This window comes from Fistularia commersonii, chromosome 32, assembly GCF_037954325.1.
Source record: "Fistularia commersonii isolate RoL2024-O1a breed Wild chromosome 32, RoL_Fcom_v1.0, whole genome shotgun sequence".
Lineage (NCBI taxonomy): Eukaryota > Metazoa > Chordata > Actinopteri > Syngnathiformes > Fistulariidae > Fistularia > Fistularia commersonii.
Genome location: NC_141315.1, coordinates 9,825,292 through 9,963,453, shown reverse-complemented (window position 1 = coordinate 9,963,453; position 138,162 = coordinate 9,825,292). Strand labels below are relative to the sequence as shown.

Genomic DNA, 138,162 nt, shown 5'->3' with positions numbered 1-138,162 from the left:
TTCACTGAAAGTGCTCGGTTCTTCCATCAATAAATAAACTTATCTGACGTCTCCGGATCAGAAAGTCCATCTCTAAATGTCCTGAAATGCTCCGGAGCAAATTTAAACGAGGTCTACATTTGGAATGAGAAGTTCATTGTTCCAGACCGGGCAGATTCTCAGGACCAGGACAAATCCAGTGCGTTCACCCTTTTCTTCATCTGTCCTAAAAGTGTCCGACCAGCTGTTTGTCTAAAGTATCCCCAGATCTTGGATCTCCTCTGAGGCTCTGTCCCGCTCCGCACAGCAACCCTCGGCTGCATCAGCGGCAGAAGAACTGCTCTCCAGGACGCTGAAGTCCCCGTTTTCACTCAGATCGCCGGCACAGTTCGGGTCCGGGGAGCCGCTCCGGTCCCGGAGGAGGTCTTTGTCCGCGGGGCCGCCGTTGACCTGCAGGTCCAGGATGCACCTGCTGGTGGCCTCCAGCGGGGACCAGCTAACCACCTCCTCCGGAGACGCGCTCATGAAACCGTTGAGCGGCTCCTCGCAGACGCTCTCCTCATCACTGACCTTGACGATGCTGTCGTTGGAGGACGGCAGCGATCGCCGGTCCTCTTCATCTCCCATCACACGCTCCTCCTCCTCCTCCACCTGCAGATGAAGAGCATCACAATTCTCCTCCATGGGGAGACATTGCTTCCTCATCTCGAGTTCTGCCTCTTCTTCTTCGCTTGCTTCTTCATGGCTTATGTTGCGGTGCGACTCAGAGTTCTCCGGGTCCTCCGGACCGCAGGTATCTGTCCTGGAACCGTCCACCTGATGTTCTAACATCTCCTGGTCCATGTCCCCATCCCCTGAGTGGTTACTGGTAAACACTAGAATGCCTTCAGAGTTTGAGTGTTCCTCCTCAGGCTCCTTCATCTCCACAGCTTCTGGCTCCACCACGTGAGATGTGGCGAGCTCCTCCTCCTCCTCCAGGAAGCCAGCTCCACGGGGAGAGTGCACCTCCACCGGCGTCCTGATCTGCCGGCCGCCCTGGAGCCCACCTTCCGTCGGCTCGTCGCCCAGGAAGAAGGTGACCTGCGGCGGGCGGCGTTCCTCCACCACGGCTTCCAGTTGGTCATTCTTCTGGAGAACGGTAACCATGGGTTCGTCCCCGACGCGGAGCTGGTCCGAGTCTGGTGCCCGAGGTTCTAGTAAACCTTCTAGAGGGTCGCGCTGGACGGCCGGGAGGAGCTCGGGGTTTTCAGGCTGCAAGCAGGGCTGATGGGGAGCAGGACTGCAGACAAAAAAAAAAAAAAATCCTTTCAGAAAAGCAAAATGTGATTTAATACAAGGAGGGCATTCATGAATCCTAAAGCAGGGGGAGATGGTCTCGGCTCCAAATGTTCAAACGAGGACTTTATTGCCTCAAAATTCATAAAGCTGAAGTTGTATTGGAGCAGAATGCAGGATCTGACTGGAGCCAAACAGACTGGGTTAGCGCAGCGCTCACACTTTATCTGATGGGACCTCTGTGAACCAGGGAGCAGATTCACTGCGAGCTTTCCTGCCAGAAAGTCTGCAATAACATTTAACACTGCGGAAGGAACAAATAAATTCTAATTAAACTCCAGGCAGGATGTTTTACAAGCCAGAGAGGTGACTGAGGAGTGAAAATAAATGGATGAATTCAGTTCCCCCGGTGGCGTTTCTCCAGAGGATCTGGACTCGCGGTTCTCAAACAGGAAGTCATACTTGGGTTCCTTTGGCCCCGTTTCTGATCGGAGACATGCTAACAGGCGGCTGTCGCCATGGTAACAGCTTATTAACCATCTGTGCCCATCACATCCTGGGGGACGTCCTCGGAGCAGTAATATTAGGGGAAATATACAAATCATATTGCCTCAAGAAGACACCCGTGTTCCAGGGAACAGGATGTGAACAAACAGCACGGATCAGAAGGGTCTCCAGCTCATTTCATCCAGCTCACCCGACATCTAGATTCGCACGTCCGTACGAAGTTGTACGAAAGATGCTGACGTTACCAAGAGGACTGGTGTTACGCCGAAATACCCGTTTTTCGTCTCGCCACTAGGTGGCGCCAAAACTCTAGAGATGAGCCCTTCAAACCGGATCTGAGCGTCTGACGCCGAAGCCTCCTCGGTCATATTCCACAAACCGGACAGAATTCATCGGTTTAACCTGGAATCTAAACCGTCCGGACGAAGCGGCAGCGTCCCCTCCTTCCTACCTCTCCATAGACTCGTAGGATATGGTCAGACTGGGCTCCTTGATGGGGTCTTCCTCCAGAGCCTGGGCCAGGCCGCGGTTCGAGGAGGCGTAGGTGAGGATGGCCTCCGTCACGGTGTAAGGTGTGTGTCCCTGGACGCAGTCCTGGATGTGACCCACGGGCAGCTGCGTCTGCAGGAAGAGGTGGAGCTGGCTGTCCGACAGGCACACCGTCATGTGGACCACTCTGAAACACGCACGTCGAAAGTGATGACAAAAAAAAACAGGCCGCTGATACACCACGTTCTCCATTTCAGGATTAAATTCATCCACTTGGTGGAATCATCACAGATGATCAGGAGATTCGATCACCGCACCCGCTGCCCCTCCTGATCATCGAGAATCGTGACGTTCTACGGCGCTCTTTGTCAGATGAAGAGAAACCCTACCGATCCAAAAAGCCCTGGAGTCCCTGTCTCCTCCTCTCCAGGAAGTCCTCGCTGTTGAAGGAGAAGAAGGCCTTGCCCGGCAGGTCTGGAACCGGCCTGGAAGCGAGAGAGCGGGCGTGAAAGGCTGACCCACGACAGAGGACAGGAGTGGACGAGTGATTTCGGACAGCGCTGGTTGAAAATCTAAGTTCTGACTGTTCTTCTGCACCACCAAACCCCGACAACCAATCAAAGCAAAGGAACCGGAGATGAGCAGGTCCTGGACGTACATCGGAATAAGTCTGAACTAAACGCTCTTTATCACAGTCCTGCGACTTGGGCCAGGCAACCGGTGAATGTTTCGCCCTCTTCTCTGCATTTTATTCCATCTCGTCGCCCTTCCGTGAAGATGCTCTGCTCTTCTGACTTACGCCTGGAAGCCAAAATGAAGGGCAAACCGTTTCCAAACACAAACAGGAAAGTTCGACCGGCAAACGTAAACAAAGAAGTCTTCCTCCAATGGCGCCGCTCGCCAACGGCTTCTCGGAAGAGATTTCATTTAACGTGACGAAGATGGAACAAGACGTAGGTAATAGATAAATGGTAGACGGGCGACGGAACCACCGACGCCGTAAACCAACAACTCGCTGTACAAGTGCTTTAGAACTTCAAGTTCTGAACCGAATGAAAGCGGAAAAATCCTTGCTTGGCTCCGTAGACCAATTCCTTTTTCACACCGGTGGAATCTGGTTTTCAAGACATCTGGATCAGAGGGTGGCGCGGAGTCATCACTTTCAAAAGGCGATGTGCTGATCCTGCTGTTTTTTTTTTTTTTTTTTCAAGATCCTTAGGCCCGAGCCGTTCTCGAAAACAAGATCACATCATCGTCCGCTTTGCATTTCCACTCCGCGGAGGAGAACTTACACCAGGCCGGCATTCTTCTGCAGCTTCTTCTTCAGCCATTCAAACTCACTGTAGCGCCGACGCACACACGACGTCTTGGCGGTGAAGGCTTTGCTGTTGGTCTGGAAACACAAGAAGAAAAATAAAATCACATTTCCTGACACCAAACTGATCAGAGGACTATGACTCCACATTCCTCTCGCGCACACACACACACACACACACACACACACACACACACACACACACACACACACACACACACACACACACACACACACACACACACACACACACACACACACACACACACACACACACACACACACACACACACACACACACACACACACACAATGAGACCAGATCACTCTTGGTTCCCTCTCCAACAAAGACGCCATTCAGTCTGCTTCCTTTCATCTGGCTTGAAAGATAAATTCCTACGACTCATTTTCAGGAAATAACCTTTATTTCATTGAAAAAAAAAAAAAAAAAAAAAAACTCCCCTGAGCTAATTGGGATTTTTTAACACTTTTACTATGCAATGAAACACGCCGTTTCGGAGGAAGAAGCTAGATTGAGAGATATATATATATGAATCGACAATCTGGACAGATTATAATAAGCGATGGGGTTTTCCCTCCATGCTGTTTGTCACTGTGGTGCTTTTTCACTAAATATCACAATGATCTCCATTCTCCAGCCCCCTCCATGCATGTCATTCTGTTGTTTTTTTTTTTTCTTGCTAACCTTATTGACCCCTGAACCCCCCGGCGACCCCGTCAGCTCTGTTTTGCTTCCACGTTCCTCACAACTCATTTGAGGATCAGTTAAAGGTTAGACCTTCTTTTGTGCAGTTGGGAAAGGATCTCAATTATCTAATTCAAGACGTTTAAACCCTGTTTGTTGTCGGGCCTTTGCGATTCTACTCCGAGGATCAGAAACCCGATTTGGGGTTCATCTCTCGGTGGTTCAACGTCGGTATTTGCCGTCGCACCGACGGCTCCACCACCTCGGGCTGTGCTTGCTTTGTTTTCATTGGGACTTTAAATCAATCCGGATTTACGGATTCTACGGGCGCCTGGGCCTTTTCAGCCCCTTAGCATCTTTTTGATGGTGACGGCTAATCCCTCTAGCTGGTGTGGATATTTTCACTGGGATTTAGTGGGATTAGTTAATGAGATGAATGTGGATTAGGCCTGATGGCCATTTCCCCTCTGTCTTGACATTCAGCGTCAACTTCTCCATGTTTCCTCTGAGCAGAATGAACCAATCACAAGCTGATCTTTTTCAGAGAAATTATTTTACCCCTTTTTTTCCGCTCATATCATGAGTTAACCTTTTTAAATTGTAATTCCTTTTAAATGTATTTGCAAGTGTATTTGCAGTCCCTATGTACTCTATTGTAAGTCGCTTTGGATAAAAGCGTCTGCCAAATGCAATGTAATGTAATGTAAATCTTTGAAGTGCTCCATCCTCTGAATCGTGCTTATAATTTAAAAATAACAAAGAAAAGCCCAAACTAGCTTCCAGGCGAGCTTGTCTGGCCTCATGAGTTGGGTCACCCCCATAAACCATGACCTGTAGATGATTAACAAGCCGGGTCACAAGATGGCCATCACTTCCCTCAGTCAATAGGGCTCAGTCTAGAGATGACTCGGCATTACTTCAACACACACACACACACACACACACACAGTTGCCAAACATAAGGAATCTATCAGGTCGATGGTGCCGCTCCGAATGTTGTCTTGTTAAGGGTGTGTCGCATGACTTTGTCCTCTGATATTGGTTATCACATCTGTCAGTATCGGTCATGGAAAAAACTTCAGAAATCAATAATCCATATAAACTCAGTCAACGCTCTGATCGATTTGTTGTTCAGATGGCGGTATTTGGTGTGATGTGAAACGTTGGCGTTGTGGACTTTCAGAAGCGAGCACCAAAACCAAGAGATCCTCCTCCTTCTCACACTGCTTTGGATTTTGAATCCTAATTTTAAAATTCCACCTTCTGTACCGATTCTGCACATTGAATCAACATCTTTCTCATACCAAAGGAATCTCTTCCTGCATTCCCAAATGCAGATAGCGCCAGCTATGGAGAACCACAATTCAGGAGCGAGAAGTCTTTGACACTCACGTGGAGGAAGATCTTGTAATCCACGTATGAATTCCATGAGCCTTCGTTCTGAATGCGAGGATCTTGGACTCGCACTGCAACAAACTCCTGCAGGGGCCCAAACACGTGCGGTTGATCAGTGTTTGTATTCATATCTAACAGAATGTAGGTTATTGTGCGAACGCTCCTCAATAGTGTTGCAAAGCTTCTTGTATTTTTTTTTAAATACAAATATGTCAGCGCTGGTCTATTTCTGGGTCTTCGGAAAAGGGGAAGCGGATCCCAGGAGAATGTTCCCTTTGGTTCTCAGCGAAGGACGCATGACAAATTGATTTGTGTTGTTGCATGCATGCACATGGGGAAACACACACACTCTCTCTCTCTCTCTCTCTCTCACACACACACACACTCAGAAGAAAGCCGCACTTACATCTTCGTGATTGTTGCTCATCCTACCGACCGCCGCACTGCATGGAGAAGAACCAGGGGAAGGAAAAGACAGATAGATGATTAGTCAGGGCTCCCGATGTTTGGTCTCCTGTTGTGCGGTTGCCATGTCCTGATGTTACATCCGCTAAAACAACATCGGTCCACTCGTGCACGGCGAAGTACCACATATTCCCACATCCCTGCTCTCCTTTTGCAGACTCCAAGGATCGTATAGCTCATGAATTGACATTAACTGACCCGCTGCCTCCTCCTTACCACTAAAAGGCGGGGAGGTGGTCATTGTCTGGCATGAAATACTGCGGTGCCTGAAAATCAGGTGTGACTTCACCATTCATGAATCCTTTAATAGCTCTTTATTTTTTGTCTGGTGATCAGTCATATGACTAAATCAATTATCAAGCCAACAAGAAGTGGGGACATTAAGTCACAAACCCTGAAATTTATAATGGATTTTGTACCTTCTTTTTATAAGACTATTGGCTGGATTTAAGGAAAATCGAGTTCGAACTCGGACAACTGTTTGATTCACTGTTAAAGTTTGTCTGGAAGTCTCCCCTCCTCAATTGACTGGTTTTATCTGAATGTGTTTCAACCTAACAACAGGTAAACGTTCAAACAGGTTCCCCTTCCCTTCCTTTACATCTAGATTTAATCCCTCCAAGATTAAAGAGGAAACAAATATAATTAAAAACAATACAATCTCTTGTTTTTAAGTACTGTTTGTCAGCATGCAGAGCTCGGCACACTTTTTTTTTAGAAGAAAAGGAATGTAAAATAAAGTAGAAAGCCATGTGGTGTAAAGTAATATCCGATCATTCACTCCTGGCAGATACTGACACTTTAAATTAAAATTAAAAACAATAGTAATGTTGAGTGAACACAGATGTACTTCTTAGTGCACTGACTGTTTAAGCTCTAGTTTTCTCGACACACACCGTGGAAAGTACATCGTGTGCCGATTCGAGAGTAAAACTACTAAAACTATATAAAAAGGTCTCACCGGGTCGCGGGTATTTTGGAAAAAAAAAAACTTTATTAATTCTTACCTTTTTTAAAAATAAACTTATCACCCGTGCAGGTTCGCCTCGGAGTGACTCCCCGTTAGCAGCGTTAGCAAACAAGAGCTAATCCAGTGTCGACAACTTCACCTACCACTTACTTTCACGGCGTATCCGTGTCGCTTCCAGGGGGAAGGCGTCCACGTCCACGTCCGGTCGCTGCTGACTTGAATTGTTCCCAGTTGTCGGCGTTTGTGGTTTATAAAAGCCCAAAATGCTCAGGTCCGGGGGTTCGCTGCTCGGAGCGGCTCCTATCTCCATTTCGCAAGTCACACGCAGCGCTCTTACGTCACACGGTGACGTCGTCCGTCCCGGTGTGCGCAGGCGCAGTGAGGGCGGGGCGTCCTTTCACTTTTACCACGTTCAAGTCATATTTTTTTAATTATTATTATAATTCTTAACGGTTTCATAATCTTCTTGTTATTCTAAATATGTTTATTCTAATGATGAAGAAAATATAATAAAAGAGGCTAGATAGTTGGATGAACTTATATATGAGGATGGGACACATATTTGGGTCGTTTCATGTTTATTTTGCTCAACAAAGTTGCAATTTTATGGTTAGATTTTAACCCATGACTAATATTTCAGGCACTGAAACTCTCCAAAGCATCCTCCCTAAAAAATGGTGGCTCACTAAACCCCCTAGGACCTGTGTGGAATCGGTTCCTCACAAGCTCAGAATCAGAAAAACTTTATTTGTCCCCAAGGGGCAATTGGGGGAAAATTACCCCCTGGGGGAAAATTTGTTGAGACATGTGGCTGTATCAGTTAGTATATTATAATGGCAATTGTAAAAGAAAAAAAGGTGAATATGTATTTTGCAAAACTTTTAAAATTACCTGGAAATTAGCAGGAAATACCTCAGATATTTCAAATCACCTTCCCCGGATATATTTGTGGTATTTTATATCTAGGAATTGGTGGAATTGGGACAGTTATTCAGATTTTTATTTTAAGTTCTTATTGACAAGTGGATGGAGGGTTTACATCAGTCCTGCCCCTGTTGTTTTTTTGTTTTGTTTTTATCATTGTTGTTTTTTATTATCAATCGCTCAGACAGAAAAAGAAATTATTCTTTATTTTCCTATACTCAATAAGCATAAATAAGTTTTAATCAGTACGGTATTAATACATGTTATCGCTATTTAATGACATCATAAGCTGACAAAAAAAAGCAATTATAAGAAAATACAATTATATATATGTACCACTATCTTGGCGCCAAAGAAATGAGAAATGTGTGCATAAATATTAGGGATATGGAAGGGTGTAAGTTTGGGGGCTGATTAAATTAACTAAGATTCAAGATTCAAAGTGTTTATTGTCATTTACAGTCTGGAAACGCGTTTCTTTGTACAATGAATTTCTTACATTGCTGTTCAAAGTGCATCCAGATAAGAATGATAAACAAATAATCGTAAACATACTGTAGTAACCTGATGTAATTGTGCAGGGAAATGCAAATAGTGCAGTGCACTGTAAACACTCAGAAATGTAAACGGTATTAGAAACGTAGAAGCGTTGCCATCAGACTCCTAAACAGCGGATACTTATTCCTCTTTCTGCACTTTACAGGAAGCACATCCAGTGCTGAGCTCATCTGCACATGTAATTAGTGCCCATTTAAACTGCACTCATCCTGGCACCTGCACTTTGTGAGTTGCACACCAAGCAGCACTTAAATGTCTTACTTTACTGTTCATATTCATAATGATGTTTACTATCATTATTTCCTCTCAAGACATATCTAAATACACTGCGGACAGCAAAGTAGGAATTTCACCATACAGTGAAACATGTTTCTGCACTCTGCATGTGACAATAAGCTTGAATCTTGACTCTTGAAATGTAAACAGCATTGGGAGATGTTTAAGTTAAAGTTGCGTGTTGAGCTCACAAAGTGCAGGTGCAGCTTGTATGCAGATAGTTTAAATAGACAATTAAGTGGACCCTCTCCATAACCCAAAAATTATACTTTTTTTCTTTCTACATATTTATCTATCTATTCTTCTCGTTGTTATTTATATTTTTATAGAGTGGGTCTTTTTTTGTCTTATATCTCTAACCAAGAGATGCTGCTATCATCGTATTGTTGTGCTGTGTCCTGCTTTTCAAGGTTGTTTTATGTCTGTTTCCATTGTACCTGAGAGCTACTATCTCAAAATTTCATTGCACTCTGTGTAATGACAATAAAAGTCCTGAATCCTTGAAAGAAAAAGTGAGTCATCAATAAAATGACACACAAAAAACAGATTCTTCCCAATAAAACAGCACTGTCAGTGCATTTATGTGTGCAGGGAGGGGGGCGTCACAGTGGCAGCCTCCTTAGTTTGCATCGCAAGATCTACACACCGACCTCAGTAAGGAAAAGGACTTTGTTTCTTTTGTACAACTTGTTTTGCTTTTGGGAAAATTTCACATTCATAAAAGGAAATAGATTAACAACAAACCGAACTTCACGGTCTCTCTTCAGGAAATGGATCGATACAGCGCGGCTATACCTACATGGACTTCAGAACCCGAAGGCAGAAAGAATCAACTTTATTTTGGAAAAGTTTGTTTAATATTTGTGTGTCTGTGTGTACGTGCATAGAGAGGAAGTATTTTAGTTATACGCTTTATATGGCTTTTTGATTATTGTATATATGTGTATTTTTGTGTTTCCCCTGACTAAACAGATTTGTTGTGTATAAATTTGTTCATAAAACACGGTAATGCAGTATTTTAGCTGTACTCTATATGGCGTTTTGATCATTATAGATGTATATTTTTATGTTATACCAGACTAAACAGACTTGTGTACATATCTGTCAATAAAAGAAAAAGGTAACGCAGAATGCCTTAGTTTAGTTTTATTCTTTTATGGCTTTTTGATTATTATAGATGTATATTTTTGTGTTACTCCTTGCTAAACAGATCTGTTGTATATATATATATATTTGTCAATAAAAAAAGGTAAACGCAGAACGCAGTATTTTAATTGTACTCTTTATATGGCTTTTTGATTATTATAGACGTATATTTTTGTGTTACTCCTGGCTACAAATTTGTTGCGTATATATTTGTTAATGAAAGAAAAAGGTAACGCAGTATTTTAGTTATCCTCTCTATAGATGTATCTTTTTGTGTTACTCCTTGCTCAACAAATTTGTTTTGAATGTATTTTTTTATTAAAAAAGGTAATGTAGTATTTCAGTTATACTCTTTATATGACTTTTTGATTATTATAGAACAAATTTGTTGTGTCTATATATTTTTGTTTAAAAAAGAGAAGATAACACAGTATTTTAGTTATATTGTTTAGTTATACTCTTTTAGGCGCGTTTCGATTATTATAGATGCGCATTTTTCTGTTACTCCTGGCTAAACAGATTTATGGAGAAATATTTGTTCATTAAAAACAAGTACGCAGAATGCTGTAGTCTAATTTTACTCTTATGAGTTTTTGATTATCATAGATGTATATTTTTGTGTTACTCCTTGCTAGACAGATTTGTTGTGTTTATATATTTTTGTTAATAAAAAAAGAAAAGGTAACAGAGTATTTCAGTTATACTCTTTATATAGCTTTTTAATGATCATAGATGTATATTTTTCTGTCACTCCTAGCTCAACAAATTTGTTGTGTATGTATATCTGTTAAAAAAAAGGTAACAAAACAAAAACAAACCAAAAAAAAGGTACACACCGGCCGCGCGCGACACCTCTGTGCGCCTGCGCAACGCAGACCGTAGCCCCGCCCCCTCCCCCTCCCCTCCCTCCCACCCTCTCTCCCCCTTCATTCCAGACGAAGGGGCGGAAACGACACATTTGGCTGTAGCTAACGGCTCAACAAGGAGGGAAAAAATAAAAAATATATAGAAATAACAAAAAAAAACGCCACGGCAGTGGGGAAAGCGAACGAAACCGCCTTATTCACCCCCCTGAAAGCAGCGCGTCGTTTTTTTAACCCCCCCCGTCCTCCTCTCCCCTCCCTCCTTCTCCTTCTCCTCCTCCTCCTCCTCCTCCTCCTTCCCCTCCGACTCGGCCCCCCCGGGCGGAACTCGTGAAATTCCGATTCATTTGTGAGTCACCGGTGAGTTGACCGTCTTTCCCTCCTCCCTCCGCGGCATGTTGTTTGGAAACGGGTTGTGCACTAGCGCTTGCTAGCTACCTGCCTAGCTAGCTACCTACCTACCTGCCTAGCTAGCTGGCTAGCTAGCTAGCGGGCTGCCCCCATCAAAAAAAAAATCAACAAAACATAACATTTTTTAAATTGTCCGTCTTCGTTCTTTTCGGATTTCCGGTTTTTCTTTCCGATTTTTGTGGTTTCGGAGTAGAAAAGGCGGGAGAGTCATACCGGAGGCAGGCGGCGAACGGGTTTCCACCGGCGGACAATCACGGGTAGCGTTTTTTCGCTACGGGGTTGCTAACGCGATACCAATATGGAGGAGATAGCGTTACCGAGCTAGCCGAGGGGAGGGGAAGGGGAAAGGGGTGCGCTTTGTCGTGTACTGTTTTATTCTCCACATTGGCGTGATTAAAAATCACCCTCTGCAAATAGTGTTTTAACCAAAAAGCGTAAATCGACTCTGCAACGCTTCGTGCATCCCCCCTCCCCTCCGTTCCGTCTCACTGTTGTGATTCCGCGCCGCCAGGTGTTGCAAAGCCCCCGTTCAGCTGCAGGCTCGACCGGGCTGGACTTCACCTCCTCCCCTCCGCCGCTGTTCATGGGCGATTGTTTTTTTTTGTATATACCATAATAATAATAATGATGATAATGATGGAGCTCAGGGGTTTTCAAAGTCTGCACCCCCCCCCCCCAAAAAAAAGGATGCAACCTCAAAATACGCATCCCAGTCACGAATCAAGAATGCATGCATGTGGAGATTAAAATGGCAAAACACCTTGCAACGAGCTGGTGCCTTGCATGCAATTAAAGGGGAAAATGTGCAAGAAATCCGTGTTAAATTCATGCAATCAAAGAAATGGTGAATTAGATGTGATTTGTGAGGGGACAAGACATGAGCTGTATGACATTTATCTTTGTGCTTGCGAAAAATAGCTTACTGCAGAATGCAGCGAGATTTCATGAAAATTAATTTCTGGCAAGGGATGAGATGTAAAGTTGCAAGAAATAAGTTCAAACTCACTGATGAATTACCCGAGAATGTCTTGAATATCATGAATAAGTTAAGAAGGGATCTTACACTTGGGCAAAAATTGCCTTTATGCCAATTTTTTTTTAAACCAAATGCAGAGAGTTTTTCAGTTGTAAGTTTACAAATGTGATCAAAACAAATATTTGCAGTCACACAGGTACTGTGTGCCGTCACTGTTGGCCTCAAACCTCCCCCTCCTCACACTTTGAAAACCCCTGAATTAAATGTGCAGTTGTTGTGTTAAATGCTAAAATATGTTCTAGTTTGGTTTGAAGACACTTGTTTTGTTTTTGCCTTCATGCTAAAGTACACACGTAGCCCCCTTGGAGATCGATGAGTGTGTCAGAAGGTTATGATACTTGGGTAAATGAAGGCAATGGAGATTAGCAAGCCTTTTAAATGGAATACTGTGTTACGTAGTTGTGTTAATCTACATTGCCTGGCATTTTTACCCGCGTATCCTCTCAATAAATCCCATCTCCAATGCTGTTCTCTCCTCTCTATCACATTGACTCCCGCTTGCTTCCATCACGCCACAATCTTGACGTTGACCAGGAAGCTGCTGGTCCCCCGATGAGTATGAGCCTGACTACAGAACCCTCTAACGATGGCCCCAGTGTTACAGAAGGTTTTACACATCATTATTTTTTCTAATATAAATTTCTCTGTATCACATGTCCTTTGTGCGGTAAGATGTGTGTCCACAGTAATATTTATTGACCAAGTGGCACTTTACTCTGTTTGTAATCCATTCATAGCCCCTTCCCACCCAGTTGAACCTGACAAAGTAATCTCTGCCGCAGAGAAAAGTACAAAATGTTGCTAATGCCACTGAGTTTTTGTACCTGCAGGCTTAAGGTGTTTTCAGATAGACGGTTTCAAAGACTGGGCCCGTTTTCGACACTAACTGTTGGCTAATTACTCGTGGGTCTGATCTGTCAGAGAGCAAAATGGCCACGGTGGAGAAGAAGGACAAGAAGGCGGACGATGTAGCGGAGGAAGAGGAGGAGGAAGAAGAATACGTGGTCGAGAAGGTCCTGAATCGGCGGGTGGTGAAGGGGAGAGTGGAGTACCTCCTCAAGTGGAAAGGCTTCTCTGAGTGAGTTGTCGTCGAGCCGTCACAGGAGGACAGCAGGTTCTGAAACTTTCTGCTGCGGCTTTTTGTCCTTGAACGGAGACGTCTGTCGCCGCTGGTAGAAAATCAAATGCTGCCGGTCAGTGTAGAAACAGTGTGGGGTCTCACTGCAGGACGCAAAAAGCAGAATGTTAAAAGCTTTATTTTTTGACTCCTATTTAAAAAAAAAAAAATGACAAAAACATCAATACAATTTTATGATTACTTATTTCCTGAACATTTTTTCATTGGGATTTTAACTTCTTTTATTATTATTATTATTATTATTACTATTATTATTATTATTGAATAATAAATTCTCAATGAATATCCAGTTTAAATAAGATATGTTTTTCCTCGTTATGGTCAGTTTAAGGCAGAGGTGGGCAAATTATTTTGGCTGGCGGGCAACATTTCTTATTTAATTTTTATGCGCGGACCAACTAGGCTAACAACGTGAGAATTGCAATTTAAATAGCTCAATTTTTTGGCATTTTATTTCAATTTTAACATTACCAATGATCATATAAATGTATCGACAGACATTATTTTGTGTGTAATCATCCATACAGAATTAAACAAAAGGAAAAAATAAGTTTCTAAATTCAATATTGATTGAAAGTACACGTGAAAATATAAAAAAAAAAAATGGTTTGGCGAACCGGATAAAAAAGCAAAACATGCCGTAAAATGCCCGGGTCTGGTTTAAGGCGTTACCGAATAATTTTGTTCTGCATTATTGTGCACTTCCAGCCGGGGCCACCAGGCGGGGCAGTGAATGCAGCTTGCTACTCCGCTCCCATGTGTTTACAATAACATGCAGATTGTCCGATGACGTCCACACGACCGCAGCGTTCCGGTCTCGGACACCAGATCGCAGTTAACGCCTACGGCGTGACGGTACTTTGATTAAAATCCCTCGAAACTGCATCCCCTTGTGTACTTTCTCCTGCAGCGAAGACAACACATGGGAGCCGGAGGACAACCTGGACTGTCCGGATCTGATCGCAGAGTTTCTGCAGTCCCAAAAGTCGGCGCACGAGGGGAAGAGGAAGGCGGCCGGGGAAGCAGAGGGGGAAGAAAGTAAAGCGAAGAAGAAAAAAGATGACGTAAGTCCCAGATCTTTGCCTGTTTTGTTTTTTTTTAAATTTTGTTTTAAGGTTGCGATAGGCTGTGGGGTCCGATGGTGACATAAATACCAGATTTATTAAATGTGTGACCTCGAGGTCACCAGCGTTCACAATTATTCACTTCACACTGAAGGACGGCTGTAACAGAGCACCACTTCTGAACGGGGATTCTGGACCAGGTGGTTAAAAATCCATTTCAAGAAGCCCATTTCCCCTCTCGGTCCATCGCACGCTTGAAAAATGGGATTTTTGTGAGGTTGTTTCTTCAAACATCTCACAGGAAATAACCATCACGAAGCTGACTAATATATATTTTCGAAGCAGGACCACCAAAACACTAGTTGGTCTGACTGACCTTCTGCTGACCTCGTTTGGCCAAAAATAATCCCAAGTCTTTATTTGCCGGATCATGAACGCGTCCAGGGCGGGACAACATAGTCCCAGACACAAAGACCCGTTTGTGGGCTCGTATTCACCGGTTAAAACTACTTTTTATCCAGATCTAATTAGAGCGGAGGTTCTTTGAAATGCATGGATGAATTAAATGTCCCGGGTTTCATGTTGCTGTTATCACGGGCCAAGTTATGATGGTAGATTGATATTAACAATAATCAGATTTTCTCAAAATTCACATAGAAATTCAGACACCCAGATCTCAGATTTGATCCGCGGCTCCAAACTGAGCCGGACATTGTTTCCTGTCACACACAGAATTATCAGCATAAATTGAAAAGTCTGCTGACTCACGATATCTCAGAACATCTTCAAGCTCATAACCGTTGAGCAGCAAAGGTTGTTTTCCTAAAAACAACGTTGCCTTCACTGTCTGCTAATAGCGTCGGGTGATTTCTTGTTTCGATGGAGCGGTCACAGAGGCCGCAAGGGGAAAAAAAAAAGGTTTTCAGCATAATTGGGCACTGATTACATCATCATTGGATCCATGTTGGGGTTACTAATGAGCATTTCTCAGAAGGATGAAGTGCACTTTGGACAATAAAAGTCCATCATATAAAAGGCCGCTTATTGATATTCTGTAGGTTTCCCACGGTCCTGGAAATCCTGGAGCAAATATATCCTCCAACATCATGAGGACATTGTCAGCCCCATCAAATCCTGTGGAGTTACCCAGATTATTATTATCATTTTTTACATTTATTTTGATGTTGGTTGTAAAATTTCCCAGTAGATCTGTGTGTTTCAAAGAAAATCGAATCATTTTTAATCAGGGGTCTTCAGGCCAAGCACCCCCAAACTTAAATGCATTGTTACTGTGTGTTATTCAAAAAACACAGGGCTTCATGTCTTCATCTTAAACACATGGATCATCCGCAGATGATCTTCTTCTCCTTTTGGCTTTTCTCATCAGGGGTCGCCACAGCGAATCAACCTTCTCCATCTAACCCCATTCTCCGGATCCTCCTCTCTCACACCAGCTACCTTCATATCCTCTCTCACTACGTCGATAAACCTTCTCTTTGGTCTTTCTCTAGACCTCCTTTCTCTGTATACACTCCTGCACTTTCTTATTCCACCACCAAGTCTCCTTATCTGCTTTCCTTCCAGATGACACACCAAGTACTCTCCTACCTGTCTCCCTGATAACACCAGCTGTTGTCCAATCATCTGGAAGCTCACCCCGACCACCCAGAAACCATGCAACACTCCTCCCTTTTCAGCTTCCACCACTTTGTCCTCTGCTCTGCCTTTGTCCTCTTCATCTTCCTTGTCACCAGAGTCATCCTACAAACCACCATCCCATGCTGTCTGGCTACACTCTCACCTACAACTACTTTGCAGTCACTGATCTCTTTCAGGTTACCTCGTCTATGCAAGATGTTGTCTACCTGCGTGCTCCTACCTCCGCTCTTAGAAGTTACCCTATGTTCCTGTCTTTTCTGGGAAAAAAGTCTTCACTACAGCCATTTCCATTCTTTTTGCAAAATCTACCACCATCCGTCCCTTTACATTCCTATCCCCTGTATACGATACCAGTGCTAATGTCAACATTTTTTATTTCAACATTAATGTGCAAACAAATAAGCGATGTCCTGTTTGCGCCCCTGCCGTACACAAACACATCCGCTGCCTTGAATACAACAACGGACAGATTCATGCGTTTTGTTTTTTTTTTTGTTTGTTTTTTTTTTAAGGCGTCTCCGGCGCTGTTGCTGAGTGTGTGTGTGTGTTTCCACTTCCATGTATCCATTTGCACAATATCTTAGAATAACATGAGTAAGTGTTTAAAGACATTGTAGTCTGTGTGGGGAAAATATATATTTTTTTAAAAAGAAATGGTCTAATCAATTAAAATGTTCACACACACCCTGCAATACCTCTGCAGACCCCCTAGGAGGCGCTGCCTCCATGTTAAATAATTCTCCCCTCAATCACAAAGAGTCACTGACTCTCAGTTGGAAAGCATTCAGTGGAAACTGGAAGTGGTCCACATCTGCACCGAAGCGGGCCGACCCTGCTGGAACGATGCTCGGCTCCTGACCGGACCTTGTGTTTTTCTGGGCCCCTCAGACAGAGAAGCTGAGGGGCTTCGCGAGAGGCCTGGATCCAGAAAGAATCATCGGTGCCACAGATTCCACAGGAGAACTCATGTTCCTCATGAAGTGGTTCGTATGCATTTATCACACCCAATCACACCGATTGACTGCATTTTCCAAATAACAACACGATAGACCCGCTTCCTGCTACTTAGCTTAGCACAACAAATAGTAGCCATCAATGAACTCGCTGCAAAATTCCAGAAACTGGTAGTGTTTGTGAGATTATAAATACAGCTGGTACTGCTTTTCTGAAAACCCAGCGATTTGGAAAAAGGTCCACCGTGAAAACATCAGCTCACAATTGTGATAATGAGCTTGAAACAACGCCGAAGAAACAAAATCTTACAACCGCGAACCCGTTATTTGTCGCTTCTGAACGAAAGGCTAAGACGGTGTTCAGAATGGGAGGTGACATTGGGATGCTAAGCTAACGGGCGGTGGGCTAATCCTAGCAGACTACATAGGACAGAAGGCGAATCACAGCATCTCCATGGCGACGTCTTTGTTTACAGGAAGAACTCGGACGAGGCTGACCTGGTGCCGGCGAAGGAGGCCAACGTCAAGTGTCCGCAGGTGGTCATCTCCTTCTACGAAGAGCGGCTCACTTGGCACTCGTACCCAACCGAGGACGAGAAAAAGGACGAAAAGAACTAACGCAGGGCGGTGGGGCGAGGAGGAGGAGGAGGAGGAGGAGGAGGAAAAAAAACTGTAGTTTTGAACTCATTGTACTTTGGACAGGGGGGTTTGGAGGGCGGGGAGGGGGCGGGGCCGAGACAAGCAAGACGCCATCGGACTCATTGGTCTCGTGGTGCGTATCACTCGTTTGATTCTGCTTTTATCTGGATATAATCTAAATGTATATTCAACAGGTTTGCTTGACAAGAAAAAAAAAACAAAAAAAAAAACCCAACCTGAAATGTTAAATGCAGTGTTAAAATTTTTTTTTTTTCTTTGTTTTCCAGAACCATCGATTTCAAAATTGCTTGAAGGTTATCGTGACTTTTTTTTTTTCCAGTTCTTTGGTCCAGTGGTCAGTCATCATGCTCTTACGGTCGTACCTTTTTCTTTGTTGGATTTTTTTTTAATCTTTAGTCTCTTCTGGAACATTCGTGTGCCATTTTTTTTTTACTTGGGATATTTGGTGCTTTCAAGGGTGAAACTCTTATCCTTTCTAGCTCTTTCTCTAGGTCTTGTTAGTTTAGCTGTATGTTATGGAGCCTTTTCAGTGCTACTTCTGTCATTGGTAATCATTGTAGTGTTTTTCATGTCTTGCTTGTCAGTTTTGGAGAATAAACCACTTTTTGTTACTGTGCTGTTTTACGTCGGCGTCACTTTTACTCGAGCAGACGTTACAATGAAGCCTGGTCCTCCAGGAACCCGGAGCTCGGACCGAGGCCGGGAGAGATCGAGTCACGTGATCGGCAACATTCTCAAACCTGTTCCTCCGGGCGGTTTGCACACAGTATCTAGCAGGTAAAAATACATTTCTGACTTCAGTTAGCAGAATCCCTGATTTTAGTCCAGAATTAGCATTTTTAGATTACAAACACCTCGTTGGGAAGCGCTGACGATTCTAGACCGTCTTCTCTTCACAACTTCCTCCATGAATATCGATTTTTAGACGATGCCTCGCTGTTGCTTTGCCGATATCGAGCTCCAGTTTTCAAGTCGTTAGCGGGTTTTAATGTCATATTTAGATAATCTGGATAACTGTTTCAACTACTAAAAAAAAAAAATTATATTTGCAGCGCAATGATCCCTGTCTGGATGTGAATGGTAAAAATGCGTGGTTCCAGAGCAGCTCACACTGTGCGACCGCCCGGCCCAGTCATGACGACTAGAACACAAGAGTCACAGGTGAAAATAAAAACACTTTATTAATCAATAAAAACAATTCTTGATTGCCAGCAAGTATCTCAAAACAGAAGGAACTACATCCAAACTGAAAGCAGAGGGTGAGACGGTTATGGAGACATTTTTCTTTCTTTTTTTTTTTTTTTTTCCTTTTTCTTTTTTAGGACAAACATGAAAATATTTACATAACAAGACAGACAAAATAAAAAGTGCACTAAGTATTAGCAGTACTAAATAGATTTGTTTTACTGGGTTACACTCAGGTAAAATGTTAACCAGTTTCATGCCTGAATATCACATTTAATGAGGACACTTCCCCGTTCAAAAAGACAAGATTTGGACATCATCGTCACCGTGGCAAACGCTCCTCGGCCTCTTCTACTGTTTTCTAGCCTAACTTCTATCTCGGCGGCGACGATTGACCTATTTGTGTTTTCTTCCCGAGGACGATGTGGAACACGTAGTGACAGAACGTCATTCAGAGAGACAAGTTAATAGCACTTCCACCTTGAGAACGTCTCCCCTCCCCCCCGAACCCACCCACCCGTTCTCAGAGAAAAAAAAACAAAACAAACTTTAAAGTGAGTCGAAACCAGCGTGAAATCAAGGCATTGTAGAAAGTTGAAGAGTGGCCACGAAACGCCGCCGCCGCCGTTTCACACATTCGGTTATTTGGATTGAACAACCCCCAAACACACACACACACACACACTCACACACAAACATACAACCCTCTGAACAGAGGACTCTCATGTGGATGCCAACCCGCACGGCTTTTACAGCAGTTACTCCAAAAAAAAAAAAAAAAAAAAAAAAAAATGCCTCCTGTGTGTCTTTCGGTCAGGGTGACGTTGGCAAATAAATTAATTAAAAAATAAATTAATTTAAAAAAAAAAAAGGGGGTCAGGAGGGGAGGAGGGCTCCCCTCCTCATGGTAGGGTTCCCAACCAAGGCGCCTGAGAGGAGAAATAACGCAAAAAAAAATAAAATAGTTGAACGGCAGCCGGGACCCGTCTGGAGCAGAGGGTCATTTTCCAGCGGGGAGAAGAAGTACCTTCTTGGTGTCTCGTTCTTTTTCATGATTTTTCTTTTTACTGATTTTCAGCCATTTCTATCCAATCCACAGAGCGAATCTGGCGAGTTAAAAGTCGCCGGCCCTCTGCTCCAGAGCTCCTCCGCCACGTCTTGGAAGGGAGACGGAAGTCAAAACGAGGGAAGTGGACGAAAAAAAAACAAGAAAAATATGACATGGGATAGAAGTTTGACCTTGCTTATACTACGGATTATGAGCGGTTAATAAAAGCCTTCCTAAACGCAGCGTCCGTATTTAAACCTGCAGCGAAGGAACAGCAACAGACACAGCAAAATGCATATAGCCAAGCCTTTTAAAGACAAATTACAGTGCTATGTATAATTTATAAGGAAGTTGATACATTTTGCAATGCAGTGTGCCTCCTCCCTAAAAACCGTCCGTCTGCTCCTCTTGCAGCGCCTTCACCTCCAGGCCTCCTCCGGCGGTCGGCGCCCCCGCCGCCCCGCCCCGTCTCCACGACCCGCGCGCCAAATCGCCCTCACAACCCCGAACGCTCGAGACGCCGCGGGGAATTTTAAAACCAAAAAAAAAAATGATAGGATAAAAAAAAAAAAAAAATGAAATAAAATAAACGCCCCCCCCCCCACTCCGTAGCTGGAAGTCCGTTCTGCTGTGGGCGACGGGTTTCGGAGTGCAGTGTCGGGGTGCGATCGCTCCGGGTGACGTGCACCACACAACCTTTGGTTAGTAAAGGTGTTAATGGCGTCCTAAGACCACGACTTCCTTCCTTTTTTTTTTTTTTTTTTTTTTGTTCATTTTCTGTCTTTTTTTTTTTTTTTTTTTTTTTTTTCAGCCTTTGGTATCGAAAAGTCCCCCCCTCCCTTTCGCCGCCGCCGGTGCTCGGACCTGCAACCTAATCGCCGCGGGCGGGCAGGTGAGTTCTGCTTCCTTGGAAAGTCTCCGTTGCGCTGCAGGCTTTCCCCGCCGCTTCTTCTCGAGAGGATTTTTTTTTTTGTTTTTTTTTCTCATTTTATACTGTTTTTTTTTTTTTTTTTTTAATCTACTTCTCCCGACACCAGTCCCGCCTTTTACCCCGACTCAATCATCTCCGTCATCTCCGTTTTTTTTCGGTGTAAGAGGATCAAGAGCGGCTAAAAGTTTCTCTAAAAGCTCGTCCAACGTCCGTTTTTTTTTTTTTTTTTTTTTTTAAATTGATTTATTTATCTTTAATTCTACCCTCCTCTGAACATTTCCAAGCCCTCACGCCTTCCAGACAGACCGGCACTCAGAGCGAGGAGCTACTTTTCCGCATCGGTGTTGTTTTTGTTTTGTTTTGTTTTTCCCAGGGAGAAAGAAATAAAGGCGGGAACAGAATGAAAACGTGTTGGGCGGGGGGAACGAACGCAGGAAGAGTAGTCAACAATGCCATTTTCTACTCACCAGAATCTTCTGAAAGGAAAAAAAGGACATCTCTCTTGCATCTGCAGAAATCTCTCATTGATTTTTAGCAAAGTGAAAGAACTGGTCAGCGGTCCGGCCCACCCCCCGTCACTTCTTTTTGTCCTTCTGTTTTTTCTCCGGCTTGCGGTTCTGCTCGGCGGCGGCGGCGCCGCGCGGCATGATGAGCACGCTGCCGTCGGCGCTGTACTGGAGCGAGAACTCGCTCGGGGGGTAGGGCCGGCCCTCCTCGTCCCGCAGCTGAGTGAACACCTCCTGGTACAGGCTCTGCATCTTCTGCTTCATCTGCCGGATGGAGCGGATGAACTCCATCTTCTCCTTCAGCAGGCGGGCCTTGTCGCGCCTCAGGTCCTGCACGCCCTGCTCCAGGTTGATGATGGTGTCCAGCTTGCGCTTGCGGCAGTTCTGCGCCGCCATCTTGTTCTTGCCGCGGCGGCGGATGTCGCGGATGAGGGCCAGCTGGGCCTCGCTCAGGTGGTGCTTGGCCAGGAGCTCGTTGAACTCCTCCACGGGCAGGTTGATGATCTTGTCGTTGGAGAAGGGGATCTTCATGGCTCGGGCCCGGCGCTCGTCGCGGCTGGAGTGCTTGTCCAGCAAGTCCTGAGGAGGCTGCAGCTTGGAGGTCTGCTTGTCGCGGACGGTCTTCTTGCTCGGGGAGACGGGCAGCTCCGGGCGCTCGGAGAAGGCGGAGGAGAGCGGCAGGTTGTAGGTGTGGTTGTGGCCGATGCTGTCGAGCTGCGGGAGGCTGTGGAACTGGGAGGGGTCCTGGTAGCTCATGCGGCAGAGCTTGCTGTAGCCGGGCTGGTAACCTCCCACCGCCCCTTCCTCCGTCTCGGCGGCGGCGACCTCCGAGTCGGTGCTGTAGCCCACCGCGCCCTCTTCGGAGAAGGTGGCGGACGTGGAGGAGGAGGAGGCGGCGGAGGAGCAGGATGTTTCGGAGCTGCTCGGCGAAGCCGGGCTGCGGCTGGAGTCCAGGGAGAGGCCCGAGTCCGAGTCGAGCTCGTCCTCCAGCTGCGAGGCCTGGGCCTGGCTGAAGCCCTCCTCCATGGCCAGGTCCAGGAGGCTGATCTCGTCCAGCATGGATTCCTCCAGCAGGGTGCTGAAGGGATCGGGCAGGACGGGCGCGGCGGCGCTCACGTTGTTACTGGAGCTGTTGACGTGCGACGGGAGGAAGATGCCCGTCAGGTTGGTGGCGCCGAAGGTGGAGTTGACGTTGGTGGAGTTGCTCGAAGACACTCGGAGCATGGCGGCGCGCGGGGCGAGGCTGGCGGCGTCCAGCTGCGTGTGGAACACCTGGGGGAAGTCCTGGCTGCAGCTCGGCAGGGACGCCTGGTGGAGGCTGACGTCCTGGTTGATGGGCGCCGGGTGAGGGGACAGACCGAAGGTTCCCGCCGCTGCCGCCGCCGGCTCGGCCGTCCCGCCCGCGTCGCTGCTGGCGTTGGACTGGGGGGACGTGTCGTTGACTTCCATCGCCTTGGGGGGGGAAAGAGTTTATTAGCTCCTACGTCACATTTCAAAAAATGCGCAGAAACACGGGTTCGGCGTCTGCGGCCGACCGTCGCGGCGCAGGATCGCAGCGATGTGATGAAAACCGCGGAGAAGCTCACGTTTCAAAACAAATGTTTCGACATGAAGAAGCGACTTCTCCCCGACCCCGCCCCTGGCGGTTGCCACGGTAACGGTCAGGATACCGCGCAACCGTGGCCTCGTTTGTTACGCAGCTCCTTCCCCTCTGAACGTCCCCCTCCCCCCGAACCGTATCATGCGCCGGTTCGGTGTCTTCGGCCCGCGTCTCGACGGCGTTTAATGTTCCCGCCGCCTCCTGGTCCGTACCTGGAGCTCCATGATGGCCATGATGTCCTGCCACTGCTGCTCCAGGTCCAGCTGCGGCTCGGCGGGGGGGAGCTGCGGCGCCAGGGGGAGGGCCTGAGATGTAGAAGGAACCTCCTCTCCGGAGACCGCTATCACGGGCGTGGCGACGGGGGCCGGGAACTAGAGCCAAACATCAGAGCGGTTAACTCAAACCTGTCTTCGCCTGGCGCCGGGACCCGACGGCCTGAGCCCGGAGACGCCTTTACCTCAGACTCCTCTCCGAAGGGGAAGGTGGCTTCCAGCAGCCTCAGGCATTCCTGAAGAGACAGTGACGTCTGTGAGCCGAGACCTGGGAGCTGGGAGACCATATGGAATGAAAACACTGGTTGTTTTCTGATATTCACTCGCGCATTCATTCGTTCATTATCTGCTCCCCTGCACTCGGGGGTGCCGGAGCCGGTCCCGCCATGTGGAGACGCACATTCACTCATTCACCACTGGATCTTCCGAAACCTTCCTGCCGGAGGAACCCGGTTGCCGCGAGGCGGTAGCGCCAACCGCGCCTCTTTTCTTTTCTCAACGGGAGGACGGTCACGATAGCGGACGCCACATTGGGACCGACGTGTTTTTGTCGCACAAACTCTTCCTCCGAAGGGCTGGGCTCCTCCGGCCCAGTCATAAAAACAGAATAATGTGATATGTAAAAAAAAAAAAACAGCTGTGCATCATGAGCTTTAATCGGTCAAGACGTTTTTTTTTTTCTTTTTTTTTTTCTTTTTAAACCATGCTGCTGGTACCAGGACTGGGTGAACAATCGTATTACATTTACAGGAGAACGCTGCAGGCGCACGCATAAAAAAAAAAAAAAAAAAAAAAAAAAGTCTTTGTGACTCCAGGCAGAGCAGCGAACATCTGATAAATGTCTTCTAACGATGTAACCTGAGTCACCGCGTCGGGCCCAAGACCACGGCGTCGGCCGGAGGATGTTTTGCTGCGCGCAGTGGAGATGAAGAGGCCCGCTCCTTTTACCTGCTGAGGTTAGCAGATCGCGGCAACGTCGGACGCCGCTTGTGTTTCAGTGAGCGGCGTCGAGTTGCGGTCCCGCGGCGTGGGTGCGGTGGGGGAGGGAACTGTTGTTCCTCACAAATCCTCACTTTTATGAAGAGTAGAAAACAGAACTTAGCTTGATGCCCCTCCTCCGGCGGGCGTGTCAATCCTAAACACGGTTTGGTTTGACAGTGTAGCGAGTCACAGACATTGGTGTTTACGTTGATGCTTGTTTTCTTTGAGATTTTGGGGCTGCAGGGAACGACGTGGGTGTGGTTTGGGGTGCAATGAATTCTGATTGTTTTTTTTCTACTTGTGCGGCACGGCTGTGACCAACGACAGCTATTGCTCATGAAACAGATGCTTTACCGTCACCCGGGTCTTTCCCTGACTAAAAACACAACAATATAAATTATCGGAAATCAAAACAAATAGCGATATTTCCCGACCGATCCCTCAAGTGAGCAGACAGTGGTGTTAGCCTGGGCTAGCGTGGGTTAGCCAGGTTAGCCCGACGACTTCTGTTACCTTGCTAGGAAAACTCGCGCACCCGACAGCGACCAGAACATCGATTTACGCATTTTCACACCCAGGTTTCCATATTTTGTTGGGCTTAATGAAAAAACACGGAGGCGGCCTTTGCTCTTCCTGCGCTTCGTTAGAGGCCTGTTGACACCGATGGGCTCTCTAATCCATCATCCGCAGTTACATTAAAAAAAAAAAAAAAAAAAAAAGCGTCTCCAGTTCTTTTGTTTTGCTTCAACCACATTTATTTCCAGATTTTGGCCGCGGCCTTTGGATAACGTTGTAGATTTCTATTTCTCTGGGCCGTGGAGGATGACGGCCAGACGAAAAACAAAAATGGGCGTCGGTTCAGTCGAGCCGGAATCTCAGAATCGGATCGCGGATGCGACGAACCCGTGGCGCGACAAAGGCCCCCGGCTCCTGAATAACGTTGTGTTTTAATCCTTTCGTTATGCCGCTGGACTCCAATACGGCCCATTAGTCTCTGTCAAATCATTAATTCTTTAAATGTCACTGAATCACTTTGCCGACGTGGGTGTTGATGAAATATTCTGAAGCTCAAAGTCCCACGAATGTCACACGGAAAGAAATGTTCGGAGGAGCGAGCAGGACACAAACCGTTTGGTACAAAGACTGCAGGTTTTGACAGATGTCGGACTAGTTAGATTAGACAGAAAGAAGAACGTTGACAAGTTAACGTTTGTCATAAAGTCTGATGCTTCCGAGGTGCTACGTTTCATTTCCCGCTTCTCAGCAGCTTCTTACGCCGACTCCACCGGAGGGAGAAAAAAATAAAAAATCACTAAAATACGCAAAGCATGATGGATGCGCGTTGGATGGATGTGTTTTCATTTCGAAATCCCCCTTGTTAAACCCCTGTCATTTTAAGCTAATATTACAGTAAATTATTTTATATTTTTTTAATATTCATTCATTTTTCAATAAGAGATTGTGCTGGGATTTGATGCTAAAAAAGGAAATGAATCCCTTCCTATCTTCTGAACTACATAGGATGGATACGGGACGACGACACACATGGTGATATTGGTAAATATCACACGACGTTCCAGATAGTGGTTGGATGAGGGATCTGTGGCCGACACCTAGGTGAGAAAACGCGCCAATTCTTCTTATTGATTTTAAAGCCAATCTGTCGAAACCAAAAAGATGTTTAACTTCGCCGTCGGGTGGGCGTCCCTTTCCGTTTCGGCCGGGTCCGAAAGGTCGGGTAATGTCAGATTTCTAGGTCGACGTGCCTTGAGACTTCCTGAAGGTCGGCTCGCCGACATCGCAACCTTTCCCCGAAATGCGGCGGCGGCGGACACGCGAGTGCTGCTCGGCTCTCCGCGGGCGGGACCAACCTGCTCGGGGATGCTCTCCCCCGTCTCCCCGTCCACGGGCTGGGCACCTTGCAAGTTCACGCCATTTCTCCAGCTCTCCTGCTCGTCGCTGGCGTCTTTGCTCTCGGGCGGGCTGGGCTTGTCCTCCTCATTCTCCTTCTGACGGTTGCTGTAGTTGAACACTTCTCTGCCGGCTCCAAGGTCGATGTCCTGTCGCCATAGGATGTCAATCAAGTCAATGTCCTGGGAAAACACAGCGCAGCCATTGAGGAATGGTTCCCCCCCGTACGCAATATCCAGGTATTAGAAATATTCAATCACAACGTCGCCAGACAAAAATAGATCCCGTCACGCCGACTATTTATTCGAGAATATAGCCGGCCTCTTTTACACGTGCGGGTTTGCTTCTCGTGGCGTCGAAGGCCGCCGTTATAGCCAGAGGAGGCCGGCGAATCGCGTAACGGAAACGTGGTCAGATGATACAACCGTGACATAAACACTTCGGCACGGCGGTCAACATGTGACCAGGGACGCGTCTCGGCTAATTGCCGACCCACAATGACTTTGTGTGACAACACTTCATCGATACGACCCCGGCGTGTCCGTTTCCTTACGCAATGTCATCTGGACCAAATAACAAACGGCGGTGCGCGGAGATGTGCGCCGTCAAAAGAGCGCAAACTTGGGAGCCCTGTCTGCTGTGCATGTCAAACTCCAGTTAAGCAGCTGCAATGAATGCAACTCAACTTGTTGGGACTAAAAATAACATATATAGAAGGGAGGGGGGGGTATGGGTGTGGAGCACGGATGAAACCATTGCATAAGTACTTTTTGTTGTTACTTGTAATGTTCATTTCAAGGCAGTTGTGTGAATTTGGGAGTTGGATTTCTTAGTATTGCTCATAGTGGTAAAACACGCGTTATTCAGATTGTGTTTGATATCGCTCAAAATCAATACAACGTGACTTTTCAAAGCTTAAAACCAACACGGAGATGTAGGAAAGGGGTTCTGGAGACAATGTCAAAAAAAAAAGAAGGTTTGCCTCGTGTCTAGCTTCCTCAAATTGAACGTTTAATCTCTCTTCTGAGGAAATACGATAAAAATCTAGCCTGTCCGGTAAATGTAAAACAGAGCGGCCGGCAGCGCGAGGGAGGTACATGGAAACCGCCGGGTGCTCATCGGCAGGGAAAAGCTGCAGCCGGGGCGTACCTCTTTGGTGAGGTCGTCATTGCCGTCCCTGCGGTCCTGCTCCTGGTTGCCCTCTGGGGCCACGGCTCCCAGGCTGCTGTCTGCTGCGTTCAGGTTGTACGTGGATTCAGATGCTCCGCTTCCTCCCCTCATGGCCGGGGTAGCGTCAAGGTTGTTAACGTCCTCTAGGCCGGCCCCATTGTCCAGGGTGATGCTGGGGCTGGACTGGCTGCCAGCGGACACCACAGTCTCAGAGTCGCGATGCACCAGCCAGGTATTGAGCTCGGTACTGGGCACGGAGAGTCGATCCAGCTGGCGCACCTGGTTCAGCAGCCGTCGCGTGGTAAAGAAATGGTCAAGGTCCACACTTTTTGGATGGATTCCATAGCCGTCCAGCGTGTTGCGCAGGTTGTGAAACTGTGTTTGGGTGTAGGCTGAGCTCGGGCCCAGGATAATCTCTCTCAGTGGGGGCAGCTGATTGCTCAGATAAGTGTCAACGTCCACCCGCACCCCAATGAGACTCAGAAGGATGGTGAACTGAATCAGGCCCTCTGTGAAGTACTTTTTCAGGTAAAGCATTTCTTTACAAAAGGAACAGGAGGTGAAAGTAAAAAATAAAAACAAAAACGGGGCCAATGAGCTCGGGTCGATAATTCTGCGCTCGGACGAGGAGGCTGGGCGAAACACATAAAAAATATCTGAAGGTGCCGGGGGGAGAGGGACTTCGGCGGATTCTTAGGAGTTTCGGAGATGTTTACAATCCCAGACGGGGTTTCCGCTGCTGAGACAGTCCGCTGTGTGTTCAAAGCTCTGCTCTTCATACGCTTCTCATCTTCCCAGTCCTGACACAAGTGAGAAATGACAAGTTAATCGCCCCGTTTCAAACTGCATTGCTTTACCACACACACACACACACACACACACACACACACACACACACACACACACACACACACACACACACACACACACACACCCCTTGTTGCAGCCCTCGGCCACCATTGTCTTACCTACCTACATTTGCATGAAGCACATGTTTAAGGGAGGCTAAAAAAAAAATGTGAAAAAAAAAAAAAAAAAAATAGGAATCAGGACTTGCTAGCCCCACTGCAACCACTCCATCCTCCCAAGACGGGAGAGGGGATGTAGACTCGAACCGCGCAGTGGGTTTCTTTTGTCGGGGACGAAGGAGGGAAGCCGTTAGAGCATCACCCCACCCTTGACAGGACAACCAGGACTACGGGGTGCTGCTGAAGGTGAACGGGGGAGTCGAGGAGGCTCGCCGGGCTTGCTGGCTGGCTGGCTGGCTGGCTAGCAGACGGACGAACGACAGCGTCGGGTGGCAGGCAGGGTCCCTCCCTCCTTTCGGAACAGCTGCGCCTTTCTTCGTCCTTAGCTGTTAGCTAGCTACGACTTCCCCGACGCGGCTCTCGTATTCGGCTCGTCGCCTCGTCGTCGATCGAGGATTCCGCATGTCACCGCGCCGACTAGTTAACTTGTGTCTCCGCTACCGCACAAAAGTGACAGGTACCCGTTACTGGATTATCAACTTCCGCCGTGGCTAGCATCAAACAATCTCCCTAGCAACAAGTGGTGAACGGGTGACTGACGGATCCGGCGGCCAATCGCGAGGCACGGCCGCGTCGACGACATATGACTCCAGCTGTTGGTAGCCAATGGAAATGCGGGGTGGGCGGGCTTAAACGAACGATCAACTTCTATTGGAACCGGGGATGGTCTTAACCACGCTAGCCTCGCAGGCTAGATTGCGGCTAGCTACAGGAAACGTTCAACTAACTAAACTTTGACAAAGTGACTCATGCAACACACACGACAAATCACAACAAGCCGCGATTCACCCACACACACGACCGCTTCTTACACGAACACGACAGAGTTAGCTTAGCATCTGTAATCAGTGCAATCCGCGTATCGGCGTGCGTATTAGTGAATCGAAAACCCCTCTTGATTCAATACTTACGCACGAAGATAAAAGCACCTATGTCTCCATGACCCCCGGAAAAGTCCACTAAACACGGCAGATAGTCCTACTTTACAGAAAACTTCCACGGAATTGCCCGATGTGGCATCCTCCAGCCTTTCCTCATTGAATGGCCCACCATGACTTGCAGAATCGCTAGCTGGCCCGGCTAGCTTAGCAGCGCCGCTTGACACCAAAACACGCTTTCGCACAGAGCATGCGTAGAACATTCTAGTAGCAAGCTTTCATCAGCCGACCAAAAATCCCCCAACGGTATTATTGTATCGCCGTTATTATTATAACACCGGTATTATTACATCCCCGGTTGTATAAACTTGTCTTTTGAAACATTTATCATTGAGTAAAGGGCGTTTGGCTCTCGTGGAAAGTCAAAAATCCACTTTAAAAAAAAAAAAGGTTCAGGTGACATGGTTGAAGTCTGTGCCACCTTTCTAATTCTAGTACCAGTTATTTTCTGTGTGTTTTTTTTGTTTTGTTTTATTTTGTTTATTCATCTTACCTGCTCTTGGAAATGTGTTTATTTACTGTTACGTCTTAAGACCGCGTGCACTCCAGTTGCTCTGGGTGAATATGTTTATCGGTCACCTTGATTTCAAAAATAACAACTCCCAGGGCAGAAACCTGAGCTTAAAGATATCGTAAAAACACAGCTCAAACGCTGTTACACGCCGGTATCGACGCACGATTCACTCGATAAAAGACCATTTATTTAAATAGTGGAGAATGTTATTTTTCCAGTTTGTTGTTTGGCGTCCATAGGTTCCCCAGACTGACCCCTCCCATGATTTAAATAAGGCTCCTGTGGTTGAAACTATATTTAGTTTTAGCTTACATAACATCGAAACGACTGACAGGTGCCACGACTTACATTGTTGAACTAGTTGGCGCTTGTCGGAGAGGGGGATTTTTTATTTTGGAAAGCCGTGCCGCAATTTATCCTAAGCAAATGGCTCGAATGTCATAGATAAACCATGTTTTCTGGTTATTTTTGATGAGATCCAATGTAATATTTCAGGGAGAAACGTCGTTATCGGTCAGATTTGTTGTCATGGTGTTAAGATTTGAGCAGAAATGATATCAGAGGAGGAGTTTGGAGTTTTGACATAATGCTCCCTTGCTTTGTGATGCTAGATTCTGTTGCTAACAGATATTTGTGCATGTCCATGTCCATCAATTGAAAGATTACAACATGAAAAGAGTTAAAATGAATTGGAAGCAATACAAAATTCATTCGGTCTTGAAGGGAATTCAAATATAACGTAGTAGCGCCTGGTAAAACTATTTTAGATCTTGTTATCCAACATTCTTACATGAAAGGGGTTAAAGTTGAACGTCTGCTGAATTCTAATACAAACAAAGTTCTGCACATCAGAGTTTGTGTCTGCAAGAGGGAGGGGAGAGAGAAGGAAAGAAAAAGAAAAAGAGAGAGAGAGGGAGATTGCACCATCTTTTAAAGAGCCACTGAATTTCATTCCCAGCCTTTCCTGTGATTTCAGAGTTGAACCAAAGCAAAACTTGTTCATAAAATGCAAATGAAAAGTCTCCGAGGACCTCCGTTTGTCCCAAATCTGCTTCATTCCACCTCTTGTAATCAATCCAATTCTACTTTTTGCAGCAATATGGCCCCGTCTTAGTCAAATTCATCATTTGTGGACCTTGGTGTTGTTTGTTTGTTGCCGCCGTGTTTGTAAAAACATGTTTTCCGCCATCGAATGGTGGGCTGGAACTGCCGGCCTACTGCTCCCCCTAGGGACAAATCAAACTGACAACAAAAGACAGCAGTGAAATTGAGAAAAACGCGCTGGCAAAGGTCTCCAAAACAGGGAGCAGAAGTGATATAGATGAGGAAAATTGCACAGAAACAGCACGGTGCAGGACTTGATGAGTGGAATATATTGATTCTTGAGGGGAAATAACAGATAAAAGGAAATTAAAACTCATTACCAAGTTAGAATTAGTGACATAGTTTCCGCCTATCGGTCGGGTAAACATAACCTCATAACTTACTTTAAGCTCTACATTTATTGATCCTACAGCAAATCTAACCCGGATCTGAGCTGAAGCAGAGCGATTGCATCCATTTCCAACGGTCAAAGTTCTTTCCAGAAGGAGGTATATTGTCATTTAAGATGTGAATAGCTTATCAGAGTCCCTGCTGAGTGTAAGATGGATCCCCGGGGGAAAATTATTTGCTTCGATTGGTGAAACAACACAGGAGCCGCTCTGTTATAAGGAGGCCGAGTGGTCACGGTAGATTTGCAAACGTACAATATTGGGATGTCATGATGAAATTTAAGACGTAAACATGGAATATTCCTCTACTGAAAAAAAAAAAATTGGTGAAAAATGAAACAAAGTAAAAAAAACAAAACAAACAAACAAAAAAAAAAAACACTAAATAATTAAACAAACCCAGAGGTTGTTTTGTTTTTTTTCTGGGGGAAAAAGTCTGCTAACCTGATAAAAAACATTCTGTGTATTTCAATTGCGGATAAATTTTGATGTTTTTTTTATTTTTTTAATAACACGAGTTTATGCTTTTTGTGCGACGTGCACTTTTTATTATCTCAGCATTTCTTTGTGAATGTAGCAGAAGCTGGAACATCGTGCTTGCCAGTTTGGCTCGCAGCTAACCTTTGGCACAAACCAGTCATCTGAGAGATGTTTCTGGTGTAGATGAAAACACAGCCTTCCATTTAAATGCACCGCCCCATGGTTCAGTTCACCTCTCTTATGTCCTTAACAGGATGTAAATCTGAGTCCTCCTGCTGGTCAGTGCAAAACACTTTACATCGCAAGAAATCCCTGGATTACAGGAATTCTTTGAGGACTGATCAGAAAATACGAATGGACTCTGAAAATATTATATGCTGCTTATGAATGCAAAAAAACAATAGTACTATGATGGTACAAAAAAATGAAATAAAATGTCTAAAAGAAGCATATTAACGAGTTTGTTGATGTCTTTTTATGGTGAATCGCCATTATTCATCGCCATTTTCGATCATAAATACGAAGTTAAACTATAAGAAATGATAGTAAAAGAATTGCAGTTATTTCTATGATGCTTTCAAGTTCTAGTGGAAAATTGGATTTTCCTAATGCAGCTCCGCACAAAACGCCCGTGGCGCTTTCAAAAGTTGTATTTAGAGACGTGACTCACAGTTACATATCACTTATTTGCTACTTATTTCGACTTATTTGCCCTAGTTTGTACGAAAACCAACAACGAAACTCCCCATTGCGCCACAGGACGTACATGACGCGATCGTCCTTCGGGACGTGTTTTGTGCATCGGTCGAGTTGGGTTTTTCCGAGGGTACGTGAACGCACCACGACCTGCCACGCGCTCCCGCCAAGCAGAAATTCAAAAGGCCCGCCCACTCCAGAAAGTATAAATAACCCCGACGCTCATTTGTCAGCGCTTTACATCCTGCAACCGGTTCATAAGCATCGGCGAGAGGAAGCTAAAGAACTACAAAAAAATGGTCAGTATTAAGGGGACACTTCTCAAAAAGGATTAGTTTAATTTTGTTATCTGTTAACGTATTATTTCTGTGGCTTTTAGTGTTTTTTTCTCCCAGAAAGTTGGCAGTGACGTTAATGTTTTCTCGTCGAGCAATTAGCATTTAGCGTTCACTTTTTTTCCAAGCTAGCATTCAACTTTCCGCCGTTGAAGTTAAAATCCATGTATCGATAAATAATAGAAGTCGAATTTACACCGTGTTTCTTTTTGCATAAAGGAACTTTTTAACCTCTGGCGCACTTTTTTTTTTTTTTAAAGTGTCAGTAAAAAAAGCTAAACGTTTTTCCCCATCCGACCTTTATAACTGTAATTGTCATAATAAACGCACATATTGAGGAAAATTGTTGCGCCTTTCTGAGAGCAGCTGCAAACTCAGGCCGAACAGGAAGCGGGAGTTGTTTGTCCTCCAGTTTGACATCCCTGCTGAGGCCTGCACGGATTTCCTTTGTGTGAATTCCCTCCTCCTCCTCTCCTTTTAAATTTCGCTAATATTCGCTGCCGTTCAGCACTTTGTCGTGCAAAAAGCCTGCTTTTTGCAAATCATTACTTTTCATTGCAACCGGTACTCCATTTTGATTTCTAGACTGCTTTAATGGGTGCAGTTTTTTATTTATTTTTTGATCTGGTGAATAAAGTGTAAAAAGTATTGAATATTTGCCTACGTGTACCCCGTTCAATAAACCTCGTGACTCTTTTACACTTTGGTTCATGAACTTGTGAGATGAACATCCAAAGGTCAAAGGTTGTGGGTGGAGGAACCAGAAGCTGCAGCAGCAGCTGAAGGCTTTGACAGGCCAGTCATTGTGCTTGAAGGACCGGGCTTAATTTAGCTTCTAATAATAAAAGTAAAAGCAGGTCAACGCGTGACATGGTTTTTTTTTTTTTTTTTTTTTTTTTGGTCTCACCGGAATATTAAGGAATTAGGTCAGGGAGGGCAATTTGCTGTCACGGTTAATTTTAAAAGTCTGATCGATGACCCGGTGTCTTGTCTTTGCAGCGCGAGTGTATTTCCGTGCACGTCGGCCAGGCCGGGGCCCAGATCGGCAATGCCTGCTGGGAGTTGTACTGCTTGGAGCACGGCATCCAGCCGGACGGCCAGATGCCCAGCGACAAGACCATCGGCGGAGGGGATGACTCCTTTAACACCTTCTTCAACGAGACGGGAGCCGGCAAACACGTTCCCAGGGCTGTGTTTGTGGACCTGGAGCCGACCGTCATTGGTGGGTTTTTTTTTTTTAAACCAAAGTTTAAGTGGCGTAGAAGAGAAATCTAGTGTTCAGATGTCCAGTCAGTGTAGATTTTTTTTCCTTGCTGCTTTCCAGATGAAATCCGCACAGGAACTTACCGGCAGCTCTTCCACCCCGAGCAGCTGATCACCGGGAAGGAGGACGCGGCGAACAACTACGCCCGCGGTCATTACACCGTCGGGAAGGAGATCATCGACTTGGTTCTGGACAGGATGCGTAAACTGGTAAGACCCGCTTTTGTTTTGGGAAACGAGGGCGAAACGGGACTTAGCAGGATGTAATTTCCCCCCGCAGGCCGACCAGTGCACCGGGCTTCAGGGGTTCCTCATCTTCCACTCGTTCGGAGGAGGAACCGGCTCCGGCTTCACGTCTCTGCTGATGGAGCGTCTCTCCGTCGACTACGGCAAGAAGTCCAAGCTTGAGTTTGCGGTCTATCCGGCACCTCAGGTGTCCACGGCTGTGGTGGAGCCGTACAACTCCATCCTGACCACCCACACCACGCTGGAGCACTCGGACTGCGCCTTCATGGTGGACAACGAGGCCATCTACGACATCTGCCGCAAGAACCTGGACATCGAGCGTCCCACCTACACCAACCTGAACCGCCTGATCAGTCAGATCGTCTCCTCCATCACCGCGTCCCTGCGCTTCGACGGAGCCCTGAACGTGGACCTGACAGAGTTCCAGACCAACCTGGTGCCCTATCCGCGTATCCACTTCCCCCTGGCCACCTACGCCCCCGTCATCTCCGCCGAGAAGGCCTACCACGAGCAGCTGTCCGTGTCGGAGATCACCAACGCCTGCTTCGAGCCGGCCAACCAGATGGTGAAATGCGACCCTCGCCACGGTAAATACATGGCCTGCTGCCTGCTGTACCGCGGGGACGTGGTGCCCAAAGACGTCAACTCCGCCATCGCCGCCATCAAGACCAAGCGCAGCATCCAATTCGTGGACTGGTGTCCCACCGGCTTCAAGGTGGGGATCAACTACCAGCCGCCCACGGTGGTCCCCGGAGGAGACCTGGCCAAGGTGCAGAGGGCCGTCTGCATGCTCAGCAACACCACCGCCATCGCAGAGGCCTGGGCGCGACTCGACCACAAGTTTGACCTCATGTACGCCAAGAGGGCCTTCGTGCACTGGTATGTGGGCGAGGGCATGGAGGAAGGGGAGTTCTCCGAGGCCAGGGAAGACATGGCCACCCTGGAGAAGGATTACGAAGAAGTGGGAACCGACAGCGTCGAGGAGGAGGACGAAGACGGAGAGGAGTACTAGTCTCTCTGAAGTCACCACCAGCACTACCAAAGGCAACAAAGTTCTATTTTTTTCTTTTGTTTTTTGCGACCATGTTCCAGTTCTGTAATCGGTTCAAACCGATTGCAGTTCATGTTTTCTTTTCAAACACGGCCCGTGAGTTTCTGCAAAACGCCGGCTTTCGGCCACTGCGCGGTTGCATTTAATCTTCCTCAATAAAGGAGAGAAAAAAAAAAAAAAACAACCCTTTGAGATTTCTGTGCTGCAAATTGATCTCTGCTTGCTGAGCAGCCGGCCTTTCTCCCTTCCCCTGCACCGCGCTCGCGTTACAACACACACATCAGCGAAAAACTCATTTAGAGGAGCAAACAAAACACTTCCTGCAAGAATGCAACGATTCTCTGCTCGGCGGAGGGGAAAGAATTCTAATTAACGGGGATTTCTCTCCGCCGCGGTGTCTCACACAAAGCCCGACTTGAGATCCTGACATCACGAACCCTTGAACCCACGAGCAGCGCGCCCACTCACCGAGTTCACTGGTTTACTGCGGGTCAAAGTGCAGAAACCAAACAGGATAAAGTCAAACTAAGTCAATGGGAGGAAAATCCAGACCGACATGAAAGAACCTCCAAATCCACCAAAAGAATTGAGAGAAACTGGCTTTTAGGGTTTGATGCCTGACCGGGATTTATTTGACCGAACTTTTCTGTATCATCATGGTTCCAAGAAAGCAACCGCTCAGTCTGTAGTCTAAACCATGAAATAGATTTCCAGATCACACATGACCTTTTGGTTTAATATTCCTTTATTTCCTGTGGGTTAAATACCACGGTCACACCTGAACCCCCATGAGGTTGACGGGCCTCTGGTTGTATCTCTTGGAAATGTCCTCTTCGATCTGGAACACAAGACCGTGCGGGAGAAACGGTTAGCGAGGTCCTGACGGCGGCGCTGCACTGGCCCCCTCGTGGCCGCAGCCGGGAGTGCACGTTGGTGTTTGGATTCATTTTTACAGCCAATATTTGAATTAAGTTGTGTTTTCCTACCAGTTTCTGGAGTTCCCGCGTTCGTCCCGCCAGCAGCTCGACCCGCGGCTCCAGCCTGGACTGCTCCTCCAGAGCTTCCTGCCTTTTCTCCACCATGGTGGCGGCCTTCAGCACCAGGATGTCCGCCTGCTTCATCTTCTGCCGCAGCACCTCCGTGACGCGCTCCACGTACCTTCAAGAGCGCCATACAAAAACAGTTCCTTCACCGGGTCCGAGCGGGGCGGGCGACGTGTTAAGGCGAGGGGGTTCACCGGGGCGAGGCCTGGATCATGAAGAGGTGCTGCATCCGGAGCGAGGTGAGTCGGCCCAGGAGATCCCGCACCTCCCACAGCATCTTCTGGATGTGCTCCCTCGTCTGGGCCTGGACCACGGAGGGGGCCAGCTGGAACTGGCTTATGGCCACCACGTCGGCCTCCTCCCCCATCTCGCTGAGGCGCTGGGTCAGGAAGGCCTCCAGCTACTTCCACGAAGGGGAGCGAGGTCACTCCCTTCGAAGGCGACGCCATTTTCACCAAAAAAGCGGGAGGTTCTCACCTCCATCAGCTCGTCGATGAACTGGCCGCGGGACTCCTGGTTCTCCAGGACGCTCAGAGCGTCCTCGCCCCTCGCCACGCCCTCCGGACCTACAACGCCAAAACGCCTAGCGTCAGCGGTGGACACGCCATCCGAGCGGGAACCGACGCCAGAGGATTCACTCACAGTCCGTCCCGGTTTCCATGAGTTCGATCTCCACGGCCGCCGCCTCGCCGTCCCCCCAGTCGATCCCGCCGCCGTCTTCCTGCACGGGAAACCCATACTTAGAATGGAAGCTTGTATTTCTCCGCTGCACTTTTCAGACGGGATAAAAAGCTCTCGCCTCGGGGTTCGGCTCCAGGCTGATCCCCCAGTCGATCCCGTCCTCCAGCGCGACGGCGGAGGACACGCCTGCCGCGTCCGTCACTTTGCCAAAATCGCCCCAGTCGATCTAGAGACGGGCGGGAAGACGAGACCGTGACCGAATGAAAAGACGAGAAACTAGGTGACGTGCGTTGCAAATGTATACGCAAGCGTGTGACGCACCGCGTCTTCCGCGAGATCATCGGGCGGCGCCGCCTCCGCCGCCGCCTTCTCGACGACCGCCGGCGTCTCTCCCGTCCGCCACTCGTAGAACGTCACGTTCCCACGTTTCCCGGCGAACGCCAGCATGGGCAGCACCGGCTCCGACCTGCCAGAGGGTCAACTCAATAACTCTGCAGATTTTTGCGTATCATCATTCGATCGATCGGATCCATTTCTCCCCGAGATGGACGTCGCTCACCATCCGCACACGAAGTCGGTGAAGGCGGCGTACAGCTGGATGTGCTCCTCCAGCTTGGCGGCGTCTTTCCCCGCCTCCTCCAGGACGGCCGGCAGCTCTCTGACCAGAGCCTGCAGCTCGCGGGGAACGTTGTCCCCCTGACGACACAGGCCGGAGTCAGCGTCGGCACAGACCGTGAAGGCAACACGTGCAGATTCAATCAATGCTCGGGTCTGTGTTAGAATACTGACATGAAAATCAAGATCACAACCCATTTTGTTTTTGGAATTTATAGGTATAAACACTTGGGATTACGTCTGAAAATCACCAGATTGGAGTTGTCATTTCATGAAAACGAACAAGTCGTAGACCGATACCACCAAGGAGCTCCACTGAACGCCACAGGAGGTCTTTCCTACCTGAGGCCATCAGACTTTTTAATTCCTCTTCCCTCAGCCGCAGGGAATCTTCAAATCTTTGTACTTAAGACCTTAAAACACTTGATAGCCTTAACTTTGACAATTTATATTCCATTGAATATCTTATTCTCCCTCCTTCCTACTATTATCTATTATTGTTTTTGCTTGAAACTCTGGCACAACAATTTCCTTCGGGATAAATAAAGTTGTTCTCGTCTCATCTCAAGTAACAATTCAACAAGAATTTCACCAGAGTTTTGTGAATCCGGGAAAAACGTCCGACCATTACGAAACCGTCGGATGTTGTAATTTTAGAAGCTAGCACGTAAACATTGATTTTATTCAATCTGTTGCTACCTCGTGTTGCCCGGAGGGTGGCGTCTAAATCTTGATGTTCTCAAAACACCTTTGCGCGTGATCCCTTTTGCGAAAATCCCGTGCGTGTTTTTACGTACTTTGATGCCGTACTGTTTGCAGGCGGCGTAGTAGCGCGCCCTGAGGTCGGCGGCAGCGCTCTGACACTCCACCTCCCTCCGGCTCAGCTCCTGCTGCAGCTGCTGGGCTTTGGCCAGCTGCCTCCTCAGAGCCGGGCCCTCGTAGCTCACGTTGCGCGTCAGCAGGCTGGCCACCTCGGCTGGAGGCCGACGTTCACATCGTCACGTTAACGGCGCGGCGGGGTGGTCTCTTACTGCTTTCCAGAATTTAAGAAAGTAAAATTAGCTTCTACTGACCCAGGTAGACGTTATCCGCCTCGTACAGGGACACGATCTCCTGCCAGTCCTGGGAAAAGACGGAGCGCCATCAGACCGGATCGGCGGCTCCGGGAAAACAACCGGGAGCCGATCGGCGGCCGACCCTCACCTTCATCCTCTGAGAGGAGTATCGGCCGAAGATGTTCTTGGAGGAGGCTTCGGTTCCCTTCAGTATCTCCACTATTCTCAGGCAGTGGAAGTAGTGAATGTCTGACCACGAGGACAGAAGCACAACACACATGTGAGACTTTGAAAGAAAACAAACTAAAAGAGTGTGTTCATACAGAGGACTCGGCTTCACGTTGTTTATCGCCTTAGCTTGTAGCTTCTGGCCCTTTTTAGCTTACATATTAGCTTTTAGCCTCTTTTAGCCTTAAGCTTAGTTTGAAGTTCTTTCTCTCAACCTCCATTTCATCTTCAGGTTCTTTATTCTAGCTTAACTATGAGCTCAGTTTGAGTTCTTCCCGTTAATAACTTGAGTTTTTCTTCCAGTGTGCAATGAAGCCTCTCGTTGCTTCTTCGGCTTTTACTTTTTGTTTCTTTTTACAGATTTTCAGGCAGGACCTACAGGAGCCAGACAGGAGCCGCTTGATCTCCTCGTTCTCGGGCATGTCCTGAATGGCGGCGTTGATCTTCTCCCGGACCGTTTGGATGACAGTCTGCCATTTTATATTACAGTGACGTCGATCGAGGAGCCAGTCTGCGGACACACAAACGCCTCTTTCAACAAGTCGCACCGACATGCGCATTCATCTGTGGATCTAGAAACCTAAACCGCCATCAAGGATTCGGGTAGAAACAGTAACAACGATGTGGTTCATAAAGGGCCTTTTGAAAATTGTGCATGCTACAGGCATCAGGTACGTGAAATGAATTATGACTCATGAAAAAATGTGACGGACAGAGATTATGGCTTTATTTGAAAACCCTCCTCCCCAAAAAAGGCAGAATTTTTAATCCAAAATTGAAATTTGTCTGAAAGAACTCAACACTTACCGGTAAAACGTATTTAGAAATATGGCTGAACGTCATGGGAGATCAACTTAAACAATCCAAAACCCTCTCTTCTAATGTTCCTGTATATAGAGTGACAGATAATCCGACTGATATTGATTATTTTGGTTTTGTACTGAAATATTCCGAATAAAATACGACACGCTATTTGCCTTTTTGGCTTCAGATAATATGCAAATGGGTGTATATATACAATTTTCTTTTAAAAAAAAGACAGCGAGAAATGCTTTGTGCAGATCTTGCATCCTTTACAATGTGTTCTGACACAAAACAGGTGAATATTAACAGACCTGAGATACATTAAATCAGCTTTTGAGTATTTTTGATGTAACATGAATCCAGTTGCAGTTATCTCAGATTTGACAGCTCCTAGCCGGATTCTTTGCTGGACAGTGAATAAGTGAAGTTTCGGTAAATCAAATTCGAGAATGGAAAACCTGCTCTCACCCAGAAGCTTGCTGGTCTGAATGTCGATCGGGACGTTTTGAATGTTTTGCTGCAAAGGAGAAAAAAAGGGAAACAGTGCTAAGCTAGCAAGAGATATAAAGCATAGTGACTTTTCCCCTCTTAGCTTCGGAGAACTCCCGTATCTGGACTTTAACCGTTAGCTAGCATGCTAGCCCGTTCCAGCTTACCTCCATTTTCCTTCGACTCCGTTATTCGAAACAATCTCACGACTTCATTTTATGTTTATTTTGAAGTATTTGTGACAGTCAGCCAAAACTGCTTAGACTTTCTTGTTGATGACACGTTAAGGGAAGGCCGACCAATAGAATGGGGTGATGTTTTAGCGTCACACAAACTGACCAATGAGACATTGCCTTACTGATAGGCGCATCGGGTTGGTGAACGTTGATTTAGCGCAGAGCTCACATCAGCCAATAGATGGCGGTAGATGTGGTTTCACTCTTATTATTATTATTATTATTATTATTATTATTATAAAACAGTGATGGTCGGACTGAAAGAACACAAAAATAACTCATTTAAATATGTTCGTAAAATAAATTCATCTTAGGATAATGAATACGCTTTTTATCCTTTTAAGGCGTAACGTTTCTGATTAAAGTTCTTTGGAAAAGAATAGAAAGGAAAGGTAAAGAAAAGACAAGAAAAGAAAAATAAAGAAAGGAAAAGAAAAAACTGAGGATCAGAAAGAAAAGAGAAGAGAAAAGAGAAGAAGCTCATTTGTTTTTATCAACGCAATCCTGATAACAGCTCATTGTTCAAATGAATAAATAAATCAGAAAATAAACAAATGATGAAATTACGTTAAAAAAAAAAAAAAAACTAAAACAAATAAATGTATCAAACAATATGACATCCGTTGTGTTACATGAGCACTTAACTCACACCCAGTCACTTGCACGTTATGTAAAATGATAGAATCAGGCATCTAAAAGGACAATAACAATTAAATATCCCCCACGGAGCGGAATATGCCATTCGCCCTGCGGCCTGTTCCACCTGTCGGGGACACGTGAGCTGAAAAATGGTTCCTTCCGGCTTCCGTGTCGCCACGAGGGGGGGGGGTTTCTAATCTGATTCCAAGCGAGTATGAAAAGAGGTAATTGCGGTGCAATCAGGAAGGTAAAGAGAGAGGACACTGTTAGCGTCCCCTGAGAGATTGCCGTATAAAAACTATAAAACCGTGAAAACAGAGCTGGAGCCGAACAATCGGCAGCGTGGGCGTGGGACTTATCAACCAGCAGCAGCGGCTCCGCTGATATTAGCGACACGAATCCGCTAATTTCTGCTTCCATTTAAACGGAAACTCCAAAATAACAGACCGGCTGGTGGCTTTTAAATATTAAAACAATGGAGATATGCATTTGATGGTGATGAGTGTTGTTCGTCTTCTTTAAATATTAAAGCAATTTCAGGGGAAATTAGAGGGAAACGTTTGAGGTCAGGGGTGCGCGCCGCGTATCGATCGATTCATAATTTTAAAACAAAATCCCCTCCCGTTGTCCCTCAAGGTCCATTTGGGACGACAGTTGCAATTCCAGTGTAATGCCTCGGCTCCCGCTGCGTCTCTGAATAATTCATAAGCACCGAATGATCTTAAATACCTGCAAGGGGAGTCGCAAATAACCACGTAATCACCTTATTATTTACGTAATGTTTACACGTGTTGTGGAGTTTTGATTAATAACAGAACCCCGGTGTGAATGTAAATCGGTAATGGGTGGAATATTTAAAGAGATGGTGTTATTACCTTTAATTACAAACAAATGGCTGATCTACATCATACATGTTGACCTTTGGTGACCTTCGGACCTCCGTGAGAGCGGATCTTTTTTTATTATATATATTATATATTTAAAGAAACCCCGCTATAGATGACATTTTTATTTTGCCTTCCTGGAATCTATTTAATAGATAATTGCAACGTGGAATTTCTGTCCCTTCTTTGTGAATTAATTTCTTTATTTCACAAATTTCCTTTCTTGTCCGTATGAGATTAAAGTGTTTTCAGGAGCGAAGGGATCAGGGAAACCGAGGCAACCTTTCATTAAACACATTCATTAATTCTCTTTACTACTTATCCTGCACTCATTGAGCAATTTTTTTATCCGTGTATGTGTATAAATACATATGCATATTTTTATATATTCATACTTGTGTATGCATGTGTTTACATAATCATATATATATATATACCGTAATATATACGCGATAAGCCGCAACTTTTTTCATGTAAACAACGATGCGGCTAATATATGGACTTTTTTGGGGGGGCGCTAACGAGCGTCACGCCGCTAAAACATTTATCCTCGTCACATCGGACCGATGAAATGACCGAGAAATTCTGAGTCCGTTCAACTCCGACACCGAAGAAGACGACTTTGACGGTTTTAGTGCGCAGGAGGAAGACCAAGATAGCGACCGGCTAGCCGGTGCGGCTAATATTGAGATGCGCTCTATAGTCTGGAAATTACGTAATATATATGTTGTTTGTTTGACTCCGCCAGTCACCGATTCTGTTCATGACTTCCACGTACAGGATTTCAAGGTGCATCCGGGGCTCGGAGGGGATCCGGCTTGGTGGCCGCAGGATGGAGTCTCTGGTTTTTTGCAGATGATGTGTTTCTGTCGGCTTCATCGGGCCGTGACCTCCAGCTCTCACCGGAGCGAGGATGAGGATCGGTGCGGCGTCTGCAGGGATGTGGACTCTGTACCGGTCTGTCGCGGTGAAGAAGGAGCTTCGGCTTTTGGCGGTCGATCTACGTTCCCGCCCTCGGGAGGCGACCGAGAGAACGAGATCGTGGACACAAGCGGCCGAAGTTAGAGGTTCCTTCAACATAAGGTGAGAAGATCGGTCATCCTAGTTTAGTTTCTTTTAAATCTGTATTTTTTGCACGTCTGTACAGCATCCTTGAGTGTCGAGTGAGGTGCCTTATAGAAAATGTATTAATATTAAATTTTATAAAATGTATTATATTATTGATATTACAATATATATATATATATATATATAAACAATTTCCGAAGCATGGAATAATTGAAGTACACCTCATCTCATGTAGAGCTATAAAACTATTCAGCATCAATTTAGGATCTCCATGTTTGAATTGTCTGTGTGTGTGTGTGTGTGTGTGTGTGTGTGTGTGTGTGTGTGTGTGGCTCCACACCTGCTCGGCTCATTTGAATGTTCTCCAAACTTGCAAAGTAAGAATCCATCCAGCGCCTGAGATCTTACACAATCTATGCAAAACACCAGGGAAGCTCTGGGCGATTGGGCGATATCCACACACACACACACACACACACACACACACACACACACACACACACACACACACACACATAGTCGGCATTCAGCCAAAGTCCAAACTGCATCGAAACAGACTCGAAATCCAAAAAAGAAACAACAATAAGAGTGAGTTTACGCACAGTAAAAGCTGCTTCAAGTGTCCTGGAGGGAAGGAAAGGATGCAAGGAAAGGAGGGAAGGAAGGGAGAGAGGGGGTCACATGACAGCAACATTTACTCAGCCATGCCCTCAGCTGGGCGGGATCAAGGTGTGTGTGTGTGTGTGTGTGTGTGTGTTTGAGGAGGGTGTGTGTCGGGGGAGGGGAAAGGTGAGACGGAGGCACAAACGCACAGGAGATGCTGCACCTGGTCGGCCGCAGGAAGGGAGGAACGGAAGAGAGGGAAGAAGTTTAGTTTGTTTAAAAAAATAAACAAAAACAAGAGAGTGGAGAGAGGAGGTGAAGAGGAGGCCAGGAAGATGGCGGCGCCGACTCACGTCTGACACGTTCAGCCTCGGTCCACGAAAAGGTAGGGAGATAAATTGTCCGCATCTTCTTGTTTCCTTGCAGAAGTTCTCCTGTTTGGCTTCCCGGTCAAGAAAAATTGCAAATACTGCAAATGTTTTTAATCCTGGTTAGAAATATTTGAAAAAAAACCTGAGTAAATTATTGACACCTGATAAACATCAAGAATTTTTTTTTTCATTTAATTTTAAGTGTATTTCACCTGACCTCTTTTTCCTTTTAATTAAATTTTATTTTAATATCATTTGAAATGCAGGCTAAACAGAGATGAGCCGGAAATTTCCAACATAATCTGTAATCTCCCGTCGTTTGCATCCGCCAAGTTCCTAAAACGCTATCAGTCGGTAAAAAATCCTCCAAAAAGAAAACAAGGAAGTTTGGAATTTATTCCAATTATTATAAACGCCCGATGCATTTGCAGATATTCCAATCACTAATCAACCATCCGGGAAGTTGTTTTGAACGTTAAACCGATCGATTGATGCGATCGGGTACGTCCGGGGGGGGGGGGGCGAAAAACGTGCGTTTCTGATCGAAGGGATCGATCGGTCCGGGAAAAAGTGATCAATCATCGTGGATGATTGACAGCCGGGTGGACACCATCAATCAAAAAAAAAACAATATTATCTATTGATCGATCTGTTTATCAGATCTCCGCAGCCGTCACGGTTCGCCTCCGACGGTCAAACACCGGTGAAACCCAAGAGCCCCCCCCCCCCACCCCCCCGCTCGAGTAAATTATAAATAAATAAACCAATAAATAAATTATAACAAGACCAATGAATTGAGAGAAGTACAAGTACAACCTCCATTCTTTCAAAGTGTATCTATCGCGGTTAGAAATCTCCGGAAACAGGGCCGAAACACACGGTGACTTATTAAGGCGAACTGCGTGTGTGTGTGAGAGTGTGTGTGTGTCTGTGTGTGTGTGTGTGTGTGTGTGGGTGTGTGTGTGTGAACGGGCCCTCCCTGTCTCAAAGGTCACGTCCAAGTCAAACACGGGGAACTAAAAGAAATATGCGAACAAGTTGCCCCCCCCCCCCCCCCTCCACCGCGGCGGGCGAAAGTGGCGCCCGGCTCGACTTTGCTCTGCAGAAAGAGTTGGATGGAAAGTCAACAGGAGGATGTAAATGTTCTGCAAACGTTTGTCGAGGAGCGGGAGAAGGAAGGGGAAAAGAAAAGAAAAGTGACTTATTTGGAGGAGGAGACGACGACGAACGGGGGTCCCGGCAGGGAGAACCCTAGCGGCTGGTTGCCGTGGCGACAGGCGGGTTCGATGAAGATAGTTCACGCAGAAATGGCAAAAATCTGAAATATTCATCCAATATTTTGCCGTTAGATTTCACATCGTCTTTATTTGTATTTTTTTTTTTCGCATTTTTTAAAATTATTTTTTTCACATTTTTTTCTACTCCTGGCTCTATGAAAAACATAAATTTAACACACAAATGAAGTAGTTTCCTTCTTTTTTTTTTTACTCTTTGGATCGAATCAAGTTTTGCACTTTTTTTTTTCTTTTTTACAGAAAATAATATTGTTAAAAATGATTTTATATCGATTCATTGTGAAAGAGGAGGTCACTTAAAGAAACAGAGATGGACGGACGACAACGTAAACACGTGTATCCATAGCAACCGGATGGATCCATCCATACGCAACAGGTGGATTCCATTGTGTGTTTTCCACGTCATTTTCCGCTGCTTATTTTTTAAATGTTTATTTTAAAGAAGTGATTTGATCGCCGGGCGTGGTCGCGGCTTCTCGGGAGGAAAATCCCGACCTTGAGGTCTCGGCCTGGCGGCGAATCACGCCGCTTGTTTGCTCGCCGCGTCTGGCGACCTTTGCACCGACGGCTCCTTCCAGGCCTTTCCGGATAAAGGCGTCTACAGGCAGGTTGTTCCTTTACTTATTTTAATAACAGAGTGTAAATATATTTGAATATATTCACACTTTTTACTGTATTTGAGTATATCAGAGAGAGAGCGAGAGAGAGGGAAAAATCGATAAAAAAATTGCTAATTGGGGAAAAGTAGAATTAAATATTTATAACTATTAGCAAAGAAGCCTGCTTAAAAAATAACAAAGAAAAAACCTTCAAATAAAATCGAATAGAAAATAATCCTCGAAGAGAATTACCAGAGGAATAGTTCAAGATACGAGGCTCGAACTGGAAAAAAAAAACAAATCACAAAAATACACAAAAAAACACAAAATACAAATCCAAATAAAGCTGTTTTTTTATTTTAAAAAGTAACACGAAATTTTCCGAGGGGAAAAAAAAAAAAATGAAAATAATGGTAAAATAATTGTAAATTAAATTTTAAATGTTAAATTAAAGTGGATTTCATTTGACTTAAATTAAGATAAAATTACCCGGTTATGAGACGGGTCCCGTTATGTAAGGGGTGACGTCGCCGCCCTGCTGGCCGTCCAGAATTAATGAAGAAGCAGGTGACGCTTCTTCATTAATTCATCATCTGGGAGGAGAACCTGGTCTCGGGTTCCCCCTCCTCGCCTGTTACCGTCTCCGAGCGACGTCACCTCCGAGCACAACCGACCCGGATTACACCGACCTGTACTCCTGTTCACGAAAGTCACGTGCTTTGGTAACCGTGGCGACGGCGTTGAAAACAAATTTGCTTCGGAGGTTTCGGAGGTTTCCCGCGCCGCGGGTGGAGCCGGGTGTCGGGTGGCGGCCGTCCCTCCCTCCGCCTTTGTCCGCTTCATTTGATCTCTCCGTTTCATGCTTTCATATTCATGTGAAGAGGTAATCGGCGTGATGAAATGGTCGCCGCGGTAACCGAGATCCACTCTGCGTATTCAGTCGGTCGCCGCCGCTTTCCTGCGTGTGAGAAGCACGGCGAGATACAAACGGATTTAAGATGTTCCTTGTTGCTCGGCTGAGCAGATGGACGACGTGGGATCGTGACCTTTGACCCGGTGGCTCCGCCCTCTTTCCCGCAGGTCAGCCCCGCCCCTTTCCTCCCCGCGGCGCCATGGCCGACTCCAGCTGGTGGAAGCTGACCTTCTCGCGCAAGAAGAAGTCCGAATCTAAGGTGCTGTACGAGATCCCTGCAGAGTACGGCAGCAACGCCGAGAACAAGGAGCAAGTCGGCGGCGGCGGCGGCAGCGGCGGCGGCGGCGTTGGCGTCGGCGCTCCGGCCGACCCCGCCAACACACACTTCAGCGCCAGGCTGGAGAAGATCGTGGACAAATCCGCCACCAAAGGCCGCCACGTCAAGGTCTCCCACTCCGGACGCTTCAAGGAGAAGAAGAAGGTCCGCGCCACGCTGGCGGAGAACCCAAACCTGTTTGCAGAACACCACCTGGGGGACGAGAACCACAAAAACAAGACTGAGATATGAGACACACACACACACACACACACACACTCACTCACACACGTGTCATAATCAGCCTCACGGGTGTGAATGTAAAATACAAAGCTAATAGCGCGTGCAACCTGTACAACACACACACACACACACACCCTGGTTCTGCAAGCGGTCACACCTGAACACACACTTGGGATCAACACACAAACATTGGACTTTAAAAAGGGGTGTGTGTGTGTGTTTTTCCTTTTCCCGCCGTGCATTCTACTCCGACCCTGCAGTGATTCACAGGGCGACCCCTCCCTCTGCAAACTTCCCCTTCAACCATTAGCAAATATTATTGTCATTTTTACCTTTTTTTATTATTATTATTATTATAAATATTATGTATGACACCTTTAGTTTTTTTTTTCGTGTTTTGCATAATCAACGCTGATGCCGGAGCGCGGGAAAAAAATCATTAGCAAAATATAAGCGCCGATTCAGGTGTTTTTTTTCTCCTCTGCTCCACCCACTTCCGGGGAAAATCTATGTTTTCTCAATACCTGGTTGACAAAAAAAAAAAATGAAGAATATGAAATTTTCTGCAGAATTCGTGTGTCCTTGTTTCAGTTTACGGCACCTGGATGTGATTCTCCAGTCGCACAGCCAAGCTTGCTGTTACATCTCCCCGCTGATCCCCGTAGTTGTGCAGCAGCACAACAATAAATATAAATTAATATAAATATATATAAAAATATAAAAAAATAGATAATGAAAAAAATGAAGACAACAACAGGAAAAAAAAAATTTAAATATTTTTTTTAAATTAAAAAGATGAAATAAACCCGGTTCGATTCCCAGCCCCTCCCAGTGTGTTTTGAGCAAGACACTGAACCTCCAACTGCTAGATAGCTGTCAACTGTTCATCCATGATGGGTTAAACACAAAGAGGAATTTTATTTAAGTACAATCACATAAAAAAAGGGCGTCTTGAGTCGTCTGCAGACACCAAACAACCCCAGTCTCCTCGGGAAGACCCCTCCTGTAGAGGATGTGTTATCTGACCAGTTCACATTATTGTTAATGTGTAGGCGTCCACTATCTCCTCACCCTGGTATGTTGCTAGGAGAACGCTGATAGCCTATCTACATTTCTGAGACGTGTGTGTGTTAGCACGCTCATACACCGGCTAAAGTGACCCCCGGTCACCTTTACAAAGGTTTAAAAGCAGCCCAGACAGGTTTGATGCGGTGAAAATACCTCCCTTCGATTCACCTTGTGCTCGGTGCTGCAGCCCGCTGGTTAGACACCGCACCTGCAGCGTAGCGTCAGGAATCAAATTTCTAAAAAAAAACCTAAATTCGGGTCAAAACGAACCCTTTTGACTGGACAAATCCGCATTATCTTGCACATGCTGCGCAAATTTTAACTCTCAAATGCACGTGACGAAATATGGCTTAGAAATATGACTTGCGATAGCGTAGCGGTTAGCGCTTCCACCTGCCAGCAAGGAGTCTTTGGACGAATAGATGAAGGAATGTTTAATCACATAATCTGTTGAAATATGCTTGTAAATGATGTGGAAAATAAATTGAAAAAGACAATTGTTGAAATGGTTTAAAATTGACTGAAAACAAACAGCTATGGAGCCCCAAGGAAAAAAACAATGTAATTAAAAGGAAAACAAATCAATGTGTTGTTTACGGAGCCGATTTATTCACCTCTTATTTCGACAAACTGCAACTCAAACTCGAAGGCTTACAAATTAACTTTTATTACTGTGTTTGAAAATCAACACATCAATCCAGATCGGCAAAGACAAAAATCAGCCGTGACGCGTCACATGAGTTCGGCTTAAATAACATACTAGAATTACACATACAAACGCACGCGTTACCTGGAAATTAGGTTCAAAATTACCTGAAAACAAAAGAAGAGGTGGATGCCTGACAAAAAAAAATTGTAGAACGAAAAGTTTTAATAGAATTAATCTGCAAAATCCTCAGGCGGATTTTTTTTTTTTTTGAAAAAAAAAAAAAAAAAAAAAAAAACACATTTGAACCGATGCCTACGAGACTTTATCAAACACAAACATTCACAGCTACACACACCTGTCACGTACAATCGCGGGATTTTCACGGCGGATCGATAAGACGGTCGCTGATTGGCACAATCACATGATTGATTAAACTCAAAAGCTGTCCGGGTCCAGAACGAGACAATCGCACAGCAGCTCCGAGTTTCCTAAACATGTCCGGAAAACTTGAGTCGTTAGCTTAGCAGAGAGGAAGGTGGAAAATGGAGGGTTCGATTGACCGACGAGTTTCGGCGTCGGTCGATTCCGATCAGTTTGCGCGGCGGTCGTCGCGGATCGGCCGATCGATGTTCGGCTGGATCAAACAAATAGTTTGATCGATCGATCGATCGATCGGGGATCTGATGTTGTTTCGACGTCCCGGCGACGATCGGCCGACTCGCACCGGCAACACCTTTCAATCCGAAACTTCATTTTATAAAAACAATAAATCTACGCTTTTCATCTGTTTATTCATAAGAAAAAAAAAAACAAAAAAACAAAGTCGTGTCGAGTTCATTCGCCGTGTTTATCTGACGTGGAAAAAGGCTACATTATTATCCATGTGAGGATGAATCCGGTTAAACGAACCCATTATTTTAATTTCCACGTCTTTATCGCTTGATTATGCAACTCATTTTCGGATTATACGATGTGGATTCAGCCTCGCAGGAAATCGGATTCGTTTAAAAAACGAATTCACTCGTCTGGACTTTGTTTTTTTTTTTTTTTTTTCCCCCTCGCCCGACATCAGCTGCTATCTAGAGGTGAGGTAAAGACGACGGGGACGCTTCCCCTCCTCGCTCTCATGGCGAGAGCCGCTGGTAAACCCAGCCGCCTTCCGCCCGATGCTGAAACTCCCTCGGCTCGGCCTCCTCGCCGTCCTTGGGTTTGGTGAAGACGATGCGGTCGTGGAGCCTGTTGGTCTGACCCTGCCAGAACTCGATCAGGTAAGGCTTGACGATGTAGCCGCCCCTGCCGGAGGGGGAAGATCAAAAAAACAACAACTGGAGAGGTGAGTTTCAGAGAAGCAACTTTCCCGGACGAGCCTGCGCTGCGTTCCAAAGGTCAAGACCCCTTCTTGCGCATTAGCTTAGCACAATGAATGGGAGCCTATGGTTACTGTTAGCCTGCGTCCAGCGATCCAAAATCCTCATGCGTTTACGACTGTGATGTAACTAAGAAAAAAACGTCATTTTTTTCAAAAAGTGAATGAGAAATACCAGCTGCAGGCACCAGACTCCATTCAAAAAACTGCGATTTTTAACTTTGTTAGATCGCCACCGAGTGTTGCGAGGACTGAAGCCTGGAATTGACATTTGGCAAGAATCTGCGTTGTGACGCCGTGACTTCTGCACTTGTTTCATCCATTCCGACTGGGTCCGACAGTTTTCTGCCTAAAGTTACGATGACGGGGTGAATAAAGCCTTACGACGTGATCGTTAACACATTCATGTCGGGATCGCGGATTGAATGACTTTTACCAAAGGTAAGCAAATACTTGTGCTAAGCTAAATAGCACGATGGCTAGCAGCTAAGTGCCCTTTCCGTCTCATCATCAGGATCTGTGGAAACGGGAAAACTTCCCAAAGAGCTACCGAAAATTAAAAATAAAACAACTGTTGTATTAAAATTCTAAACAAATCTAAGGATATCTGCAAGGGGGAAAAAAAAATGGTGGGCGCTTACCAATAATCCGGTTTGGGCACTTCCTTATCCTTGTATTTCTCTTCCAGCTCTGCATTTTTCTGCCTTAAATACTTTAAAAAAAAAAAGAAAAAAAAAAATCCCATTTGCACATCTGAAAGAATTGATCACACGCTATCGTGCGTTAGCGGCCGCGGTCTGGGTTCTTACGTCTCGGTCCGGAACCGGCGTGCTCTGTCTGCTCACCACCGCCCCGATCTGGCTGCTCTTGGGCCGGAGGTGGAAGTACTCGCAGGAGATCTGGTCGGGGATCCGCTCCACGTCGCCTTCTATGCGGATCTACGCAGCGGAAACAACGCGTTCACGCCTTGCGGACGCCCAGGAGAGGAGGCTAAGGAGGCCGACGCGCTGCGGTCCTACCTGCCGGTTCAGAGGCTCCCAGTAGAAAACCAGGCAGGCGTAAGGATTGCTCTCCTGGGGACGGACGGATCACCGAAATGGAGGCGGATTTCAATTCACCTTTCAAGTTCTTTCTTATTCGCGACCTAAACCGAGGATCGGCGGCGTCACTGACCAGCTCGCCACCTTTCCTGCTCTCGTAGTTGGTGAAAAAGCGGAATCCTTCGTCGGTGAAACCTTTAAGGAGGACCATCCTGGCCGACGGGCGCCCTTCCCTGCGGGGACGGAGGCATCGCTCAGAAAAAGAAACTCGGCGTGGAATAAGCTCCAAGATGGACGCCGTCATTGCACGTACGTGTTGGCGGTGGCGATGCACATGGCGTTGGCCTCCCCGATTTCAGGGCACTTGGTGGCCTCGTCGAACCAGTTGGCGAACTGCTTGATGGGATCCAGGGACGCCAGCTGGTTCTCCTCGAAGCACTGAACACAAAACCCGTGCAGAGAGAGAGAAACCCCAATTTGAAGTTTGACTTTATCCCTAGTAGGACTTCAGCGAAATGCGAAACCTCAGGATCGAACATCTCGCTCAGGAGTTTCCAGTCGTGGACGACCTCTGGGACAAGCGGCTGCACGAGAGTTCACTTTTTTAATTGCACGTTTTCACGCTCGACCAAACCCTCTACCGGACCGTCTGCATTGAGATCTGCATTCACCACGATAGTCGTCGAACCTGTTGCCGCCGCCGGCGCCCACCTGTTCAGAAACAACATTCTACTACCTCTTTTACCAAAAGCTGCGTTGCAAAGTTAACATTTCCATTATTATGTCATCCATTGTGCTTATTTGTCATTCATTTTACAGCCTTGTGAATCCATGGAAATAAACACCTCAGGGGGTGTGAGGGGAACCTGCATGGTTTCCGGACCCCTGCAGAGAAAGGCCTCCAGTCAGAATTGAACCAGGGACCTTCTTGCTTGCTCGATAAATATTTCCTATTATTTCTACTTGGTGCAGCTTCAGTGGTTCTAAATGGGGTTGAAAAGTCATCTATTAATACCCGGCCGGTTTGTTTTGCAGGCCAAGACATTCAAAGTCGAGCTGTGACTCAGTTAGGAGGCCTGCAAACACATCAGGCTCCCCTTTTACAGCATTCGTGTATCGAAAGCACGACTAATCTTGCAGGAGAAACTATCCTGCAGACGCTCAACACATTTCCTCCCGACAAGGACACCGAGCGCAGCTCACCTCACCTCCTCATCTCCTTTGTATTTCTTCCTCATGTCGCTCAGATCCATGCTGGAGCTGCCTTGCGTCGATTTCCGAGCAAATTGTGCAAAGACGCCTATGCGGCAGACAGTTAAACGGACATTAGACGAGAGATTTCCTGCACAGAAGATGAAATGCCTCAGTAAGGGAGCACTGAGTATGCGCCTCATGCTTGTCAATTCCACCCTGACGTAACCGCGCACTCCTTACGTAAAAAGCTGTTTTGTAACTAACCAAATGTCGACATTGGACCCCGACGCCGCTCATTTGCATGACACGGGTGTCAAACTTGACCCCGATCGCGGACAAATGAGGAGTTTATGAGTTTTCTTATGCAGAAACACACGCTTTTTTTTTAACTGTTACTCAAGCTACGGCTCGTCGCATGACGTTGCCTTCGCGGGAAATCGGATATCGGAGACACGTCAGGGAGGAGAGCGACTCAAACGGCGAAAAACTAGACTAGTTTTTCAACACTTATTCATAGGACGTTTCCGGCACACATTATCATTAAGAAAAATAAATTGCACGTAATGAAATTTATAACAAGTTAGTGATGAAACGATCCCCTGCGTTAATGCTGAATATTGGCGATTAGCAGTCACACAGTAAGAAAAGGCATATACAGTTTTGTTGCACAAGCGCAGATAGATGATAGTGTAATCATTTGTTCCTTTCGTATGTAGTTGCGCAAATATAATGATTTAACACGTAAAATTCAGTACTGAAAAAAAATATCTCGGTAAGTACTTTGTTGAGACTTTCGTTTTGACGTGTGACAATGAATGCAGCATCAGACCAGACGTCACTTCCGGACAAACTTTTAGACATGGCGGCGACCTTGTGTGCAAAGCTGCTACCTAAACAAGGTAACGTTGAGGCAAAACAATATATTGTAACTCCTGTTGTTATTACGTCGCGAGTTAGTATTTATCGGAGTGTTATTTTAAGCCCACCATGTGCCCAACATTCTCCGCGCTGCCATTAAAAACGTAAAGAGACCGTGTGGTTGCTAACGCTGTGTTAGCATGTTAGCAGACCCGGAAAACCTAGCAAAATAATAAGAGTATGTTAAAATGAGTTTCAGATTTCACTTTAAAGCACCTGAATACCATTAAAAATGTATTTTTTTTAGTCTTATCCATCGTTTTTCTTGCATTTTTGGTTTTCTTATTTGTAGCATGATAACCAGCCTGATCAGTGCTGCACATTCCTACCTGAGGCTATCAGACTTTTTAATTCCTCTTCCTTCAGCCGAAGGGAATATTCAAATCTTTGTCATTTTTAAGACCTTAACACACTTGATAGCCTTAACTTTGACACTTTATATTTTATTGTATTTCTTATTCTCCCTCCTTCCTACTATTATCTATTATTGTTATGTTTTGCTTGAAACTCTGGCACAACAATTTCCTTCGGGATAAATAAAGTTGTTCTTATCTTATCTTATACTGATTTAGTGGTTAGCTTGTTAATGGTATACATGTACTGATAGTTGTATCGTTGTCTGGTTGTGTTTCCAGGATGGTTCCCGCTGACACAGAGCGTCCGCCACGGCTCCAAGGCTGTGACACGCCACCGGAGACCGATGCACTTCATCAAGCAGAAGCTGATGGCCGTCACCCAGTACATCCCTCCGCCACAGGCCGCAGCACCGGGCGCCTATCCTTCCAAAGTCAGCAAAGTCCAGCAGGTAAACCGTCTCTAACCAGAACCGTTCACATCTATCAAATGATTGAGATCGAGCTCAAAGATGGAGTCATCGAGATGATCTTGGTTAATTTGGCCAACAATGTCTGCGATTCAAGTGAACGTAGCGGATTAAATAGGCCCTCAAAGGTGTTGTTCCTTAAAAGATGGGCAGAAAAATAATCTCGTAACTCATCCCTCAGGAAAGCGGTTTGATGGTGCTCATGAAGCGGGATCTCAAGAACTTGTTCCGCGAGTCCAGGATGGTCGCCGTGGCTCAGAACAACTCCTGCAATGCAGAGGACATGATGATGCTCAAGAACAGACTTTATAAAAACGACATCGCCGTCAAGTTCTACCCCAACCAGGTACTAATAACCGAGGATTAAGATACGCTAAAAACATCTTTATCAAGAAACCTTCAACGTGTAGTTTGAAAAGAAGCTGCAATTCTCTCACTTGACAGGATTTCCTACCCGCAAGAGTTCCACAGGATGCTTTGACTGAGAAAACTCAGTTTGTGTTTATTTGCTGCAGAGAGGAAGAATACAAGCTGAAATTCAAACTTGAAAAAGACAAATACACTTGCAGCATCAGTAAATATGGGTATAAATAGAAATCGATAATTAAAAGATAGCACAAGACATCCACAAGTAATTAGACAGCAGAGTGAACAACAACAAGGATAAGACTAGACAACGGAATGGAAATGAAAAATAAAAAATAAAAAACACAGTAAGGGTGAGAACAGACAACGGAGCGAGGACATGACACGTGTGAATGAGTGATCTTTTAACAACGCCGCCGCTAATTTATGGATTTTTGGGCTAACAAACGTCACGCCGTCAAAACATTTAGCCTCGTCACATTGGATCAATGAAGTGAAGCGCCTCAAAATTGAACGGTCATGTCATTTCCAAGTGTTACTTATTATTCATCTTTTTCATCAGCTGTGCTACTGACACTGTTTAGAAAAAAGCATTTCCAGTACGCATTTGTGGATGTTACCTGTATGTATTTCATTAATAGTAAAACAAAAATGCTTCTGTGTAACATCTTTCTGTGTAAATATCTCCTGTTACAACATGGACTTATAGCCAAGTGCTGCCAGTATATGTACAGATATTTTCATTTAGTTATTTTTAACCGGTGCGGCTTATATTCAGGCGCGCTCAATCGTCCGAATATTCCGGGAACTTGAATTCCTTGCAGTAATTTCCTCTTCTTGCAGCAGAGGGCGCTGCTGTCGCTGCTTCGATCCTCTCTTAAAGTCCTCAACCGTACTCCTTCGCAGGTGATTCGGTCGTTTCTGAAGGAAAGCGCTTACAGCAACATGGCCCCGCTGTTCATCGGCTCCACGGTGCTGATCGTCAGCAAGGAGCCGAAGGTGAGGGAAATGCTGAAGACCCTTCGCAGCAGCCCGCAGATGACGCTCCTCGGTACGTTATCTCATGTTGCGGATGATCCTGAATAGTCGGTGTTCGTCTGAGTGCGGATCCTGTAAGTGTGAACCTTTGACGCAAAGGTGGTTTTATTTATTGAAATCTAATTCCAAAGACATGGGTGAGACCAGAGATGCTGTTTGGTTTAGTAACAGCGGCATTGATTAAAAGACAGGCGGCAGAGCTGGCGGTGAAGATGTTGAGGTTCAGATTTAAAATGAATAAACACGGTATGTTATGTTTTTTTTTTTTTTTTTTTTTTGCCTTTGTGCCATTTTTCAACATAATATGTGTTGCGTTTTTTTTTAAATCCACAAATAACTGCAAAGAAAACAAAATTACTTTCTCAGTTTCCTCAATATCTGTTTGAGTATTTCTTGTATTTATGACAAAAAAAAACTTAAATGATCCACCGGCAGCAAACCAGCAATGCCGTCCCTGCTTATTAAGAGTGACAAATGTATTTTAACACGTTTTATTTCCTCTCCCTTCAGCTGCAGGGAATCTCAAAATCTTTGTACTTAAGACCTTAAAACACTTTATAGCCTTGACTTGTTACTTTGACACTCTATAGTTTTATTTGTATTTCTTATTCTCCCGCCTTTTTTATACTGTTTATACAATTTCCTACTATCATTTATTATTGTTATGTTTTACTTGAAACTCTGGCACAACAATTTCCTTCGGGATAAATAAAGTTGTTCTTATTCTTACAAGATCGCCATAATCTTCAAATTTAAAATTACATTAAAAAAAAAAAACATTGAACTGAAATAAAACAGATTTTAATGAAATACTCGTTATTTTCTAAATCAAAGGTTGCCGAGCCACGTTCTAGCCCAGGGGTCGGCAACCTTTGACACCCAAAGAGCCATTTGGACCCGGTCTCCTCAGAAAAGAAAACACTGGGAGCCGCAATTACTTTATGACGTCTAAAATAAAGGTACCACTTTATATATTGCTTTTTATTACCTTTATACTTTGTATAAACAAGTGTGTAGTGTGTTGCTTCTGAAATTAAAGTATTACGGAGAAAATTAAAATTTTATTTATGTAATGAACTCATTTTGAGCTTTGGGCTTTCAGAGCGTGACCTGAATTTTAAAAATAAATCGGGAAAAAAATCACTGTGTCAGTAAACAATAGAAAATAAATATTTGCAAAATATCTTCATAAATATTTATTTTACCTGGTTTATGGGACTTCTGCTCCTGAACTTCAGCGCACGGCATCTGCAAATCGGGACTTTACCGGCTTCCGCCAGTGTGACGTTATTCTGAGCGGCGAAAAATAATAAATATAATTTTATTGAATATTTCAAGATCACAATAATCTTCCAACTTAGAACTAAAAGTAAAAAAAAAAAAGGAATTAACACAAATGAAATACACTTCAATTAAATATTTATAATTTATTTTCCCAAGCCGCGGTGTAAAGACCCCTGGTATAGAGGAAACTGAAGGGAAGATTTACGGATGTTGTGAGAGAGGATATAAAGTTAGTCGGTGAGGGAGAGGAGGATCCAGAGAAGAGAGTTAGATGGAGAAATGTGGCGACACCAGAAGGGAAAAGCCCAAAAGACTTTTTAATTCCTCTCCATTCAGCCGCCGGCAACCATAAAAACCTATCTTAACCTAAAAAAAACCAAAAACTGTGCAATATTTCATTTCACTGTGCAATATTCAGAAACTGTGCAATATTTCATCTCATAACAGCTACACTACAATTTTCCCTTCTATCATACTATTGTGCACTCCTTACCTCACTTGTTACTAAGACACTTATAGTTTTATCACTGTTTACTAAGACACTTTATAGTTTCACTGAGACACTTTATAGTTTATCACTGAGACACTTTATAGTTTATAGCTTATTTTTATTTCTAATTCTGCCTTTTCTTTTATTATTTATTACTGTTATATTTTCTGTAACTCTGGCACAGCAATTTCCTTCGGGATTAATAAAGTCGTTCTTATTCTTAATTCTTAAAAGCATGTATTCTCACACCGATTCCACGTTTTCTCTAAAGCAGTGGTTCCCTGTCCTTCTCGCTCTGCACAGGCGGCTGCGTGGACGACACCTTGCTGAGCGCTCAGGGTCTGGCGAGCTACTCCACGCTTCCTCCTCTGACGGCGGTCCAGGGTCAGGTGGTCGGCAGCCTGACCACGCTGACGTCGCACACGTCCTCCGTGTTGCGGCGACACCCGGCCCGACTTTCGGCGCTCCTGCAGCAGTACGTGAAAGAGCGGAGCGCGGAGGAGGCCACGTAGAGACCGCCAGGCGCCGGACGTCCTCGCCGTTGAATCTCGCCGCCTTTCAGGACTCGGGGAAACGTCGTCGGACCCAGTTAACCGCACGGCGAAGCGGGTCACGCCGCTGGTTTGCCGCTCGCCATCGTTTACAGCCGGCGCCGCTTCTCTTCACCTCCCCACGTTTGGACCATCGCCCGGCTTTTCCTTAGTCCTTCCACGACCGCAGCCTGGGACTTGGGCACAAAAATCCGAATACCCGTTACGTTTTCAAATTTTTGTTTGCGTCTATTTTATTATTTTTTTTCTATATATTTTTCACGCTCAGATATTAGCAGCCGGCGCTGAAAGAGTTCATGGCTGTTTTGGTGGATCTGAAGGAAACTTAAGCCACGCCTTTTCCCGTGAATACCTTGTTCCGGGTTTCCAAGGCAACCAGGCTGAGGAGGCAGCGTGTCAGTAATCCCACCCCAAACCACTAGGGGGCAGTATAGCGCTAGTTAGACCAGGCGTCCGACTCTAAAAGGGATTTTGCTATAAATGCACCGTCTGTTCCTTTATTTAATGTTATTACAAATAAATGACATAAATAATATCCTGTCGCTCACATGTTTGTTTTTTGTTTTCACAGCCAAGCAATTTTGCTGCTCTGATTGGGATTAAATGTCACAGGATTATCACCAGAATGTACCACAGATTAAGAAAAAAAAAAATCCTAACGAGCCTTTTGTCAGTGTGAACCAGCTGGCTTTGCGGTGAAGCGTAATGAAAACCACCCCTGCCAAAATATACACAAGTGGTCACAGATCCTGATACGTTAATCTGCAGATTACAGCATGTTAATCTAGGTCGGTTGGTCTATTATGGCCTGCTTTACGGGGAGACGCACCAACCGGCCTGAACAGAAATCTGTTCAGGGAGCAAAATAAAACTTTTCAGGTGGATGCAGATATTCGGATCAGAATATTTGAGCATAAATTAAGATAATCCCACCTGGATTAAATCATGCTAACCGCACGGGCGTCACAGAAATCAATCGGCGCACTTCGCGTTTAATCGAACCGCATCGGCGCAAAGGGATTCTTCCGCATAAATTGTGAATAATCTCACTTTGGCGTACGGCGCCCTCCTAATCCCACCCGCGCCCGTCACCCGGAAGGTGCGTCCTGTGATTGGAGGTCGCCTCTTTCTGCACTCCCTCTCATCCCTGCCAGACAACGCCTAATCCCGCCTAATGCGGATAACGCCCGGGGACGAAAGGCGCGCACCGGGCCGAGGGGCGAGCGAGGGAGGGGTCACGGCCGCCGGGATTACCTGGTCAGAAGAAGTGATTATCGATGGACGCGTCGTGCGGTTCGAAGCGTTTTTGAGCGGATCTCCGTGGGAAAAAAAAACAACAAAATGTCCGATTTGTGATTTTTGGAAGGCCTGGCCGGGCCGCCGATGGACGGCGGGGGAGATTTCCAGACGATGAGAGGCGGGAACGGGTTCCAGGTAATTCCCCTTTAATGGCTTCCGGTAATTACTTTAGAAAACGGGATGGATTAAAACAAACAAATCAATCTGGAGCGTTTTATTCCAACATTTTCTCGTCCTCGCTGAGCGTCTGAGGCCAAAGAAGGCCGAGTCCGTGAAAAAGCGGGATAAGCGTCAAGCGATTCATGTAAATTTGCAGGTTTTTAATCAGTAAAAACAGCAAAAGAGGGCGATTTAATCGTCCAGACGTCTGCCTTCACCGTTTTCCACCCTCCCCTCCCCGACCAGAGGCTAAATATATGCTTATTGCATAAGAAATAATTGAGAAAAAGGATTTTTTTTTTGTGTCGGAACAACACAAATAATCAGGGTTTCAACAAAAAATGGTGTTTAAATTATATCCGTGCCCAGTGTTTGTGTTGATTTAGTATCGTTAGATGGATCCGGTGGAAAATCGACCCATCTGGTCGGAAACGCTGGACACAACATGTCACTGTTGACGGTGCTCTGACGTTATTCACGCTAAGAGTTACCGTCTTAATGGGCTTTGGGTAAGAGCCTGCGTTGCTGTGAGGATGAAGAATTTCCCCTACATTTGTTTTGCATAAAGAAATAGAATCAGAAGGTTTTAAGTCATTTTTTTTCCTCACGCAAAACAGATTTTTAAGCTAGCTCGGATTCAGCGGCCTCGCCGAGAGACCCTTTTTACGGCGCCGTCTTTTCCCACGTTCTGAGTCGGCGCTGCCGAAACCGGTTCCACCTCTGGACCTTCGACCTCGCATTAAAATCCCAAGTGGACCCATCCATAAGCGTCGCCCCGTCGCTAGGGTAACGAAAGAAAAAAAGATGTGAACGCTTTCACGCCCCCCGAACGGATGTTTAATTTTCCCTCCCCGGTTGGCTGATTTGAACATTTATTTTGATTCCTGCTCTCGTCTTCGGGGGTTTCGGGACTCGCCGTTGGACACGAATAACAGTCCGTGACATCCACGCCTGTAACTTAAAAGAGCGCTAAAGCTAATGCTAACCCTCATTTGCTTCTTCGCTCCGTTACAGACTCTTCGAGTCAGAAAGACGGCGACTTAATTGCGCAGCGCTCGAATCCTGAGTGGCTAAAGACGACCTTTTGAAAAACCAATTAAAGCGGAGTTCAATAATCCCCGGCGCTCGTGGCGCCGCGTTCCACCATGACTTACCAACCTCCCCGCGCAGCCGTCGGTCATGTTTTTTTGTAGTTTAAATGCCTCGTAGAGCAGCCGACCGGCGTCTTCAGGCCTACCGGGTTCCCGTCGAAAGTCCGCGTCGACGAAAACCCAACAGGAGGAGCTCGGGTGGGGCGATGTTATCGTTTGTTGTTTGACGGTGGCAGAGCGCAGCGGTCCGGGAAGCAGCCGGTCGGCGCGGGAGGCGGGCGTGAGGTCCAGCATGGAGGCGTTGGGTTCTCCGCTCAACCGCAGCCAATCCCTGGCCAGCGGGCTGGAGAAGCCCCCGCCCGTCTGGAACAAGCCGCCCCACTCCCGGAGCAGCAGCACCATCTCGTCCCGCCACTCCAGACAGGTGAGCGTCCTCCCTCGTGACCTTCTCGTCGTTCCATCTCCCACCTTCTTTTCACGGCTTCCATCGTCCTTCGCAGATCATCAAAGATTGGGAGGTGCTTGATGATCCTCCGGTGGATCTCCAGGCGGGAGGGGACAGTCCTCAGGAGATGGCCACGCCGGGGATCTGCGAAGGTTATCTCCTCAAGAGGAGGAAGTGGCCGCTAAAAGGCTGGCACAAGGTGAGCGGCGCACCGAGGGAGCTGTTCCCGCTTCGGAGATGTTCTGACGCTGAAACCCCGATTCTCCGTTCTTCTCCAAGCGATACTTCATCCTGGAAGGCGGGATTTTACGCTACTGCAAGAACCAGCAGGACGTGAGTGGACGTTCGCCCGAAGACGCCGTGGAGGAACCGTCACCCGAACGCCTCCTAGCCTTTCCCGTCTCCCCCGCAGGTCTCCATCGGACGGGTCCAGGGCTCCCTGGATGTCAGCCAGGCCGTCATGTCCATCAACAAGAAGTCCAACAGGATCGACTTGGACGCCGGAGACATTCTCTATCACATGAAGGTGAGGGTTGGAAAACCGAAAGAAAGAAAAAAAAAAAAGACGGCGGTTCCACCCTTTGTTCCCCCCCGCAGGCGAAAAGCCACGAGCTCTTCTACATCTGGGTCACCAAGCTCCAGGCCCATCGCTTGTTCAAGAAGAACGAGGCGGCGCACGTCCACGCCGGCTTCCTGCACTCCTTGCACGGGTCGGCCGCCGCGGGAGCGGAGAAGAACGGCGATTTGGTCGGAAAGATGGACGAACCGTCCGCTTGGTTCCACGCCGTGAGACATCTAACGTTCTTCTGTGTTCCACCAGAGCCCCGGAGGAACCGGCGGCTCCGCCACGGCGACGCGAGCGCTCCCGTCGCCCAGCGCCGCCGTCAACAGCAAGGTGTCGGCGTGGCTGCGGCAAAACCAAGGCGCGGACGCTTGCGTCCAAGGTGACGAGTTGACGGCAACGCCGACCGATAAAATCTGAGCGAAACCCTAAAAGGAGGCGCGTGATCTTGGCTTGCAGAGCTGAACCGTTGCCACGTGGATCTCTCCGAGCTGAACCGGCTCATCCAGAGGCTGCAGACGTTGGAGGGCGGACAGACTTTCACCAATGGGGAACTGCAGCGCATCATCAGCATACAGGTGGACTTTTTATTGTTTTTGGTTTTTCTCAGGTCTGATTCTCCGTATGCGGAGGCCCGTTTGTGACAAAAGGACTCTTCTGCAGAATCTCTCACTTGAGAAGCCGAAGAAGCAGAAATCGGGGCGGATGTGGGGTCACTCTCGCACCCTGTCCAGAGTGGAGGCCCTGGGAATGGTAAGAATGGTCCGTACCTGCTCCCTCCACTCGTAAGTAGCCCCGGAAGTTTGAAATTACGAAAGAAATAGAACTGTAATTTTTTTAGATTTGGAACCTGTCAATGAATCCGACCGCCAGTGATGTTTAGAGTTGTTGCTCAGAGTGTTTGACTCCTTCCAAGCTGTGCGTCGCCTAATGAGGCCTTTCTCTGATCCAAAGCCTATTCGTGGGATCACTAAATCGGTGAGTTGGCGTCGGCGGCGGATGACGAGATGAAGTCGTGGGCGGGGGATGGAGAGGGTCCCGGGTGAATCGGCGGCGGCGGTTGTTTTTGTTGTTGTTTAGAAACCCGTGTGGTGATTCTTGTCGGTGTCGCCGCAGCTCAGAAGGTCGTGGTTGATAGCGGGTTCTGTCACAGCGAGGAGCCTGCAGGGCTCTGGTTCTAGACCTGGTATGAACTTGATATCTTCTCCCCTCGGGCCGCACCCCTCCAGAGGTCTCCACATCCCATCATCTCCCATCAACTTCCTGTCCTCTTCTCAGACCTCCAGCCTGGCATTTCCAAGCTCCTTCAGACCCAACGCTCACCTCCATCCTCCAAAACCTTTCCTTTCCTACTCCTTCTCACTTTCCACCTCCTTCATCTCCACTCCCCTGTAGCCGCACCGACCCGGGGAACCCGTCGAGGTACCTCCTCGAGAAGATATCTCCCGCGACGGCGCCTCGGCCGGGTCGAAAGGCGAGGCGTCGAACTAACCACCCCTCCTTCCCCCGACGGCGTGTTGCGTTCCCTCCCCAGCTGTCGTCCAGCCACCTGAGCAGCTCGTCTCACCTCGGAGCCTCGGTGCCCTCCATCCCCGACTACGTCTACTCGCAGCTGTCTCCGCCCGCCTCCACCTCGCCCGAGGGCAGGAAGATCCAGCAGGACATCTGCGCCATGTCGCTGCGAGGTCAGGGAAACGGCGAGAAACGGGCCGTCCGTCGGATACGATCGACGGCGGGAGCTTGACTTACGGGGTTTTAATCCGTCCCGAGACCGGCCTCGTCGCTCATCGTGCTGGTATATCGAATTCAATTTCCCGAGTGAAATGAATTCAAATTTTGTTACGTGTCATTAGATAAGAAAAATGTACTTGTAAAAAACAAGAATACACTATAAAACAGAATGTGAAGCGGATTTTATGAAGTGGATTTACCTCGGAGATCGGACGAAGAGGCCGCCAGCGTTTTTCATTTAATGCTCTGTCAAACGTACGGTCCGCGGGCCAGTATCGGCCCGCCAGAAGGTCCGCTCCGGCCCGTGGAATAAAACTTTTTTTTTTAAACAACAAAAGTTCCTGTATTGTCCGCTAGGGGTTCACAAAGCGATGTGACTCGGAAGTTACAGCCGACCCCATAATGTTTTTACTTTTCGTTAGAAATGGACCCGCTTTTTCTTCGCACCAGAAACCCTCATTGAAAAGATGTCGATGTCGTGTGGATGCGGCACGTTTTGGCGAAAAATACAACAAAATGAATAGAACTGAGAAGACATAAGTGAGGCATAGTGCTGGTGAACTTTCTTTTCTGAATGAATTTCAGGTTGTTTGTCATCTATATAATGATATAATTTATAATTTACCTGTTCTCCTTTACACTAAAACTAAGGAAAATTTGGACTTTGTGATATTTCTCGGTAATTACGCTATAATTTTACTGGTCCGGCCCCCTTGACAGCAAATTAGGTCGTATTTGGACCAAAATGAACACTTAATGCTACAACATGTTGCAAATGCAGACTCTGCTACACGTTATGTCAAAACTCCATTCATGGATGGAGTGAATCCGCTTCTCTTTTCAAAACCATCAAAACGTCCCTGACCTGCTTTGAACGACTCTTCCGACACCTCGTCCGTCGCACAAAATCCCCGTAAACATCCCTCGCCTTCACGCACGCTATGATTTTCTTTGGGCTAACTAGCGGCGGGCTGTTTTAAAACACCTCTTCGCGAACACGAACGCTCATCCCGCTCGCTCCGAACTCAAAAATCCCGTAAATCGGGGCGCTCGTAAGTCAAGGTTCCGCCGTGCTGATGTTTGAGAATTCATCTGAAGAGCCTTCATCCCCACGTCTGGAGAGTAAAAAGGAGGAACGAGAGAAAAGTGACTCTTCTTCTGTCCTCCTCTTCAGTTCTTTCCTCCCTGAAGTCGGTGCACGAGACGCTGCTGCAGGAGAGGCAGAAGCTGCAGGACGTCTGGGACTCCGACCGCCGCCTCCAACCCGACGCTCCCACTCAGGTGACGCCACCGTTTCGCCTCCGGCCGTGACCTCCACCCGCTTTCCCCCCCTTGTTTTTCAACATGTCTTCCCGCCGCAGGCCGCCCGCCGCCCGTCCAACGCCCCCCCGTCGCTGGCCGACTCGGCCGCCGAATACTTCGACGCCAGCGATGACCTGGTGTGGGGGAGCTCCTCCGAGGTGTCCGACGAATCGGGGCTGAGCGACGGCAGCACCAGTGACTCGGAGCCGGAGGAGGGGCACGGTGCGTTCACACTCACACACACACACACACACTCACACACACACTTGTTTTCTGTTGATTTGTTGTCATCGAGAACAATGTATGGAAACACAAGGACACGCTAGCTAACACAGAATAAAGTAAACAAAAGCGCAGATAAAAAGCTTGATATTGTTATAAATTAGCAAATCCACATGTTTACCAGGTGATATAACTGTTTTTTATTTTCTTAAAAACATCTCCAATCTGGATCATCACAGGCGAATAGCTGACATCACTTCCTGTTTTCTGAATTAGCGTTAGCCACCAGAAAGTACCGTGCTAGCGTCTCCAAGAGCCCCAACAGCGTCGCCCCAAAAAGCTCGGGGCGGCGGACGACGCTCCCCGCCACGTGTCCGGACAACAGCCACGTGGGGCTGATGGCTATCCTCTACAATAACATCGGTATGTTACACACACACACACACACACACTCACGTGTCATAATGAAATTGCAAAGCTAATGACACATGCAACCTGCATGACACACACACACTGAGGTTCTGCAAGGGGTCACACCTGACCACACACTTAGGATTAACACTCAACCACTGGACTTTAACCGTGTGTGTGTGTGTGTGTGTGTGTGTGTGTGTGTGTGTGTTTTGACGATTAGCTTTTTTTTCGTGATTTGAAAAATAACCCATCTTACCTGCGTCCCCCTCAGGTAAAGACCTGGCCAGGGTGTCGATGCCGGCGGCGCTGAACGAGCCCGTCAATCTTCTGCAGAGGCTCTGCGAGGAGCTGGAGTACAGCGAGCTGCTGGACACGGCCAACATCACCCAGGACCCCTACCAGAGAATGGTGCGACCCGCCTCGCCAACCCCGAGAGGCCGCTTGGGTTCTAAACGCGCTGTCCTCGGCAGGTTTACATCGCCGCCTTCGCCATCTCAGGTTACTCCACCGCCGCCTTCAGGAGCAGATACAAACCCTTCAACCCGGTGCTGGGGGAGACGTTCGAGTGCATCCGGGAGGATCGGGGCTTCCGGCTCATCAGCGAGCAGGTACACCTCCGATGAGCGGGTACTAATGCTAATCACAGTGGCGCTAACAATTACATGCTAATAGCTGAGATGGTACAATGATCCATGACATACGAAATGGACACCCTTGGACCCTTCAGCATGATGGGGACCCGGGAGAAGATATCAGGTTATGGAGATACATGATAGAGAAGAGCGTCACTTGGCGTTGCTTGGGGCTAGCCTAGCGCTAACTTGAAGTGTGCTCCAAAAGAACGGTTATAAGCCTATTCTTAAACTCCATCACCTTTTAACTTCGGATCTTTACTCTGCATTCTCCAAACCAGGTCTGCCACCATCCACCCATCTCCGCCTGCCATGCAGAGTCTGATAACTTCTGCTTCTGGCAAGGTCTGACCTTCTGCTCCCCAGCTAAGCGCTTCCATCAAATCAAACCCTGTCATACCAACAAACACATAGTTGCTTACGTCTGTCGTGCTTCCAAACAGACCAGCGGTGGAAGAACAAGTTCTGGGGGAAATCCCTGGAGATCCTGCCCACGGGGATGGTGAACGTCACCCTTCCCAGGTGAGGAGAGCCTCGCAGGGTTCAAGCATGGTGAGAACCACACGGCTGAGCGTGTGTGTTTGTGTGTGTGTCCAGGTTCGGAGATCACTACGAGTGGAACAAGGTGGTGACCTGCATCCACAACGTCCTCAGCCAGCAGCGTTACCTGGAGCACTACGGAGAGGTGACCATCCGCAACCTCAAGAGCAACGTGTGCACTTGCAAGATCACCTTTGTCAAGGTCAGCGTCACAACGCCGTCTCCGTGGTGATCACCATGGTGATCTCCATGCCGTCAATGTGTAGTCACGTTTGATGTTAAACATGTAGGTTTTCACACGAGTGCATATTTTTCTTCTTCTTTCCCTTTGCACGTTCCAGTCCCGTTACTGGGGCTCGGAAACCAACAAGAACGAGGTCCAGGGGACGGTCCTGGACCAGAGCGGCAGCGTCATCCACAGGTTCGGCGGTCTGTGGCACGAGGGGATCTTCTGCGACACGCTGCCCACCCCCAAGTGTGTGTGGAAGCCCAGTAAGTTCAGAGCATTGCCCGCAGCGACATCAACAGCGCCCCTAGTGGTTACAGATGGAACTACATGCATCAGTACCTGCTGCATATGAGATGAGAACATTTTTATTATTACATATATATATATATATATATATATATATAATGTAGAATTGTTAATATTAATAATTAATAATAATAATAATGAATAATATAGAATATATAGAATATTTTACTATACTTGTAGAAACTGCGTGATGGATCGTTCTTAGAAATAATATATTTTCATATCATTTCTGTAGATTACAGTCTCTTTCCTACATTATTTACTCAGTTGCCAATTTGTGTATTTTACAGTTATTTTCATTATCTTGCAAATATATGGATTCCCTTTCATATCGGAATCAGAAAAACTTGAATCAGAGGGACAAATGGGGGGCACATGGGGTAGCAGCATCAAAATTATGAATATCAAGAATAAAATTAAAAATAAAATAAATAAATGTATGTATATTTAAATGTATGTGTGTATAAATAAATTACTGTACAATAATATTGAAATAATGTGATAAAAAGAGACCATTCATGTATACATATTTCATTTTCAGAATTGTATTCATGTTGCAAAAATATATATCATATGTTTTTGTTTTTTTAAGAATAACTTCTACATCCTCATATCACTGATAAACATCCGTTTAAGTCAAAGAGTGACATCATCAACACAAATAAATAACCGAAACCCTCCGCAGACCCGCAGCCAAAAGACCACGAGATCTTCTACGGCTTCTCCACCTTCGCCATGGAGCTGAACGAGCTGACCCCTGACCTGCAGCCCCTCCTGCCGCCCACGGACAGCCGGTTGCGTCCGGACCAGAGGTGAGGACGGCTGCAAGGACGGCGAAGGGTTTCCAACGCCGTCTGGCACCTCATCTTGTCCCTCCTCTCCCCGGCAGGATGCTGGAGGAAGGCCTGGTGGACGAAACGGACGTGAAGAAGGACGAGATCGAGGAGCTTCAGAGGGAGCGGAGGAAAGAACTGGCGAAGAGAGGGGAGGAACACATCCCGCGCTTCTTCAAGTAAGTAGCATGTCAATTATTTTGATGCTGTAGTCAGTGAATACATTCAAGGTGAATTATTCTTGTTTTTGTTATTTTTCCCTATTTTTTACGGAGACAGTCGATATGAATTTTATTGTTTCAAGCTCATTTTTATCTCCTCTTGGTCCTCTTGCAGGAAATCAAAAGATTCCTGCGGACGCGACGTCTGGTTGACCAACGGGACTTATTGGAAGCTCCGGGAAAACCCCGGCTTCGCTAACGTAGCGAACGTCACACTGTGGTGAGGATGAGGAGGCTCGATCAAACGGATACTCAAACACTCAGGTTTTGGATACTCGGATACAAAGATGTTTAGCTATTCCAATATTTGGATATTTGCATTTTCTGATATTTATATATTCACATATCTAGATATGGAAATGAGCTGTTTGATATTCAGATATTTGCATGTTTATGGGTTTAGTCGTTGGGTTGTTTGAACGGCGTGAATGATCCGCTCCGTTAGCCGTGATCGGAGTGGCGACCATGCCCTTCTTCTCCCGCCTGTAAAACCCATGACTGGCTCATGGGAAACACCATATTTCATTTTCTAATGTCTTTGAATTATTGCTTTTGTTGTAATTTTTTTTTTTTAGATGATTTGACTCAACATGTTTCAGAGGTTCTGTCAGGGAGATTGAAATTTGATGCAAACCAAATGACACTAATAAAGTGACCCCAGGTTCTAGAACAAGTCTCTCCCTAGCTGTATTACAGTCATGAAATAAAAAATACAAAATGGGCTCTTTTTAACATCATTATTATTTTTATTGTTATATTTCCAACTCTTTTTCATGAAACATCACATTACACTTTTTGTTTTTAAATCCCAAAATATCACAGTCATTTCAGATAAGGGAAGGTGTCAACAATTTAAATTTATCTTCAACAAGCTATTGGGTGATAATCAACAGATTCAAAACAATGTGCTGAAAATTTTGTGCAACAAAAATACATGAAATAAGTCATTATATGTATCATAAAAATATTTTATTGTATTGGCAAGCTATCATCTATTTCATGAACATGAAATAAAACATTGTATCAAGTGACATCTTTTCCCATTTTAGATACCTCAATCATGTTTAAATAACATTCATAAACGTGTGTCACAGAAAAATGACAGAAAAAAGTGAAAAATTTGCAGATTTGTCACTTGATTGTTTACACAATAATTGCAGAACCACTGCATGTTTGCAAATCATTTACAGTGAAGGTAAGTCCACCTGGCTGGAAGCTTGTGTTTATTCAATAAATCTGATGGTCTATGTCATAGTTTTCATTTCTTCAAGAGTGGATCGACATTAAGTACCCCACTGAAACACTACACATAAAACTGCTTCTTTTGACAAGAGATTGAGTTATTATAACAACAATAACAACATGAACAACAACAATAACCCTAATAATAATAACCCAAATAATAATAATAATAATTATTATAATAATGATAATAATAATGATAGTAATGATAGTAATAACAACGACAACGACGACGACAACAACAAAAACAACAACTATTATTATTATAATAATAATAATTATTATTATTATTTGGATATGTATGGATATATTTTGAAACTGACCTGGCTCGCGAGAATTGTTGAATGAACACGTGACATTGATACCGGTCGTTGATTGGCGGAGCCGGATTGCAACCGGCAAAAACAGCGCGACGGTTGAAAGTGATCTGAAATGGCGGAATCGCAAGAAACAGAAAGAGGTAGGGGAATTTATTTTGAAGTACTCGAATGTCTTCTGTCGGATATTTCTTCTACATGTACAGAAGCAGTAAGACCAATTTTCAGTTCGAATTTTTTTAAAATTCGCCTTATACTCATAGCATGTTAGCTTATTAGCACTGCTGTTCCTGTGTTAGCATTCGCTAACAAAGTGAATGGATATAGTGTACAGTGACATTGGTGCTAATCAAGCTGTTGTTAATGCTAGAGTTGGCTTTACCTGTTAAGTTTGGAGATGCTATATTTCAAGCAACACACACATATATATATATTCAAAGTAAACTCTTGTTCCATATTTTGACTGTTATTCCAGTGATTGTTTTTGGATCCTACTGATATTTGATGATACCGAGGGCAATTCATGATAATATTTAAATGTAGGGTAAGTGAATTTAATAATTTCAAGATATGAAGACAAGTTGAGGGGTTTAAGGTCTAAAAATTCTGAATTTGATTTAAAGATTCATGTTTGTGTCAACTGATAAAGGACCACATACAAACGGTTGTCATGTTCAAGCTTTTAATTTCATGAATAAAAAACAACAACAGTACAGTACGCAAGTTATACCACCTTTTAATAAATAATAACTTCCTTCAAATAAAATCTCAATGACAAGTCAATGGAGGGTTATTGCTCCGTTGACACTGAACGCTTGACATGGATCTAACACACACAAAAACACTTTTGCCTTCCTTGTCCAAATTTCTGCAAATGAACTTCCTGCTCACATACTTACTCATGGACCGATGGGAAATGTAGTCTTTAAAGGTATAACTGGGATTTGGGTGAAGTCATTTCTTCTCAAACAGTGGGGCGCATGTGACCTGGGGGAACATTATTTTTGCTGTGCTAGAATAAAGTGTAATTGCACATCCACAGTAGGTGGCAGTGGTGCTCTTATTGTCATTGTGTGCAGAGAATTAGCTCTACAGTGTAGTTATTTTTTATTTTTTGCACCGAGTATGAGCATCACCCAAAATGTTGAGAAGAGGAAATGTGACAAAGCGTATAATGTAGCGCTTGGCTTCACTGTGACTACGGTGGGAGATGAGGAAAGACCGGCGTCTTCGCTTTGAGCTGAAAGTCACAGTATCATCTGCTTCGAAAAGCTGTGCACTGCAAAACGTGTTCGCTGTAGCCATTAGTCCCTGAATGGCTCATTTTGAAAAAAAATAAAAAATTCAGCATTTCTGTTTTTGCATTTTGTTCCTGAGTTAATGTTGCTGATCAATTTTATTTCATTTTTACTATTATTTATTGATTTTATTTAATTTTATTTTTCAGTACCACATTGTTCAGTCGGTTAAAAAATGTTTATGGTTTCAATAAGGATTTAAGCTTTTTTTAATTTCAGGCAAATTGATGCATTTTAAATCTTTTCTGTTACAGACTAAAAAAACAATGTGAATAAAGTTTTTCTTTGTTGTAAGTTGATCTATATTTCCTTTTCTTTAATTTCAACAAGGATACAATGTTTTGAAGAGGTGTACATATAACAATTTTATAGACAAATTATACTATTTGTAGTTGCAGCGGAAAGTAGGGCGTGCGAAATGTTTTCTTTTTTCCCATGGGCATAACAGAAAATAATCAAATAAAATAAGCACTGGGTTAAAAGGTGGCCATTTGCTTGTAGTCGCTGATATGGCCGACAGATGGGGCTCCCGAGTCATGTCACACAGCAGTTCAGAAGCGTTTGCTCTGTTAACAAATAAAAATATAATATAACTACAACTGTTTATCCACCCTTCTCATGTCCTGCGTTATCAACATCATCATCATCTTGACCCTCAATGTGCGTCAGACCCTCATCACAAGACCCTAAGATGTAGAGATGCTTTAGAATCCGATTATTTTCACAAGCCTAATTAAGACTTAATCATTGATCTGACATAATGTTTGTAATTTTAAAGCATTTTAGTTAATGTGTCTGATTTGTTGCTACTTTTTTGGCAAAAAAGACATTTGTTTTTGATCATCAATCAATGACTAAAACTTTTTTTTCTAAAAAGGATTTTTTTGAAAGAGCCTGCCATTTACTATAAAGTGTTAATGTCAGTAGATTGTTCAAGCTAAATCAAGAATCATGCTTTGGTGATTCCTTGCTTATTAAGTAAAACACAATTGTCTCCTTCATAAATTGGCAGGACATTTGTCAACAGTTGCAAGTAAATGATTTGCACTAGATTCTAAAAATGTGATATTTTTCAAATGGACACACTACTTGTGTAATTATTAAAATAAGGCATTTTCAGGTCAGTGAATTGGAAAAGGAGTGCATGGCTAAAATCACAAGATCTTGCATATATGACACTTCCTCACACGACTTGAATACCATGTATGTAACATTTTTTGTATTTTTTCATTTATCTGTCTTTTTCTCTTTATTCAATATCTCACAATTTTCCCCGCTGTGCCGTCTATCTTGTTTTCTGCAGAAAAGGAATTAGAATGAATACAACTGCGGACGTTTCAAAAGTGTTTTAAAAGAAATTGAATTACTGTGATTACTGTCTAGTTTTGTGAAATATAGGAATATTTAATCATTTTAAAAAAAGGGCCCTGCTGTGGGGTTTGCGCTTGGATTTAGTATCTTTTTTTTTTTTTTTTTAATTGTTCAAACATTTTTGATCTATTTTCACCACGAAGCTTTTAAAAGAATAAATTCAGTCACATAATAGAGTGGTTTTGGCCACAACTGTGTTTGGTTGTGGCAGTGAAGCTGCGCGGTCTTCACACAGCTGTCGTCCTGCTTCCACAACATCTCGTAAAAAAGAGGCAACGTGAGTCACCATGTAAAATCTTTGCGAGGCCGACGGGGCCAAAGGCGGGATTTTCGGAATACCGAGGTTACCATCCCCCAAGCCCCGCCCATTTTGACCAAATCATAGTCTATAAAATTGTTCTCTAATTTTCCCCCTTTGTGTGTGTTTACAGAATTAAAATAACAAAATTTAAACAGACCTCAAAAACATCTTGGCCCAGGGAGGAGGGTGGAGCTGATTCAGAGTTTTTTTTTATGTTTATATTTTTAGATAGATCTGTGAAGGTATCTAACATTTGCACACATTTAAGATATGGAGAAACAAATATATTCTTTATTATTGTGCCTTAATTATGGAACAACAAATATTTACAATAATTCTGGACATTTTTAAGTACGAAGTAGTCAACTGTGGATTTGAGTCTGAAAATGATAAGTTTTTGAAAATTAGATTTTAAATTTTTTTAAACAATTTTCTTGCAGATTCAGCAGCAAATTAAGGGATTAGATTGTAAATTTTAAAACCTAAGCCGAGCAATGATTTTCTGTATCAACACATCCGCGCAAAGAAAAAAATAGTGTGACAAGAAAAAAGAAAACCTAAAAAGGTTAATCCCTGGTTTGATTTTGAAAGAAGAAACTAACACACACACACACACACACACACACACACTTGGAGGTTTTCAGCCAATTGTTAAACTATAATTTCCTTCCTCTGTCGCCTGCATGTTGTCTGAGGCCATCACTTCACCTGCCAAGGACGAGCGGGGGGAAGGGGGTGACGCCTCTGATGGCCGCCACCCCTGTCAGGGCGCCGATGGCCGCCGCCGCTACATGAAAGAGCCCCGAGACCGAAGGTGTCTGTCTGGTCAGTCTGGACTTCCTGTTTTCGGAGGTGGACGGCGCCTGTTTACCTGCAGCCGCACGTCTCCTCCCCGAATGACCCACTTTTCTTGCATCTCCCGCGGAGTGACAGCGAAGGCACGCCGGACCAGGAGGGGATGGAGAAGGTTTTTTCTCTCAATTGGGTCAAAGGGCATGTTCGTTGTAAGCAAGCTGACAAATTTGGTGGTTTTTTTTTTTTTTTTTTTTTTAAATCAACAGGGCCTGATATTTAGGAATTGAGGGGGTCAAAGGTCATTCACGGCAGGTCCGATCAGGAAGGTTTTCTTGTGTGAGACGCCAGTTCCGATTTGGGGAGCGGGGCTCCTCTTTGATTGACATGGCCTTCAGCTCATGGTGGTCATGGCTTCAATTGTCTCCATGGCAACCAAGCAACTTGGCACTGAGGAGAATCAGACAAACATTTGATTTTTTTGATAGCAGTTTTTTCGCTTCCCACAAAACTCCCTTTGTTAGTAATTGATGGAAGGATTTGTTGATTTTTTTTGTAAACAATCAAACAGCAAAGGTATTTTTGTGTCCTTACTGTGCAAAGAGACAGAAAAGGCATAAACAAAAAAAAATATTTGACACTGCAATTAAGTTATTGCAACTTTTATTAATGAATCAAACAATTATTTCCTGTTATCTCACATTGTTCCACAAATATGTTTGACTTGGAATAGATCTGTTACAATAGTTTTGCCCTCAAATTATTTTTTAAAATTGTTAAACAATTTGAAAAAATGTCAATATATAAATGGCATATAAATATTAATTTGTAGTTTTGTAAAGTTTGTCAAAATAAATGCAGGAAATATACAGATAAGAAACAGTTGCCAGAAATTGATCAGAAAATAATTGAATTTTTAAGTAAAATTTTACATAGATTTGTGATGATGCATCAGATGTATTTATTTTTGATAAAAGTGTCAAGCGGGGTCTTTTAAAACCTCAGCAAAAAAATATCTTTACAGGGAACACATACAGCGTTACCTTGGAATACGAAAAACCTGCTGAAAATAACTTTGAAAATTAGAAAAAAGAAAAAGAACAAGCACCTAAAAAATTTGCAACAGTTGTTTATTTGCATCGAGTTTCATGTGAATCTCGACGCACGCATCAATATTAAGAAAAAGGTCCCTGAATATTTAGATTTCCTTTTCCCGTCATGTTGCTCACATGGCAAACTTTGCACAATAAAGACACAAAATAAAATAAATACATATTAAATAATTCTCCGTCTCAGTGCTACACTTTTTTTCTTTAGGATTTAATCTCATCAGGCTCTCCCCTTCAGCCTGTGAAACTACTGTGTGTGCGTTTGTTTGTGTGTGTGTGTGTGTGTGTGTGTGTGTGTGTGTGTGTGTGTGTGTGTGTGTGTGTGTGTGTGTGTGTGAGTGTGTGTGTTGTCCAGGGTGCCTGCAATACCACCTCTTGGCCACAAGAGGGAGTTAGCAAATTTGTTATATTAACCCTTTAATGTTCTCACAAATGTAACGTTCAGGTTTTTCCAGAAAACAAATTTTTAGAGAAATATTTGCGTATTCACACGTGGCTTTTGTTTGCTATATTAATATTTAATTTGCTTTTAGAATAACGAGTCTAACCTGAGTGATAGATAAGCTCCACTTATCATTCGGCGTCAACGATTTTTCAAGAAAAAGAGACGTTGGCTCAGAATGCGTTAAAGCCAGAAAGGACATTAAAGGGTTAAGAGGAAGGTGTGTAATTGTCGGTGTGAAGTTGGTGTTGAGGATGTCGGGTGAAAAGGTGAGGGGGGGTGGAGAGTGTGAGATGCTGAGAGAGCAGACAGTCCCTTCAGGTGTGTGTCAGTGAAGCAGATATGCAGATATTTTTCTTTCCCTCACAAATTCAGATATTTCAAAGGCGTAAGTCACAACAGGTCTTTTTTTTTTTTTTTTTTCTGTCCTTTCTCGCAAGTTTTTCTTCATTTTTTTTTTTTTTTTTAATTCACGGCTGAAGGGCAGCCCATCACGTCCACTCCTGTCAGACGCTAAATTTGTCTCCCGAGTTTCCGACGCCGCCACGTCGTGCTTGCGAGCACGGATGTTTCGACGAACAGCTGGATGCAGGAGGAGCCGGGCGCTCCTAGCAGCCAATCGGCAAGTGTGTTGCGGTCAAAGGGCCCCAAATGAAGATGTAGCGACACCGCAAAGGTGTGTGTGCGGGGTCCGTCTGGCCCCCCCCACGTAAAACGGCACGATTCAGATCCCTTTTCCAGTTTAGCACTAACACAACTTTCTCCAGTAAACTTTGAAATAACCGAAAAAAAGGTAAAAGCAACGGCCTGTCGTCAGAGCGTCTCCACCCAAATTCATGTCAAAGGTCAAGTTGAGGGCCTCGGGCTGCCGCCTTTTGATTTTCTCAATTTTGGGGCCATTTTTTATACAACGCTGAATTTGAAGGTTTTTCCTTCTCGGCGGATTTTTTGTCGAAAAGTCGTGCCGGCTCGTATCCCGCGTGACGGATCGTGGAATCACGTGACGCTGAGCGGCTCCTCTTAGAAATGACACTTCCTTTGCGCCCGCGGCTCTTAAACTTCCGAGCCGAGCGGACGGCCGTGGGTGGGGTCGCTATCACTGAGGGAAGTAGCCGTAGAAGTCTGCGTCGCTGTTGCTGTCTTTCTCGCACAGCTCCCCCCCGCCGCCGCCGTTGCCGCGCGGTGGCGGCGAGTTTTCCGTGCTGGACGCGTAGGGCGACACCCTCCTCTTCTTGCTGTCGCCCACGCCGCCTTCGAACAGGCCCGAATCCACCGAGTCCACGGATTTCACCGAGTGCGGCTCCAGCCAGTGCTCCTCGCCCACGGCTCCGGCGCCGTCTTTGGGCTTGTCCTGCAGCAGCAAGGCCTGCATGGGCTCCAGCAGCGACGGCTGGGGGAGCCGGGGGTTTCCGGGCGACATGGAGGACGAGGAGGAGGAGGACGGGGACGTGGATAGGTGTCTGTACCAGCCGAGAGGAGGCGCGGGTTTACCGGCGTGGGCGAGGTACTGAGGGGTGGGCCGGCGGGCGCTCCAGCCCGCCGCCGTGGGTCCGGGTACGCTCGCCGCGGCAAAATGGTGGTCGGGGTAGTAGCCCAGGGCGTGAGAGGTCGGCTGCAGGGAGAAGGGCTTGTAGAAGCCGTTCCCGGAGAAGTCCCCCTCGTAGGTGGAGGCGAAGTCCAGGCAGTTGGGGGCGACCCCCTGCTGGGCCGGCAGGTACCAGCTGCCGGGAGGGGGGCCGGGGCTGGACGACGGGTCCTTGTGCTGCTGGCTCATCGGCAGGGGCTCGCGGCCGTAGAAGCGGCCCTGGGGCAGCGGGCTGACGTAGGGCTCGGAGAGGTAGCCCTGGGCGTAGCAGCCCCCGGCCAGCAGTTGCTGGCTCTCGGTGGGGGAGGGGGTGAGGCGGTCGTTGTCGGGAGGAGCGTACAGCCTAGAGATGAAAAAGTGTGAGAAGGGAGAGGAGGGAGAGGAAGGTGTCATTTCCTGCCCAAACCTCAAACACCTTGCAGACCCTCGCACCCTGCAGCACCCGCGCTGCACACACACACACACTTATACACACACACACACACAGTGTTCACTGAGCTGCGCGTCGAGCGAAACCCTTTTTTTTTTTTTTTTTTTTTTTTTATACCGATTGCGTGCGTTTTTAACTCGTCGAGCTCTTTTTATTTTTTTCCTCTGGATTTGCTGTTCAATTGAGGGGACGAATCAATGACGCTCATCGAGCATTTTGTCTGTCAAATGAGGGTTGGCAGTGATTCGGAGAGAAAATCCAGAGGATATGAAATAACACCTGTCGTTTCAAATGTTAATTTCACTCAGGCAAAGTTGAATATCTTAGTCAATTTTGACCGTTTGAGAAATAATTAACCGTTTTGGGTTTGCTCAAGAAGACAAAGCAACATTGAACATGTCAGACGACTCATTTTGGGGGAAATAATAATAATACAGTCAATTTGAAATCTCAAACCTGCTTCATAAATAAAACTAAGAACAGGAGCTCCTCTGGGCTTCTTATCAATATGGAATCTCAACTCAGGTAATGTATGTATCCACTTTGACAACAGGGTCTTTCTTGTGGGTTGTCCTTCAAATGCACACACACACACACACACACACACACCACGGCTTTCGAGATCACTTACGTGTCGTAATTGTCACGGAAACCTTTAGCGAAGGGGTTGTGGTCTATTTTCAGCTGCGTGATCTGGGTGTGGAAGGAGAGAAGGAGGCAAACACACACCCACACACACACACAGAGTCAGTCGCTAATAAATTAAGACACAGCGTGTGTCTACTTGTAAAGATAAGGCGAAAAATTTGCATGAAATTGGATCTTGGAAAAATGTTCAACCGAAATTCAAGATAACTTTCAAGTCTTTCGAGGCCTCTCTTGTTTTGCTGAAATGTATGCGTGACGAGAACGGCCTCCAATATTCAAAGTTGCTTATTGTTTCTGTAAATCTTCATGTAAGATTTTTCTATTCTTATTTTTGCGTTATATGATGATGTGCTTTCATCTGAAAGTCGGTCGCTTTGCAGTTTATGTGTATTTGCGGGCTGATTTTAACGGCGAACCCACAGAGCCTGAGTTGCTACGTGTGTGTGTGTGTGTGTGTGTGCATGTGTGCGCGCACGTCTGGAAATGCGTGCCAGCAGGTGCAGGTCAGCCGAGGTGAGCCGACCCTCGGCTGAACCCTGCTGTAGCGCAGCAACACGCGCTAACGCTTAGCCTGTAACATTAATTAGCACCCATGCATTTTTGATGCCCACATCCATAAACCAGGGCCTGTTTCTGGAACACGGATCAGAAATAAATCATGGCGGGCGTCTAATACGGAACCCCAAGAGGTAAATAGTAATGAAAGCCTCTTCCACGTAGATGTTCAAGCTTTAGAGCTGAGTGAAGGTCATAATCTGGGTTCATCTAATCACCTGTTTAATCGCCCACTTTAACCCCAAGATCAACCGTGTCTTGTGATCCACTCACGTCTGCGTTCTGATAGGCCGTGACGGCGATGAACTGGGTCTCGGGGAAGACGAAGGTTTGGGCTTTGGAGGAGTGGAAGGGGTCCTCCGTGCCGTCCTCCTTCACCTCCACGATGTGGAGGCGAGGCTGGTACTTGTGGAGGGACTGGAGGACGATCATCTGCAAGGAGGCCAGTTGTCAGTATTTCATTCAAATTTTCAGATCCGTCCGACTCTCGTGTTGAGTCGTACGCTCTCTGAGACGACTAATAACCTGTGTGTGTGTGTGTGTGTGTGAGCAGTTTCGCGTTGCATCTAGAGCATCTCGGAAATCAGAGGGTCAGCAGCTGCCCGCCGGACGTCTCACAGACCCACCGGCAGATTAACGGGATCCGGGCGGCAGGTATCGCTTTCAGAGGCGCCGCGGGGGCGAAAGGCACCGCCGAGACGCCGGACGGTGTCGGGGCTGTTAGATGGTCGGGGTGACGGGGGAGCGAGGGGGGAGTACCTGCGCCACGTTGTTGGTGCTGCCCTTGTTGTTGGTGAGCTTTAACTTGCTGAAGGACACCTCCTGCCTCATCCAGTGGGAGCCGGTGTTGGGGGAGTCGGGGTGCATGTACATCCTGTTCCCTGCAGGGAACATTTACACCGCTTTAAACATTATCATTTTTGCATTTATAAACAAATACAACGTTTATCTGGGACACGTTAACCCCTATTTGTAGTCAGATCAGAGCTGCATCTTGTGTTTGAGTTTAGTTTAGAAGCATTATTTGCAGAAAAGTGGATCTGTTTAATGTGGATTCTGTGCCGTCAAGAAGCATGACACGCTGTTTTGTCTACATTACCTCGAACAATATCATACCTCTGAATTATTTTGCCATTATTAATTATGGCAAAAATAGCGGAAAACCAAACACCGACCTTTAACGAGTGAAAGATTCGGTTTTCAATCAGCTGATTATCAACGAACATCTTGAATCGACAAAAAAAAACAGACATACATAAAAACTAAAATGTGGGTGCTCCATCGGTTGGCATCTGAAATTTCACACCGATATAATTTTTCACACCGACACGCTGTGGCCCCAAAACCGCCAGCGTTGATTACATCTAATAGAGAAGTAATTCCACCGCAGCTTCCACGGGGGCCGACACCTTCACACCACACCTGAGCCAGGTCCGACTGCACCCGTGGTTAGTCTGACATCCGTCACACGGGAAGCACGGCATCCCTCTATGCTTTTATTTTTTTTTTTGCGTTTCCGAGGCGTGAACCCGGAGAAATAATGAGGCGGCAGCGGGAGGAAGAGGAGGCACTGACATGGATTAGTTTTTACAGATACAGAGAAGTGATATTGAGTGTATTTTAAGCAGGATTCTAAGCCAGAATGATGATTCTGTGCAAAATAAAGCAGGGATTTGGCGGTGAAATCAACAGACATTTGAAAACAGATTTGCAGCGTGTTAAATATCGCACTTCTTTCAACTCCTTGTAAGTTTATTTGCATTGAGGCCTATTGAGGTATCAAAATTTGACCACAGAAACAAGGAACCGTCGGTGGAACTCACAATATAGCAAATATAAAAATCTGGAAATAGAAAAAACTAGCTATAATTAAGTTTAAAACAAAACAAACAACCCTCGTGAAAATAACCTTACAACTTGCAGAAAATAAACCCCTGGGTTCAGGTTCGAACTGGAGACGTCACCAGTAGGAACACACACATTTTCACCCCAGAGCCTTTCGACCGCGGGGACTTTCCCCTGGAACTTTTTGAGGAACTCTATATTTCGACCTCAGGAAAACATAACCGGGTCCAGGAAAACCAACATGTTGGCCCTATAAATTTTCCCTCTCGGAGAAAAAGCCGCCGCTCAAAGTGACCTTGAGGAATTTTAGTGTTTGCCCATAACAAGCTTAAGTATTCGCTTTTATGTCGCTGCAAGGATCTCGGATTCATCTGGTTTCATTTCCTGAATCTGCATTTTCTCTCCGTGATCCTCAATGCAAACAACTTTTTTCGTTTTTTCGGGAGACGCTAGCCAGGCGATCCGAGTGTCCCACAGCGTGCTAACACACTGCTAACTCCAGCTGAGGCCAGAAGTCAAAGCTAAGAGCAAAAGCGATTTAGAGTTTGGTTAAATTGGATTTCACAAGTGTCCGGTACTTACACGAACATGCTAACACACCGCTAACATCAACTGAAGGGTCTTTGCCAACTAGCATAGCATGCTAATACACAATTAGCACCAGCCGAAGGGTGCTTTAGCAAACCACTGTTGTGTGGTGGCACCGCTAACTGCTAACACCATTCTAGTAGCACTTTTCCTCTTCTGTGTAGCGGCATGAGTAAGATGCTATCAGTGTTAGCGCTCAGCCGCGGCACCATGGAAACGTGACAGCGTGGCGACAGCGCGACCGTATTAATCATCATGCCTGATGTTACCATGGAAACCTACCTGGCATGTTTCCCTCCGCCTTCCCGCACTGGACCCACTTGCCACCCTGGTACCTCCAGTGGTGCTGATCGGCCAGAACCACGTCCACGTAGACGTTGTAATGGGCGGAAGGATCCAGAAATCTGATGTTGAAGCTCAGGAAGGGGAACATCCTCCTGGGGAGACAGCGTCAGGAAGGAAAACATTTATCCACGACTATTTTACTTTTAAATCTGTCCTCGTTCATCTAAACGTTCAGGAAAATGAGACGAAGCATCACTGTCCTCATTTTTTAATTTTGTTTTTTTTTTGAGAATTCCCAATTTGATTTTATGTTTGCAAGTAAGGACGAAAAAAACTACTAGATTGGTGACGCTTTGTAAAACCCAAACAAAACACGACTCGATCGGAATAGTGATTTTACCGAAGAGAACTAAAATAAGAATCCGAAAACAACGCACGTTGCTAATAATGATGCGTTTCTTTGGAAAAAAAAAAAGGTAACAGCCTCCAAAAAGGGGAAGAAATCCAAATTTTGCATAATCCTGACAAGCAAAAGAAGCCCACTGAGGACACACCGTCCACGGCCGGTGGAATGAGGGTGAGGATAATGGACACGAGTTGGTGGGGGATGACGGAAGGTGAATTTTTAATGCCGCGCTTAATAAAAGATGCCTCAGAAGCTGTGCCTGATTGTTGCAGTTTCACGCGGTGAACTCTGTTTGATCGCGAAGGGCTGCAGCGAGACGAGGTAACCGGGAGGTCAGAGCGTCCCCGGGCGCCGACGCCCACCAGATGGGTCACTCCCAGACTCGCAGACAGAGGACCAAAGAGAGGAAAAAAAAAACACAGAGAAGCGTCAAACCTGCATCTCTCAGCGGCTTAAACACTAAATAATCAAATCATCGAAAGCTCTTCCCGGCTCCGATACCGTAACCCCGCTGAACCGGTCACCGCGTGAACAATCGCCCCTCTTTTTCCGCGAGGTTGTATCAAAAATCCTCCAGGATACATAATGCAAGAGGGGGATACAGTGTCAGAGGTGGCGGAGCCCCCCCGTCGATCGCCGTAGAAGGCCGCTCAGTGTCACGTGACCAAGAAAATATCCACCTCGTAAATTCGATTCCACGGTTCGGCCGCTCGGAGAACACCTGTCTCTTCCTGTCTCCGCGGCCTACTAGCATTTGCGTTTCGACGGGTTCAACGCGAGGAAATGCGTTTTCTTAGAGGACGCACCTGACGTTGAAGGATAAAGAGTTTTATCGCCGTCCGCCACGCCGGAAGCCGACGTGGATTTCAGCAAATAGCCCGTTAGCTGATGGGCTAATGAGGCGATCACAGGAATAATAGCTAATTGCGAATAAGACGTTTCATAAATGCACAAAAGGTGATCTTCACTTTGACTTGGAAAAACAATAGTGCCTGAGCCGCTGCGTGATTCGAGGAGGACGTGACTGGAGCTTAGTGGGTAAAGGTCAAAGGTCAAGATCACAAAGGAGCAGTTGGACTCCCCTGCCAATGACCCGATCTCTCAATCTGTCTTGTTTTTTTTCCTCGCTTTGCCGGGACCTTTGCTGTCGGTGACCCTCGTTGGCAGGCGGCGAACAAAAACCGATGTTTCCGCCGCCTCGATCGCGCTCGGAGGCGGCGCCCCCGGTTCCACCCGAGGTCTTGACCGGGTCACCGGGGTTCACTAGCAGTTTATAAATTAGGGCAGCGTTCCCGGCCTTGTGATGGTTGGTTTTGCCCCGGGGCCGTGGGGCCTTTTGTAATTATCTCCCCCGACCCTCTGGCTCATTCAGTATGAAAATTGAGCATGTTCGATTTTTTTTAAATCAACGTGCTTAATAACCGGCACTTAATTATGACCAACATTAATGAACAGTTTATGTTTTACACTGTAAACAATGTTTAAATATGTATTTCATACTTATTTGTAACGCAGTGATCCGTCTCTTTTTGTCATTCGTTTGTGAGGAAAAACAAAAACAAATCTTTTAATACTGAATAACAGAATATTAGAAGCTTAAAATTACAGTTACTGTCAAAGTTATAGCGGCTGCCAAATTATTTGCAACAGTTTTTTGAAATAGAGCTGATGCCTATTACTTTTGTGGAACAAAATGAATTACTGTTCTTTCATCGTATTATTATTTGGGTAAAAAGATGCCAAAGAATTATCCTTTTCTGGGTTTTTAAGGTTAAAAGATACTTAATATTAAATGCGTGCAACAATAGATCACCTATACAGCATTTTAGTAATCGCAGTCGTAATTTTGCGTCATTATTGCTAATACTAATTAAACTAATTATTGCTGATTTACATATCGTTTTCCAGTTTATATCATTTCTTTAAGTTTTTCTGAAAACAAAAAACTGAGCCATATGTTGAATAAGGAGTTGATTTACGCAAAAAAAACAAATTCTGTCAAAAAAATGACAAAGGCCATTATTTCAAGACGGTGATGTTATGCTTCAGCGATTTTTCATAATAATGACAAAATTATAGTATTTTCAAAGCAGTTGTTTGTTTTTTGCTAAAATTTGGAAGAGTTTGGCTGCATGTATCTTTGGAAGCACGATTATTTTTTGGGATATATCCTCGCCGTAAAAGGAAAATAAACATTTTCCTTTTCCGTTACCTCTTTCAGGATCCGTTTTCGTGCGAGTTGGCCGAGAGATAAGTATTTTCGGCAACGACCCCGATCCCGCCGTGATATTCCAGGGCGCCGGGCAGGAAGCCTGTCGCGGGGAGAGAATCCCGCAGGCTGGCAGGCCTCCTCAGGTAAAGTGACCTCACACGGAAATTAATTTAATTCCTCCCCCCGCGGCGATTTGGTCATTTAGCAGAGCAGAGTGTGAAAGCGCCGGCTGAAGAGCGGAGCTGGCAGGTTTCTGGGGCACCTGGAGGCTCGGCGGCGTACGTGAAAGGGCTCGTGAAAAACCACCGCATCCACCCACCCCTAAATGATTAACACAGTAGCTTAGCTGGAATGGACACAATTTAGAGCTGGGTGTTTATCCTCGGCGCAGGAGAACCAACTTTATGTCGTGATTTGAGCCAAATTCCGTGCAAGGACATCGGATGTTAGTGTTATTTTCACGCTGATAACAGAGCTTTTCGGTTTATTTACACGCTGAAGTATTGGACAGATATGGGGAATGAGCCAACATTATTGTTAAAAAGAAAGGAAAATGTGGCAAATGTTTGCACAAGGCCTTCACACATTGGCATCACCACTTTTATGAGCTGGGATGTCAAGTGGACGCGTGGAAAAATATGACCTCCTTGCTTGTTTGGTTGTTTTTGGGGGTGATTTATGATAAATAGTACTTGGTGCGGCTACAGATTTTTTACCTGAGTGTTTTAGTAGCGGTTTGATAGACATGAGGAAAAATACGGGTAAATGTTACATGGTGGAACAGCGTAAGAAACGCGAGGAAGTAACTGGGAAATAAAATTTATTACTATTATTATCTTTGACTGAAGGCTGACGGCACAGAACACTGGGTACAGCTAGCTCGTTAGCCAGCCAGCCGTTGGGGGAAGCTAGCTAACGCGCTAGCTAGCCGCCAGACTGAAATAGCTAGCTTGCTAACCGCCGGCCTGAGCTAACTGGCTAACCGAGATGGAGAATGAATACGGTGGTGGATGAAATAGCGGGGAGAGATAATCCGTAAAAATACCGTAGAAGTTATATCCGCCCAATGACTTTTGTTTTTGTGTTTAGAATATTGGACGTGGAACAAAAGTTTGTGGCGCCGCTGTCATCGCTGGCGGCGGAAACGCTAGCAACTTCCCGTCACCGCCGCCATGGAGACAGAACGCTTCTGCGAGATGGTCCGACACTGGGTGAGTCTCACCGAAAAAGAAGCGACGCTCAAATGGCAAACTGTTCATTTAGCTGCACCTTTTTGTATATATTGTATATACATGTGTGAAAGACCTTTTGTCAATTCAGCCGGAACTGTAACCTGACACACAGCCATCATTTCTAGAGAGGAGTCAGTTATTGTGACTATTTTTAATAATATCTATATCATTTAAGTATTTAATATTATCGTTTGTAATTTACAGTCGTGAGTTACAGTTAAAAGTCGACAAAATCCAATTATTGCAAAGTGAACGTTCATTCAAGAAGTAGTTTTTGGTTTGAAATGTCGGTCTCAGTTTGAAGCCTGCGTTTAGCGTCAAAAGATTTTTTATTTTTTACCCCAATTTAATACACAGCCTATCCATCTCTTCTGAAATCACACACACATAGATAGACAAGTAAGTAAGTCCAAGCTGAGTTTCTAATAACCGTCCTCTAGCGGTGAGACGTGGAGCCCAGTGTGACAAAGAAGCACTCCAAACACAATCGTGGTGGTTTAAATAAAAATAGATAAAATATCTGGTCATCCTCTGCAGAAACATGTTTACTGAAGGCAGTTTCAATTTGTGAGGTGAATTTGTGCGGCAGGAAGGCAACAAAAAGGCAAAAAAAAAAAAAAAAATTCAAAGGAGTTTAAAAAAAAAAAGTGCATTGTGGTGAAGAAGAGGAAGTGCCTTGTTATGAGGATGATTTTCAGGTAATATTGTCATTTCACCTTCAAACAAGAAGTTTTTTTTTCCCTGCTGTACATAAATTTTTCCATTTATCAAACAAAGTCTTTTTTCCAAGTTCTCCATTGTGTATTTTCTGTTGACTTTAGATAATTTAGATAATCAGCTAACTTCAGCCTGCTGATTTTTGGATCGTTTATCGATGGATTACGAGGACTTTTTTTTAGCATTTTTTAACATATCCAAAGTTAGATGTCAGTTTCTTCCAGATGGAAGAGAAAAATGATCTTAGCTCATGTTTAGTTATGCGTATTCGCATCAGCTAACTTTACAGTGGTTAATAGTTTAATATTCCAAAATAAAACAACACCGTCAGCTGTGCGCGCCTTGATATGAACAGCGAGCCGTTTTATCCGAAAGATGGTTTTCATAAAGTGTTTGCAGGCGAACGGACGAATCCACGGCCGAGCCCCGGCCACCGGCGGGAATCAAATGTGCGACGGTGCCGCCGCCAGACAGACTCCCTAACCAACCTGCCACGGTGCCACTGCGACTCACCGCCAGCGTGACGCTAACGACAGCCGGCTGGCCGAGGTCCAGGTGTGTGGACGCACAATAACAATACTGTCAAGCGTACACGCCGAAAACGCCATCTCGGCCGGATGCACATCCGAGCTATTATTTAAAAAAAAAATATATCAAATCAGCTCATATTATTTATCACAAACCGACATGGTTTTTTTTTTTAATTTTCATTTCAACGCGCTATCAAATACAAATGCGTTCAATGGGTTTATTCAGAAACACTCTGATAGCGAAGTGATATTTACTTATTTCCGACGGCGCACTTAAAAGAATTCAAAGATCTGGATCCCCCCCACCTTTAAAATAAGACACAGCTAATTTTCTTTCCGGTGTTTTCACCCGAGGAAATAGCAACGAAACAGACCGAGGTGAACCGAGCGGTAAAACACACAACACCGATGGTGGTGACATTTAGAAAGAGAGAGAGAGAAAAAAAAAGCAAAATAAAACCGGGGGAAAAAAAAAGGAAGGGAGTTTGAGTTGACGGAGTGCGCGGGAGGGAAAAACCGTGGGGGGGGGCGGAGGTTAGGGAAAGAGCAGAGGGTGGGGGGGCTGGAGGAGCTGGATATTCACCGGGGAGAGCGAGGACTTTTCTACATGAGCGCACCGGCTGATTCATCCGGACAGGAGTTCAGGTCCAGTTTTTGTCACCGCGGGTTTGGCTTGATCGTCTGTGACGAAAACATGCCAGTCTACAGCTGCTGCCGGACATCGCGAGGAAGGCTGCGGACGGCCGGGCGACGCCGTACTTCACCTCGGACTTCACCTCGGTATCAATAAGTAATCAATCTGCCAGGACGTGACCCGGGCGTTTCGCGACGCTTTGACCCCCCCGACCAGAAAATCAAGACGCGGGGAGGATCAAAAAGAGGCCGGGGGAAAAAAAAAAAAAAAAAAAAAAGCGGAATAAAAATGAGCTGAAAATAAGAAGGCGAAACAAATGTTTTTGTTTTTAGCCTGTGTGTTAAAACCGGGTGGCAGGTGTGCTTCCAGATGTTTCCAGCTGGAGACGACCCTACGGGTTTTAGTAAAAGCACGATTCAGCGGATGTCAAAATAAAAGGACCTTTACCGCCGGAGCTCATCCTTTCGCGCGACTCCCCGCACTTTAACAATACCTTGACTCACACCTTCCTTCCAAACCCCCAAGTTTCGGGCGCTTCCGGGGAAAAGAAAGGGGAAAAATGTCCGAGGAGGAAAAAAAAAAAACCCCGAAGGAGCGTTTTTACCCCTTCGGGTTTTCGACGCTCCGGTGGGAAGCCGCGCTCGCACGTGCAAACAGCTGAACAGGAAGTGACAAGTTATTCGGTCAGAGCCGTGAACTTCTGCTTTCACACCGAGACCAAGATAAAAACGACTCGCGCGAGGCTTCTTGATATTCCGACGTTGGAAACGTTGTTCTCGCCGTGAGAAGCCGGCAGGGTGGCGATTGGCCTCCGAAGCGTTCTTCCGGGCGAGAAGCCCACGTGAGAAGCTTCTTCTGGAACTTCTTCTAAAGCGAGGAGCCTCGCTTACGGGAACGGCCCTTATCTCTGCCGTCGCTACATTGTGAAACGACCGAGTTCTGCTTTTTTCCACGATACCAGGCTGAGAGGAACCTCGAACCTGCTCAGCGGCCCGTCGGGTCTCAGAAACCGAAAAAAAAAAAAAAAGAAATGCAAATTTTTTTTTTTTTGGAATCCTAGAAAACTTAGCGAACGTCAAACTCCAGACCTCAGCAGAGCGGAGAAAGCAAACCGCCGTGATTCCTCCGAATCTGAAGTCGAACTCGGTCGCCGGTTGTCGTCATCGCCGCCATCATCATTATCACCGTTGTGAGTGATATCGTGCACAGAGGAGGAACAGATACTCGAGCGGTTTTAGAAATCGACAGGGGCCGATGTGATAAATACGAAACAGGATATGAAGTAAACCAGAAGCAGACATGGCAGGAGGTGTGTGTGTGTGTGTGTGTGTGTGTGTGTGTGTGTCTCATAAGGCCAGATTGGATTTAAATGAGTATTTCACTTAGCGGATAAAATTATGAGGAACGCAAGATGGAAAGGTCAAATTTAAGATGCAACAAAACGACGATACCGGAGAATAAAGGGGAAGAGACGTGAGAAAGATGGGATAAAAAGATGATGAGAGGATGAAGGAGAGCGGATTTAATGCGAAACCAAAGTAACGAATCGATAAATATAATTATGACTCACGGCAGATGTTATCATGTGAAATGTGCATTCAAAGGTGAGACTTTGTATGTTCGGATGTTGAAATTTAAAACATTCCCGCGCATGTGTGTGTGTGTGTGTGTGTGTGTAGGGGGGGGGCACTTATTGCCATTGGTAACGGCAGTCGGCTTGAGGTGAGAATCTCACGTTTACTTCCTGCTTCGTAGCATCGGGCCGCCGTCAGTTAGCGTTTGGGCCCGACCCCGAAGCGTGGCGGCTGGAGACCGGGTCGCCTTTTCTCAAATCCGCACGCCAGTTTAAGTCGAGCTTATTCGCAAAGTCCGGTTCGCAGATCGACACCTCTGTTCCCCGGACGGCAGCAACCCGCCCGTGATTCTGCAACACGCGACAAACCTAATTTCCTGCAGACTACGAACGCACCCCTCGCTCATTTTCAGCTCATCTCTCCGAGATGCAGTAAGGACCTAAACTCCTCATTTAACTCGTAGTCTCGTTGTTTTCCTCTGGACCGGGTGCTTTACCTTCAGGTGGAACGGCACCTGGAGACGGCGGACCAGCTCAGAACCAGAACCCTCTGGCGCTCGGCTCCTCGTCTTTCGCTGCCTCCTTTATTATTTTGGCTACTGCTTCATTTTATAGCTCATGTAAAAGAATTCAGCCCCCCCCCCCCCATGTGTGTGTGAGTGTGTGTGTGTGTGTTGGGGGGGGACCTCCAGAGTCCTGAGAACATCTGAGGGAAGGTTCTGGCAGGTCCGACTTTCTTTCTTTTCTCAACTTGGTGCACTTCAAAGGTGCTTCCTGGTCTTTGCCATCTGAAGGCTCCTCGTCCTCCAGGTTCTCATTAACATTGCAGACCCTCTCAGGAATCACTGCCAGGTTTATTGTGTGTGTGTGTGTGTGTGTGTGTGTGTGTGTGTGTGTGTGTCGAGGGGGGGGAATTTTCTGATTTTCACTTTTTTTTTTCGGTTGAACTTTTCTTTTTTGTGAAGCGGTAGATTTTTCTTTTTTTTTTTTGAAAATGTGAGGTTTGTGGGTTTTCACGAAATTGAGTTTTAGTTGTTTTCTCGAGGTTGTGGGAAGAAAGCCTCCCCCCCCCGCCCCCAAACACACACACACACACACACACGCCTGCGCGACCCAACCAATGCAGGTTATTTTTTTCTCCCCCGCTCTCTTTTATTTTCTCATTTTCTGACACTTTTCGTGGGTGCGCGTGTTTCCGCTTTTGAAAGAGGGGTATTTTGCGAGAAAAATAAAAGTAAAAATTAAAAAAAAAAAAAAACTTTTGCGTAGAAGTGACACTGTTTCATCTGAAACTAAATGAGACGTTTCAAATTGTGTCGTTTCAGGTAAAGAAGAAAACGCTTGACACTTAAATATCCACAAAATGGTGATTAACCGATTGAGTAATTAATGCTTTGATCCATTGATTGATCGGTTCATAGGAAAGACTTCAACAAGTGTGTGTGTGTGTGTGTTTGTGTGGCGTCTGATAGGAAAAACCAGTGATTTACAGTAAATTCGCCTGTCACTGGGTGAAGGACTCAAGCAGAAAGTGAAGGAACCCTGTAGGTCAAAGATCAACCTTTTTAAGCCACACACACTCACACACACACCCACACACTCACACACACACACAGATTTACGCATTTTAAGATATTCTACAGCCACTTGCAATAATTACTTTTTTCCATTCAAAATGTGTGCGTGCGTGTGTGTGTGTGTGTGTGTGTGTGCATGCTCCTCACTTATTAGAAATGGTCTGAATTAGTTTTTAACAGTCAATCAGAAAGTAATGGGGATTTTTTTTTTTTTTTTCCAAAACAAACACCTGCAGCGTCCGCGTCTCCCACGCAGGATTCGCGCGCAATTATTGATCAGTAGAAAATTCGATTATAGGAAGGAAATAAGAAAATAAATTGTTTTGGAAAAAAAGAAAAATCGCGCGGGGTAAGAAGTTTTTTTTTTTGTTTTTCTAAATCCACAAATATGTAAATGAATCAAAATCCAGTGTGTCGATTTATTTATTTTTTTAATTAAATTTAAAATGTGGAGCCGCCGTGGGGTCCGGGGTTGGTATCGGTGTCTCGTATCGTGACAGCGGCGCCGTGAGAACCCGCGGCCCCGGAACCGTCTGTCCGGTGACTCTAATCCCCACCGACGGGACGGCGCCTGAATGCTCGGTGACCCGTTAACGGGGCCCCGGCAGCAAAGCGCACCCCCACCTTCCCCTCCCGCTGCACCGAGATTCTCTATTTATGACGGTTATCACTATTTTATCACATCTGAACGGACGCGGTGTTGCCTTCAGGGGATCTGTTTGCAGGAAAGTGGAAGATTCGCGTCACCAGCCGACACAGATTCATGCCTTCCACCCTTGGTTTTTGTTTTACACCCACATAACGTGTGATCCGACACGTAAAAATAACACTAAAATGCGTGTGTGTGTGTGTGTGTGCAGGTGCAAGTGGGCAGGTGAACTTTTTTTTTTTTAACGCGGCCCGTTCAATTTACGCACACAAATCGTTCGAGTGGGGGATGTATATATGTGTGTGTGTGAGTGTGAGAGTGTGTGTGTGTGTAAATGAAAAAAAAGCCTTAACGTTTAAAATGAATCAATTCTAATCGATCCGGTAAAGTTTCCAAACTTTTTTTTTTTTTTTTGCGGTGAACGCAAACGCAGCACGCCGGATGTCCATCACCTGGCCGAGGCGGGGGTGTGCGTGTGCGCGTGCACGCGGGAGGGACTCACCTGCCCTGCTTGGTGATGATCATCTCGGTCTGGAACTTGTGGAACTTGGCCCACAGCAGGTAGTTGTGGAGCAGCGCCTGCGTCTTCCCGCACACCTGCAGGCCGGGCAGCGGGTAGAGCGGCGGCCGCTGGTAGCCGTGCTGGAAGCCCGCCGGGTAGCCGTCCGCGGCCGCGGCGTACGCGTCTTTCCCGTCCGCGGGCGCCTCCTCCACGGCGTGGAAGTAGCTCTGCGCGGCGGCGGTGGCGCCCCTGGGCTGCAGACGCACTCCGCCGTACGCGCAACCGCCGAGGCCCTGTGCGTAAAAGCGGCCGTGCTGCGCGGCGGCGCCGTAGCCCGCCGCCGGCTGCTCGCCGTGGTACGGCAGCGCCAGCGCGTCCTGGCCGCCCGCCGCGTAGTAGAAGCGGGCGTCCTCGATGCCCGCCTTGAGCTCGGCCAGCTCCTTGACGCCGCGGACGTCCGGCGGCTTGGCGAAGCTGTGCGTCTCGGTCCCGGTCAGCATGCCGAGCTGCAGGTTGCCGCCTATGCCGCCCATGCGCAGCCCCGCTCCCGCCGCGTACGCGGGGTCATCGGCGTCCGCGTCCGCGTCCGGTCGCCGGGGCAGATCCTCATCCGACCCTCCGCCGCCGCCGCTCGGCGACTTCGCCCGCCGTGCGTCCGCAGCCGCGCCGCTCAAATACAAATGGCACTACTTATCCAAAACTTTGTGGCGTGCTCGTTCGCGTGCGTGCACACCTCCGTGCGTGTAGCACTTTTCTTTCTTTTTTTTTTTCCTTTTTTTTCTTATTTTTCTTTTTTCTTTTTCCCCCTCCCCAGACGTGCAGCGCTCTTGTCTGACTCTGGAAGACGCGCCGCGCAAAACCGCGATATATACATTTAGTACGTGCGCGTCTTTCGGAGGGGGCTCTGACGCACACGCGGGGTGTGATAGGCTGCGGGTTAGATAGAGACGTGCCCTCTGCAGGCGTGCACACGCACACGCACACACGCTGCCCTTGGCGTTAAACTAACCGCGTTCAATGACATGAGTAATATCGACTATTAATGATGCCGTAGGAGAACCAGGAAATGCATGCATTCAAAATAAAAAAAAAATAAAAATAAAATTAAAAAACCTACCCCCACACACACACGCGAGAATTGCTACTAAGTCATTATTGGCGTTGCATAAAAACTAAATAATGATTATCCTTGCGGCGGGAGTCGACGCACGGATAATAGAAATCAAGTTTCGTTAGTAAGACTGATATTTTCCTGAAACTGTTAAAAAAAATCAACCCTCAAACCTGAGACTTGTTCATCTTGAAAATCCACATCTTGAGATTTGACTTCAGTTTCAGGTGTTTTTCTCTCTCTCTCTCTCTCTCTCCTCACCTTCCTCCTCTAAGTTTCTCAAAAAGGGTAATCATAATAATGATAATAATAATAATGAGAGCAGCAGAAAAAAATCCCTTCACAAAGTATTGTAACCCTTTAAAACCAACAAATCGTCATGTTAGATATATATAGATATATATTCATGTATCACATAATTGTTGCTTATCTCTTTTCTCATTTGTTTCTTTTATTATTTTTTGTCTCAAAGGTGAATCTCAGCAGATGAAGCTCCATCAGCATCAGGTGATTTTAAGGAATAAATCCCTCGCCATTTGGACAGTTTATTCAAATTTTGATTTTAATTCAACACTTTGTGAGTTTACAGATTAATTTTTTAGTCATTTCCTCTTCATTTTTTAATTCCATATGATATCCATTTGAATTGAACTCGCCCATTAATTCCAGACACCCGTTGCGTGTGTGTGTGTGTGTGTGTGTGTGTGTGTGTGTGTGTGTGTGTGCGGAAACAGGACGTCGCCGACCGGCCTAAGGCCCCGCGCCACACGAACACACACATGACAAGAAGCTAAAGCCTGGGGCATTAGCAGCCGCACGTTTGTCAGGATACACACCAACGTTAATAGGTGCCCCCCCCCCCCATTCCAACACACACACACACACACACACACACACACACACACACACACATTGTCACTGCTCTAATTCCACACCTCCTGAATTTCTCCTAGCAAGGTGAGTTCACGAGGGCGCACGATGATGTCATCAGTGCTGACACTGGTGGCAGGGATGTGTGTGTGTGTGTGTGTGTGAGCACCCCCCCCCCCCCCCCACCTGGAGTCACCATTTCCTCTCCCTTCACCCCGCTTCCGGCTGCCCCACCCCAGGGCCCGTCGACCTCATGGATATTTTTTTTTTTTTTTGTTATTGTTTTTTTTTTTGTTTGTTTTCCCAGGTCAGGACGCGAACGCACGCAGGTATTTCAAAGTAAAAACGCCCAAAAAGTGGCGGCGGGCGGAGACGAAGCCCCCGCCGGGGTTGTTTTGTGACGAGAGTCAAAGTCGGCCTGTACCCGGGCGCGAGTCAGCCCGGGTCAGCAGGAGCTATTAATAGCGGATTATAATCTCCTTCTTGAGGAAGCGAGAGGTGGAGCTGCAACAGGAGCCCCCGATGTGATGAACTCACGATGGTTGTAGCAGAATGTCGTAAAAAAGTCCGACGGATTTAGACGTGACAGATGAGCGCATGGCCGCGCGTCCTAGCGCGTCTTCATTAGCGCCGACACCCGAGACGCTCAATTAAAATAGACGGCATTTTGAGAAAAGCGGGAAATGGCGGCGGTCAACAGAAGCACGGCCGGGGGAGCGAGAGGAGGAGGAGGAGGAGGAGGAGGAGGAGGAGGAGGGGGTTATAAATACGGCACTGCTGATCCTCGCCTGACATTTTTAAAGTATGTTCCAGAGCGAGCGCTCGTCGGCCATCTTTCACCGTGGCGTTAGCTCCGCACAAGCGTCTCCAGAAGGCGTCATCATTCTGGTCGGAGCACAAGCGGAGAACGGCAGTTGGAGGTAAAAGTGATTGGTTATTGATCCCGTATTTCCTCCAGCGTCAGACGACAGTCGTCAAAACACTCCCTAGATGTAGCCTGTAGCCCTAGATGGGCCGTAAACCCCCAACATTTGGCTAGAAACAATGTAAGATGTTGCATTTGATCCTCCGGGCCACTAGGGGGCAGCAGGAGGCCCAGGTGCTTCATGGGTCGGTGAGTCAGGTGGTCTTGGATGGGTCCTGATGCTGGACCGGAGAAGGAGGCGGTCTCTGGGGGGCTCCGGGACCAGAACCAAAGTGGAGACTTGATCTGCCATCTTTGCAGCCATTGTTTACTCAGACTTGGAATCAGTTTTTCATAAGTATGGGCTTCATTTTAGCATCTCGTTTGTTTCCTTCTCAGAACCGACCCTTCGTGCGGCCCCTCAAACCCGACCTGGATCCCCCAGACCTGACTGGAATTCCGGAACCCCGCTCAGAGCGCAGGAAATGACAATTTTCCCTTGAGCAGAGACCGCTGACGTCCACCAAATCTGCAAATCTGAAATAAACGCGCGGAATTGAAGGCATCGCCCTTTCACCGTCCCAGACAGGAAGAGGATCCACCCCAAGTGTCAAGACCTCTCCTGAGGAGGTCCACAGCGTCTCCCTGCAGGCCCCCCCCCCCCCAGTCTGAAACCCGAGCAGGTTCCCGGTTGCCCCCACCGCCATGTCAGGTTCATCCCTCTGTCTTATTATTAACATGTATTTACTTTATACCGTATTTCAAGTGTCTGAATTCCTTCATCATTTTTTTTCTGGCACCCCTCCTCCTCCTCCTCCTCCTCCCCCGGCCATAAATATCTGCGTCTTCACATTGCACCGATGTGGGTGGGCAGTGTGACACCGACCCACAAATCACCCCCCCCGTTCCCCTCCATGTGCGGGCCGGGCGACGACATTTGCCCCTCCGGAGCGCCTGCCGGGGGCCCCGGGAGCCAGAGCACGAGAAAATATGACGAGTTCGGAGATTTATCGCTCGCCGACGGCGGGAAAAATGTCTGAGCCGCAAGTGACGTGTCAGAATTCTGTCCCGAGTTCGGACGGGTTCCGATTTTTGGGGATCGTTCTTTGAATTGTGAATTATCATCAAAAATGAACACACTGAAAATGAATTGAAAAGCAGGTGTTTTAATGTTGTTTTTTTGTTTTTTTTTTGGCTTCACAGGAAGTGACATAACAGGAAATCGGCCATTTTGCTTCGGATCGACATTTGGTTCTCACTTCCTCTCCACCCGCTGCGCTTTTTTTTTTTTTTCGGTCGTTAACACGGCTAGCTCGTAAATCACACGCCGCCGAGGTGTTGACGAATTTATCAGAGACCCCGATAAGAATGTGACCGAACCCGAGTTTAGGGGCGGTGGCAGGTGTTCGGGGGGCCGCGGGGCGCGTGGGCGACCCGTCGTAATCGCCGCGTAAACGTCCCTCATTAGCCCGGCCGATCTGCCGAGCTGCGGCGCTCCTGAGAACGCCCCTCCCGTCCGAGGCGCTGATTCATAATTAACGCAACATATGTTTATTCAGATCTCCGCGCCGGGTGTGAAGGAGGGCTTCGGGAGGCGCCCCCCGCCGAGGCTGCGAAAACAGAGGGTGGCGGGATTAGGTGAGAAAAACGGGGAACTGACGAGATACGGAAAACGCCGCGCTCGCCGGAGTCGGACGCCGTCTGCTGCAGGGGGCTGTCGGCCAAGTGCTAATGTATCCCGGAAACAAAGGAGCTGCTTCTTCATCTCCGATTGGCGTCTTTTTTTTTTTTTTTTTTTTTGAGGTAGAGGACGAGAACTAGACGAGTTGTGATTTTTATCTCGCTTTTCTGCACAGACCCTGCATGGCCGCTAGCCCGTTAGCATGGAGGGGCGCAGAGGACTTCGGTGTCGTCTTGTTCCAAATCCTGCAGTTCCACCTTTTGGCCACTAGGAGAACCTGCCTGGTAGAAAGTAAGAAAAGACGGAGCCCCTCCAACCCTCCTCCACCCTCTGCTCCCCAGCGGGGTTGAACTTCCAGTGACATCTCCGAGGACACGTGGTGAGGTTTGACCCACTGGACGCTTTCTCCAGAAAGTGTGTGTGTGTGTGTGTCAGCGCGCAGCCTCCCCGTGGCCTCTGAACTGCCGCTAACCCCGTTAGCGCAGGGGGACGCAAAGCGCGAGGCAACAAGCGTCAGCCTCTCGGGGCGAGGGCCGACACGCGGCCGCGTGACCTTCCGCGGCTACTCGATCCTGCGGGACGCGGCGGTGGGATTATGTCTTTTAACCTCAGACTCAAAGGGCTCAGCGGCTCCGAGGGGGGGGGAGATACCTCCTCCCCGGTAATTGTTTTCCAGATTGAAGTTTTCCCTGACTATTCCCCGCTTGTTTGGTTTCAGGAGATCTGCGTCGGATGGGTCCGGCTCCAGGGAGGTCCTGCGCTCCAGCAGAAACACTGCTGGCTTTATGCCCCACTGCGACGCTATGACAAAACACAGCAGCTGTGCATTTTTCCACATTCCTCCACCACCTCCTCTCCCTCCCCCACCACCAATTCCCCCCTAAAAAGCATTGCTGGGGTTCCCTTACAGCCCCCCCACTTTCCTGCGGCTCTGCATTAAGAAGTCATGGGGCTCGCCGCCACCGCCGCCGCCGCCGCGGGCTGCCGCCAGGGTCAGCTGGTCCGTTGGGAGCACGTGGCGGCGGCGGCTACTGTTTGTAATCTGATTACAGCCAATGGAGAGGCTCGGAGAAGGTGAGCGCCTTGACCGTGAACCCGCATGGAGTTTACTCGGTTCCGGGAATTTTTTTTTTTTTTGGGAAATCGCTAAAAACTTGTGAAACCACACAGGTTAAAGTTGGGAGAGCTGTGGAAAAATACTACCGAGAGTTCAGGCTGGATATTTTCAGAGCGTATTATGGGATGCAGATACAGTGAAATGGCAATGCATTACAAGGAAATTGGGGAGGAAAGTCCAAATATTAAACACAAGGAGAAATATCCTGATACTACAAGAGTAAACAGTCATAAAAGAGGAAAAAGGGTGTAACATTTAAGTCTTGACATTTCAGAAATTCAATTAAAATGGTCAAAAAAATCTCGTGTATAAAAAGCATAAAGTATTAAAAGTAATAAAACAAAATTTCTAATAATATTTCTCATAAGAATAAAAATGATCATTTAAAGATTTGATGAATAGCCCAATTTTAAATTTTTTATTGTGTTTTATGATGTATTGTTATTTTGGTTTTTTTTCTTATTGTGTCTTACAAGCCTATGGTTTCATAATAATGATCATGATTATTAGAAGGAATGTTATAGTAATTTTGATAAAAACAAATAATAATTCAAATGTTTGAAAAAAAAAAATCCCCCTTTGAATTTTTTTTTTTTTTATTTAAAAAATGAGTGGTTCCCTGTCAGTCATCCCAGATTGAGTCTCAACATGCCGACAATATAATATATATAATAAAGACATATTGTCAAAAAAGCCCTAGTATTACAATTATATGGTTTCATAATAAAAAAAATAAAAAAAACAAGTTTAACAAAACTAATAATGATAATAAAAATCAATTTTGATTTGTAGGGAAACAAATGAGTGGTTCTGCTGAGATCTGTAGAATCAGCTGTCAATCATCCCACGCTGGCGGTCAGAACGACCCCAGGACGGGTTCAGTGTTGCTTTTCCCCGCCGGAACAGTTAATAAAGTGAATTAGGGGCGGAGAGGCGGGGCGGCGGCGGCGGCGGCGGCGGCGGCTCGAGGATGTGCTCGCCGCCGGCCGGCCGGGCAGCCATGTTGTCTTTGTCCATCCAGGACGCCAGCTGAACATCAGCTGCCGCTCGCGCAGGCTCCTGCTCTAATGCCTCATTATTGACTCCCAAATCCTGCCGGGCAAAGAGTCAGGTGCTTTAATTTCAGCCCAGGATTTCCACCGTCGTGTGTGTGTGTGTGTGTGTGTGTGTGTGTGTCACCTAGCAAACCACGATGTCTCTTTATGTAATGATTCATTGACGCCCCCCCGCCATGCAGGTCTCGTGTCCCTCTGTTGTCTGGACTGACCCCTCGATGTCCCCTGTGGGTTTGAATTACCGGGGGTGTGTGTGTGTGTGTTGTTTCCATGGCAGCGCCGCCGCCGCCGCTAACAGTCGAGTTCAAACCGCAAGACGCCGTTCGGATGGTTGTTTTGGACGTTTCCTTGACTTCCTGGACTTCTCTCGGTTCTCTGCGCCGCCCTTTGTTGTGACACGTGACTCCATGTTTTTTTTTTTTTGATAGTAAACAACTCGCCCACGACTTCCTGTCTCCACGTCCAATCGCCGTCGCGCGTCGTCTTCGCTCTCGGTTCGTGTTTTCGCCGCGTTTGCAGTTTCACCCAATATGGAAATAAAACAGCCCAGAACTTTCCAGGGGAGCCGGGGTCATGTGACCAACCATCCGGTTTTCACGTGAAACAGGTCGCCACGACGATAGCTTCCGCATTTTTTGCAAAAGCGGCGACCGACACCTCGGTCTCGTTTCCCTCTGCCGGCCGCCGGGCGACGCCGCCCACGAGCGGCGCTCTCCCTTCTGCTTTCAAGCCTCCGATCCTGCCGCGGTCACATGACGTTCTCCTGGTCAGACACTTTTTTTATTGTCGTCGTGCTCGATTAGCCGTTAGCTAACGGCAACCCTCCGTCCCGCTGCATGGATCACCTGCGTGTTGCATGAAATGTAAACCACATGAAATTGGTAAAAGTCTCCCATCTTTTTTCTGAATTCGAGCAGGTCACAGAAACCCCGGTCAAGCCCGAACCCTGGCGCTAAAACTAACGCTCCAACCAAAAGTCGAACAACTTTTGAAGTGGTACCGTTGGAAAGTCCATCCAAGACAATGTGGGGGAAGACACAAATAATTCCTATGTCTATGTGGGCAGCGTGTCCATTCCATGGCGACGGGTAGTGAGTTAACCTGTGCGTCTGTGTATCAGAGCGATTAGTGACGCTTTGCGTGATACATTTTTAAAATAAAAAGTACTTGTATCTGCGTAAACAAACAGGCAGCGTTGTTGAAAACGACCAAGACGAGTGAGAAAGCAGTGAAAACTTGCTATAAAGTTGCTGAACTCGTCTCTAAATCCAAACAGCAAAACATTAATACGACCTGCCGGCAAAATCATTGGAGAAGAAAAGCTCGGCTCTGGCGTTGATAAAGAAATAGCCAGTTCTCTCAAATAATACCATTTTCAGACATATTGATGACATGTCTTCAGATATTGATAAGTGTTCTGGAAAAGTTGCACATCAGTGGGAAATTTGCATTGCAACTTGATAAATCTACAGATATTAGATATATTACATTTCACACTAAGTAAATTGAGACTACGGTTTCGTTCTAATTCGTTAAAAACTGTTTTTGACATATTTATTTGGTGGTGTGCCGTGTGATTATTCTAATGTAAAATATGTGCCGTGGCTTAAAAAAGGTTGGGAAACACTGATCTATCACATGTCACAGCCCGTCACTCTTCCTGACTTCCTTACCTGACTTCTTTTTTTGTTAAAATCCTTCAAAACCAGTGCCAATCATCGAGTTAATGGGGACAGAACTGGGTACCAATGAAAAACTCCAACCCAAAGCCTGAGAACCTCGACGGCGCTGGAAAGGCGATGTTGTGGTAGGTCACGTCTCCATCGGTCTATTCCAGATAAAGGATTTTGATGGTGGTTATGACCCCCTTATCTAACCTGAACCCAGTGACCTTTTTTTGGTGTTAAACCCCTCAATCCAGTCATTCACCCACATCTACCAGAGCCCTAACCCTCATCCGATAGGCCACCCGAGACGACGTACGGGCCACATTTCCATCGGTCCGTCACGCACGGTTCTTCAGATAAAGCATTTTGAAAATCGCCCGCGACGGACCCAAGATTTTTACTTTTTTCCGTTCCGTCCTCTGAAACTGCAGTTGCGGTTCGGCACCACGAAAACCCGCTCTTTGAAAGAAATCCGACCTGAACGGCGTGTTAAAATAACCCCGCCCCCCCGCCGCCGCGGGCCCCGACAGCCCAATCAGGGTAATGAAGCCGGGATTGATTGAATGATTGGCACTTCCACACACGCGGAATGAACGACCGGCTTTTTAACGCGCCGACGCGGCGAGGGCTTGACACCGTCTTCTGGGGGTTGAGAGTGCAGCCGGGTTCAAACACAACAGGCTATTAAAAAAAAACAACAAAGTGTGTGTGTGTGTGTGTGTGTGTGTGTGTCCAGTAACCCCCCCACCCTCCTCGCCAACCCTGTTTGAGTCACCACCTCCCGGCTGAACGCTAGCATCCGTGCACGCCGCTCGGATCGGTGCGTCGCCGGCAGTGGTGGCGGCGGGGGTCGTTTTCACCCACGCGAGTCAAGGTGGCGTGCACGTCGATCCGGGGCGCGGTGGCTCAGAGCGGCTGACAACAGCCTGCCAACCGGGGGTCTGGCCCGACCGCCACCTCCCAGACCCCCGATCCGTCCGGCCCAATCAGTCGGCCGCCGTCTCTATCAATCATTAGACATTATGTATTTTTAGCGGGACGCCCCGTGCCTCGGAGCCGTGCACTAATGAGCGCGGATCTGGAGGGGGGCTGTGGCACTTTTGACTGCAGACACCTCGCCTGACAAACGCAGGGCTGCAGTCAGGATGAATCACACCAGCCGACGCCAGGAGGAGTGACAGGCCCGTCGGCCGCCCCTCCTTCCTCTCCTCTGCAGCTTCCTTTCATTTAAGAGATAAATTAAAAGTTTGTCCTCGCCAGCCGGGCCGCGTTCGATCGGCGGGGGAAGTTTGAAGGAGTTCGCTGTGTTTTCACCCTTGTTTCTGATGATTCTTTTCTAAACGGAGTCTGCGTCGTGTTTTGCGGGGTTCCTCCCTCTGGAAAGTGTGATGGAAAATTAGCAAGAAATGACAACAGTGCGGCTTGGAGAGATGATTAAAATATATACACAACTTAAAAAACACATCCTAGATCTAAATGAATGAAATATTCTTATGAAATACTTTGCTCTTTACACAGTTGAATGTGCTGACAACAAAATCACACAAAAATGATCGATGGAAATCAATTGTATCAACCCATGGAGGTCTGGATTAGGAATCACACTCCAAATTAAAGTGTAAAAACAAACTCCAGGCTGATCCAACTTTGATGTAATGTCCTTAAAACAAGTCCAAATGAATCTGTGTTGCTTCCTGAGTGGACACTATGATTTCACACAAGTGTGATTGACTTGGAGTTACATTGCGTTGTTCAAGTGTTCCCTTTATTTTTTTGAGCAGTATATATTTGTATAAATAACCCTGACCTGAAAGGTCAAACCACGAGGGCGCGGCCTGGAAAACCCCTGCAGCCGCCGGTGTTTCAGTGTTTCAACTAACCTGACTGTGTGTGTGTGTGTGTGTCCTTCGATTGGCGGCGTCTTCTAGTAACCGTCCGGACGTCACAGGTCTATTCTGGACGCCCGCTGCGACAGCCGGACAGCAACAGCAGCCGCGGCGGGGCGAAGGAATGCCGCCCGTCCGGAGGCCCGGGCTGATCCTGGCGCAGGAAGTGGCGATGGCGGCTCTCCTGTTTCAGGGTTGGTGGCGGAGGGCGGCGGGGGGGTTCGCAAGCATTTGGTCCGGTGCCAGCGGAGGCGGCTCTTCGGCGTGTCGCATTCCAGGAGATCAACACCCTGGTTTTCCCTTTCAGCCCGACAACACAGCGCAATGCAGATCCGCAGAAGCGGCATCGCACGACGATGGTATCTTCCATCCCCCCCTTTCCCTGTGGAAGAGACCATTCTCCGTATCCTCGCGTAAACAAACACGGCGACCCCGAAAAGGCCACCCGCCGACGGTCCGACGTTCAAAATCTACGTTTCGGGCAGGAATTTCCTCGCGCGGAACGCCGTCGCTCCCTAACGACTCAGATGGCAAGATCCAAAGTGACATTTTGAAGTGACATTTTAAACTTGGGTAGGTGGAGGGGGCGGCGGGGGGGGGGGGGGGCATTATGCTCGCCGTGTCTGATATTACATCTGGGCCGCCCGCCATCGCTGTCTACCTGCCCCCGAGCGGAGCGGCGTCCCGAAACCTCGCGGGAGAAAACGTTCCCCACGGCCTGCAACCACCCATAACTGTGTCATAACGCATCCTATTTTTTTTAAAATAGCATAATAAAGGATGAATAAACAAATAGCAGCCCTGGAAGGATACATGAAATAAAGCTAATGTTTATATACTTTCAGGCATTTTACATTTTTTTTTCTAATCATAAGAAAAATAATTGAACAAACTGAAAAAAAATGGTTGGCCATCAATTAATTAAAATTAGACCCCTGTTTTTAATTTAATATCCAGTTCAATTTCATGTTAAGGAGGTGTGTGTGTGCACTGCAGCCACTGGTGTTATGTGTGTGTGTGTGTGCGTGCATGTGCGTATATTTATGAACCGCCGCGTGTGTGTGAGTGCGTGCACGCCGTCTGTCAGCTCAGGTTAACCTGACGGCGAGCGGCCACGCCCCGGGGGCGTGCAGGCCTGCGAGGCGGCCTCTCTCTCATCAGCAGCATTAGGCCGGTGTGTGTGATGGCTGGCGTGCGCCGGCGGCGGCGGCGGCGGCGGGCGGGCGGCTGGGCCGGTGCCGGGTCCCGAGCTCACTTCCTGCCAGGAGCGGCCCTCACTCTCCTGCTGTCACATGTAAGTGGCGACGGCAAAGATAGCACGTTGGGTAATTTGTGTTTGGCCTCATCAAGGACATGGTGTTGAAATGGTTTTCGAACAAAACTTCGCGGCGTCGAGAGGCGGGGCCGAAGTTTTCGGTTGTCGCGGTAACGCCTATCATCGCAGGAAGTCGTTCGACCTCGAATCCACTTCCTGTTATGTCCCTCTTCCCTTTCGGCTGATTTGCTTCTGTTGCCATAGTTACCAGACACATCATTCCTCTTCCCTCAGCCGCAGAGAATCTTCAAATCTTTGTCGTTAACAGTTAAGACAATTTATATTTCATTGTATTTCTTAGTCTCCCTCCTTTCTACTATTATCTATTACTGTTATGTTTTTACTTGAAACTCTGGCACAACAATTTCCTTCGGGATAAATAAAGTTGTTCTCATCTCATCTCATCACCGAAAGGTTTTAGGAAAATTGAAGTTATTTCTAATTTTTTTTTTGGTTTGTTTGTTTGTTTTTGCATCCGCGCAGCTCCTTGGATGCAAGCGAACAGGGAGGAGAAGCTACCTGGGATAAGATAAGATAAGAACAACTTTATTTATCCCGAAGGAAATTGTTGTGCCAGAGTTTCAAGCAAAAACAATAACAGATAATAGCAGGAAGGAGGGAGAATAAGAAATACAATAAAATATAAATTGTCAAGGTTAAGGCTATCAAGTGTTTTTAAGGTCTTAAGTACAAAGATGGTCCTCGGACATCCGTTGCAGCGACGGCGCCCGAAGGCATCACCGTTTGAACGAGGAAACGCTGTTCCAGATGTGGAGACGCCGCTGGAGAACAGAAGGTCGTCCCCGCATGGAAGGTGTGTGTGATATCGGCCCGAGCGCCGATCTTCACCCGCAACAACAGCAGCAGCAGGTGCGCCGCAGGGGGGAGGAGGAGCGGGTTGGCGGGGGGGGGGGGGGGGGGGGTTGAGGTGTAGCGTAGCATAGCGTAGGGAGCGCAGGGAGTGCCACCGCCACCAGGAAGTGACCCCTGCCACAGAAACAACAAAAAAAAAAAAAAAAAAAAGAATCCGGGGTTTTTGAGCCTTGAAAATATGAAGTGACAATTGCTGCCCTTTGTGTGGGAATTGACGTGGCGGGGGGCTGACACCGCGCCCCCTCTAGGGGCCGATCCTCCAGTCAGGATCAAATGCCAGAACTAGGTCAGGGGGAAGAGAGAGGAGACGGGTGGAGGGGTGTGTGTGAGTGTGTGTGTGTGTGTGTGTGTGTGTGTTAAATAGACAAAAGTGTATTCCGTTGTCCACCTGACGAGGCTTCCCGGTTCACCTGCAGGAGCATCAGCTGCTCCTCCAGAGACCACAAGAGGCGTTCAGGTGCCGCTCCAGAAATCAGACATTTGATGTTCACCGCTAGAAGAACGCAGAAATGTCTCCGAAGTGGTTTTATTTCATTTTTCAGTCACGGGCCGGCATCTGTCGTCATGACGACGACACCGGAGAACACGGAAAAACCCATTGTTTTCTTTTATTTCCCCTTTTACGACACCTGTTTTGCAAGTGTCGTCGACGCGAACTCAGTCGCCGCGGTAACTCGAATCATCGCCAGAAGAGCGGCGTGTGTTTTCGGCAGCTCGTACCTGCGGCGTGACCCCGACCTCCTCACCCCGGGTCAAGTTCTCAACACCAACACGGACTCGCCGCCCTCCCGAGGAACACGGGCGGGCCGGCCGCCCCCCTCCTTCCTCCCGGCCCTCGTTTGTCATGAGCTGACCCTTCCGTTTAATTAATTAAAATTAGCATCTGTCCCCGTGGCTTTGACTTGTTACGTCGGGAAGAATCAGCTCCGCGTCCCCCGGCCCCGGGGGGGCCGCCGGCCCCGACGACGCCCCGGACCCTAATTAGACAATGCAAGAAGGAGGTGAGTCATGGCGGCGGCGGCGGGGGAGGAAGGGGGGGGGGGAATAATGGGCGTAGGGGTCCTGCTGGGTTGAGCACCCCCCGGGGGAAGGGAGGTATTTATACACCCGCTGCTGACGGAGAGGTGAGGACGCTCCTCCTCCATCCCAGACCTCCGGAAAGGTCCGCGAGGAGCGGCTCGGCTCCGTCCGACCAGATGGACCGGCTCAACCGGCCACCCTGCAGTACCGCCTTTTGGCCACTAGGTGAAATTAGCAACCGCGCCCAGGCCTCGGGTTCCACGCCGTCCAGGTGTCAAACCCCCTCCAACCCCCCCTTTTCCTCGTCCGTCTTCCACCTCTCCTGCGGGGGAGACGCGGCGGAGGGCGGCGGTGACGAGACGCCGGGCGATCCGACTGGACAGGATGTGGGTGGCGGGCGGCGCAGACGGACGGCGGTCTGAGGACAGACGCTGAGGCTTTGTGAAGGCCTTCGAGGGAGACGAGGAACCCACCTGCAAGACAGGAGGCAGGAACTTCCCCGTCTGTGAGCACACACACACACACACACACACACAACAAACACACATTTTTAATTCAGGGTCGCACACAGTTCAGAGAGACCACATCTTCCCCTTGCCGTTGTGTCTCGATCGACAAAACAAGTCGTAAATGAGTGTGTGTGTGTGTGTGTGTGTGTGTGTGTGAGATATTTAGATGCGCTTGAAGATTCTTCCAAGGGTTACCCGACTTCAATCGGGATTTTGAGTGTGTGTGTGTGTGTGTGTGTGTGTGTGTGTGTTGGGGGGGGGGCGTATGTGTTAAAGTGATGATGTGTGTGTGTGTGTGTGAAGGCGGGGGGGTCGGGCCATCATCACCCAGTTTGTGAGTGAGAGGACTGGGACCACATGCCCCCTTTTGACTGTGTCAGATGGAGGAAGGGTCTCCAGATCACTTTGCTGTCAACACACACAACCACACACACACACACACACACACACACGCACACACTCACACACAGACAAGGTCACACACACTTTTAATATCAATAACCCCAAAAATTAGTGGAATAGCAATAACAGCAATCACTGTAATTATGTGGGATTACAGTTGAGGGAAAATAATAATAATAATGGGAATAATATAAAAAATAAATACATAACAAAACTGATAATAATATTAAAAAACAAATCAAAATAACAACAATGATCTTTTCCAGGAACCTTGATAGTTAATGTAAGTATCCTTCTTTCCTGTCAGTGAAGACAAATTGGACAGCCAAGTGTCGACACCCTGCTGTTGTCCGGCAGAGTGTGTGTGTGTGTGTGTGCGCATGTGTGTATGTGTGTGTGTGTGTGTGTGTCATAGCTGTGAGGAACTCCTTCAGCCAGCGCGGCGTGTTTGTCAGCTGGTGAGCATTCTCAATATAAGCTCTCTAATTGCTCAGAAAATTACAGCTAACGCTAATTCCCTTTGACACGTCCTGACATCACGGCGGCACTACGACGCCTCCCGCCCCCCCACGCCATCCCACGCCCCCGCACGCCATCCCACGCCATCTCCCCCCCGCCTCCCTGACCGCCGCCCTCCCGGGGATGTTGCTCCGGCCCCCGTTGACCGGAGCCTCGCCCCCAGTGACCGCCGCCTGCCCTCTGCTTGTTGAAGCCGTCTCCAGCCGTGATGCCCCCCAGTTCAATCTGCTGTGGCATCGCTTTCTGCCAGCCCTCATCCGTCAGCCGACCCCCGCCGTCTCACCCCTCTCACCCCTCTCACCCCCGCCATCTCACCCCTCTCTCACCCCCTCGAACCCTCGCCCCCACCCAGGCTGACCAAACCCGCTATGACTGCAGTTTAGCAGTTGGCTAGCGTGTTAGCGGTTAGCACGCGCGCCGATTATTTGTACGCTATAGATACGACTATACGTGGCCATAACATTATACTCTTTGTAATTATATATATATATATATATACACATTTAATGGTAATAACACATAGAATGGTAATACACATTTAACGAAAATTATACTTTTTTATAATCTTTTAATGATTAATGCTAATTACAATTTTTTTTTACCATGCAATGGCAATTACACGTGATTAATATATAATGGTAAGTACATGTTTCTTACCATATGATGGTGTGCATATTTTATGGTAATTACACATTTATTACCTAGTAATACTAATACACGGTTATTACATGTTTACATATCCAACTGTGGACAGCAAAGAAGGAATTTCACTGTACAGGGAAACACGTTTCTACACTGTACATGTGAATCTTGAATCTTCAATAACCATAAAATGGTCATTACATAGTAAATGTTAATTACACATTTATGAACAAGTAATGGCAATTACATGTTTATTACCATGTAATTGTAATTAATGGTAATTACGGGTTTAAGAAGACAGTTGAATAATCGGGGTCGGCGTCTGACGGAATTTAAAGAATAATAAAGATGAGAACGTTTTTTTTTGGCGTTGTTGGGCCTGCGCTTCGTCGCGTACAGTAAACACACATGTGCACGTGGGCGCGAGCGTTTTCTCCACCCTGCGGGCCGGAACGCGTCGCCTCGCCATCTCGTCAGCGCTAATGCGAGCATGTCCAGCCGGCCGTGGAGCCGCGACGGATCAGCGCACCCCCCAAAACCACCAACCCCGACCCCCGAAGCGGTGGGATTTAATACCCCTTCCCGTCCGGGGGGGGCGTCACCGCCGGCGTCCGGCGCTATTTATTTAATTCCAGGTCAGAACCCGTCCGTCAGCGCCGCGCAGGCCGGGATGCGTCACGCGGCGCCGTCATGGCCGCCGGCCGGCAGCGGGTGGCAGAGGAGATCATGGTGATATCCGTGTCCTCCTGGCTGAGAGCGCTGGTGTCACACACGCTCCGGCGTCCCGACCTGAACGCTCGCAAACGGAACAGGCGTGAGCGGCGGCGGCGGCGTGCCGGCGTGGCACCGCTTCCTGTCTTGCGCCACAAACCTGGCGGGTGCGGCTAATTTCCTCTTTCTCTGGCTCCTGCAGCACCAACCTCAGCATCTGAACCATCTCAGCCTTCTCAGACCAGACGTCGCGAGGACGGGTTCTTCCAGGACCTACCAGAACCTGCTGCGGGTCTAAAAACTCCTTCTGCAAGGTGGGGGGGTCCTTGTGGTCTTTTGTTTTTCTTGACTGACAGGTAAAAATAAAATGGAAACGCGCCGACACACATATTTTCCATCATCCCACGCGAAGCCCACGCGGCGGCGGCGGGGGGGCGAAAACCACCGAGAGGAAGCCGCCGTTAGCCGTGGGAGTTGACCCCCCCCCCCGCCACTTCCAAATGGTTTAACCCTCATCATGATGTAAGGAGGTCACGTCGAGACATAAAAATTCTTTTAAAATAGAAAACAAAACAATTCGTGTTGCGGGAGGTCATGTGACCTCATCCTTCTTTTCCAGAGGATTGATTTGACCTTTGACCTCGCCGCGTGGATGCTAGCAAGCTAACATTAATTAAATTCAAACTGCATCACATCTGACCCCATTGGCGCCCCGAAACTTTTTACCCCCCCCCCGTCCCCGTCCCCGAAGCTTCCCCTGCTGTCGCTCGTGATGGAGGTGTGTCGGACGGAAGGCGGAGGCGGGGGGAGGCCCGGCCTCGGTGAGCCGGGGGGGTGTGATGTGTTGTGACAGCGTTGGGGGGGTCGCCATGCGGCGCCATATTGCCGGGATCCCCGGGGACGGGGGGGGCGGATCAGCGCGCCAGCCTCGCCAAGAAGTGCTAATAGGCGCAACACGTCTTGCTTTCACACATTAAGGCGGGCGGAGGGTGACAGATCAGAGCTGTGATACCGCTGGCCGGGGGGGGGGGGGGGCAAAAAAAAAAAAAAAGAAAAAGAAAAAGGGGCCATGTTGCCCCCCCCCCCCCCCGACGGAGCCCGGGCGATGACGCGTTCGCCGGACCCTCCTCGCCGCAGTGATGCCAAACTCCATATTGTAACTGACAATAAGGATCCGGGTGTTGAAGAGGGATCAACACCCCCACCCCTGCACCCCCTTTCGCCCTCCCCCGACCCCACCTGCACCCCCAACTTCAATCCCCGTAGCTGGGACGGCAAACGGATCTGTTGTGCGGAGGCTGCAGCCTCACCGCTGTGATTACCGTGTAATACACATGTAATAACACAACACAGTGCTGCTATTAGAATCCGCACCTGCTCACGTACAGGAGAACCATTCCTGAGTCTCCCTGTCCTCCTCACGGATCCACATGGACAACGTCAGAAGACCATATTGGTCTTTCCTCGGGTTTAAATGCCCCCTGGTGACTGGTGGTGCTGCGATACAGCGGGAGTTTTCCGAAAAGCTGAAAATCGCCCGTGGTTATGATCAACATTTTCCCCCATGCACGACGAAGCTCCAGCTGGGAGGTATCAGAGAAACTGCCGGGAGAATTAAAAAAAAAAAAAAAAAAACGCAGACTTTCTGCTCAGAGAGGCGCTGTGACCGTGTCCACAGAGCCAAGATGGCTGCCCTGGACCCTGGAGCCAAGATGGCCGCCCCAGAGCCAAGGTGGCTTCCCCTGAGCCAAGATGGCTACCCCGGAGCCAAGATGGCCGCCCCATAGCATCCATGGCCACCACGAGGGGCCGTCTGGTACCTGAGCGCCTTCACCCAGGTGAACGGCAAGCGGCAGTGGCCTGGTGGAAGTGAAATATTGAAGAGCTGTCAGTGAGAGGCGCCGGCGCCTCGGGCATCCATTATGGAGAATGTGTGATGGATCACAACATGCTAGCGTGCTAGGCTGCAGCTAAGCGTGTAAATGTTTCATCGAGGACGGAGCGCCGCGCATGCAGATGTACACAATCACGCATGAAAATTAGATGAGCGACTTATGGAAATGTCGGTCGACCTCCATTTCACCCCGACGGTCACGTGACCGCCGACAACAACCAATGAAGCGTCCCAGAGAGATGCGTTTCCCCCAGGAATGTTAAAAAAAGGTTACTTGTGCTAATGACTGTGTAATAGCCATGTTATTATATCAGTCAGGGATGGCCGCTGCTAGCGAACACCTCACGTTACCAAGGCGACCTTCAGAGGGCGCCGGTTTCAGACCTATCACTCTGACGCTCGTTCCTCCGCATCTCAGCAAACATCTCTGCTCATCTAGCTCCACCACCAACACCTCCCCGCCCCCCATCCCATCGATGCCCTCCGTCCCCGGGGCAACCGCAGCCTCGCTCGCTGCCAGCCGTCGATACGGGTGAGTTACAGAGGTCACGGGTTCAAATGCAGTTCAACGCCTCTCGTCCGCACACATGACCCTGTGTGTGTGGGTGTGAGGGTGTGTGTGTGTGTGTGTGTCTTTGTCCTTGAATTGGTTTATATGCAATCAAATTATGCAATTTATAAGATATTGATGTCCATAGGGGAAATTCTGGTGTCACAGCAGCGCAACAATGACAATATCAAATAAATATGAAAATATCAAAATAAAAGTATATTTATATGAGAAGAAGATATATAAATAATAAAGACTACTAAAAGATAGCAAAAGACATCCATAAAAAAATAGACAACGGAATGACAAAAAATAAATTAAAAAAAAAACAGCAAGGGGGAGAATTGACAGCCAAAATGACAACAAGGATAAAAACAGAAACAGTGACAATAACAATGACAAAAATAAACATGATGCTAATGGAGTGACACAACAAGAATAGAAATATATACATTACAGTGATCCCTCGCTATAACGCGGTTTACTTTTCACAGTTTCGCTACTTCACGGATTTGCATCGTGCATTGTGTTCTGCGTTCTGATTGGCTAAAAAGTCACTCCGCTTCTTCTCTCCCTGTGCGTCAATGACGTTGCAGTTTAATATGTACACGTGCGTAAAACAGCTCACCAAATTTACATTACGTACGTGCAAATTCTCTCGCAATTTCGAGTTGCTCTAAAACCCATAATGTTGACAAAACGCTCTGGAGCGACAAAAGGGCCCAAAAGGCAGCGGAAGATGCTATCTATGGCAGATAAAGTTGAACTTCTGGACATGCTAAGGGAAGGTAAAAGCTATGCGGCTGTAGGTCGGCATTACGGAATGAATGAATCTTCCGTTCGTTCCATAAAGAAGGAAGAAAAAAACATAAGGACGACAGCAGCAATAAGTTTCGCAGCAGCGATAAGGTCGCGATGGGCGGAGCTAATCTCCGCAATTTGAAGCTTTCTGTTCACATTGATGATTAAAATTATTATTTGACAGTACAGTACAGAAGTTATTTGTTGAAAAAAACGTTTCTAAAGTACAGTACTTTTATTTGTGAAACAAATGATTGAGCCTGTAAAATGGTTTGTTCTTTCTTTTCAATGTATAATAGAGTATTTAATTGTATAATAATTGTAAAAAAAAATAAAGGTTTCTACTTCACGGATTTTGCCCATCACGGGTTCTTTTTGGAACGTAACCCCCCCGAAAAACCAGGGTTTACTGTAAATCTATCTACCTATCTATTTATTTATTTATGATTTCATCTTTGCATGTTTACCCCCAGCCACCGCCTGCTCAGACCGGTGTGTGTTTTTTGGTTTCTTTCTGAGCAACTTTACCTGAAATGATGAGTAAACGGTGAAATAACCCAAGAATCCAAAACTAATCCGACGAAACCAGATCACATTCAATCATTCATCCATTCTTTCTCCACGACTCCCGTCCTGGTTTAACCTCAGAAGGTGACCTGTCAATCACACCTGCAGACAATTTAGACAGAGAAGCTCCCAGGAGAAACATCTGACCAGCGGTGGAGAAGGTGGGACCTTCTCACCGAACTGAACCACCGCCTTAAAATGCAGCAATTATCGTAATCCACTTCTTAATCTTCTCAAGAAACGCTGACTCTGTGTGTGTGTGTGTGTGTGTGTGTGTGTGTGTGTGTGTGTCTGTGTGTGTCTGTGTGTGTGTCTGTGGTTCCTGTGGTTTATGTGGCCATCTAGTGGGAGCTCCACACCTCTGACATGGAACCAAGACCAGGGGATGGAAAGCCTGTTTGCGTTTCGGGTCGGAAGAGCGAGGCGGCTTCTGACACACACACACACACACACACACACACACACATACATGCCCTACAGCCGCTTCAATCTGAAAATAGTACTTTAAGAGAAAACCCCGCTAAGTAATTACTGTGTTGTTATCAGGGTTCAATGCAAATGTGTGTGTTGGTGTGTGTGTTTGTATGTGTGTGTGTGTGTGTGTGTGTGTGTGTGTGTCACACTCTTCCTGTAAAAGGGACAAGCTTCTGCTCTTCAGGTTCCTCTTTAAGTTATTTGTGAAACCAAACAGTAGTAGAAAAATGAATCGCTGCTTAATCAATAATCACCTGAAATGAGTAAACAGACATGAAGAGCAAAGCTAAAAATAGTTTTGAAAAACATATGATTCATAAGGAATGGAGGTGAGCCAGAGGTCACATTGATTTGCAAAAAGGAGATTCAAAAAAACAAAAAATGCTTGGAATCGATGAGAAATCACAAAAAAATGGATCAATAAATGCAGCTGTGATCAATCAGGAGGATGAAACGACCCATTTCATTAATAACTCATTCAGTAAACCCCTGTAGCTCTACTGACGCAGCAATAACATGTTAATCACCCCTGTAACGTCACCATACCTGTAATTACACGTGAATTACCCCTCTGATACCGTAATAACACGTTAATTACACATTAATTCCCCCTGTTATTCTATTTATACCTGTGATTGCACGTCAACAAACCGAAATGCTCGGCCGGATCCAGAAACCGCTCGCTAATTATTCTCGAAAAGGAGGAAGCAGTTAGAAGAAATGGCCCAGAAAGTAACGTTGTGGTACTTCCTGGACTGTTTACTTCTTTAAACTCTCTGCCACTGTGTTTTTCAGCGTGGGGGTGAATCCCCGAGAAGTACTCCTGGCCCGCCAACGAAGTACTTGAAAGTACAAACCTCAGTACTGCCTGCTGGCTATACTCTAATGTACCAGAGGTGCAGTATTCTGCGAGTCCGCTGGTATCACGAGGGGAAAAATACTTCATCCTGCGAAAAGAAATAAGGGGAAAAATGTCAAATATGTACTTTTTGATCTCTTCAGCTGGTAGTACTTCAGTACAAGTACTGCATGTGTGTGTTTTACTTCTAGGGTAGTATTCCTCGAGTCAGTCAAGCTCGAATACATTTTGAGAGGTCACACCCTTTCAGTGCGAAGAAAAGCAGCATAGACTTCTGTGTGTAATGTGTGTGTGTGTGTGTATGTGTGTGTGTGCACATGTGTGTATTTGTATAAATGCAACTTTGCAGTTGGTGATTTTTTTGTAATGAGCTGAACAGGCCTCACGTGGTGTTTCATCCTTCACCCAGTTTGTGTGTGTGAATGTGTGTGTGTGTGTGTGTGTGTGTGTGTGTTTGTGTGTGTGCGCGGAAGCAGGCATGTGTTTGTTTATGTGCAGGCTCTCACAAGACAGCTTGTGAACCTACCTGAGTTGTGGTTTTGTGGCCCCACAAGTCAGTGTGTCACTGTGAGTTGGAGTGTGTATGTTTGTGTGTGTGTGTGTGTGTGTGTGTGTGTGTGTGTGTGTGTGTGTGTGTGTATTTTCCAGAGGTAAGCTAATGTGCTGAGGTTAGCGTAGCGCAGTAAAAGGTACAGGAGGGAGGTAAAATACACGCCAAAAAAGTATTGTGTGTGTTTTTTCCGAGCCTCTTTTAAAAAAAAATATATTATTATTATAAATATTATGAACGAACTTTGATGAAAAGGTCATGCCTTTGGTCCTGGACCTTTATCAACTATTATCTTCATAATGACAGCAGGAAACGCCGAGGGGTCAATGACAGGTCGCCGGGAAGGCGGAGCTGCTTAAAAATAATTTTTAAAATCAATTTTAAGAATAAGACTAAGACTAAGAATAAGAATAAGAATAAGAATAAGAATAAGAATAAGAATAAGAATAAGAATAAGAATAAGAACAACTTTACTTATCCTGAAGGAAATTGTTGTGCCAGAGTTTCAAGTAAAACATAACAATAATAAATAATAGTAGGAAATTGTATAAACAGACTTGTATAACAGAATAAGAAATGCATATAAAACTATAAAGAGTCAAAGTAACAAGTCAAGGCCATAGTTTGTTTATTTTATTTCCACCAGAGGTTTGAGTCCTTTTCATATCTCGGCATGCTCTGGCTGCGTTTTTGTCGTGAAGTGACATTGAGTCACAATCTGTATCAAAACAAACAGACAAATACAAATGTATTTGTACTTTTACTGATAAAAGTGTTGCAGACAATTAAGTGTTTTTACAAAATTGAATTTATTCCATTTATTATGTTCAGACATACAAAAACACAACTTTTTTAACAGTGACGGTCTGCTCTTCTGTTTGACCTTTGACCTTAAATCAAGGTTTTTCATCCTAGTATTGAGAACTCCATTAATGAACATCTGTTTAAAATCGACACGGACAGGCCTTCCTCAAATCACGACTCAAATAACCCAAACCAAAAAAAAACAGACTGTTTTATGAATGATATTTTCTTAGAACCATTAAGCTAAATACACATTATATTATATCGTCTTTTTTTTTTTGATTCCTTCTCAGATTATACATTTATTCCACTTGGCTCAACTCTAATTTATTCTTACAGCTAATTAATAGTATCCAAAATAAGTTTCTTTATGTGTCCTCATACCTGCTCAATTATCGTTTTCTATGATTGAATTGTTTTTATACTTTATAAGTTCAATAAAGATTTTAAAAAAAAAAGGGCAACGTCATGTGACACCCGCACTTCCGGGGTTCGGCCGGCGCGCGCCCCCTCCCCGGACGCTGTGATTAGACTGGCGCCGCAGGGCTCGTGGGACACCAGGCGCGCGGGAAAGGACGTGGAGGAGAACTATCGATGACAGAACCCGCGAGCGATTTTTTGCTCGTGCGTTAACCGCTGATTGGACCAGGGGGAGGGGCGTGGTCCCGGAAGTCGAGACCGGCCGCCATCCACGTGTTGCCTCCTCCGCCCCCTACTGGCCACCCGGTGGAACTGCAGCGTCACAGACCAGCTGTGGACAAGCATCCATACATTTATCACTCCGAGGACCTTCTACATCTAGAAGAAAAGTCCAGTTCGTCTTCTCATCTTAACGGTAAGACTGAGTTTTATACACATTCTCATGCACACATATGTGTACAATTTTTATTTCTGTGGCGACAGCGAAGTGTGTGTTTCGTAGAAACAAAGGCGTGTCCCTCAAGCCTTGTGGAAAAACTGGGTTTGTGTGTTAGTGTTGAACCTGGACTTGCAAATAATCATGAATGTGGGTCGGGTTTTGGGGCTGCTTCCCCTCCTCGTGTTGTAGCCGCGATACGCCCTCCCGGCGCGCATGCGTCGTAAGTTCCTTATTTAACCCTGTTGCTATAACATTTTTTTATTTTTTTTTATTTTTATTGAACATAAATAGAATAAACACATATATACATATGTACAAACAAACATGGCAAGGTAGAATCGAATGTCTATGAATCAACCGGGGATAAGGAAGCAAAGGACATAAGGACATTTGTTCTGTATTTAATCACGTAACTGTATGAGTTAACAGTATTAAAGGTTTGTGAGAAATGTGTAATGGTAGAAGAACAAGAAGTTAAAATAATAAATAAATTAAAATGAAATGAAATAAAATTAAAAAAACATTAGATAACATAAATAAATTTCAAGGGGAATATGATATGTATTTAATTTGGTGGTTCACAAGGAATCTCAGACATCAAACTGTATATTATTTTGGTTTTTGGATTTTTCCATAAGTTTTAAAGAGTTTTTATATAATTCAAAATCGTTTATGAAGAACGTAAAATTGGGGGAACACTTTTGCATTTTGTTTTTGTGTATGAAGAGCTTGGCCAGGCCGAAAATAACATTGACACGCAGTTCCTCTCTTTTGTCGCTCAAAAGTCAACCAAATTTTATATCGTATTTTGAAAAAGAAACTGGTGACGATGGAAATTTGTCTTAAATACATTTTTGAGTTTTAGCTCGAAAGCCCTGTACTTTTTGGCATGGGAAAAATATATGGTCCGTGGTTTCAATGTTGTCTGCACAAAATGTACAAATATTATCTTCAATACTCAAGCGTACCCTCAATAATTCCTTAGATGGGTAGATGTCATTCAACATTTTGCAGTGGGTCTCTTTTGCTTTGGGGGGTAATGCTCTCATGTTCTTAAATTGTGTTTTTTTTTAATGCAGTTCTGTATTGTGGTGTCGCCCGCGTGTCACTGCCCAATAGTTTAACTGAATATCGACTTTATTCGTATTATTATGTTAGATTTATTATCAAATTAAAAATATTCTCTGATTTATTGATTTGTTATTTATTTATATGGGGAGGCGTTTTTAATGCTGCGGCATGGCTGATGGCCCGGCGACAGGAAATGACATCACAGAAACAGGAAGTCACCTCACACAGGACTTTAGTTTTTTTTAATTCACAAATCTATACACACAACAAATCTGTGTAGCCAGGGGATACACAAAAATATACATAGATACTAAAATTAGATACACATACACACAAATATTAAACGCATTTTTCCAAAATAAAATTTGTGTAATACTGCCTTCCAATTCTGAAGGCCATTTATAGCGGTGCCGCAGTGATTCACTTCCTGTAGAAAGACTGCGACGTTTGCTTTGCTGTTCATCCATTTCCTTTTGCGTTTATGAAATTTTCCCAAGAGCACAACAAGTTGTACAAAAGAAACAAAGTCCTTTTCCTTGCTTTAGTCCACATTTATACCACAGAAATCATAGGAGTCATCAATATCAATCCTTAATCTTTGCAATGTTTTTTTTGGTTTGCTGGTGCTATATGTTGTGTGCAATTTATTAGAAACCTCCTTTGCTTTATTGTCAAGACAGAATTTACTGCAATATTTTATTCCAATTATTAGAAAACTGTCGCTGTAGGAACAGTTTTACCTACCAAAAGAATCCTAATATATTTATTATGGACATTTGGCCTTTGTAAAATTTTTCTTTTTCTTTTAAACGCAGTTCTGTATTGCGGTATCGCCCGCGTGTCATGTGACCTGACTGCCCAATAAGTGTCTAGTTTCAACTGAACATGACTTTATTGGTATATGATATTATATTTATTATGAAATTAAAATATTCTCCGATTTAGCGATTTTTGATTTATTTACTTTTTTGGGAGGCATTTTTTTATGCTGCCGGCGTGACGGAAGGCCTAGCAATGACAGGAAATGACATGACAGGAACAGGAAGTCACTTCACACAGCGCTTTAGTGCAAGTTCCATTTTATTTGTTAGAATATTTACAGAAAGGAAAACAAAAATATGACTCCTTTATATATATTTGTGTGTGTGTGTATATATACACACACACACATATATATATATATATATGTATCTTTATATATACATATCAAGCCTGTCTTCTTGTTTATCACATTAAGTCTCTGGATGACGCGGTGGAAGCGGCGGGACGCCACATCAACAAACGCCGGCGGCGTCATTCAAACTGAGCGTCAGCGGACTCGCTGTGCGCAGAGAGAATGTGGAAAAGTTCAACTTCCTTTTCTGACACTTGTTTTTATTCATTTGAATCTTTTTTTTAGTCTCCTGAGTAAATCCAGAGGAGGTTTGTCAACTGACAAACAGTAACAGTGACACTGTATTTTCAACACAACCAAAACAAAAAAATAACTTTATTTAAATGTTTCCTGCCGTGCAAACATCCTGACAGTCAGACGAATCTCAGGGAGAAGTTTGCCCCGAATCATTTCTGCATTGTTTATAAATATCAGGGGGGAAAAAAAATCAAATAAAAATAAATATTTTTTGTGTAATAAAATATGCAGCCTGACGTTTTACTGAACCGAAGAATTTAAAAATGAAAATGAATGACAAAAAAAACTGAAATGAAATAAAATCAAAATGAAAAAATAAATATTTTACACATGCAGAAGTTGTAGTTGAGATTAGAATAAAACACTTTTGTGAATTATTTTCATTTTTTCATTTCCCCTCGACGCTCCCAGCAGCCTGTCGGGCAGAAAGATTCGGGGGTCGGCTTCTCCCGGGGGGAGCAGGGGAAAAAAAAAAATCAAACGACGGACGCCGTAACGAACGCCGTCGCGTTCTGAGCTCCTCGGAGTCCAGCGTTCCTTCTCTCGAACAGGAAGCAACTTGTCTTTGGTCATGAAGTAACAGTAGGTCATTAAATTTAGTGGACTGTGTGGGGGGGGGGGGGGAGTTTTAAACATTTCCTCATAAGAAAATAAAACCCCCCATCGTGCAGCAGTGACAACTTTCCCGTCAAATCAACCAAAATGGAGAAAGTCAGGACCAGAACAAGCAAGCGCCGCCGTGGCCTCGGCAGTCCCAAGGGTTTCATTTTACGTGAAAACAAAACAAAAACCGTTAGAAAAAGAAGTGTGGTTTGCTGCGAAACGCTGAAAATTCTTTCTGTATTTTCTTTAAATACCTGAAAAGGAAATCACCTGATTTTTTTAAAGTTACATCTGCAGACAGTTTTAAGGATCTCAGCAGAAAAAGGAGCGAAACGCATCACAAGAAATTACCTGAATAGTTTGGCATTTTTTTTACAGGTGCGAAAAAAAATGAGCACAAAATTACCTGAAAATATTAACAAACATTGAGTTTTTGAAGTTTTTTTTAAAAATAAACAAATAAAAGGTTTTGCACTTTAAATTGCTAAAACAAATAAAAAAGTGTCCCCCTGCTGGTCTGGCATGGGAAGCGCTTGCTTGTTCAGCTTTTTTTTTTTTTTCAGCATTCACAATAAAGATGACGGCCATCTTCATCACATATATACTATATATATAAAAACAATATTTTCTGCTGCGCTAAGGAAGAAAAACATAGCGATCGGCGCCGTCACCTGGTGACGCTTCAACTGCAGCAGCTTTCACACCGGGATTAAACAGAAAATGCAAATTTGTTGCTTGTTTTTTTTTTCCCGTTCATCTATTTCAGGGTTTTTTAGTTTTACCACCTGTGTGTGAGCAGGTGTGTGTTCGCTGCGGCGACTGTAGTCCCAGGACGTGACTGTTTTTCGGATGACTTAGAGGGTTTTGGTCTCGGCCTCGGAGGATTTCCCCCAGGAAACGGGGGTTTGCGGCGTCGGTTAAATCCTGCCCACCTTCGCTGGAATCGGCCCGGCTGTCTTTGTTTACAACACTTCAACCTGACGCACTTTGTCTCGTAACAACAACAACAATGATATGACTCAAGGGGAAAAGAAAAGCCACCCCAAAGTGTGTGTGTGCCATTGTGTGTCAGTACATGTGTGTGTGTGTGTGTGTGTGTGTGTGTGCTTCTTCTCTCAGCCCTTTTCCTCCAAATCTTTGCATTTCCATTAAATTGTGCTGCACGCCTGCAGCCGCTACACATGGCACAACCCAGATAGACACATGGTACGACCCAGATGGTCGCATGGTACGACCCAGATGGTCACATGGTACGATCCAGGCAGACGCATGGTACGAACCAGATGGGTGATATGGTATGACCCGGACAGACACATTTTACGACCTCGATAGATGCATGGTACGACCCAGACCGACACCTGGCACAACACTGAGGGACAGATGGTACGACCCAGACGATCCCATGGTACGAACCAGACGGGTGACATGGTACGACCCGGACAGACATATTGTGCAACTCAGACGGTCACCTGGTACAGCTTTGAGAGAAAGATGGTACGACCCAGACAGACCCATAGTATGAACCAGATGGTCACATGGTATGACCCAGAAAGATGAATGGTCCAAACCAGATGTACAAATAATTCGCAACGCGAGACCTGGAACGGCACAAGGTGCGTTAGCAAACAGCTGGAAATAACCCGAGTCTTGCAGCAACACGACGGAATTAGCGGTTTGTTGTGCAGAGATTAGCCACTGGGATTGGTTAATCTCTGGTAATCTCGAGTAATCTCACACCCCTTTCTCTCGGCGCGCGGCGAAGGAATGTGCGGCCGGACTTTGCCGCCGTCGCACTTGTGACTCACCTGGATTATCTAATCTAATCATCTAATCCTGAGTTCGGGTTGAAACTCTAGATCTCGCTGGCGCTTTCTGTTTCTTCTTCTTTTTCTCTAAATCGACCGAAACAAAACCGGTTTGAAGCCACATCCGGTTTCATCCCACTTTGCTCGTCCAACCCCAGACGTTCTCCTCGGTAACCGTGCGTGTGTGTGTGTGTGTGTGTGTGTGTAAAGCAGGGGGACGTCCCAACCGAAAGCCTCAGATTAGCTGACATCAGAGTAACTTTTTCTTGTTTTTTTTCACATTTAAAAAGGAAAAAAAAAACAGTCCGATCCGATGTGGAGATCTTCGACGATAAAAACCGAAAGTCGTGTATCAAAAGAAGTTGTTCCATTTTTTTTTTTTTTTTTTTTTTTTTTTTTTAGTTTTTATATTTATTTGTTTTATTTATTTTTCTTTTTTACACAAAACCCTGCAGAGAGAGCGTCGTCATCCCGGGGGTTAGAAAAACACGGCGAGGTTTTAAAAAGCTGGAGTGTCTCATGCAGCGGGTTGTTTTTATTTTCCTGTCGTGGCGGCGGAGCGGGTGGGGGTGACATCGGAATTTCGGGAGCCGTCCCGGGTTACAACATGGAGGACGAGTGGGCCGGACTGGCCCCGCCCACTTGTGGCGTGACGGGACCGAGGCGTGGTGCGCTAACGTCTGCAAAAATATATCTTTTTTTTTTGCTGAACAGATTGACAATATAAATAGTAAATTATACATGGAACATATATATGTATATATACATATATATATGTGTGCGCGTCGTTTTTATATATATATATGAGGATTGAAAACAGATACGCTCTATAGGCTATAATCACTTAAAGTGCTAAGATACTTTTTTTGTTTTGTTTTTTAAAACAGGCTAACAAGCGTAAAGGTGTCCTCTGAGCCTGAAGGCCTGACCGCCCACACAACCGCCGCCCTCACACCTGTGTGTGTGTGTGTGTGTGTGTGTGTGTTCCCCCGCAGCGAGGAGACACCAGACTGGAATGTGTGTTTTTTTTTTTCAGGAATAGAAAACCCACGCGACGCGAGCGTCTCGTCCTCCGAAGCGGGACGGAGGGTTTGGGTTCCAAAGCGACGCGGTGAAACTACAACTATCCGAAAGAAGCCTCATGCAGAACCCCCAACCCCCCTCCACGCTGACGCCCGGGCGCGCTAAATAAACGTGGATCACACTGCGCGCGAGAGACGAGGAGGCTTTGATTAAAAAAAAAAATTAAATAAAAAAAAAAAGCAGGCTTTTTTTTGCACCCCTATGCGGGAGTTAGCGCCTGTGGCTAACAGGTTAGCTCTGTAAAACATGTCAAATTCCTGTTTCGCTGCAACTTCCAACACTCCATGGAACCTCTTATGTCATTACATATATATATATATATATGTATATATATATATATTTGTGTGTGTGTCATATATATATGAAGTGTGTGCAGGCTGGTTGCCATGGCGATCAGATCTTGCTGTTCTCCAGGTGGGAGTCGATGTGCTTGATGAGGGCGTCGTCGGGGTAACCGACGGGGAAGATCAGCTGACACAGCGGGCAGCTCCTCATGTCGCTCTCTTCGGTCTCCATCCAAAGCTACAAACACACACACACACACACACACACACACACGCACACACGTTAAACTCTCGAACACACACACACACTGCTGGGCCAGATTAGTCATGCAGTGGGAGGCGTTTAAAAAAGAAAAGAGCTTCACACTTATGCAACCCGGTCCCACAGCGAGATAGTTTTGGCGGTTCGTGATCTGCCATCCTAATTGGCTGGGAGCAGAGGCTGTCAGCCAATCAGTGACCAGGTCCAAAAAGGGGCGGGACCAAGTTGCTTGGAAACTTGCTTTTTCTTTATCATTTCCATCCTTGCCTTTGCTGATATACATATTTATAAATATCCAAACGATTTCGTCAATTTTTATCGAGGCAACTTTACGTCCTCAAACGAGGACGCCGTTCCCGCGCTCCGCTCTGGGACGACTCTGGGTTTTATCGGCCGCAGAGCAGTTTCTAGTTCTAGCGCTGGACTCTGGCTTCGCCGAGGTTCGAGGCGTCAATCGAAACCGAAAGCGAACAGTCACAAAGAGAGAGGGCTTTGTTTTGCTTTTTCGCGCGAAGGCTCAGAATGGCGGGGGAAGCCGCTCGGCGCCGGCGGTGTGGGATGTGGGGCCGCGGGGGGGGAGGGGGGGGAGTTTGTCAGCTCCCGCTACACCTGAAGGCGGACGAAAGTGAAAGTGAACGCAACACTCACGTAAATCGGAATGGAAGGAAAACTGATATTGTTAAAAGAAAAAGAAATACACTGCTCAAAAAAATAAAGGGAACACTTAAAAAACCCATCCTAGATCTAAATGAATGAAATATTCTTATGAAATACTTTACACAGTTGAATGTGCTGACAACAAAATCACACAAAAATGATCAATGGAAATCAATTGTATCAACCCATGGAGGTCTGGATTAGGAATCACACTCAAAATTAAAGTGTAAAAACAAACTCCAGGCTGATCCAACTTTGATGTAATGTCCTTAAAACAAGTCCAAATGAATCTGTGTTGCTTCCTGAGTGGACACTATGATTTCACACAAGTGTGATTGACTTGGAGTTACATTGTGTTGTTCAAGTGTTCCCTTTATTTTTTTGAGCAGTATATATGTAAAAAGTTAAAATTCTGTGCTTGTGCTGCACATGTAAATTTTTTTGTATTGATTATGAAGGTTTTAGCTGGAAGTGTAGTGTCATCAATGAGAATTACATGTGGCAATGTAAAAAAAAAAAATGGAAAATTCGTTCAACGTTTTTGTATTTTTCCAAAAATGAGCAGATTCGGAAAGCGAGAAATTAAATCGAGATTCGGGGAGTTAAAGTGGATTTCTGGAGTTTGTCTAAAATCGCGATTCGAATGAGTTTCCCCGAAAAAACAACCTCAAAATTCCAGGAAGGTTCGGGGTTCAGACTCACGTTGATGGAGGGCCAGGACTGAGCGTGCTCAGTAGCCATGTACCCGGGCTGCGGGTGGCAGCTGAGGGTGTTGGGCCTCTGCGGGATGGGGAATGCGGAGCAGGACGCCGGGCCTCGCATGACGGCGCCGGGCAGCGCGGCGGAGATCACGCCCAGCGTCCTGGGCGGGCTGATGGGATGTGGGCAGGTCCATTCCTCTTCGTCCTCCGACGACTGCGGCGGCTGCGGCGCCGGCGCGGAAGGCGGCGCCGGTTCGAAGTGCAGGTGCGCCACTTCGGACAGCGGGAACGGCATCTCGCGCGCCAGGCGCATGGAGCCCTCGCCCAGGCCGCCGCCGTCCCCTCCTCCCACCGCCGCTTGGTGGGCGCTCGGGGAGCCTCGGTGCTGGGGTCCGCCGTGAGGGGACGGCGGTTGTTTGGAGTAGCCGTCGACGAAGGGGCGGGGCTTGGGCAGCGTGGACACGGGGTCCAGCGAGAAGCGAGGCGGACACTGATAGGCCGAGGGGTCGGCGACCTCGGAGTAGCTGCGGCGGCCCTGGAAGCTGGCGCGCAGGTGCTGGGTGGGCGGCCGACAGGAGTAGGAGGCGGGGCCGTCGTTGACGTCCAGCAGCGGCGAGCGGCGGTGCGTGTCCGGGGAGAGGCGCTGCAGCACCGGCGAGCGGCGCTGCTGCAGGGGCGAGTGGTGCGGCGGCGGCGGGGGCGCCGGCGAGTGGCGCTGCGAGATGGGCGAGTGGCGCTGGGACACCGGCGAGTGGCGCTGGTGCTGGATGGGGGAGTGACGCTGGACTGGAGGGGAGACAGATCACACCGGTTCAACCTCGCGGAAAAACACGCCGCCGGGTTTGTGATGCTAAACTCACAAAGTAGTGACACTTCATAAACATATAATTACAAAAAGAACCGTTTAACACTTGCCCTGCTAAAAGGGCAAACTTTCACTTTCTGCTGAATGACAGGATCTGAGTAATTTTAATTTTTTTTGCATCTGCTGTTTTTCTGTGCGCTTAACCTTTCTTGGTTTGCTTTTCATAGATTTTTTTTTTTATTTTTATTTTATTTATTCTTTTTCCTGTTGAGTGAAGCTCGCTCAGTATCTTTCCCCTATTTATTCATAGAGGGTGAATATATAACGGCGCCTCGCCCCCGCCGCTCACCACTTCCCATTTCGAAAAGGAAACGCCGACGATGGCCGAGGTGCGAGAGGAGGACATGTGGGGGTGGGGGGGCCGCAATGTTCAAAAACAAAAAAGCGAGAAGTGCTCACGTAAACGGGGACGCGTGCATGCGGGCTTTAGCGTTAAGACTCAAGTCGCTTTTTCTGTGAAACGCCAGAAAAAGCAGAAAAACTACAAAAAAAAAAAAAAAAAGAAACAAAAAACTACAACTCCCAGCATCATGCTGCTGGGCCAGCTTCCCTTTTCTGAACCCGCCCATCTCGGGATTGAGGGGCGGGGCCAGGAGCCTGGGGGCGGGGTAAGGGGCGGGGGCAGTGGCCTGGGGGCGGGGCTTGACTCACCCACCTGGACTGGCCTGCTCCTGCGAGGCTTTCCTCAGGATCTCCGTCTGCTTGGCGCTCAGAGCCTGCAGGCGTCCCAGCTCCTCCGTCAGCTCGGTGTAGGCCAGCGCCAGGTTCACCCTGGACGGACGGGGGAGAGATGATGCCGTCAGGGAAACGCCATTATTCATTTTGGGTTCTTTGACGGTTAAATGACAGCGGAACCTGCGCTTTTTCCGGTAAATAAACTGCGTTTCTGTGAATCTGAGGCACGACATGGAGGTCAAGATGAACCCTGCATATTTAATTTCATCATTTTTAAATGGTGAAAGAAGTATCTGCTTAAAAAAAAAAGCCACAATAATAAAAAAAATTAAAAAAAAATCACAGTAGTGTGTAGGAAGTGCCATTGTCAATAAAATTAAATACAATGAAGAAAAAAAAAGCATTTAGTAGTGTATGGCTTACTAGTAGAAAAGTTAGAAAATGAGGGAAAAAATGCTAGAAATCATATTTAAAGGGAATTTTATTTAAAGAAAATGTATTTAAAAAAAAATTTGCAATTTTTTTTATTTTTCTGACAATGTCATCAGTCATTGAGAGTCACAAACGCCACAGCTCTTTATATCACTTGATTAAATTCAGATCACCATACACACACACACACACACACACACACACAGGGATGATCCTTTAATCGGCAAACGGTGACGTTAAGATTTGTTACTTTGATTTAATGAAAAAAAGAGAAATTATAAATCAAAAACATACACAAGCAAATAATTGACTTTTTTTAAATCAATAAAGGAGATATAATAAATAAAAGAAATCAATGAAATAAAAGTTGAATAGTTTAGAAGTTTGAGTATGAAAAACCTGAATAATGAGTGGAAACCGGAGCATTATATATACCATATATGTTTATCTATATATTTATCACCAGAATCAATAAGAAATGTAAGAATGTGCTAAAAATAATAAAAAGGCGGTGAGCTGAGCGTTGGAGGAGGAGAGACGTGCTCTTCCTCGCCTCCCTTCAGATGGTGGAAGATTGAAACACACTTGTATTCAACACCTCGGCCTATCAAAATTTTGACCTAAATGTGGACGAATGCAAGTTTTCACTACAGCGTCAGCCGGAAATAAACTAGCATCATTAAATTAAGATAAGATAAAATATAGAATAGTGACGAGAAATAAAACTGAAATAAAAATTAAATCAAAAGACGGAAAAGTTAAATAAGATAAAAGTTATATACAATTAAATGTAATGAAATGAATATAAAATATGAAAAAAATGACATAAAACTGAATTAAATACAAATAAGATGAAAAAATAAAATGAGTTTGAAATGAAATGAAATCAAAATCAGATAAGATTAAATATAAAATAATTGAATTAAATCAAATACAATAAAACAATATTTATTTAAATAAGCTCAAAATAATATGAAAAAGGAATTATGAAATAGGATGAAATATAATGCATGAAACCATATCAAATTCAAGTTAATTCAAAGAAAATGAAAAAATTAAGATTAAAATAAAATGCAGTTAAATAAAATTACATTTGAGCATAAAGAGAAAAACTATGGCTCGATAAAATAAATTAAAACAATATTAAATTAGATTCAAATGAGATAAAAAAATAAAATACAGTTGATGTAAATGAAACTAAATTAAATTGAATACAATAGATAAGTTTCCTTCTCAGACGTCGTCATATTAAAGATAACGGATCGGGTTTCTTTGCACCAATCGATTCTCCAGCCTGATCGATCGACGATTGATCGACTGGTTCGCCTGTAGACGACAGGAACCTCCGAGGGAATAAAAACTATATTGACTTATTTTATTACTTTTTATTTATTACTGCTTTACTACTATCTGTTTCTCTGAAACAGCCCATTTCAAAGAATCCCACGACTGAATCATCCAGCCACCCGCTTGGTTTCACTCGTGTGTGTTTGTGCATGCGTGCAATCGTGCATGTGTGTGTGTGTGTGTGTGTGTGTGTGTGTGTGTGTGTGTGTGTGTGCGGGAGGGGGTCGACCCCCCCCCCCCCCCCATATGAATCACTGACTGTAAAATTTAAAGATAAACCCTGCGTAAACAGCTTTTAGGAAAATTCCAGCGATCTATGTCACTTACAGGAAAAAGTGGGCGGAGCTTGTTTGGCTCCGCCCCCTCGCCGCCCTCAGGTCACTTTTTGTCTGAAAAAGTGACCTGAAGTTGACCTTTGAATGGGTCTTTAGGTTTAATCCAGATTAATCTGATTTAATCCTTGCATCGGTTACATGGCTCACCGGGTCAGGTCAGGCTAAAAAAAAAGAATAAAAATTTGAGTTAATATTTTAAAGTTTTATACTTTAAACAATATTTTAAAATCAATCTTAAGGATGAATTTCCCTGAAATTGAAAAAATAAGAAGCGGAAGTGTCAGCAGAAACATCACTTCACAAAAGGTGAGAACCAGATTAGATGTTGAATTATAATCTGTGCGCACATGTGTGTGTGTGGGGGGGGGGGGGGGGAAATAATATTAATATGACTTTTTAAATCTATTTGTGTGATTGTTCAATCCATTGATTTTTTTTTAGACCACTTTCCTGTTTCAAGAGTCAATGATAAAAGTCGTGTATCTGTGTGTGTGTGTGTGTGTGTGTGTGTGTCTGCTAGTGCGTGCGTGGGAGATGAGAAGTGTGTGTATCTCGTCTATAATATTTAAATGAATTTAGGTAATTTGTACTACTGAACAAAGTGTGTGTAGGAGTTTGAGTGTGTGTGTTTTTGTGTGTTTTTCAGTGTAATTCTATATTTTAATCCATTGACTGTTTTTTGACTGCTGTGCACCTATGTGTATGTATGTGTGTGTGTGTGTGTGAGTGTGTGTGTGTAGGAGTGCGAGTATCCTGAAATATGTTTGTGTAATATCTTTATCCACATTTTTTTTTTTGATTGCAGTACTCTTGCACGCGTGTGTGTATGCGCATGTTTATGTGCGTGTGTGCTTGCGTACTTGGGGGATGAAGGAAAGTGTGTGTGTGTGTTTGTGTGTGTGTGTGTGTGCGCGCGTGTGGCTGACACGTGACCTTTCACCCGATCAAAGCTGCCTGACAGATCTGAGCTGTTCTTCTGTGTCCATAAATATAACAGATATTATGAGTGTGTAATAGCACAGCGTGCGTGTGTGTGTTTGTGTTTTGTGTCACGGTGTGTGTGTGTGTGTGTGTAACAGTGTGTTTTGTCATTTCCGGAAGAAATAGACAGAAATATGAAGCGTTTGAGGGGAAAAAAACATAACCTTAGGTTTCTGCAGAGTCAATGATGAAGTGTGTGTGTGTGTGTGTGTGTGTGTGTGTGTGTGTGTGTGTGTCCGTTGAGTGTCAAACTGGCCATCAGATTACACAGGCAGCTTTTCACACCTTGAGATCTGTGTTTTGCGCCTCGACCACAAGGGTCATCATGTGACCGCGTTGCTGCTCTCGGCAAGTAGCTTTGAACAAACACACACAAACACACACACACACTCACACACACAAACACTTTGGACCATATTGTGTAAGACAGAATTTGCTGTGTATGCATATTCACAAAAAAGGCCATGTTGTGTGTGTGTGTGTGTGTGTGTGTGTTCACTGAACATTTGAAAGATATCCGCTTTCCTTTAACAGGTTTTTAAAATGGTTGTTGACGTTTTTGTGAAAGAGTCAAATGTTTTGCATCTTTTTATTTCTATTTAAATCCATGAATGCTGGCGGTCCTGCTGAGAGAAGCGCAGGTGGCGTCCTCTGCTGGCAGCGGGCGGGGGGGCGGGTCATGTGATCATCAAAATATTCATATTTTCATCAGAAAAAAAAACAAATTTTTTTTTTAAAGTAATGAAATGTATTTATTTGCAACGAAGGTCGCATGTATTCAGACTTGACAAAGTACGCCGTCTCAGCGCCGCGCTTTAGCTTTGATTGGTTTTTGATCAAAATCGACAAAATAGTCTTTCTTATTTATTTGATCATCTAGTGCACGGTGTGTGTGTGTGTGTGTGTGTGTGTGTGTTGTCTTTTCTGGAAGAAATAGACAGAAATATGACGTATTTGACTGGAAAAAAAACAATAAGTTCGTTGTAATTGATTTATTTATGATTTATTCTTTAGTCTTTCTTTATTTTTTTGTCTTTTTAATTTCTTTCATTTATTTATTTATCATTATCTATTTTATTACCCATTTTCATTTTTATCTATCTGTTTATTTATTTATTCATTTGCAACAGTATTTGCAGGAGGTGAGTGTTAGGAATGTGTGTGTGTGTGTGTGTGTGTGTGTGTGTGTGTGTGTGTGTGTGTGTGTGTGTGTGTGTGTTCTGCAGGATTTTTGTACAATTTTTAAATGAAAAATCAATCGGTCAAAATATAAATATGAAATTTACAGCTCTGAAATTAGGCGTGTTATTGACTCTGTCGAAGAAAAGTTGTCAACCTTTTTCCTGCAAACCATCCAGGTTACAAGAAGGCACTGTGATGAGTGTGTGTGTGTGTGTGTGTGTGTGTGTGTGTGTGTGTGTGTGTGTATGTGTGTTTGAATAAAGGAATAAAGGCACAACACAACATTGCAGTAGGTGAGAGTTCTTGTAATGAGCTGAACAGGCTTCACATGGGGTTTCATCCTTTACCCACTGTGTGTGTGTGTGTGTGTGTGTGTGTGTGTGTGTGTGTGTGTGTGTGTGTGTGTGTGTGTGTGTGTGTGTGTGTGTGTGTGTGTGTGTGTGTGTGTGTGTGCGTGCATGTGTTTGTTTATGTGCAGCTTGTGAACACACCTGAGTTTTGGTTTCTATATCAGTGTGTCACTGTAAGTCGGAGATTGTATATATGTGTGTGTGTGTGTGTGTGTGTGTGTGTGTGTGTGTGTGTGTTTCCTGACCCCCACTCCCACCCTCGGCGGTCACTTACTGCTCATCCCCCACCTTCTTTATCCACTCCACATCACACTGTTTGCATGGAGACGCCATTTCCTGCTGGTGAAAAGTAGGAAATGAGATGACCGTGTGTGTGTGTGTGTGTGTGTGTGTGTGTGTGTGTGTGTGTATCTGTGGCTTCATGTTTTCACGGTTTTTATTTTGAAATTGCTTCTGTGGTTTCCCACCGAGCAGGAGGGAGGTGAGTCACGCTGTTTAATAGAAAATAAAACTTGACATTTTCATTTCAATTGGAAAATTAAAGGCCGTGAAATAAATGATTTTTTTTTTTAATGTTTTTTTGGGGCAAGAAGACATTGAAAATGAAACAACCTGAAAATAATTTACTATTTATTCACATCCCCTTTACATCCTGAAATTGAAGAAAGGAAGAAATCACTGAGGATATATATTAAAAATAGTCAAAAAGTACCTGATAATTGATTAATTACAACCTGATTACTAGTTCACTATGACCTGGTTAATGGTTTATTCGTACCTAAAATTAGATTACTGTTACCTGAAAAACTTTTTTTAACGTGACAATTTGGTTATTATGAACTTCTTGTCGGTGTATTATTAACTTATTATTTGTATATTATTATCTGATTATTGTTCATTATTACGTAACAATTAGTTTGTTATTGCCTGATTATCTGTTTATTATTGGTTTATTATTGGTTTATTATTAGCTGATCATGTTTTTTTTATTTACCAGACCATCAGTTTATCATGAACCTGAAAATTTTTTTCACTTTATAATTAGTCTATTATTAACCTGATCAGTTATTATTACCTGATGATTAGTTTAATATAACCTGATTATCAGTTCATTATTAACCTAATAATTACTTTACTATTTCACCATTAGATAATTATTACCTGATTATTAGTTCATTGCTACCCGATTATTAGGTTACTATTACCTGTTAGTTTATTGTTAATTTCTTTATTGATTAATTATTGTGTGGTGATAATTTGTTTATTGTTATACATTTAAGTTATCATTATCATCTGACAATAAGGTTATTATTAGATTACTTAGATTATGATTTTTTTTTATCTGATAATTAGTTTATTATTACATGATGATTAGTTTCATACTTGGTAGTTGGCTTATTTAGTTATTATTTTATTAATCACAGGTGTAGCAGACAATAAACTTCCACTTCATTGCCTACTGCCGTGAAGCATTTTTCTAAATATTATTATTATATGTTACCTCCTTATAATTGTTTTATTCCCGATAAACGAATGCATTATTGGCTCCAAATCGTCCCGTGTTGTTCACGGAAGGAATGAAAGCCGAAATGTAGGTAAAGTTAGAGAAAAATTGCAGAATGTAGCTTTAGACGTAGCGGTGCGTTGCAGCATGCCGAGCGCTCACCCTGTCCCTCTGGCTGCCCTGCAGCTGCCTCACGTCCTCCTTCAGCCGCTCGCACTCCACCTTCAGCTCCTCCTCCCGCTGACACGCCCCCTGGGCCTCGTGCCGCGCCCCCTCCAGCTCCGCCTCCAGGCGCTGCACCTTCAGGTCCGACAGGGTGTCCAGGCTGCGGGAGCTCTGCAGGGTCAGAGCCGGACAGTCCAGCACTGCCGGGAAAACGGCGCGAGGTCAATGGGTGTGGTGGGTGAAGGCGCAGTTCACCCGTTTGTCCACAAGGGGGCGCTAAATCCCCCTGCAAACGGCTGGACGTCGGTGGATGAACGCGGTGGAACTTTTGACCTTTGACCTCGTCTGTCAAATTTCCTAAATGAAATGGATTGAAACGCTATTAATGCGTTCCAGCCCCAAGGTTCTTACATGAGAACAATGTACTTTATAAAAAACGAGTAATGCATTAAATCATAATAACACATCATAAGAGGACGAAAAGAAATAAGTTGGTTTTATTGAGTGGATTTACCTCGAAGATGCCGGCAGCGTTTTTCATTCGATGTATACTGGCGACACTTAATGCTAAAATGACTCGCTAAATGCACACTTTGCCACACTTTATGTCTAAACTCCATTTATGGATGAAGTGAATCCTCAAACCGTCCTCAACCGTCTTTGAACGACTCTTCCGACGCCTCGACCGTCAACATTCCCGCCGTCTGCCGCGCCAAATCTCGGTAAACGTCTCCCGCCTTCTCACGGATGAAGCTCTCCGTCACCGAACGTCACGACAACCGCTTCTCCGTATCTTCACGGGCGAGTCCACAACACGCACAGGTTTTTCCCAGATTTTCTCAGGACTAGCTAACGGCGGGCGGTGCGTCAGACTGTCTTTAAACGCTGCTTCGTGGGTCAAACGGTCGCGTGACGGCAAAAAGTCCACGCCTCGTGTCTCTGAAAAACATCTTAGTTGATGCTCGTCAGTCAAGCTTCTGGATTTGACGGTTTGCTGCTGTTGCTTGAGGTGACCACTTGCAGGCTAGCGTGAAAGATGCTAACAATCGGCGATGAGCGAGTTTCAGTATGAAAGGCTTCATTTACAACTTCCGATTTAAAGTTGGTGTTTTTGCGTTTTAATCCCCCGACCGTCCTCAACTCTGTTTACGTCCGTTCCGCTTTTTCCGATCTCGTCTCCCGTTCCTCCTCTGCGTTGAAGTCTTCCTGTTCTGATGTCACTTCCTTGTTTCATCTTCTCAGTTTTCGAGGTTTTAATTTTGAAGGTCCATTTACTGGGAAAGTTCCTTTTGTGAGTTACTTCCTGTCTTGGCTTCCGCTCTTTGGTGTTTTCCCTTCCGCTTCCTGGGATCGCCGTCGGTCCGGCAGCCTTCTTGTATCGCACGCGCCCGCCTCTTCCTGTCTCTCGTCCAATCGGCTGCCTGCCCTTGGTCATGTGACCGGCCCAGGCGCTTGGACGGTCGAGTGGGCTGGAACCAAAATGGCGGACGGACTTGAATCGTAACGTCTCCCGGACAGACGGCCTGGAGCTAGTTCAAGGCGGCGGTGACGAAGACGAGGAGGGTGACTCAGTTTTAAAGAAAATACCACACGGCTGATATTAATCACCGCTTTCACCGAATGTTAGAACGACTAAAAGCGACGGCTCACCATGAATCGACTTATTCTACATGTCAATTTTCTATTAATATACAGGGGTTTGTTTTGGTTTGTTCCTTTGGAAGGACGCCGTCTGATTAAAGTTAACAGCTGTATTAAGGATGGAATGGAGACAAAGTAGGAATGATGTTCTCGTAGAGAAGCCCGTAAAAGCCATAAAAGGAGCCGTTAAAGCCGCAGGGATAACTCCTCGTTTATTTGGCGGATGAAACGACCCTCCGACCCGCTCTTCATTAATCCTCGTTTTTTTTTTCTTATTCATTGTTCGGTCGGCGCCTTTTTCCGTGTCGTGATTCTGTTTCCATCTTCTCCGAGTCCCCATGTCGGAGGTTATTTCTTTTAGGAATATTAAAGCTATTAGCACGTAAGCGTGCTGGGTTTCCGTAGATCATCTTAAAGCGTGTGGTCCAGTCATCGGACAACCGTGCGGTGATTCTGCGCCGTAATCCGACCGGACTGGACTCGAGCTCGTGGCGGTGAAAGTGCCAGTTTTCAGCAGATACGCGTACATATGAAGAGATGACACGAGGCTAGTTTATGTCAGGATGTGTAAACACAGCATCACATCGTCTGCGTATGGCCGGGGCCACTCACTGTGGGCGTCGGGGCCGGCGTGCAGCTGCAGGTACTGCATGTCTTTGCTGTGCAGCTGCATGTTGAGCTTCTGCAGGGAGCTGTCCCTCTGCCGCAAGGCCGACTCCAGGTTCAGGATCCTCTCCACGTGCTTCTCCACCAGGTTGGTCTGGAATCACACGCAGACACGTCCGCCGTCACCTCGCTGAGCCGCAGAAACACGAGCCTCCTCTCCGGTCAAGCTACCGGTTTCGGTCGACTCGGAATTTCTGCGGAAATGCCGGATGTAAATGTGAACTTGGACCGCCTCATGTGAAAACCAGGACCTGGTCCAGACCTGATTCCGCTGCACGTTGCTCACCACAAGTCACGGCTACAATGCACAGGTCCTTGTGCACCAGAATCCAAAATCTGAGTCTATGTTAGCAACCGAGCAGAATGATTTTCTAAAGTGTAATGCAGCGTGTCTAAAGCGACCACGTCTTATTTCGTTTCGACGGAAGCACTCGGACCCTGGACGTCCCGGACGTGGGCGGGGCTCGGCTCTTTTCATTGGCCGCTGACCAGGTTTTGAAGTGCGGGTGGTTTCACCTGAAAACGACAGTCAGGACGGCGCAGCTCTAGGAATTAGCCTTATACGCTCCTCGGTTTGACTCACATACAACTTCCTGTTTTGGTTACTACTAAGCAGGTGTCGGGAACGCGTCACTGAAACCACATTCTACGAGCCGCGAGAACTCAGAAGTTGGAGGGTGAAGTTCATACATGACGGTCTTCAAAACGCAGCAGCGCAACCCGCTGGCATCTCGTCATTTTATTCTCTGCGCAATTCTGCGTATCGGGACAACAGAAGAGTCTGTCCTAAATCCCCTGCTCTAAATATGAACATTACTAATCTGGAGCCAATTCCTAGCTTAGAGAACATTGGCAACAAGCAGGGAACACACACACACACACACACACACATGGATCCAATATTGAAATATAATGTAGGTGTCAAGCTGGCAGATGGGAGATGCAGTCAAATCAAAGATGGAGGCTCAACTTCAGGTGACACTGACACCGTGACACCGGAATCGCAGCCGCCGCCGCCGCTAGGAGATGGTTCATCAGCGCAGAGGAGAACCTGGGAAAACCCGGCCAGCAAAACCGGTTGGAAACCTCCACCTGGTCCCGAGGGGCGCTGGGGGGGGTTTGGATCGGGGAGTAAAATGAGGACAGCTGCCGGGGGAGTGTGCAGTGCAAACAGTGCAGAACAGGAGCGCTAGCTGGAAATAATAACGCTAACATGCAGACTTGTTAACATCCGCCTTGGTTGGATTTATGTAGCAACCAATTAGCAGTAATCGGTTTTCCTTTTTACCGAAGATAAACAACCTCAGCAACAACCTAACGGGGAAATACTGAGCAAGAGTTAGACAACATGTGTAACATAGCAACATAGCAAAAGAGATTGCTAATATTAGCAAAGGCCTGCATAGCTGTTAAACGAAGACAGACAACGTAAGATGAACTTAGCAACAACACAACAAAGATTGTAGCCTAGCATCAATCAACATGACAATCTTCGCAAGGCGTTAACAAACATGTTTAGCATAGCAACAGAGATTGCTAATGTAGCGACTAGTTAGCAAAAACCAGCGTACCTGTTTAACAAAGATAAATGACAGAAGATTAACTTAGCAACATCGTTGCGCCGTGTAGCAATGCCCTAACAGGAAAAACGTAGCAACAAATGTATTTAGCGGTTAATGCAAATTTAGCAATAAAGCTCATCGACGTTTCAGCAACTTTTTATTTCCAATCGAAGAGGTTAAATCTTGAGATTAAATTTAATTCTAATAGCAGATCTGCTCAAACCAAACGACCCCCAGGTTCCACCTGTCGAGTTCCATTTGGGTCCCGTCCGGCCCCCCCACAACAGGTGCGCTAACCTTAGCACAGCCTGGCAGGTGGTTGGCTACATTAGGGCCGCCTCTGGCCCACGCAACATTTGGCGGCGCCACTGGTGCCAAGAGCAATCCAGATTTGGCCGGGATGTGTCTGGTATCTGGGGACGAGTGACGGGAAGTCAAATGATGTCTTGATAAATCGAGGCGGCCGCGTTTACAAGTGATAAAAATGAATCCCTCGGCGCGTCCGAGCCCCGTCTGTTTCGGAATGTTGTGTTGTTCAGGAGTCCGACCCCCCCTTCCCCACTTCCCCCACTTCCCCGACATCAGGATGGTTGCAGTTTGATGCTAATTTTGTTCAGATCTTGAGAATATCCGCGCGGCAAAATGCTAATTTATGCGCTTTTCTGTCCACCGCTGATTCGTGAGACACCGGGAGTAGATTCTGACTTAGAAAGTAGGAATCAGTGAATGGTTGTTTTGAAAAGACGCTAAATGAAAGGGTGAATTGTTGTATGTTTTATATGACGCCCTGTGAGCGACTGACGACCGGTCTGAACCGGCTTCATGCCCGTGATGCCTGGGATAGGCTACAACTCCCCATGACCCATGAGGGACGGATAGATGCGATAGATCATGGATGAATAAATGTATACATCACGTGATCTGGCATAGAAATGATTGTCTTTATCCACCAAACAAACGTCTCCATGTAGATGATCATTACCCCGTCATCAAGACCACTTGGGTGGTGGTTCCGGCGCCCGTCTCCTCTAGATACCAAATTTCTGCATTCTCATACTTTTCCCTCACAAGCTAACATGAAGCTGTACGACAACAAACAGGCTAAATCACAACGGGCGGCGTAGTGGACCGAACGCGGTCCCCTGACCATCTTGTCCAGGTCCCTCTGGAGGTTGCTCTTCTCCATGTGGATCTTCTCATAGGCCTGGATCACGTCCTCCAACTGCTCCTCCCTCTCCTTCCTCTTCTGCAGCTGCAAGACAAAAAGGAGGGACTCTGAGACGAAAACCTCGACATACATTTTGCTTTGGTCCCTTCTGTTTTGCTCTTCGAAACTCCTCCAGTTGGGGAGGAGCGGGGAGGGCGGTGAAAAAAAAAAAGAACCTTCCATTGTGAGAGTCATCAAATGTGTCTCTTTAAGCGGCGGTTGCGTAACCGAGCAAATTGAGGACACCCTAAATCCCGACACCTCAGCAAACACACAGCGACCCCCTCCCATCCCGTCTCCATGGGGGAAGAAATGATTATGTAGCGACACTATTGATGTGTTCCCTTCACATAATGGAAAGGGGGCGTGGTTAGGAAATAGGGGGAGGGGCGGGTTTATGTGATGACATCATGGCGCGCTGCCTGCCGGCGACGGACCGGATTGGATGTTGTCACGGCGGCAAGGGCATCCATTCAGGGTGTCAGCGTTAATAAATACGGTATGGCTTTGGCTCAAGGCGCTTCCAGTCCATCATGTCACCCCCCTTTTCCCCCAAGTCCTGATTGAGCTGGGTGTTTTAGCTCGGTCCCTGACGTAGCGTCTCCCGATGGCATTCAGACCTTTAGCGGTATTTCCGTTGTTACACTCGTACGCTGATGACACTCTGTTGTACTTTGGAGTTATAGTGATCCCTCGCCGGTTTACTTTTCACGGTTTCGCTACTTCACGGATTCGCTTAGTGCGTCGTGTTCTGCGTTCTGATTGGCTAAAAAGTCACTCCGCTTCTTCTCTACCTGTGCGTCAATAACGTTGCAGTTTAATATGTACACGTACGTAAAACAACTCGCCGAATTTACATTACGTACGTGCAAATTCTCTTGCAATTTCGAGTTTCTCTAAAACCCATAATGTTGACAAAACGCTCTTGAGCGACAAAAGCACCTTGCAGGGCCCAAAAGGCAGCGGAAGATGCTATCTATCGCAGATAAAGTTAAACTTCTGGACATGCTAAGGGAAGGTAAAAGCTATGCGGCTGTAGGTCGGCATTACGGAATGAATGAATCTTCCGTTCGTTCCATAAAGAGGGAAGAAAAATAACATAAGGACGACAGAAGCAATAAGTTTTAATAAGGATGCAAAAAGGGTTGCAACTGTCCGCAATTTTTTTCATAATCATTTTTAATTTTCTCTCGTTTAATCCAATGACTCGTGTCGCGGTGGGCGGAGCTAATCTCCGCAATTTGAAGCCTTCTGTTCACATTGATGATTAAAATTATTATTTGACAGTACAGTACAGAAGTTATTTGTTGAAAAAAACGTTTCTAAAGTACCGTACTTTTATTTGTGAAACAAATGATTGACCCTGTAAAATGGTTTGTTCTTTCTTTTCAATGTATAATAGAGTATTTAATTCTATAATAATTGTAAAAAAAAAAATAAAGGTTTCTACTTCACGGATTTTGCTTATCACGGGTTCTTTTTGGAACGTAACCCCCGCGAAAAACAAGGGTATACTGTACTTGTACTGCCGTTCACAACTTTTGCTTTCCCTCCCATGTTAGTGCTCTTATATGTACTGTAAAGTACTGGAGTAGGTTGACATTAAAATGCCGTCACAAGTCCAAGCTGTAATATTGAATTTTTTACTTTTTTATGCCGTAAGCACTTTCGCTTTGCGCTAAAAGTACTAAGGTACTTGTGACGCAACCCCTTAATTAAATCTTTGTGTGAATATCAGGCTAGTTTTTAATGTTTGGGTACAAGTCTCCCTCAGGGATCTAGTCCGGGCCTCCTATCATTTAATACGTTTAAATGTTTCCATGACGAAATGGCCGTTGAGCTTCGCGTATTCGCTAATTGTCTAACTTTAACTCGCAATGGGCAACGCAAAGGGTGTCATCGCTAACAAACTTGCTACATCTCAGTGAAAGTCTCCCTATGAGGTGATTCTGTTTAATATTGGGTGCAAATGAAGGGACGTGGCGGGGCGTTGGGGTTGTTTGGCGAGAAATGAGACAATTTATTCTCGGCGGGGCTTCGGTTTTGGCAATCTGACCGGGGAAGCGTTCTCGCCCCGCTGTCCGACTGCCAGTTTCAACTTAAGTGAAAGATCTCCCGCCGCTGCCAGAATGAAAATGGAGACCGGCGTTGCCGATAATGCATCCGGACAACTGCTTCCTCTCGTTGGCGGTGCCGGTATTTCTACGACCGCGGGAGCGACTTTGTGCGTAGGCCGGGGAGGGGGTTAATAGAAATGACAAACAACTGACACAGGAAGCTGGCAGGGGTAAATAGAGCTCGAGAGCGTGACGGAAAAAAAAAAAAAAAAAAAAAAAAGAGGAAGGAAATGGTTTATGGGAGCAGCAGAAGCGACAAGTGCAGGACGCACAAGGTCACATGGTCACGACATCGGGTCTGAATCCGCCACGGCTCGCCGAGCGTCCAAACCCCGCCCGCCGCCCGGAAACAGTGACTTGCAGTTCTCAAGGAGAGGCGGCGAAAAACAGAAAAAAAAAAAAAAGCCCTACTTCCTGTCAGAGAGGAATTGGAGAAAGGTCGCAGCTCTTCGCTTTCCGCCGCCATTCGCATCGCGGCGTCTCA

The 138,162-nt window shown here is 46.0% G+C and overlaps 11 protein-coding genes and 1 long non-coding RNA gene across 24 annotated transcripts in view; 6 read left to right on the top strand and 6 right to left on the bottom strand.

The window, feature by feature from the left end:
• snx11 (sorting nexin 11) overlaps positions 1 to 7,443 on the bottom strand; it is an 8,651-nt gene extending 1,208 nt beyond the window's left edge. Inside the window, exons 1-7 of one of the 2 annotated variants that reach the window (XM_086139988.1) lie at positions 7,252 to 7,443; positions 6,073 to 6,109; positions 5,664 to 5,750; positions 3,543 to 3,643; positions 2,640 to 2,735; positions 2,213 to 2,437; positions 1 to 1,258 (exon numbers count right to left, since the gene is read on the bottom strand). The exon at positions 1 to 1,258 is cut by the window's left edge and continues 1,208 nt beyond it. In XM_086139988.1, coding sequence (XP_085996114.1) covers positions 232 to 1,258; positions 2,213 to 2,437; positions 2,640 to 2,735; positions 3,543 to 3,643; positions 5,664 to 5,750; positions 6,073 to 6,093 — 1,557 coding nt within the window. In that variant the 5' untranslated portion in view covers positions 6,094 to 6,109; positions 7,252 to 7,443 and the 3' untranslated portion in view covers positions 1 to 231. Of the gene's footprint in view, positions 1,259 to 2,212; positions 2,438 to 2,639; positions 2,736 to 3,542; positions 3,644 to 5,663; positions 5,751 to 6,072; positions 6,110 to 7,244 lie in introns of both variants that reach the window. The other variant, XM_086139987.1, reaches the window with a different exon arrangement.
• Positions 7,444 to 10,935: 3,492 nt separating this feature from the next.
• cbx1b (chromobox homolog 1b (HP1 beta homolog Drosophila)) lies at positions 10,936 to 19,479 on the top strand. Of its 2 annotated transcripts, XM_086139985.1 has the most exons (6): positions 10,936 to 11,228; positions 12,850 to 12,922; positions 13,237 to 13,393; positions 14,364 to 14,517; positions 17,065 to 17,159; positions 17,606 to 19,479. In XM_086139985.1, exons 2-6 carry the CDS (start codon positions 12,868 to 12,870, stop codon positions 17,745 to 17,747), a joined length of 603 nt encoding a protein of 200 aa, XP_085996111.1. In that variant the 5' UTR covers positions 10,936 to 11,228; positions 12,850 to 12,867; the 3' UTR covers positions 17,748 to 19,479. The 2 variants fall into 2 exon arrangements, with proteins under 2 accessions (XP_085996111.1, XP_085996112.1); XM_086139986.1 differs by lacking the exon at positions 10,936 to 11,228 and having other exon boundaries at positions 12,831 to 12,922.
• Positions 19,480 to 21,165: 1,686 nt separating this feature from the next.
• nfe2l1b (nfe2 like bZIP transcription factor 1b) lies at positions 21,166 to 29,531 on the bottom strand. Of its 7 annotated transcripts, XM_086139980.1 has the most exons (7): positions 29,333 to 29,530; positions 28,366 to 28,398; positions 27,373 to 28,193; positions 26,184 to 26,405; positions 23,517 to 23,606; positions 23,272 to 23,430; positions 21,166 to 22,911 (listed from the first exon to the last, which is right to left on the bottom strand). In XM_086139980.1, exons 3-7 carry the CDS (start codon positions 27,928 to 27,930, stop codon positions 21,529 to 21,531), a joined length of 2,412 nt encoding a protein of 803 aa, XP_085996106.1. In that variant the 5' UTR covers positions 27,931 to 28,193; positions 28,366 to 28,398; positions 29,333 to 29,530; the 3' UTR covers positions 21,166 to 21,528. The 7 variants fall into 7 exon arrangements, with proteins under 7 accessions (XP_085996106.1, XP_085996107.1, XP_085996104.1 ...); XM_086139981.1 differs by lacking the exon at positions 28,366 to 28,398 and having other exon boundaries at positions 26,184 to 26,372; positions 29,333 to 29,531; XM_086139978.1 differs by lacking the exon at positions 28,366 to 28,398.
• Positions 29,532 to 32,726: 3,195 nt separating this feature from the next.
• LOC147215435 (tubulin alpha chain-like) lies at positions 32,727 to 35,679 on the top strand. Its single transcript, XM_086139413.1, has 4 exons — positions 32,727 to 32,841; positions 33,877 to 34,099; positions 34,202 to 34,350; positions 34,421 to 35,679. The coding sequence occupies exons 1-4, from the start codon at positions 32,839 to 32,841 to the stop codon at positions 35,396 to 35,398; spliced, it is 1,353 nt and encodes a 450-aa protein (XP_085995539.1). The 5' UTR covers positions 32,727 to 32,838; the 3' UTR covers positions 35,399 to 35,679.
• Positions 35,680 to 36,164: 485 nt separating this feature from the next.
• Positions 36,165 to 40,654, bottom strand: cdk5rap3 (CDK5 regulatory subunit associated protein 3). The gene is made up of 14 exons (XM_086139412.1): positions 40,520 to 40,654; positions 40,332 to 40,380; positions 39,439 to 39,570; positions 38,980 to 39,080; positions 38,850 to 38,898; positions 38,574 to 38,752; positions 37,721 to 37,857; positions 37,483 to 37,627; positions 37,280 to 37,387; positions 37,123 to 37,201; positions 36,958 to 37,046; positions 36,675 to 36,880; positions 36,424 to 36,595; positions 36,165 to 36,275 (listed from the first exon to the last, which is right to left on the bottom strand). Exons 1-14 carry the CDS (start codon positions 40,523 to 40,525, stop codon positions 36,210 to 36,212), a joined length of 1,518 nt encoding a protein of 505 aa, XP_085995538.1. The 5' UTR covers positions 40,526 to 40,654; the 3' UTR covers positions 36,165 to 36,209.
• A 3,314-nt stretch (positions 40,655 to 43,968) lies between these two features.
• Positions 43,969 to 49,232, top strand: prr15lb (proline rich 15 like b). The gene is made up of 2 exons (XM_086139910.1): positions 43,969 to 44,167; positions 47,128 to 49,232. Exon 2 carries the CDS (start codon positions 47,160 to 47,162, stop codon positions 47,526 to 47,528), a length of 369 nt encoding a protein of 122 aa, XP_085996036.1. The 5' UTR covers positions 43,969 to 44,167; positions 47,128 to 47,159; the 3' UTR covers positions 47,529 to 49,232.
• Positions 49,233 to 49,238: 6 nt separating this feature from the next.
• Positions 49,239 to 53,238, bottom strand: pnpo (pyridoxamine 5'-phosphate oxidase). Of its 2 annotated transcripts, XM_086139909.1 has the most exons (8): positions 53,101 to 53,238; positions 52,851 to 52,984; positions 51,956 to 52,080; positions 51,776 to 51,875; positions 51,622 to 51,675; positions 51,412 to 51,540; positions 51,244 to 51,314; positions 49,239 to 50,529 (listed from the first exon to the last, which is right to left on the bottom strand). In XM_086139909.1, the coding sequence occupies exons 1-8, from the start codon at positions 53,111 to 53,113 to the stop codon at positions 50,361 to 50,363; spliced, it is 795 nt and encodes a 264-aa protein (XP_085996035.1). In that variant the 5' UTR covers positions 53,114 to 53,238; the 3' UTR covers positions 49,239 to 50,360. The 2 variants fall into 2 exon arrangements, with proteins under 2 accessions (XP_085996035.1, XP_085996034.1); XM_086139908.1 differs by lacking the exon at positions 53,101 to 53,238 and having other exon boundaries at positions 52,851 to 53,080.
• Positions 53,239 to 53,622: 384 nt separating this feature from the next.
• mrpl10 (mitochondrial ribosomal protein L10) lies at positions 53,623 to 58,841 on the top strand. Its single transcript, XM_086139880.1, has 5 exons — positions 53,623 to 53,735; positions 54,390 to 54,559; positions 54,759 to 54,923; positions 55,850 to 55,994; positions 58,059 to 58,841. Exons 1-5 carry the CDS (start codon positions 53,648 to 53,650, stop codon positions 58,265 to 58,267), a joined length of 777 nt encoding a protein of 258 aa, XP_085996006.1. The 5' UTR covers positions 53,623 to 53,647; the 3' UTR covers positions 58,268 to 58,841.
• Positions 58,842 to 59,494: 653 nt separating this feature from the next.
• osbpl7 (oxysterol binding protein-like 7) lies at positions 59,495 to 69,013 on the top strand. Of its 3 annotated transcripts, none has more exons than XM_086139877.1 (23): positions 59,495 to 59,740; positions 61,092 to 61,279; positions 61,356 to 61,499; positions 61,580 to 61,633; positions 61,713 to 61,826; positions 61,898 to 62,047; positions 62,121 to 62,244; positions 62,322 to 62,440; positions 62,526 to 62,615; positions 62,817 to 62,840; positions 63,397 to 63,547; positions 64,768 to 64,874; positions 64,955 to 65,117; positions 65,394 to 65,540; positions 65,803 to 65,939; positions 66,002 to 66,139; positions 66,445 to 66,508; positions 66,607 to 66,685; positions 66,761 to 66,905; positions 67,045 to 67,195; positions 67,924 to 68,050; positions 68,128 to 68,250; positions 68,408 to 69,013. In XM_086139877.1, the coding sequence occupies exons 2-23, from the start codon at positions 61,148 to 61,150 to the stop codon at positions 68,514 to 68,516; spliced, it is 2,592 nt and encodes an 863-aa protein (XP_085996003.1). In that variant the 5' UTR covers positions 59,495 to 59,740; positions 61,092 to 61,147; the 3' UTR covers positions 68,517 to 69,013. The 3 variants fall into 3 exon arrangements, with proteins under 3 accessions (XP_085996003.1, XP_085996002.1, XP_085996004.1); XM_086139876.1 differs by having other exon boundaries at positions 62,526 to 62,624; XM_086139878.1 differs by lacking the exon at positions 62,817 to 62,840 and having other exon boundaries at positions 62,526 to 62,624.
• A 799-nt stretch (positions 69,014 to 69,812) lies between these two features.
• tbx21 (T-box transcription factor 21) lies at positions 69,813 to 91,959 on the bottom strand. Its single transcript, XM_086140157.1, has 6 exons — positions 91,133 to 91,959; positions 81,098 to 81,252; positions 79,142 to 79,263; positions 78,656 to 78,814; positions 77,811 to 77,872; positions 69,813 to 77,092 (listed from the first exon to the last, which is right to left on the bottom strand). Exons 1-6 carry the CDS (start codon positions 91,663 to 91,665, stop codon positions 76,261 to 76,263), a joined length of 1,863 nt encoding a protein of 620 aa, XP_085996283.1. The 5' UTR covers positions 91,666 to 91,959; the 3' UTR covers positions 69,813 to 76,260.
• Positions 86,185 to 94,710, top strand: LOC147215428 (uncharacterized). Its single transcript, XR_015104237.1, has 3 exons — positions 86,185 to 86,222; positions 92,716 to 92,750; positions 94,417 to 94,710. It is a non-coding gene; the product is annotated as an uncharacterized LOC147215428 (long non-coding RNA).
• A 25,393-nt stretch (positions 94,711 to 120,103) lies between these two features.
• The window catches only part of tbkbp1 (TBK1 binding protein 1), a 37,259-nt gene continuing 19,200 nt past the window's right edge, over positions 120,104 to 138,162 (bottom strand). The window contains exons 4-10 of one of the 2 annotated variants that reach the window (XM_086140156.1): positions 135,502 to 135,606; positions 132,739 to 132,886; positions 130,483 to 130,685; positions 129,091 to 129,152; positions 124,170 to 124,285; positions 122,651 to 123,435; positions 120,104 to 121,267 (exon numbers count right to left, since the gene is read on the bottom strand). In XM_086140156.1, the coding sequence (XP_085996282.1) occupies positions 121,139 to 121,267; positions 122,651 to 123,435; positions 124,170 to 124,285; positions 129,091 to 129,152; positions 130,483 to 130,685; positions 132,739 to 132,886; positions 135,502 to 135,606 (1,548 nt within the window). In that variant the 3' untranslated portion in view covers positions 120,104 to 121,138. Of the gene's footprint in view, positions 121,268 to 122,650; positions 123,436 to 124,169; positions 124,286 to 129,090; positions 129,156 to 130,482; positions 130,686 to 132,738; positions 132,887 to 135,501; positions 135,607 to 138,162 lie in introns of both variants that reach the window. The other variant, XM_086140155.1, reaches the window with a different exon arrangement.

Excerpts from the sequence above, each read along its gene's own strand:
- cbx1b (XM_086139985.1), top strand. The coding sequence starts at position 12,868 with ATGAGTATGAGCCTGACTACAGAACCCTCTAACGATGGCCCCAGTGTT. Across the intron at positions 12,923-13,236 it reads TGGCCCCAGTGTTACAGAAG|AGAGCAAAATGGCCACGGTG; the intron begins GTTTTACACATC and ends CTGATCTGTCAG. Across the intron at positions 17,160-17,605 it reads CTCATGTTCCTCATGAAGTG|GAAGAACTCGGACGAGGCTG; the intron begins GTTCGTATGCAT and ends CTTTGTTTACAG.
- mrpl10 (XM_086139880.1), top strand. The coding sequence starts at position 53,648 with ATGAATGCAGCATCAGACCAGACGTCACTTCCGGACAAACTTTTAGAC. Across the intron at positions 54,924-55,849 it reads TCAAGTTCTACCCCAACCAG|GTGATTCGGTCGTTTCTGAA; the intron begins GTACTAATAACC and ends ACTCCTTCGCAG. Across the intron at positions 55,995-58,058 it reads CCCGCAGATGACGCTCCTCG|GCGGCTGCGTGGACGACACC; the intron begins GTACGTTATCTC and ends CGCTCTGCACAG.
- nfe2l1b (XM_086139980.1), bottom strand. The coding sequence starts at position 27,930 with ATGCTTTACCTGAAAAAGTACTTCACAGAGGGCCTGATTCAGTTCACC. Across the intron at positions 26,406-27,372 it reads ATGACGACCTCACCAAAGAG|GACATTGACTTGATTGACAT; the intron begins GTACGCCCCGGC and ends GTGTTTTCCCAG. Across the intron at positions 23,607-26,183 it reads GGGAGAGCATCCCCGAGCAG|CTCCCAGGTCTCGGCTCACA; the intron begins GTTGGTCCCGCC and ends ATGGTCTCCCAG.
- prr15lb (XM_086139910.1), top strand. The coding sequence starts at position 47,160 with ATGGCCGACTCCAGCTGGTGGAAGCTGACCTTCTCGCGCAAGAAGAAG.
- pnpo (XM_086139908.1), bottom strand. The coding sequence starts at position 53,036 with ATGAGGCGCATACTCAGTGCTCCCTTACTGAGGCATTTCATCTTCTGT. Across the intron at positions 51,676-51,775 it reads GCAGGAAAGGTGGCGAGCTG|GAGAGCAATCCTTACGCCTG; the intron begins GTCAGTGACGCC and ends GTCCGTCCCCAG. Across the intron at positions 50,530-51,243 it reads GTGCCCAAACCGGATTATTG|GGGCGGCTACATCGTCAAGC; the intron begins GTAAGCGCCCAC and ends CCCCTCCGGCAG.
- osbpl7 (XM_086139876.1), top strand. The coding sequence starts at position 61,148 with ATGGAGGCGTTGGGTTCTCCGCTCAACCGCAGCCAATCCCTGGCCAGC. Across the intron at positions 64,875-64,954 it reads AACCCGACGCTCCCACTCAG|GCCGCCCGCCGCCCGTCCAA; the intron begins GTGACGCCACCG and ends TTCCCGCCGCAG. Across the intron at positions 65,940-66,001 it reads AGGACCCCTACCAGAGAATG|GTTTACATCGCCGCCTTCGC; the intron begins GTGCGACCCGCC and ends TGTCCTCGGCAG.
- LOC147215435 (XM_086139413.1), top strand. Across the intron at positions 34,100-34,201 it reads CCTGGAGCCGACCGTCATTG|ATGAAATCCGCACAGGAACT; the intron begins GTGGGTTTTTTT and ends GCTGCTTTCCAG. Across the intron at positions 34,351-34,420 it reads TGGACAGGATGCGTAAACTG|GCCGACCAGTGCACCGGGCT; the intron begins GTAAGACCCGCT and ends TTCCCCCCGCAG.
- tbx21 (XM_086140157.1), bottom strand. The coding sequence starts at position 91,665 with ATGGGCGGCATAGGCGGCAACCTGCAGCTCGGCATGCTGACCGGGACC. Across the intron at positions 79,264-81,097 it reads GGCGGAGGGAAACATGCCAG|GGAACAGGATGTACATGCAC; the intron begins GTAGGTTTCCAT and ends TGTTCCCTGCAG. Across the intron at positions 77,093-77,810 it reads TTCCGTGACAATTACGACAC|GCTGTACGCTCCTCCCGACA; the intron begins GTAAGTGATCTC and ends TTTCATCTCTAG.
- cdk5rap3 (XM_086139412.1), bottom strand. Across the intron at positions 38,753-38,849 it reads GGCGGATAACGTCTACCTGG|CCGAGGTGGCCAGCCTGCTG; the intron begins GTCAGTAGAAGC and ends GTCGGCCTCCAG. Across the intron at positions 37,628-37,720 it reads ACCGACTTCGTGTGCGGATG|GTCGGAGCCGGTGCTGCCCA; the intron begins GTGAGCGACGTC and ends ACCCTCTGGCAG.